The following is a 102,929-nucleotide window of genomic DNA, read 5'->3' as shown; positions in this document are numbered from 1 at the left end:
TTCCCCAACAATAAACCATGTCCTCATCTCACAGTGGTCTATTCATCCATGCAGAGGCAAAAAAAAAACTTTACATAATACTTGGAATTGCTATTCAAATATAGAGACACATACATCAGTTTGTGAACAAGCTAGATTAGTAGCACCATAAAGATAAAAATAGAAGTTGCAATGATAATTGTCCTTTCCAAGCATCAATGGAGACCTAAACTTTAAAGACACCGTCCACGGCTATGAACCTTCTTCACCCAAGACCAACTTTAAAGAAGATGTGATAGATGATGAAAAGCACATGTCACAAGAGATGTTGTTGGAAGAATGCATACTAGTGGCAAAATTGAAGTCAAAGATGTATCAAAGCTATGGAATCTTTGCTAGTGACACTATAGTCACACTACATACTCCCCACCCACGAAGAAGACATTGGAAGGCTAGGCTGGGGCACACTTCTTCAACCCCTTTAATTTTTCTGTTGAAGCTTAGTGATGAGTTTTATTTTCCACCGACAAGTTAAAAAAATAAAATTCCAATTGATTAGGAGCAGGTGACCCATCAACCAACTAGGATTAAAATTAGCTGAGTTGTTAGCTTGTGATTGGTCAAGTTACAAATTACATGATGAATTAGGTCCAAACAAGAATTTAAGGAGGATTCATCCATGTTTTGTCAAACACACATAGCCCTACTCTATCTCTTTCGTTGATATAAGCATCTTATGCGTCTATCTTTTCTCTCTTCTTATTCATTGTCCAATATTCGAGCAATCGACGCACTTCTCTCTTCACACCAGTTTTCTCCTCCTCCTCCTTCTCTCTACATGTGTGACAATTATTGGGTTAAGTTCGCCGTGTCCAATGACTCCCTCATTGTCGACATGCTTCTTCACCTCCAACACCCTCTAGCGCCACCTCCTCAAAAGACCTCTCCTTGTCTTCACCTCCATTAGACTATATCAGCATGCTTTTTAGTGGGACAACTCTTTTTTCCTTGTCTTCACCTCCATTAGACTATATCAGCATGCTTTTTAGCGGGACAACTCTTTTTTTGGAAAATCGAGAATGATAAATAAAGGAGAGAAATAAAAATCGAAGAAGTTTTGACTCTTCTTGTAGGCACCTCTGTTCAATGTGTCCTATAGGTGATTCGAAGGAGAGAAGAAGGAAAGAGAAAGGGAGGATGAGATGAAAGAAAGAAGAGGGGGTGTTTTGGTCTTTTTCTTTTTTTAAATATTTTATAATTGATGTACTTACTTTGTAATTGGGAAAAAGACAAAAAAATGACAAGTAAACTTCATAATGCCAAAACATCACCTGAATTTGAGAAATCTCAATTCAGTCACAAGTGACCAATTTGGTATTTATAAATTTGCTGAAATGACCATATTGCCTTTCATTTTATTTATTGTTTTTAAAAAACAAAAGACCCCACTGGCAGGCCGGTCACCGGAGCTCCAGTGGCCAAAAGTAATTTTTGAAAATTTTTACAACTTCAATATAATAGTTAACAAATTTTGTAATGCTATTAACAATTTTAGTATAGCAGTTAACAACAGGTTTTCTAAGAAATTCAACAATTAGTCACCAAAGCTCCGGTGGCAGGAAACAATTTTTTTAAAATTTTTACAATTTCAATATAATGGTTAACAACTTTTGTAATGCTATTACCAACTTCAGTATAACTGTAAACAACAGGTTTTTGAATTTGTTAACGGCATTATTGAAGTTGTAAAAATACTACTTTTTGAATTTTCTAAAAAAAGTTGTTAACTGCTATACCGAAATTGTTAATAGCGTTGCAAAAGTTGTTAACTGTTATACTGAAGTTGTAAAAATTTCAACAAAAAAAAAGTTGTTAAAGTTATAAAAATGCCATTTTTTTTGAATTTTTAATTTTTAATAAAACCTGTTGTTAAATATTATACTGAAGTTGTTAATAGAGTTACGAAACTTGTTAACGGCATTACTGAAGTTGTAAAAATGCTACTTTTTGAATTTTTGAAAAAACCTATTGTTAACTGCTATACTGGACTTGTTAATAACGTTACAAAAGTTGTTAATCATTATACTAAAGTTGTAAAAATTTTCAAAAAAAAAAGTTAGTTGCTAAAGTTGTAAAAATGCCATTTTTTTTAATTTTTATGAAAACCTGTTGTTAACTGTTATATTGAAATTATTAATAACGTTACAAAAGTTGTTAATCGTTATACTGACGTTATAAATTTTTTTTAAAAAAAAGTAGTTGCTAAAGTTGCAAAAATGCTTTTTTTTTTGAATTTTTAAGAAAACCTGTTATTAAATGCTATACCAAAGTTGATTAATATAGTTACAGAACTTATTAACGGCATTATTGAAGTTGTAAAAATGCTACTTTTTGAATTTTTTGAAAAATCTGTTATTAACTGCTATACTGAAATTGTTAATAGTGGTACAAAAGTTTTTAACCGTTATATTGAAATTGTAAAAATTTTCCAAAAAAAAAATTGTTTCTAGCCGTTGGAGTAATTGTTGAATTTCCTGAAAAACCTCTTGTTAACTGCAATACTAAAGTTGTTAATAGTATTATAAAAGTTGTTAACTATTATACTGAAATTGTAAAAAATTTTCCAAAAAAAATGTAGTTGTTAAAGTTATAAAAATGTCATTTTTTTAATTTTTAAGAAAACCTGTTATTAAATGATATACCGAAATTGTTAATAGAGTTACAAAACTTGTTAACGGCGTTACTGAAGTTGTAAAAAATGCTATACTGAAAAAAATGTCATTTTTTGAATTTTTCAAAAAACCTGTTGTTAATTACTATACTGAAATTGTTAATAACGTTACAAAAGTTATTAATCATTATACTAGAGTTGTAAAAATTTTCAAAAAAAAAAAGTAGTTGCTAAAGTTGTAAAAATCCCATTTTTTTGAATTTTTATGAAAACCTGTTGTTAACTACTATATTGAAGTTATTAATAACATTACAAAAGTTGTTAAAGTTATATTGAAATTGTAAAAATTTTTCCAAAAAAAAAAGTAGTTGTTAAAGTTGTAAAAATACTATTTTTTTAATTTTTAAGAAAACCTGTTGTTAAATACTATACCGAAATTGTTAATATAATTACGGAATTAGTTAATGGTATTTCTGAAGTTGTAAAAATGCTACTTTTTCAATTTTCTGAAAAACTTGTTGCTAACTGCTATATTGAAATTGTTAATATTATTACAAAAGTTGTTAACTGTTATACTAAAATTGTAAAAATTTTCAAAAAAAAATTGTTTTCAGCCACCCGAGCTCCGGTGACCAATTATCGGCCAGTCGTTGGAGCTTTGATGATGGCCGTTGTTGCCAGCACCGGGGCTCCAACAACTGGCTGGCCAATGAGGGTTTTGGTTTTTTAAAAATAGTAAATAAAATGTATGGTAATATGGTCATTTCAGTAAATTTATAAATTCCAAACGGGTTACTTGTGACTAAATTGAGATTTTTTAAATTCAGGTGATGTTTTTAGTATTATGAAATTTACTTGTTATTTTTCTGTCTTTTTTTCTTTGTAATTTCATAATTTCAAAAGTTTTTTTTTTACAATATTCCCCAAAAAAAAAAACTCCTTCATATACCACTTATAAAAGTAACCATGTGAGTCTGAATCGGGAAAATAACTCCTATATTTAGAATAAAATAAAAAAACTTAATTTTTTTTCCCCATGCATAAAGGTCGTGCCGTTGCTGTAGCGTGTTCCAATCTCCTTACTCCTAATTGGTCCGGCAGAGCAGGGTAGATAAGAAGCTCCCACTTACATAAAATATCAATATTCTGGCCATTTGTTTTGTCAAAATTTGGCGTGACATCAAAGTAAATGTCAGTATTCTTAAATTTTCGTGCCCTAAACAGTCACAAATTGTATTTATTTAAAATTTGAAATCCTATTTGTTTAAATATTTTTTCTTCATATGTTTTAGAAAATATCTTGTATCTGAAACAGAACAATATATCATGAGAAATTTCTCACACTTGCACATCTTATATAATAGCTTCTGTCTTTTTATAATGGTTAATTGACTAGTTTATACAGATTAAAAAAAATAGTTAAGTGAATTATTTATAATAAATAGATATTGTTTCTCTTAAAATATTATTGATAATCAGCTGTATTGACTAGAACTACCATTATTGCAAATACTATCATAGAAAAAAAAAGAATAAATATGAGAGACAAAGTGAATTGATGTCTTATATTTAAAAACAAAATAAAAGTCAAATTAGCTTTTATATTAATAACTGAAAGTAGGATTAATTTTAAAAAAAGTATTTAAAATATATTAAATGTTTATATTTTGCATTCATTGCGTTATGCCGGTGCACATGGATTACTTGAAAAAACAGAACAAAATGAATGCTAATATGGTCCTTTTAGCAAATTTATAAATTCTAAATGGATCACTTGTGACTAAATTGGGATTTCTCAAATTCAGGTGATGTTTTTGGTATTATGAAATTTACTTATTATTTTTCTGTCTTTTTTTATTTGTAATTTCATAATTTTAAAAGTTTATTTAACAATATTCCCAACAACAAAAAACTCCTTAATATACCACATAAAAGGAACCATGTGAGTCTGAATCGGGAAAATAACTCCTATATTTAGAATAAAATAAAGAAAACGTAATTTTTAGGGAAAATTCCAGAAAAGGTCCCTCGAATATATGAAATTTCAGATTGGGTCCTGGAATTTCCAAAATGACAGAAAGGGTCAGTGACCCAATCTGTCATTTTGCAAATCAAGAGGAATTGACAATTTTGCCCTCATTTATATTCATTCACTACAATGATTTAAGAAATCACTATAAGGGTTTAAGCATTACCTAGATTCATGTAGCGAATAACTACTCGTTTTTTCATATTTAGGTGTCTTGTTATTAACTACAACTAATTTTGTAATCACTAGAACAATGTAAGTATTACCTAGATTCGTGTAGAGAATAACTATTCACTTTTTCATAGTCAGGCACCTTATTATTAACTACAACTAATCTTGTAATTATTAACTACAACTAATCTTGTAATCACTAGAACAGTGTAAGTGTTACCTAGATTTGTATAGAGAATAACTACTCACTTAGTCAGGGGCAAAATTGTCAATTGGTCTTAATTTCACAAATGACAGATTGGGTCACTGACCCTTTCTGTCATTTTGGAAATTCCATGACCCAATCTGGGATTTCATATATTCAAGGGACTTTTTCTGGAATTTTTCCTAATTTTTATTCCCCTACGCATAAAGGTCGTACCGTTGCTGTAGCGTGTTCCAATCTCCTTACTCCTAATTGGTCCAGCAGAGCAGGGTGGGTAAGCTTCTCCCACTTACATAAAATATCAATATTCTGACCATTTGTTTTGTCTAAATTTGGCGTGACATCAATGTAAATGTCAGTGTTCTTAAATTTTCGTGCCCTAAACAGTCACAAAATTGTATTTATTTAAAATTTGAAATCTTATTTGTTTAAATATTTTTTTCTTCATATGTTTTAGATAAAATATCTCGCATCTGAAACAGAACAATATATCATGAGAAATTTCTCACACCTGCATATCTTAAATAATAGCTTTTGTCTTTTATAAGAACTAATTGACTAATTTATATAAATTAAAAAAATAGTTAAGTTAATTATTTATAATAAATAAGTATTGTCTCTCTTAACATATTATTGCTCATAAGCTGTATTGACTAGAACTACAATTATTGCAAATACTATCTTAGAAAAAAATAATAAATATGAGAGACAAAGTGAATTGACATCTTATATTTAAAAATAAAATAAAAGTTAAATTAGCTTTTATATTAATGACTAAAAGTAGGATTAATTTTTAAAAAAATATTTAAAATATATTAAATGTTTATATTTTGCATTCATTGCGTTATGCCGGTGCACATGGATTACTTGAAAAAACAGAACAAATCTTTCCATTTATATAAGAAAATAAATCCATATATAAGCTCTAAAAATTCTTATGTTAACATACGGGTAAGGTTGTAAGGTTTTGTAACCAATACTAAAACTCTTCTGCAAAGCCTACGATCTAAAAAGATTAGTCACCACTATTGATGGTGGGTACATTAGGCTTCACTTAAAAAAAAAAAAATACTAACAGAAAAAATTGGCCTAAGTATTGTCTAAAATTAAATTTATACATGTTCTTAAATAATATACTAACAAAAAAAAAACTGACGTTACTCCTTCCAATTCTATTTATAAGCTTTAAATTTAGAGAGATATATGATCTATTTTATAAGTTTTAATATAGGTTTGTCTAAATATCTAATACATTTTTTTCAATATCGACTTTAATTATTTATTCTCTTCCATTTGTCATACTTTCTCTTATCACATTTACTAATACATGCTCTTTCATGAGTTTCATCTTTTTTCTGATTTATTATATGAATGTATTTGCATTCAAAAATATATTTCTAATATATTTATTGCTTTTAATTAATTTTTCATAATACACATTAGTTATTTGAAACTCAAAATAATAATCGGATAAAATATTACAAATGAGTTTGAGTGCACGTCACTTGATGAGTATCTAAAGCTCGTGAAATTTGGACCATCAAAATCTAATCTGGATACCTCGTATTAGCCGTATCTATTATTAGCCGTCACATGGATATGCCGTCGAACACATGGGAGAAAGGCAAACGTATTGGCTTTCATCATTAGATATAGAATATTCAATTATTGCTCTCGCAGCCTCTTCATCATCGCTTACGTCTTCTTCCAACTCTACCATCATCATGTCTCTTCACGAGCGTGTATATACACACACACACACACTCATTATCGCACTCAATCACAATCAAAGAATTCACAACCTCAGATTCAGAAAGCAGAAGAGCTAAACCAGATAAGATTCTGATCTCCCACGCCTGAAAGTTGATAAGATGGAATCAACAGTTGAAGATATTGTGATTGTGGGAGCTGGAATTGCAGGCCTTGCAACCTCCTTGGGACTTCACAGGTACTACCTACTAAATTCTAATCTCCCCGTTGTGTGTTTTCGCCCTGTGAAAAACTATATATATATATATATATATATATTGAAGTACACAAATCTTAGTGGATTTTTTTGAAGAAAATAAATAATAAATTAAAAAAATTTATTTAGTTATGGAAAAAAAATACTATGTGGTCTCAAAGAAGAAAATATATTATTAAAATGTCCTATAACAAATGAGTGACAAATTACAGTGTAAGAAATGACAAGAAGTTCATACTGCTATTTTACCATTGTGATTTTTTGTGATTACATTATTTTCTTTGAACCTCATGGTAATTTTTTCTAGATTTTTTTTTTTTGAATTTCATATCGCTCTTTTAAGATAAAGAAAAAGGTTAAAAAGTGTAATTTCAAACTTCTTATTATAATCAAGATTTGTATAAGTTTTAGGAATTAGGACCAAAAGAAGAACTTGCACAAGTACTACGAAAATTTTGAAGTTTATATTAATTCCCCAAACAAAAGAAAATCATTGTAATTTTAGTAAAATCCATAAAATGTCAAAATAATTAATTTTTTTAATATTTTAATTATGTAAGCTATTATTTTTTTAATACAAATAACCATGCAGGCTAGGCGTCCGAAGTTTGGTTTTAGAATCTTCAGACAATTTGAGGGTCACAGGATTTGCTCTCACAACATGGACAAATGCTTGGAAAGCTTTAGACACTCTTGGCATTGGCCACATCCTTCGTCAACAACACTTGCAACTTCTGGGGTAATCTATCTATGAGATCTTTTATAGATGCGCATATAAAATCTAGGAAGAAAGATGGTCAGCTTCCTGATAAATTTTTAAGAGTCTCAATTACAAGTAGAGCATTTAAATTTCTAGTGTGATTCTTGATTTGCAACTGAGATTCTTCTGTGCAACTCATCTTTCAGAAACCTTTTTTTGAGATCTGTTATTAATTTTATCATTTGAAACTCAAATGTCATTTTCCCTTCAAATCTATAGGTCCTTATCATTGCAACATGGATATGCCATTTAGTGAAACTGTTATCAGAACAATCAGAAGAGAAACAGAATAACCTCCAATTGGTTTACACATACCTTTATGAGTTAAAGTACAATTTCGTCCCAAAATTTTTTATCATATAACATTGAGTATGTAAAAAAATTTTGGATGTAAATTTGTCCTGAAATCGTAGCAATGTTTTCCCCCACTGGTAAAATAGTGACATTAACCAGAAAGACAACATTGCTATGATTTTAAACTTTTGAAACAACTTTGCATTTTAATTTTTTTTATGATTGAGGTCTACCCATAATTTCTTCCAGCATCTCTCTTTATTCAACCATACATGTGTCATTTGTCTCTTTTTTTTGTTTTTATTTTTGCATTGTTAATTTCGCTGATACAAATAAAGAGGTGAGCTGGTGAATAATAAGTAATGAATTGTTTTACTGGTAACTATAATGGGCTTGAAACTAAGCATTTTGGGATTGGAGTGCAGAAATGTCACTACTTCTCTGATCACGGGACAACAAACATCAACAACCGCTTTCGCCAATGCCTCCGGAAAACAGTAAGTATAATATGTAAATGAACATTCTATGTTCACTTTATACAGATTTAGATATAAAAGCAGAGTACTATAATAGTAAATTTACCTTAGTTCTCCAGAATTTCATGCTTTTGAGAATTACATCCTCTTTGTACACTACACAAGGAGTTATTATAATGGCAATATGAATCCTATCAGTAGCATTTCCATTATCCACCACTTGCACATCTTCAAACAGTTACACATAATATGTTTTACAAGACGGTTCAGAACAAAGAACATGAAATTTATCTCAATCTTAAAGACCTGAGTTTGACGATGATATATAATAACTTGATCGTAAGCAAAAACTGCACAGGAGATATGAGTTTGTAAACAGTTCCAGTAGCAACACTCATGAAGCAAAATATGGATAAGGAACATCTTATTCAGAAGGACATGGCTGAGGTTGATGAAGCCACAGTAGCTTAGTTGACAGAAAAAATTTCAGTATAAGTGCTAGAGGGTTCATAATTGAGGTTTAAACTAACTTCTTTATTTTAGATTTACTCATTCAGTGTTGGTTCACCTAGTTGGCTTAGAATGTTTGATCTTGCTATAATAATCAGGAGATCTAGATCCTCTGTATCTAAAAATAAAATGCATATGTGACATAAAAAAAAATTGAGAATAAGTGACAAGGAGATGTGTGTGTGAATAGAGAGAGAGAGGAAGCATTTGTATAGACTATTGACAGAATTTTGGCACGGTGCAGTGGGGCCCATGAAGTTCGTTGTGTCAGACGGCAGTTACTGTTGGAAGCCCTTGCCAACGAGCTTCCAAGTGGCACCATCAGGTACTCGTCAAAGGTGGTAGCTATTGAGGAATCTGGCCTCACTAAACTTGTTCATCTTGCTGATGGAACTGTCATCAAGACTAAGGTAACACTTTGTTCATTAACAATATCTAAGATCAACCAAGACCTTAAATCTCAACAATAATAATATCATTGTTCATGAGAGAGCAGGTACTGATTGGGTCCGATGGAGTGAACTCAATAGTAGCAAAGTGGCTTGGTTTGAACAAAGCTGCCTTCTCAGGAAGATCTGGAATTAGAGGGTGCATTACATTAAAGAGTAGTCACAATCTGGAACCCAGGTTCATGCAGTTCTTTGGAAACGGTTATAGAAATGGTATTATTCCCTGTGACGACAAGACAGTTTATTGGTTTTTTACTTGGGCTCCCACTGAACAAGGTAAATCTTCTGCGACTCACAGAACAATAGACCACTACTATTCCATTAAATATTTGATGAAGATGTATTTCTTTCTAGCATACAAGATTCCACGGACCAAAAAAAATATATACCAGGTAGCAGCATGTCAACATTGAAGATTTCTTATCCTAGACAAAAAAAAAAAAAGGGTTTCTTCATTTCTTTATGCGTCTTGTCACTTGACAGTGATATACCAAAAATCAAGAAGCTATGCCAAATCCCTCAAAAAACTTTTGTTTTTAAATACTGAAGTAATGATTTATGTCAACATCTGTATCCATTAGTGCATTAATATAAGCAGGTGTAGAGCTTTGCATTGGCCAGCTAATAACTGAGCAGTGATTTCCTGTTATTAAGATTATTTTCCAAATCATCTTTCTGTGTAACATTTCATTCAATATGCCTAAAATTTATCAAGTATATGTTAATAAATGCAAGTGCAATGCATGCTCATCTACTTTGACTTCCCTTGCAGAAAAGAAGCTGCAAGAGGACCCGGCTAAAATGAAGCAATTTGTGTTAGAGAAGCTGAAGAATATACCTAGTGATGCTAGAAACTTCATAGAAAATACTGATTTGGATGATATCTTATCATCTCCATTGCGATATAGACATCCTTGGGAACTAGTATTTGGAAATATCAATAAAAGCAATGTGTGTGTTGCTGGAGATGCATTCCACCCTATGACCCCTGATCTTGGCCAAGGTGGGTGTTGTGCTTTAGAAGATGGGGTTGTTTTAGCTCGGTGTCTTGGTGAGGTCTTTTGCACAAAATCAGGTGGAGATAACAGAAACAAGAACGGAGAACAAGAGGAGGAACAATACAAGAGGATTGAGGCGAGCTTGAAAAAATATGCCAGTGAGAGACGATGGAGAAGCGCAAATATCATCTTTGCGGCTTATATGTCAGGCATTATTCAGCAGGGTAAATCCAAATTGGTCTCCTTTTGCAGAGACAAGTTTCTGGCTGCATACCTAGCTGGTTTTCTATTAAAGGCAGCTGATTTTGATTGTGGAAAGCTAAGCAGCTCTTAGAGTAATTTAGATCTTTTAAGTTGATGATACGTGTTGTTGAAGTTTAACACAATGTACTAGTATCATAAGTTCACTTACTTATGCAGGCAAGACAAAAAATTATCTGAGTGGACAGATCTGAGTCATTAATAGATCAGCAATGATTGTGTAAAATGGTCATCAATAAGCTTGAAGATCATATGGTTGTATGTATGTGATGTCAGTTTTCCTCCCATTTTAGGCCTTACTATGTAAAGAATTGTCCACGATCCTTGATCTTGAATTTTGCACTTAATGATTGTTTTTCAGTTGATGGCTTTGATCATTATAGTTAGAGTAGGAAAATTTAGAGAATTAGAGGAAATGCATTTACTAAAAACAAAGCGTTCAAGTCTAATAATTGAACAGTTGCTTAGGGCTTTATACAGAGCCTAGAGATGAATATCTAATCCCAATATTCAAAATAAAAGAAAATATTTAAGCCCAAAACTTAACCATGTAAAGGCACTTAATCACGGGAAAAAACAAAGACTAGATTTAAATTGAAAAGAAACTAGCGTGCATATATCAGGGGAAATTTTCTGTTACAATTGAAGGAAAACAGTAAAGGAGCAAGCGCTATCCAAGTTGAAATCAGTACTGCCTAAATCCCTGATGCAAGCCACAGCCAAAGAGGCCCTTGATAACACAAGCCATTCAATTTTTGCCTCTACGTTTCCTATTGTTTGCGCTGTAAAAGAATTCAGAAAGAGTATCTATGAGGTATTAAATTCAATAATTGTGCTGCTAAAGCAAACGTCTAAACGTGTTCTACTTTGTTTTACTGTTATGGAATTTATCTGATGTAATAATACCACTAAGCTATGTTGAGCCCCCCCCCCCCAAAAAAAAATTTCTAGTTCCTAATGCTTCCACATCAGAGAGAATGAAGGATTCTGGATTTAGGATTAAGTGGATCACCCTTCAGCTTGATTTTTGAGGCACAATACAAAAGTAGCAAAAAATAAAAAAATAAATTCTCAAAGCTGAAATGAACCATGGAAACCATATATTGATTTACTTTTACGATGTGATTGAATCTAATAGGCATAAGTTTTTGGTAAATATTTCTCTAGTCTTAAATATAAGAGCTAGTTGGGCGGTTAAATTTAGTTCTAAATATAAAATCTCATCTATTTTGTCTCTTATTTTCTCTCAAAATATCCTTATTGATTGTCAGGGATTTTTACTAAGAAATAATTCAAATCACTCAATGCACATAATTAAATAGGATAGTTTAGTGACAAATAACCAACTTAACTAATTTTCTCAATATCTCAAAATTAGTTATCTAGTTCTTATATTAAAACTAGAAATAGCGTACTACTTGTGTGAATAAATCTTCCTAAGTTAAAAATAACATCTATTAAGTGAAACGTAGTAAAGTTGTTGGCATGGTGGAAAGAAGAGTGTTAAGTGGCAATATTAGGGAGAGCCATTAGTCTATTAATACGTAGTTGATTAACTAATAATATAAGTGGCAATAACCACTTATGTTACATAGCAATCAAGTAGTCAGGGGAGAGATCAAGTATAAATACTCCCAATTGTACGAGCATGAGACTTGATTAGTGATTGGAATACAAGTGTTACTTTCTTTCATAATAAATGGCATCAAAGCCAGTCTTCTGGCCGTTGCTGCTCTAGCCGGTCACTGGTAATTGTTACGTGTCACTATTAGGGAGAGTCATTAGTCTATTAAGTAGTTGATTAGTTATAATATACGCGGCAATAACCACTTCCATTACATAGGAATCAAGTAGTTGGAGAGATCAATTATAAATACTCCAATTGTCCTAGCGTGAAATTCGATTAGTGATTGGAATACAAGTGTTACTCTCTCTTTCGTAATAAACAAAGTGACCAATAATTATACTTGGGACAGCAAATATAGTTTATATATATATATATATTTTTGGTTATATGAAGTTTAGGTAAGTTGGTTATGGCCTTCATTAGGGCCAAAACATGTCTCCAAACTCAGAAAACGTTTACAAAGGACACTTATAGATCGCCTATCCAATAAGGTTCAAATTCACAACTACTAACTGGATTAATTCTTTTTGGCAAATATATATTTACTAAAGTTAGATTTGTCAAGACATTCTTGTAAGAATAATTCTAGTACTTGCCACTTTTCTTTCTGCATGTAACAGATTACTCCGTACAAGAACATTTGTGTTATAGAACTTGTTCTTCAGCAATCCTATAATATGGATGATTTTGATTTGATGTTTAGAATTAGGGCAAAGGCTAAGCTTTTATGTTTCTGTAGCATAGTTGGATCACCGCTGCTATATGGCTTTTGTTGGCCTGTGTTTTCATGTTTTTGACCGATTCCTTTCTTATTTTTGTGTCTCTTCTTTATTACTCCTTCTATTTCTTTTTATAAGAGTAACCGAATCACATTGATTAAAAATTTATTTAAATTAGTTAGAAGCATAAATATACAAAAAATGCAATTTATTTTCCAAAAAAACCATTATTGTGGAAAATATGGGTGGGAGAGAAAATGAGTGGAAAAAGAAATGAGAGATATGTAATTAATTGAGGATAATATGAGGGGAAAAAAAGCACTGAATGTCTAAATATCTCTAAAGTGTCTCTTATAAAAAAAAAGATGCCCTTTCAAGAAGTATCTCTTATAAACAGGAACAGGGAGTAATATGTTAAATGATGTTTTTTGTCTCTATTTGGTATTGTTTTTCCTCAAAAAAAATTCTGCACATTAAGAGCTCCTAATTGCCAACACCCATTTAGGCTTGTGGATTTTAACAGGGGTGTAAGGCCAACAGTGTTAGTCATTAACCCGACCTCTGGTCTAGATAAGACTCTGGGCTAAAAACAGCTAGTGCATGGTCTGTATGATCCAATAGCAACCCAAATGGCTGTACTAGACTTGATGAACTGGGTTGGTGGACCTCAATTTGCTCCCTTTTTTTTTAGGCAAGATTCCTTTTTTTTTGGGCAAGATTTCAGCCTAAATAAAACAATCAGGACAACCAAAATATTAAAACTCATCTCAAACATTAACCATCAAGCAAACATTTCTCCATAGAGCTATAATCAAGATCAACAAACTAAAGAAACAACTCTCGATAATCCAAAAAAGCAGCACACCTCTAGCACAGCAGCGACGGAGAGCGGTCAAGCTGTGCCAAAAAGGAATCATACACTTTAATTACCACAGTGAAAACAAACGGGCGAACAGTCAATAGAAGAGTACGAGTTAATTATAAAATAATAACTTAAAAGACGAAGTATTAAAAATGATTTACATCCCTTGTCAAAATAGCGGACATCACAAGCCGAAACAAAATAGATCTAGAGTCATGTTAAATGATACTACCTCCAATTCTTAATACGAAAACTTATTTGATTTTTATTTTAGTCTTAGATATAAGATTCTAATTCATTTTGTTTACAGGAAGAGTATCTCGGTAAAAGGTATGGGTTATTTGGTTCATTGCGAATAATTTATGACAGGAAATAATTATCCATGAACCAGGGATGATGAAAAGTTGTCAAACTGACTTTCAAATAAAGCTTTTCAGACGTCAGAATATTCTTCTCGCAGCATGTTGTGCCATAGATTTTGATCTTGAACTTTGAACAATCTGACACATTTAAACACTAAGGCTATGTTTGGATTGCAGTTGGAGAAGCCAAAAGTGTCTGGGAAGCGTTGAAACTGAGGTTAGTGGTTTATTGTGGTCAGAAGATTGTTTGGATGGGGTTTCTTTTCTAACTGACTTATGGGAAAAAGTAACTTTCTAACTGACTTATCCAACGCAATCTTGGATCAACTTTCTGACTGACTTATGGGAAAAATTGTGTAAAGCTTATGATCTAATTAGTCATCTGATTTCATTTACTTTAATTAGAGACCAAATGAATTTTTAATTTATATTCATGTTTGTCCATCATGTATATTTAATTAATTATCTACAATGTTTTTTCAAATTTTTCTCCGGAACAAATATTTTATGTTTATAATCTCACAAATAAACTATTTATATTTTCATAACAATTTTACATATTTTTCAAAACTATTATCACATTAAAAACATAAATTTCAAACACTACTATTCAATAAAGTTCATGTCATTTTTCAGTTATTTTACAACTAAACTAACTTTCTATTAATCATCCAAACAACTTTCAATTTTTCAATTGACTTTTTATAAGCACCTATCCAAATACAAATCACATTACACTGACTGACTTTTACTCTAACTTCAGTTACAAAAGTCAGTTGGACTAGAAGTCAGTTTTGTCCAACGCCAATCCAAACATACCCTAAGAGAGTGCATCTTCGAATTTACTGTCCTCAACAAATTTACTCCATTCTCTAGAAGTCTCTGGTCTCCATTCATTGATCTATTGTCCTCAACTAAGACTTTGAATAATCTGATACATAAGTCAGAAGTATATTTTCATTGTGCAGAATTATAATGATGCTCTAAAGAGAGAAAATAGTTACAAAAAGAATTTTCAGAAATTATTATTTATTACTCTGAAACTTATTATTACCGACTGTTTAGGTTGTTATTAGAACTTTTTAATAATTTTTTTTTGAGACCTTATTGCAATTCTCCCAACATGTATATCTGATGGAAAACACAATCACACACATTTGATTAGATGCAACCTGAAATGATTTAAGGGGAGGAGAAAAAAAACAGAGGGGGGAGGGGGAGAAACAGAGAGCGAATGAACAGAATGGGAGAGAGAATAGAAATTGAGGAAGAATAGAATAGAATAATGATTTTCCCTATTTTTTATCATTATCTTTTTGCGTCCTAGTAGTAATGTTTCTATTCCTTTTCGAGTTCCAAAAACGCATAAGCATGAAAAACTGAAAGAAAATGCAAAGTTTCAAAATTAAAAGCCGAATCAAGAAAGAAAAAACACGAAACAAGAGCATTGAGAAAAAAAGGCAACCCCAAATTTATGAAGGAGCCATGTTAGGAACCCATAATTTTACACGAATCTACACCATGTTTGGAATCCAAATGACTGTTTTTTGGGTCCAAAAACAAAGGTAAACAAAATAGCGAAATTTAGAATTTTAGAAAAAGGAGTTGGATGTTAAAAAATTGAGAAAATCCCAGAAAAAGCCTTTGAAATATACAAAATCCCATATTGGGTCCTTAAATTTCGAAAATGACAGAATGGGTCATTGACCCAATCTGTCATTTGTGAAATTAAGGCAAATTGACAATTTTACCCTTGGCTAAGCAAAAGTGAGTAGTTATTCTCTAAACAAATCTAGGTGACGCTTACACTATCCTAGTGATTACAAGATTAGTTGTAGTTAATAATAAGGTACCTGACAATAATAAGATACCTGACTATGAAACACAAATCTAGGTAATGCTTATATTGTTCTAGTGATTACAACATTAGTTGTAGTTAATAACAAAACACCTAACTATGAAAAAGTGAGTAGTTATTCACTACACGAATCTAGGTAACACCTAAACCCTTATAGTGATTCCTTAAATCATTGTAGTGAATGAATACAAATGATGGCAAAGTTGTCAATTCCTCTTAATTTGACAAATGACACATTGGGTCACTGACCCATTCTGTTATTTCCGAAATTCCAGGACCCAATCTGGAATTTCCCATATTCCAAGAACCTTTTTTGAGATTTGCCCTAAAAAATTTTAATGAGTTTCCTTTTTATTTTAAATTTTTGTTTTTATAATATTTTTTAGAAAAATACTCAGATCAAGTTTTAAATTCTTCAATCACATATGGCCACGCATATCTTTTTCCCATGTGAGTGTATAATTAAATACTAATATTTAAAAATAAAACACTTATTTAGAAAACTTGATATAATAGACATAAAATGCTAGTGCAGCCTGGGGAGGAATTTTTTGAAATTTTGTCAGAATTTTTTGAAATTTTGTCAAAATTTTTATAAAATAAAAAGACATTCTCTTTAATTTGTAATTAAGTGTTAGTCAATTTTAATTTATTGACTAACACCTAATTATTTTATTTATTTGAATAATTGTAGTTAGAATTGAGCTTGACAATACAACTATACTCATTGACTCTGTAGAATAATGATCATAATTAGATAAAGCTAAGAGAATTAGCAAAGAATATGAGGATGGGGTTAAAAGGTTTCTCGTCCTCATGAGGGCATTGAAGTTTGTTTAATCCTTAATGTATTATTGATAGCAAAAAAAAAAAAAAAGGTTTCTTGCGTTTGCTTAAAGAAATACCCCTAATAACAAAGATGGCTTATATTGTTGTCCTTATGTCAAATGCTTAAACAATAGTCGGCAGAGTATTCCTAAGATCAAAGAGCATCTTATCTGTGATGAAATAAATTTGAGGTAAACAAATTGGATATGGCATGACAAAATTAGAAAGACTACACTGTCTAGAAAGGAGAAGGTTGTGAATAATGACTTTGGTGATAGAATTTCATGTGTTTTGTGACATAAGGTCTAAGTCTTTTATACAGTTCTTTCCCACATGTGAAAGCCTATGTAGTGATGCAGAGATGTCTTTGTACTTATGGTGTAAAAATGATTACACAAGATTGACAACTATGTTAAAGTTGATGAACTGGAAGGCAAGAAATGGTTAGACTAATGCTAGTTTCATGGAATTATTTAAACTGTTGAGTGATATTCTTCCAAAAGGAAATTCACTTCCAAAAGGAATATATGAGGCAAAGAAAATTTTGTAACTGATGGGTTTGGAATATAAGATACTGCGTGCTCTAATGACTGTATATTATTCAGAAATGAGTATGAAGGGTTAAATAAGTGCCCTAAATGTGGCACTTCAAGATATAAAGTTAAGAAATTCAGTGATGATTATAATGAGATGACCAAAGATCCTCCTTTGAAGGTATTGTGGTATCTTCTAATAATACCACGGTTTAAGCGTTTATTTGCTAATGCCACATAAGTAAAGAATTTGAGATGGCATTTCAATGAGAAAATATGTAATAGAAAACTTCATCACCCCGCTGATTCTTCTCAATGAAAACCAATAGATAAAAAATTTTCTCAATTCGGTAGTGAGCCAAGAAACGTTTAGCTAGGGTTATATACAGACAGAATTAATCCATATGGTAATCTTAGTAGCACACATAGTGCTTGGCTAGTTCTTCTAGTAATTTGCAACTTGCCTCCTTAGTTATGTATAAAAAGAAAGTATATCATGTTATCTGTGATGATCTTGGGGTCAAAACAACCAAAAAATGATATCAATGTGTATTTGGCACCTTTAATTAAGGACTTAAAGAAATTATAGGAGGAAGGTGTTGATGTGTTTGATGCAATAAGAGACATTCAATTTACATGCGATGATCTTCATCATGATAAATGACTTTCCAGTATACGAAAATTTGTTAGGATACAGTGTTAAGGGGCATAAAGCATGTCTGATATACGAAGAAGGCACTCACTACATGCAATTCAAACATGAAAAAAAGACAGTCTACCTTAGTCACAATAGGTTTCTTAGTCGGCACCACCCTTATCTTAGGTTAAAGAAGGCATTTAATGGCTCCTAAGAATACCAAATCGCTCTAATACCATTAACTGGAGAAGAAGTTTATCAACAGGTAGAGGGAGTTAATGTGATCATCGGTAAAAAGAAGAAAAAGACTATCGGTGAGAGGAATATGTAGGAAAAAAGATCTATCTTTTTTTATCTTCCATATTGGCGAAGTGTTGATGTGAGATTATAGGATAGAAATAGAAAAGAGAGATAGAAGAGAGTTCAGGAAAGGAGAAAGATTGAGAAAGATAGGAATTAGGAGAAGAGAATCAGAGGAGGGGTGATCCAAGAGAGAAGACAGAGAGAAAAACAGAGAGCATGCTGAATAGTGCGCTGTATATTCATGAAAATCAATACTGTACAATTGGGTACCCGGTAATGTCTATTTATAGGCATAAAACTAATCCTACCTAAATAACTCTCCTAACGGTTAGTGACCGTTACTCCTACTCCTACTATTATTTAAAAATAATTACAATAATACATCAATACCCCCCTCCTAAAAGATCCTTGCCCTCAAGGATTTGGAATAACAAAATCAGGAAATTTTTGCTGAAAACTATAGAGGGGCATCCAAGAGGCTTCTTCATTCGATAGACCTTGCCACTGAACAAGTACTTCAGTAATTAACTTCCTTCTTTTTCTGGAATTTCTTTTTCCCAAAATCTTCTCTAGAACTAGAGCTGGTAGCACTTCAGGGAAATCAGGAGGTGGATGCCTAGGTTTAACAGAGGGGTCTGGGCACAATTTTAATAAGGAGACATGAAAGGTTGGATGAATTCTTGAGTCAGAAGGTAGGTCTAATCTGTAGGCAACCGCTCCCACCTTCCCAATCACCTTGTAGGGGCCAAAATACCTAGGGGCCAATTTTTGAGAACGCCTAGAAGCAGTAGAAATCTGTCGGTAAGGTTGTAACTTTAGGAAAACCCATTGCCCAATAGCAAACTCCCTATCAGTTCTGTGATTATCAGCTCTTTGCTTCATTATATTTGCTGCCCTATGGAGATGATGTTTTAGAAGTCCCATCATCTCTTCCCTTGTTGTAAAACTCCTGTCTACAGCATCTAAAACTGAATTATGAGATAAATAGGGAGAATGTATTGGCGGTTTCTGCTCATAAAGTAATTCATAGGGTGTAAACTTTGCAGCTGAATGAAATGAAGTATTATACCACCATTCAGCTTGTGCAACCCATTTGCTCCAATCCTTGGGTCTTTCCCAACACATGCAGCTTAGATATGTTTCCAAACAGCGATTCAGGACCTTTGATTGGCCATCTGTTTGGGGATGATAGGCAGAGGAAAGCTTTTGATCAACCCCCAATACCCTTAAAAACTCTTTCCAGAAGTTGCTCACAAACAAAGGATCACGATCACTTATTATTTCAGTAGGTGCTCCATGTAATTTGTAGATCTGATCCATAAAAACCTAAGCTAATGTGGCAACAATGGGTGAGAAAGAGGAATAAAATGAGCATATTTGCTCAAGTGATCAATAACAACCCAAAGGGTGTCCTTGCCAAGTGATTTGGGAAGTCCCTCAATGAAATCCATAGTCACACTTTCCCAAACCCTACTTGGAATGGGGAGAGGTTGTAACAGTCCCGGGGGTGCAATAGCTTTATATTTACATCTAGCACAGGTGTCATAAGCTTTGACAAATTCTGTCACATCATTAATCAACTTCTTCCACCAAAATAAGGCTTTGATGCATTTATAGGTAGCTTGTATACCCGAATGGCCTCCTTGAGGACTAGAATGGAGCCATTGTAGGATTTATGTCCTAAGGGACTGATCCTTGCCAATGACTAGCTTCCCTTTTCTTCTTAGTAATTCACCAGCCCAAGTAAAATGCCCCCAAATTCCATCATGCTGCTGCACCTTATTGAGAAGAGTGGCAACAAAATCATTGTTCTCCCAACTTGTTTGTATTTTCTGCAGTAACTCAGGAGAGGACATATCAAAAGTTATGTGCATAAGTTGCTGTCTAGGCATTCTAGATAAAGAATCAGCTACAGAATTTTCATTCCCCTTTTTATATTGAATTTCATAGTCAAATCCAGCTAGCTTGGTCACCCAAAACCGTTGAAAAGAAGTATTTAGGTTCTGCCCCAGAAGATACTTGATACTTTGCTGGTTTGTTTTAATAAGGAACTTCTACCTCTCTAAATATTGTCGCCAATGCAACACAGCCAGCACCACTGCCATGAGTTCTTTTTCATAAACTGAAAGTTGTTGGTGTCTAGGAGCTAATCCCTTACTAAAAAAGGCTATGGGCTGTCCTTCTTGCATTAATACAGCCCCAATTCCAGTACCACATGCATCAGTTTCCACTATAAATTGTTTAGAGAAATCTGGAAGCCTAAGTACAGGAGCTGAAGTAAGAGCACCCTTTAGTGTTTGAAAGGTTTGAGCTGCTGAATCTAACCACTAGAAGGCATTCTTTCGTAGTAATAAGGTTAGAGGTCTGGCCAAGTCACCATATCCCTTGATAAAGCTCCTGTAATAACCGGCTAACCCCAAAAATCCCCTTAATTGTTTAATGTTGCTAGGGGTAGGCCAATTGTGTTGGAAATTGTGCCCTAGGGGCCAATCATTATGTTTTGAACATTGTTAATTTATGAATTTATCAATTACGTTATCATATTATTTGCATGTTTTCTGTGGTAACTATCCTTGGATAACTCATGGTTTATCCTAAATGTCCCTGGTCGGTCATCTATGTGGGAGCAAAGATGAAATAAGACCAGTATGACTTCAAAGATATATAGAGATATAAATTAAAGTCATAGGCACATGTAAGAGTACAAGGTGTTGGACCGACCCGCTATGAGAGAGCTGCATGGGTTAAGTCATAAGCTTCTCTCATATACAAACCACGTCACTATGCCCTTTGACCTGAGATCATCATGGATTCCTACATGAGAAACGCCTAGCTTTGACCTAGTCAAAAGTCACTTTTGACCGAGTGATCATAAAGACTGTGTTCAGGCTTAGTGGTTTTTCATGCGGAGGAATGTGAATGGTCAAGATGGAATTTGTCCCTCACATTCGTAGAGAGACGTTACTGGGCCCCTCGATGAGTGAGTCTGAGAAATGTATGGCCATACTATAATGGAAAGGTAGTTCCATTTCTATACTCGGACTACTCAGGGATCGAGAAAGTAACGGTCATGGATAGGAGGATGACGTTCTCCATGCCTCATCCATGACCAAAATGTCGTGAGACAAAAGGGACGTGATATGGTTGTATGAAAGGTTGCATCGTTCAATGATCCTCATATGATTTGGGTAGTCGTGATGTCTTGCTAGAGATCGCTTACGACTTGTGGGTCATTATAGTTAATGGCCCACTGCCAACTTCATATGGGCCTACAGGGTCGCACACAAAATAGCCCGACACGAGTTATGATGTCCAGATTCATTGAATCTAAGATATGTCCAGATTCAATGAATAAATAGGGTGGACGTGTATATATATATATATATAAATTCGTATATATATATATGAGATATTAATTTATAAGGATAAATTAAATATATAAATTCCGTCATCTCTTTATTAAATAAATAAGTGAATTAAATCTGTGAGACGGATTTAATTTAAACTATATTTATTTAATTGTTCTCTTATCTGATTAGGCAATATTTGATATTGTATTAATTTCAGAATTAATTTAGAGTTAATTTCGAAATTAAATATTATTAATTAAATCTATATAGCATCCTATATATTTGATATGAGGAGCTAGGGTTTAACTAAGAGAGAATCAACACCTAAGAGACGGCCAAGGAAAGGAGAGAGGACGGATTCCTAAAACCCTAGACAGACATAGGCGCTAGCACGCCGTTCGAGGTTGAGGGCTACTCGTGTGGATACCGGTAGAGGAAGCCGACCGGAGTTGTCGACTTCGAACGACACAGGAGGCGAGCAGAAGCATCCTGTACGGCTGAATCATCAAGTCACCAGGGAATCGAACGCCTAAAGGTAATGCTTCTTACTACCTGACTTAAACGCGATCGGTAGATCCGAAAAGGGATTGAAAGTTTTAAAATTTCGAGTTGTTTTCCGCTGCGCATCGTCTTTCAATCCCCTACAAATTGACCACAGCTTCTATCTTCTGTGGATCTGTAGAGACTGTGCCATATTTGATAATATGTCCTAAATATTCCACAGTAGCTGCAGCAAACTTACACTTGCTCTTCTTAACAAAGTAACAATGCTTCTGCAAGATTTCGAAGGCTATCCTTAAGTGCTCTTGATGGTCTGCAAGAGAAGAACTATAAATCAATATATCATCAAAGAAAACTAAAATAAATTTTTGAAGAAATGGTCTAAAAATGTCATTCATAGCTCCCTGAAAAATGGCTGGTGCATTAGTCAAGCCAAAAGGCATGACCAGCTACTCATAGTGTCTAGAATGAGTTTTGAAGGCTGTCTTATGAGTATCCTCAGGTTCCATACGAATTTGGTGGTAGCCAGCTCTAAGGTCTAGCTTAGTAAACCACCTAGCTGAACTTAATTCATCAAAAAGATCCTCTACCAAAGGAATGGGGTATTGATTTTTGACAGTATACTTATTAAACTCCCTATAGTCCACACACATCCTCCAAGTCCCATCCTTTTTCTTTACTAACACTATAGGGGCTGAAAAAGGTGAACAACTATCCTGAATTACCCCATTCTCTAGTAACTCATTTACAATTTTTTCAATAACATCTTTTTGGGCTGCTGGATATCATAAGGTTTCAAACTAATAGAATTTGTCCCCTTTTTGAGAACAATAGGATGGTTGTGGCCCTCTCTCAAAGGGGTAATCCCTTAGGACCCCCAAAAAGCTCGTGAAAATCATCTAGGACCCCTTGAATTCCAGCAGGAATGCTGCTGTCCATATCTGAAACAGCAAAGCATTGGACCTCTGTTCCCTTGCTGGTGACCAATTGGAGTAGGAAGAGTTGTTCTTTCTTCAAGTGGGCAGTCTCAATCCTTGCTGGTTGCACTATTTGACAAGTCTCTGGAATGTTGGCTTGTAACTTCTGCAACTTCCCTTCATACCAGAAAAACATAGTGAGAGTTTCATAATCCGAAAAAGCATTTTTAATACTCTGAAGCCATTTCAAACCAAGAACTAAATCATAAGTTTTAAGATCTAAAATTCTGAAATCAAAAACAAATTCTAGGCCCTATATTTTCCAACGAAGCCCTTCCCAAAGTCCATAAACTTTGAGTTTCTTGCCACCTGCTACTGATACAAAGGATGTTTCTTTTGTATCAGCTTCCCATCCTAGTTTCTTGGCAAGCCCAAGGTCCAAGAAATCATGCGTGCTGCCATTGTCAACAAGAATTTGAATGGCACACTTCTTGACAGTTCCCTGGACCCTCATGGCATCTGCACTGTGGGTCCCTTCAATTGCATGTAAAGAGATACGTGGAGTGGTCTCTGTTTCATCCTCCTCCACGGTCTCCAAGTCTTCTCCTTCAGTATTATCTTCTTCTTCCAAAAGAACAAAATGGAGTTGCATTTTCTGGCGTTGTGGGCAGATATGGTCCCTGGAAAATTTCTCATGCCAAAAGAAACACAGATTCTTGGCTCTGTGTTCAGCTTCCTCCTCTGCAGACAAAGGTTTGACCGGTTTTAATGCTCTTTTAAAAGACAAAGAAGAGTTTTTAAAAGATGATGAAGAGGACTTATCTTTTGCGTGGGACCCACTAGTCAATAAGGTGTTTTTTGGGTGAGTCATCGTGTTTGGGACAGACGATACCCCTTGCGAGGACACGTACAATGAAGACCTGGAAGATGTATTCTTGCTGTGCTATTTCGAAATGGCTATCTCCTGCGTTCTTTCCAGTCGCCTAGCTTCTCTCATTGTGCGAGGGTTAAACATCTGAACGGGCCTAGCAATTTCATCCTTGAGAGCGGACACGTACGTGTCCACCAAATATGCCTCTGACGGGTCTAAATTTGCTGAGATCGAATCAAACTTCACGTTAAAGTCAGCTAAAGATCCCACTTAGCGAAGATGCATGAATTCGGCCATGGGATTATCGCACGGGGGTCCAAACACATCCTTTAGCAAATCGGTGTATTCTTCCCATGTCGGTGGGTTCCCCTACTATCGTCGCTCAACCGCAAGATGCCATTGGAAGCTCGCGTCGTCTAGGTGCATCGACGCAATCTTTACCTTGGCAGCTTCAGGGGTCTCGTCGAATTCAAAGAACCTGTCGCATCGTGCTATCCATGCGAGCATATCGGTTCCGTTGAACCTTGGGAATTCCATTTTTGTGAATTGGGTCGGGCGCTGGTAACCATTGCAAGCTCCCTTACGGTCTTGATCATTGGGTCACTCGTGATGGTTGTTGCGAATCAGGAGCGTGCCCTCTCTAACATCCTGAACAAGATTCTGGAGCTGCGTGGTGACACCCAAGACCGTTTCTTGAAGTTTGTCGACAATGCCCAAACGTTGTTCGATCAAAGCCAAGCGTTCTTCCATGATTTTCGCCTGGCCACGGGTAAGTACCATATACCGAGAGTGAATTCAGAAAAGAATGCTGAGGAAAGAATGGCTCTGGATACCACTGATAGGATAGAAATAGAAAAGAGAGATAGAAGAGAGTTCAGGAAAGGAGAAAGATTGAGAAAGATAGGAATTAGGAGAAGAGAATCAAAGGAGGGGTGATCCAAGAGAGAAGACAGAGAGAAAAATAGAGAGCATGCTGAATAGTACGCTGTATATTCATGAAAATCAATACTATACAATTGGGTACCCGGTAATGTCTATTTATAGGCATAAAACTAATCCTACCTAAATAACTCTCCTAACGGTTAGTGACCGTTACTCCTACTCCTACTATTATTTAAAAATAATTACAACAATACATCATGAGACATAGTCTAGATGTGATGCATGTAGAGACAAACATGTGTGAGAGCTTTGTTGGTACACTTTTACACATAAGTGGAAGGACTAAGGATGGAATCAATGCAAGACGCGACTTAGTCAAAACTGGAATAAGAAAACTACTCCACCCACAAGAAAGAGAACGTAAGAGGGCTTATATATATTCAGTTATGCACAGATTATCAAAGGAAAAGAAAATAAGTTTCTATGGTTTTTTCAATAGCATTAAGGTGTCAAAAGGTTATTCTTCTAATTTAAGGAACCTTGTTTCAATGCAAGATTTAAAGATAACAGGGATGAAGTCTCACAATTGTCACATGTTGATGCAACAATTACTTCTAGTTGCTATTTGAGGCATTATGAAAAATGATGTGAGAAGCACTATTATGAGACTTTGTATGTTTTTTAATGCTATTTGCAGCAGAGTTATTGATCTAGCTAAGTTAGATAAATTAGAAAATAAAGGTTATGTGACCCTCTCCCAATTAGAAATGCACTTTCCTCCATTTTTTGATATTATGATCCATTTGATAGCTCACTTTGTGCTACGGATAAGATTTTGTGGCCTTATATGTTTAAGGTGGATGTACCCATTTGAGAGATTCATGAAAATCCTAAAGAGGTGCTCTAAGAATCCTTATCAGCTTGAGGTATTAATTGTTGAGAGATATGTAGCCGAGGAGGCAGTTGAATTTTGAAACGCATATCTTGATAGGGCAAAGGCAGTTGGACTTTCTCAATCTTGATATGATAAGGGGAGAAGCAAGGGAATATAGGGTGTCATAGTGAGGTCCATGTCTCATGAAGTTGTAATGTAAGCACATCTATATTAAACAACATGGATGGAGTTTTGTCTTACTTGGATGCTCACAATAATATGCTAGCAAACTTGAATCCAAAAAAGAATGATATGTAATTAGCTAATGAGCATAACAAGTCATTTGCAGAGTGGTTCAAGCAAGAAATGTTAAAGGATGGCAATCCTTCTAAGACAATACAAAGGCTAGCTGCAGGACCTCATTTTGAGGTTGTGTGTCGGGGCAGATATAACATAAATAGTTATTCATTTTACACAAAACCCAAGATGATAAGAGTACTATACAGAACAGTAGGGTAATAGTAGTAGCCAAAGCTATGTATTTTGCTAGCTTAAAAGAACATTGGCATCAATGTCCTACTATGGAGTAATAGAAGAGATATGAGAGGTTAGCTATACCAAGTTTAAAGTACTTGTCTTGAAATGTAAGTGGGTTAATAGTAATGCTGTGCAAGTAGATGAAGAATTTAGATTTGTTTCAGTTGATCTTGAGAGGATTGAATATAGAGATGAGTCATTTATTTTAACAAATCAAGCAAAACAAGTGTTCTATGACACCGATCTAGTAAAGAAAAAGTTGTCTATCGTGCTCTAAGGTAAAAAGAAAGGAGTTGGCGAAGATGATAGTGACTCAGAGTTCAGTCTTGACGAAACCCTGCCTTTCACAGCTATCAACCTAAAATAGCTGAATTAGATTTGGTAGATGATGACTATGCTGTTAGGAATGATGATTGTGAAGGAATTTGGGATGATAATCATTGTAAGGCTTAAATAAATTATTTGATGTTTCTTATTAAATTTATTTGATATCTATCATTTATTTGGCCTTGGTAGGGTTAGAGGGGCCCCTAAAGTGATTAGATTAAACATTTCTTTAGCCTTGGTTCACGAAGAAGTACTGGATCATCCTCCGCTGACATGGTATCCAAAGAGGAGCTTGACCAGCAATTACAAGAAGAAAAGAGAGAGTTCGAGCTCAACTCAATCAAGATGAGGAGTTCAATGCCAAGTTTCAATAGGCTATGATGATGATAGGCACGATCGGATTCCAAATACCCCGAGTGTCTAAATCATTACAGGTAATAATCATACATCTTCTCAAATCTTCTTAAGGTTTATTTCATCCATTTAAACTTATTTACTATGCCTTAAGTAATTTCTTTCTATGTTTCAAGGTTCACCTATGATTAAAAGTGGGAAGGGCAGTAATAATTAGACGTAATAGCTAACAGTGTCTGACTCTGACCTTAGCCCTTACCCTACCCAAGACAAAGGACTGCCGTGTGCTCTCTATATGGACTTTGAAGATTTATCTCTTCATGTTGCTAATGGTCGAGCATTCTCAGGCACAACGATCCATGGTAAGAAAGTTTTGAAGGATCAAGTGAGGGTAACAATAAATAAGGTCTGTAGTGGTCAAGGCGGTATACTAGTGCCCAACCCTACTGATGATGTTCGACTACTAGCTCAGGTTGAAAGAAATTTCATTTTGTGGCCAAAGAGATTTTTTGGAAAGCTAGTAGTAGCGATGAAGGCGATAGTGAAGAAGGCGACAAAGAGCGCTGATCCTGTCCTCCATCCTCTTCCCTCTCACATTGGGGTTATGTATGGAAGTTTGGCGCTTCTTCATTTTATGATGAAAAATATGGAAAACCCCCTTACTTTTCAATATGCCACTAGGGATTGTGGGTTTAGATGTAACATACAACTTCACCATTGACAAGAAAGACCTCGTTCAATTCCTCAACTTTGATAAGCTGGATGTAGTCTTCATGTAATTAGTTATTTTATAAATTACAATATCCTTTTCTTATTTCATATTATACTTATATATGTCCTAATATTTCTTATTTGAACAACAGGCATAAGTATAACATGAAATAAGAAAATTACTTAAGGCACATTTACAATATCATTTTCTTATCTCATTCAATCAGTTTTTTTCTACGTTAATTATGATAAAAAAAATTAAGTAAATAATTTTGGTCAAAAGAAAAAATGTAAACTCTTTAAATTTTTTTTTTCTAAAATGAGAGATTTTTCTCACTATGGAGGACAAACTAGAAAACAGAAGTTATTATAATATAAATTTTAAAATATCATTAATAGAGTTAAAAGTTTAGACTTAAGTGTATGATTTTGAAAGAAATGTGAGATTCGTATAATTAGAACAAAATACAATTAAAGTTATTTAGCTCCAAGATAAAATGTCATTGGAGGAAAATAATAAAAATAAAAATTTTAAATACATGAAATCGAACTTAATAAATTAATAGCTTTTTCTTAAAAAGGATAAAATATAAAAGACAATACTTATATCAAAATTTTCTATTATTATGTTAAGTTTTTCAATTCCACGTGCTAGGAGCACATTTTGTCACACCCTAATTTTTAGGCCTAAGAATACACGGATTAGCCTAAAATAGGTAGGGTACTAAATCCTTATGAGCAAGAGTCCTAGAAATGTAAAAAGAATGTTGACGGGTTTCAGGAACTAAACTGTAAATAGAGAAAGTCTTAGGGACTAAAATGTAAAGAAAATTAGAGGCTCCAGTAAAGTCTCAAGGCCCAAAAATGAGAAAAGAGATTAGTTCAGACCAAAGGTTATGATAGAGGCCATAATAGGGTGATTTATGAGGTTTGCTTAACCAGGGGTAAAACCGTAATTTTTGAAAAGTTTCGGGCCAGGAATGGGTAAAAATAGAAGTAATACCCAAAAATTCTAGAAAATTTCAGAAAATGGAAAAATGACATTTTAAGGCCAGTATATGAGGAGAAATGAAGAAAATGCCCTTGAGTTGACTTAAAAGGAATTTATAAGTTTATGGCTCAGTTTGAGATGTAGAGGTAGATTTAATTGTTTGAGTCATAAGGAAACCTCAGAAAATTATGGTAAAATGGAGATGTATGATCTAAGAGGCTATAGAATTTATAAAATTAGTCCTAATCCTTGAAGGCTAGTAGAATGGCTTTAACATTTTTTAAGGCCAAAACTGCAGTTTATGGGTTTGTTATGAGAAATTTAAAAAGAAATACTTATGGTCTGAGTTATAATCTGAGAGAATTCATAGATTTTCTACAGAATTAAAAAAAGATTTATGGTATAAATAGATGAATTTTTGGAGTTCAGGATTAGATAAAATGCTCCAGTCAAATGTTAAATAATTAATGTTCCTTAATTAGGAGACAAAGTTAGAAAATATCTCAGATATTTTGAGGAAGACAAGTTCAACTTGAATTCTCTTCTTCTTTCCTATGTGCTTCATTTATGAGGGTGATGAGTCATCATATGAGTCACTAGAAGATATTTTATGGGCAATAGAAAAATTAGAATGTAATACTGGTAAGTGTTAGACAGTTCCCTATCTACCCGGTAGAGCAAAATTTCTACTATGTGACTCAATAATGTTGACTAATTGGTCAATAGTGTTGACTATTTTTTTCCCTCTGCTCCTCTAAGGTGGCGCCATATATGTTCCTTTTATTGGCCAATATCAATTATTAAAAATACCTAGAGATCTCAGAAAATTATGACAAATTAAACGAAATTCATTTAGGAATTATGGAGATTTATAAAATTATTTTCAACCCTAAATGATGATGAGGTTAGCTTTAATTGAATTTAAAGCTAAATTAATATTAGTAGATTGTCTGTTTTTACGGAAACAGCAATTTAAAGAATTATATGGGGAGAAAAATTATGAAATTGATCAAAGAAGTTCCCTTTATTGAGATATAATTAATGGTGATCTGATATAAGAATTCTGAGATACTAGAATTTTTCGGCTAATCAGATAAAATAAACCAATATTATATTATGATTCAGTAGACTGTCAGGATAACTAGGGTGGTAAAATTTCTGATAGAATGTCAAAGACACACGTCACGCCCAAATTGGCCAAGAAAGAGAAAAAGAAAAAGAAAATAAAAAGAAAAAGGAAAAGAAAATACTAAATCAAGTTAGATTAAAATTTAATTAGGGATAAGTAAAATGATTATGGTTAAGTCATCTTCCGTAGGATCGTGACACGTGGCAAACATGGTTTATTGGATGGCTAGGATTTAACCATTTATCTTTGAAAAGTCAAAAGTTTCTAGAAGGGTAATTAGCTAAGTTAATCAAGGAATTAAGAGAGTTAACCTTGATTAAAGCCTAATTAATCTTAATGGATAAGAAAGATGATATAAGCCCTAATGACTCACCATCTGAGTGTCAACATATTAAGCCACATAGACTAAGATTTGTACATGTGGAAAGAGGTAAAAATTGGAGGGCTAAGATTAAGTCTTATGCAAGAAGGGCAAATGTGGAATTAATAAAAAAGGAAGCCTATAAATACCCCCTCCCACATGTTCATTTTGTGTGAAGCCTTTCAAGTATGAAATCTCTTGCAAATTTTCGTTTAGAGAGAGAAAGAGAAGATTTTTAGTGAGAGAAAGTCATTGGAAGCAAGGTAAGCTTCTACAACTCTCCTATTTCAAGTATAATAATGATATGTCGGTTTTATGCTATTTTAATGATGATGGAAAGTCATTTTCCTAAGGGCAAGTACTGCCCAAATTTTATCAAAATGATAAAGAATGGTTTAGATGAAATATGGTTAAGATTAAGCATGGTTAAAGGTTAATGATTAAGTGATTACATGTTAGTTTTGTTGAGAATCCTTTTCCCTATAATTATATATATGGTTTGGCCAAATTGAGAAATGTAGGAGGGAAGATGTTTCAATTCAATTTGATGCTTCCAATGAGTTTAAATGATGATTTAGTGTAGGTATATACCAAGAAAGGGATGTTGGAAGCATTAAAAATTGAAATGAAAATTTTGAACCTATTTATCCCTATGGTTCGGCTAAGTCAAGTTCAATGGGAAGGGATTGGATTTTCATAAAACTAATCTGATAAATAGATTCTACATGGAAAATTATGTAGGAAAGGCCCAAGGAAGTTCAAGAATCAAAGCTAGAAAAATAAACCCTAAAAGTCAAGAAAAAAGGGGTTTAAGGGGTTATGTTAAGTTATGGAGTTGAAGTAATGCTTAATGTTGTGTCATTGGTTGCCTAATAGGCTATACACAACAAAGGGGCAAAGATCTAGTCAAGAGAAAAGAGTTCAAGAGGAAGGAAAGCTAACAAGGTAGCTTTTGCATTCCATTGTTTGTTAGAGTTACTATACATTGTATGTTCATTGTTATGTGTTATGATGTTATGCCATGATACCTCCATGCATGTATACCTTGGTTTATGCAAGGTTGAAATGATATGTTATGTTATGATGTTATGTTTTTCCATGACAAGTACATAATACTCAAGTATGTATGTATGCATGTAACTTGAATTACATTGTGATGTGTAACCATAGTGATGTATGCAGTGTGCTACTAAGATTCCCCAAGAATCTTACCCCCATACTTAACAAACCCTAGGGCCTTCAACCTCCAAGAGCAAAGGAAAAGAAGTGGCTATAGTGGAGACTTAAGTTTGCCTCAACAAGAAGAAGAAGAATGAAGAAAAACCTTATGTTGGATGAATGTAATTAAGAGTACGCTTTAAGGTTTTAAGTTATGGATATATGCTAGCTTATGTGTTAATATATGAAAGCATGCTAGTGTTGTCCAATATGCATGATTATATGGTAGGAGAATTAGTATACAAGTACTTGGTCAAGTAAGACAATTTATCCTTCCAAGGGGGATAAAAGTCAACATTATGGACCTAAACTTTGATCAAAGTCAAATTAATTAATTGAGTGAGTATAGCCATGAGATTCGGTGAGCAAATAGATGAGATTTTTCTCTTTAAGATGAGATAACCACACAAGAAGTTATGCCCTTCCAAAGTTGGGCTAAAATAAGTGAAAAATGAAAAAATGACCATATAAACAGTAACTTTTTCAAGAAAAATTGGGCTTGAATTTTAAGGCAATCAGTCCAGAAATTATTTTCTCTCAAAATTTTGTCCAAAGAGCTTTTCATAGAACTTGGAATCACTTGATTTTGATTTTTCTACAATTAGTTATGAATTTTCGAAGTTTACCACATTTTTGGGTTACAATGAATAGTAATCCATAAAAAGAAAATTTTCAAACTTGATTTTTCATAACTTGTAGTCTTCAAAAGAGATTTCAAATGCTTCCGCAAAGCAAGTTAATTGGTATAAACATAAGGTGTTACACATTTCATGGACATCTTAATTTGGACCATTTTTATTGACTTTTAAGTGTCCAACTTTAATTTAATTATTTTATGTATTGTAATTAATTTTTTATTTTAATAGATATTTAGTTTAAAATAAAGATAATATTATAACTAAAATTTTTACAAAATAAATTTATCATAAAAAATTGCACATTAAAATTTTCAAATCACAATTATCTATATTAAATTTTGAATGGTTTATACTATATTACAACAATGAACACATGGTGCTCATCAATGGTAATGAGGATTGAATGTGCATTGATACATGTTATATTTTTGAAATACTAGCAGATAATAATATTTAATTATAAATTCACATTAAAAAAATTGGCCATTTTTACTAGAAAACTTAACATAATTGATACAAACAACTTGATTTAAGGATTTTTCTTTGTATAGTTCAAATGAATTTTATTTATTAATTGATTATAATTCCATAATTTACTTTATCATAATTTTATTTCTTTTTATTTCTATCAACATGCAATTAGTTGAGATAGTAAGCAATCTCATTCCCATCAGGAGAATAATACAAGTTTAAATCTTGAGAAGGACATTTGTTGGGAGGGTTTTTACCTTCACGCTCCTTACTCAATGAAGATTAGTCTCAAGTCCACGATTTTTCAGTTTGATGAATTTTTCTAATTAGATTTCTGTATGTCTACTTTAGCATTTCTGAAAAAATAAAGGTAAACAAAATTGTTAGGCTCAATCGGCAATATAATTTAAAAGGAAAAATGACAATAAAATGATACTTCAATTTTAAAAATTGCAAATAGTCATCTCAATAAGAGAAATTTTATTTTAGTCACACAAGCCTATTGAAATAAATAGAAATTTTGAAATTTGCTAAAATAGCCATATTGCCACCCTTATGTTATTTATACTTTTTCTATGAAAATATTTTGAAAACAAGTTATTAATTGTGTCACCAAACTTGTTAACACCGTTATATGCCTTGTGAATTACGTTACAAAAGTTGAAAATTTTCAAATTTATTAATCACTCAAAAATTTCTCAAAATCAAAATACCTCTTAGATGATATGATGGGTAACATTATTAGAGTTGTTAACCATTTTAAAATTAGAAAAATCTCACTTTTACAATTTCTAGGAAAATATGTTGCTAATTTTGTTACCAAATTTGTTGATATCGTTACATTAACTTGTCAATCATGTTATTGAAGTTGAAAAATTCACAATTTATTAGGCACTCAAAAATCTCTCAAAATTAAAATATTTCTCAGATAATATGGTGAATGTTGTTATTAGAGTTGTTAATCTCATTACAAGAGTTGTTAAAGTTGAATATAGTTTGCTTTATTCAAGTTATGATAGAATTTGAATTAATAGTAGACATAAATAAAATAATTAAATGTATAGATGATTCTCGGGCTTTCACTTGCATATCACAAAGTTTTTGAGAGATTAGTAAGTGTGTAATAAATTGAGAATTTTTTAACTTCTGTAACGTGATTAACAAGTTATATAATGATATTAATAAGTTAGTAATACAATTAGCAACATGTTTTCTATAAAGTTGTGAAAGTGAGAGTTTTCCAATTTTAGTAATACGGTTAACAATTCTTGTAACAATATTAATAACTTCAATAATACTATTCACCACATGATCTATAAGGTATTTTGGCATTGAGAGATTTTTTTAGTGCTTAGTGCCTATTTGGTTAAGCCCTCCATTTGAATCTAAATAAGTGATTATGAAGTATGTTTATCTTGTTTGAGTAATTCCTACAAAATCCTAATTAACCATGATTCACTTTTTAGAATAAGAACCAAGGAGTAGCTTATGTGTTTGAAAAATCCTGATCAATTTTTATCAACTGAAATTTCTCTAATTTATCTTACCACAATCTTCCAAAAGTCTCTCCCCAAATGATTATATTTAATAATATTTATTAAATTCATGACTTTTTGGTAATTATACATCCATAAGTGATTTTAATAAATGAAAACTAATCATAATCACAATTCTCAAAGTCACTTATGAAAAAACACATACAAATAGAAATCATGATAACCAATATCAGTTATACCCAGTGTCACTTATAAAATTTACAATAATATAAAATCATAGTTGTTTACCACTAATCCAAATGAACATTTAATAAATTAGGAATTTTTTTAACTTTGTAATGTGGTTAACAAGTGATATTACGGTATTAACAAATTTGATGATGCAGTTAACAACTTGTTTTCAAAATATTTTCATAGAATAAGTACAAATGACATAGGGAAATATGGTTATTTTAGCAAATTTCAAAATTCCTAGTTAGTCATATGTGACTAAAATGGAATTTATCTTATTGAGGTGATTATTTGGGGTTTTCCAAATTGAAATATCGTTTCATTGACATTTTCGTAAATTAAATCAATCTAAATTGAACAAACAGTACCATAATATTTTAGTTCGGTTAGGTTCTGTTTTCTAAATTTGTTCAATTCGATTTAATCTATGCTGATGTTTGTTTATTTAATTTTATATCAAATTTCAGTTTAGTTCCTTAATTTTATAAATACTTTTTTAATCTTATGATTATGACCCTACTAGTTAGTATTAAATAATGATTTTTTATGCCAATAAATATTATTTTAAATAATTAAACTCAATATGTATGAGAATACTTTGTTAATATTTAAAATTTTTATGATTAAGGTGCACGGGAAAACCATATTGGAGGTACTTATACTTTTTTTCAATTTTCAATTTGATACCTATGTGTTTTTTATTTTTAACTAAATCTTTATTTTTCCTCTATTAACATCATTAATCCTTATGTAGAGACTAAAAATATCAATAGAACAAAGTTATAAGAGCTAATGTTGCTAAAAAGATAAAATTAAATGTTTAATTAAAGGGGAAAAAACACATAGGTACCAAATTAAAAATGAAGAGAAAGTATAGGTACCTTCAATATGGTTTTCCCAAGGTGCACCCAGTAACAACTTTAAATATTTAGTGGTACAATTTTATTCCTAATATATTAAAGTTTGAGTTCCTCCCCTACGGTTTACCTCTGTGGGAGCCTATTTCTCTGTTAGTGGGAGTTCTTTTTTCGGCGCCTCTCTCCAGCATCTGCCGTGGGAGAGGACGTCCGACGATGTGTGTGAGTTGAAGACGTGTGTGTGTGTGTCGCGGTTTGTGTTTTTTCGAGCTTGTTAGGAGCAAAATGGATAAGAATTTGTTTTATAGATCTGAGAAATTAGGACTGAGAGTTGATGGCCAAGTCAGAGCCAAGTTAGTTGAGGGTAAATCCCTAATAGAAAAAATGTCAGAGCGATGGAGATTGAGAACGTTAAAGGTTGCGGTGCGAAGATTGAAGAGTGGTGAGGATCGGTTTGCGAAAGCCGACGTCTCACTGGTAGAAGAAATATTCAGAAGCAATCTCTACTATAATAGCGTCAATTCGAGAGCTCTATTTTTTTCGATCCAAAGACGGTAAGCAATTCAAGGTTAAGTTGGAGCTATCTTCGTGGCTTATGCATTTGTTGACTCCAAGGTGGTACTGGTATAGTCATGAAGGCTTTCTGAACCTAATGTCTCTAAGGTATGCTAATTCCTGCTTACTCCTGATTTGTTTGTTGAAATTTTGTATCATCTTGATGAGCTAGAACTGGTTGAGGAGAGCTTCTGAAATATATAATAACTATCCTCTACATAGGAAAGAAATGGAAGGAAAGGAGAGTCGAATGAGGCTAGATTTGATTTGGAATGTAATTATCCATCTATTTGCTATCGTTTTAGTTGAGAATCTAGCCTGGTCCTTTTATGTTGATTATGAGGAGAGTTTATGGCTGCAATACTGCTCTCTCACTGATAGAGGTGGATCTGCCATGGAACTAGTATTACCTTTGTATATTTGGTTTGCCTTTATTATTTGCAAGAAAAGAAATTATGCAAACTTGGGACAGGTTATTCTAAAGAAGCAGGATGATTGGAGATGGGTTCCACCTGGAGAATATGATTGTCTTCTGAAGTCTCTGGTTTTATCTTGGTTATAAATAGTGTTGTGGTTAGATGTTGGTGTTCTTAGGCTGAATGATGTATGGACTAGTTCCTGTATGCTGCGTGTCCTGGTGGTCCATTTTGGATTCCAATGCATTCCTTCCTCTCTTGTTTCAAGGGAGTGGATTAAAGCTGCGATTGAAGATGCAGCACTGGCGTTAAATAAGTTGGGCTCATTTATTGAGCAAGTCTCAAGACTACCACCTTCTATAGCCGTTTTCTTATTTGTTGAAGCATTGGACGTTGGCTTGCATTATTCAGCTGCAGACTGTTCCATCTCACTTTCATTTAGAATTCTCGTTTTGTGTTTTGTTGCTGACATTTTTTGGCCTTGGAGCTAGTTTCTTTTTTCTGGTTTTCGTGTTGATGTTCTGGAGACTTTTTTTTTTCTTTGAATGATATGAATACATTTCTTTGGCAAAAAAAACAAAAAGAGCTATCTCCGCCCTCGTGCTAACAGAAATTTAACACCTTTTTCTCTTATTGAGGGGGGAAAAACCATTGCAATCATCTCATAAGCCCATCTTCGCGGGTCTGGATTCTCTCAGCGGCAGCATCTCTCAGCGTCTCTCAGCGTCCCAATATCTACCATCAGATTGATCTAAGAGCTCCCAATATGCCATATTATCATGCTATTTAATTGCCCTCTTTTTTTAAATAATTTCTTGGATCTACTTGTTTTAATTGTAGAGTTTATTAAGAGTCCAAATTAATATAAATTGAGTCAGATAAGACCACAAAGAGAGGCGAAGTTCTGCCATCAAGTAAAAATACTTGATATAGTTTTGCTGCTCTTTATGGTTTTGCCTGACTTGATCTGTATTAGATTGAACTTAGATAAGTTTTCCAGTCTAAGATGGATAAGTCCAAAAAAATTATATGTAAATATTTGATGGCTAAGTATTTTTCATTCTTTATGGTTAAGTCTGGAGTCTAAACGTCTTATAGATTCTCTAACTAAAATGAGGCAGGTGAAAAAAAACTGAATATTCCATGTTAAAAATAATCCCAGTTGAAATCTAGTAAAAAAAATTTACACTACAGTTCAGACTTATTTTTAATTTTTAATAACATCACGACGTGGCACAATATGATCTGTGTTAGATGAATTTTAATGGCTGTGATTGCGCCGCTGAGGGACGCTGAGGGAAGAGGACGCTGAGAGTATCCTCTTCCCATCTTCGCCTCATTTTCCTCCATCAACAAGTTGGTCATCGCAAACAAATTCCTATTCACAGACAAAAGCTGCCCTAACTCCTCTTTCTCTGCTTCTTTCTACAGCTAGGTTGCTAATTATAGAACCATCTTATCAAGCGCTTCAAAAACAAATTGCAGCCTAATTTCTAGTCATTGATTTTAAAGCCTTCTTGTGGACATTCCCTTAGCTGAGATTTTGGAACCAAACTATGATCTTCTTGGGTTCGTGGCAAGAAAGGGTGCTCAAAATCGAAACCCATTTTAGAGAAGGTCGATGATAAGAACCCGTTTTAGAACCCGAAACCCGAAATCAAAACCTTCATCGTCCTAGTTTTTCAATGCCTTTGAGTTCCTTTGTCATATATGGGTTTGATTTGTTGGGTTGTTCAGGAGCAAGAGGAAAAAAGGGTGTTGATGCACATAATTTTTTTAAAAAAATATATCGTAAAATTTTATAATTTTAATTTTTCATCGTATTTAGTAAAAATTGTTTCTTCAGGTTTCTTTTAAATAGCTAAAAATATTTTTTAACATGTATATTTATATTACATAGTATAAATGATACAAGTTTGAGAGATCATACAAATTAAATTTTAAAATTTCTAAACACATTTTTTGTACAAATATAGATGAGCATATTTAGTCAAATATATATTTATTAATAAAATTAATCAAATTTTAATGCCTACGTTAATAAATTACTTGAATTTTTTCCAACTATGATAAAAAAAAAAATTAATTAATTAATTTTCAAAAAGAGAAAATAAAATAGAAGGAAAAAATTTTGGCCAAAACTAAGGATTTAGTATGATGAAGGGCATTAGTAACTAAAATGTATTTAAATATATTTTAGAATATTCCCAACAGAGCTAATAGTTTGGATTTAAATGCATATTTTTAAAATAGAGGCGGCATCCATATAATTGGGACAAAATATAAGAGAGGTTAGAGTATTTTACTACTATCAATGCTTCAATTTATTTAGTAATTACTTTCATGTCATATGCGTGTGTGTGTTTGGAAATTAAGACAACAACTATTATTTGATTTCTTGCTTTTTATGCATTAATTTTAATAAATATTGCATCACCACATTCGATTTCTATTCTTCCTCCACTGGTTTTTTTTCCCCAACCAAAACTCGCCCTTTACAGTTTGCTGGTGGGTTCCGCACTTCCTCTGGGCTAATGAGCACCGAATATGGACGATGCCTAGCTGGATCTTCCGTAGAAGGGGGCAGAACATGTCCACAAAATACATTAGTTTGGCCCATTTTTCTTCGCGTTGTTTGTCCAAGAAGTTGTTCGCTACTATGCTACGTTATAAGAACTCATCCCCTTCTGTTCTTTGTGTTGCGTTTTGATGACCCTTTACTTCTATTATGCACACAAAGATCTAAGCTAAGTGTTATTTGACGAGTTCATATTGTTCACGACACTTTAGCAGATTTTAATACTATAACATCTCTAAGGACTAACTTTTTAAGACAAACTAAATTTTAAGAACTAAAATTATGAGTTTAAAATTTGAAGGACCAAAAACAAAATGGGCCCAAATTTAGAGATAAAAAATAATATTAACCCAAAAATTATAAAACACGCGATAAGGAATAATTATGGTTTTATTATATTTCTAGCATATTTGAATTATTTAAATTTATTATCATTTTAGGATTTATTTAAATTTACTAGTATTTTCATATTTTTATTATTAGGATAAGTTGTTATTATTATTTTCATTTTTATTATTATTTAAGATCTAGGTTTTCGTTCCATGTAGACTAGACTGGGATTGAATTTACATATGGTTATTTTCTTCTCATTTTCTCTCTTCTTTGCTCTCTCGTTCCTCTGATTTCATCTCTTCCTTTTCCTCTTATTCTTTTCACATCAATTTAGCATCACAAGCTGGTTCTTATCTTTTTCCCCATGTTTAAACTCTTTTCCCTTGATAATCAAACACGCCCTTCCTCCAACATCTTCCATAACCACTACGTATCCCCTCCATTCTGCCAATTTTCAATGTCTTTTTGCTGCACCTCCACCACCATCCTCCTCACCTGTGCAAACACGTTTAAATTCCACAAATTCATGACCAACGACAACCAGATCTTGTAAATCTTGACTTTTCCACCAAAACTGCCAACCACTCATCCCAGATCTTGACTTTCAGGACGTTGTAACTTAACGCCACCGACTCAGTTGGGAGCAGCATAAGGAACACTGCCAAACCCAGAATCTAGTTGTCAGATTCTATTACACATGCTTCCATGTGCGTCCGGAAGCCTTTGTGCTTAGTTCCACATGCTGACAAAGAGCTACACGTACATAATTGATTTTCACAAAAATTGTACTTTTGGACGCATTTTTAAGAAAATTACACTCTTACCTAGTTTAGGAACATTTCGCTTTCTTACCCAAATTATTGAGAAAATTGCACTTCCATTCCAGTTTTTGTCAAAAATTGCACTATCCCTTCAATGGTAAACCTTTTTGAAACCACTGAAAGATTGAGATATTTTTCATTTCTTATTTATTTATTGATATTTATTTGGTGTATTTAGTTTCTCTATAATTTGAAAAAAAAAGTTGAGAGATAAAAATTTAGGGGGGAAACAAAGAGAGAAGGAAATTTAGGCAAAAATAAAAAAAGGGTGGGAAAAAAAGAAAAAAAAGAAAGGAACAAAAGAAAACTTATCATGCTATTGATTTGTGAATATGAACTATTGAGGAAACCTGGATATGGAGGGCCAATATGAGCATGGCACTTCATTCTAGCACTGAGAAAGTCTTAGAGATTGTGAATATCATTATCAATATCATTACATAGACTGTGATCAGAATAAATATGCCAACCACCAAGCTGGCCACTCTACATTGGTAAAGGTAGGCCCCTCTCATGTAGTGACTGACAAAAGCCAACTTATTACTGCTATTACTACTATAAAAATATAAATAATTGACTGTTGCTTTTACTTATACTTGACAGTTATGAATTATTAAATATGCAGGCCTCATATATGTGCATAGCAAAATTTGATAGTTAATAATTGTCAGATATTTGTGCGAATACTTGATGGTTTTATAATTATTGGGTTATTGTGACATTTTTTTAATATAGGGTGGCTTTTTCTAGCAACCCCCTACATTTTGAAAACAAGAGGCAATAATAAAAAACCAAGAATAGATATCAATTCAACCAGCAAATTAGGAATACATATTTATCTTATATTTTAGGAAACCAAAAGTTATATATAATGTGCTTTGAACTCAAAGAAAAATTGGATAAGAGAAAGCAAAACCAAATTGAAAAGCACCCTAAACCAAAACCAAAATTAGACAATTACCAAAACCACAACAAAATTGTCGAGGTACCAAAACCAAAAGCACAAGGCATTGAAAAGAAAAAAAATATATAATAAAAAAATAACAAATAACAAAACCAAAAGTATCGTCTTCTCTATCTATTCTGTGCCCATTGATGGTACAAAGCTATTGCCAACTCTTCCACAATTTCTTCCGTCTAGGTGAATAAATATTGCATGCAATATGTGTTGACAAAGTACTGTATGCAAAAAACAAAGAAATTGATGAAGTTAGATATAAATGTATAATTAACCAAAGTATAAATTGAACTTTGAAAAAATGCACGTTATCGTAGTAGGGATTGTGTGTGAGTATCTCCTTCATGAATTTTATCACCCAATATCTACAATTTGAGCTTGAGTCTAGTTGCAGTGGGCACTATAAAGAAAAGGGAAGGAAAATATGTTAATGATACTATGATAAACTATATTTATTTGAATAGTTAATGTTAATAAATACCTTCACTTTTTTACATGTGAAGACGGAATCAAATAGGCTACCTTTGACTGAGGGCATGTTAAGCCTTAACTCATGTAGAACGGCCACAGAGCTCTAAGAATATAATGCAATTAAATGTTAACAATTGCTAAAAATTGGGTAGAAAGAAGAAATTAAATTCAATATGATAAAAACATATTCAAAATACTTATTAAACAGTGATTGCATATATGGTTGATTAGTCAGATCCTCATTAAGAGAATCAAAATACCAAATCCTTAGCTTGAAGGGATGGACCACAATCAGCATCCAGTTTCTTCTAAGTATATTAAAGATAATAAGAACAATTAGAAATTATTATAAAATAAAGAAATTTAAGAAAATTAGTATATCTACCTATGGCTATATGGAACCAAAAAGAAAGTGTCCCTATTCTTTATTTCCCTAGAAATAAAGATATTTGCCAAATCCCTCGCTAAGTCTTGCTTAATATTAGAGCTGTGGGTAGCAAAGGTGTGGGGATTGATGAACCTAAACTTTTCATCAAGGCTATCAGGGACCATGAAATTCTTTAAATGAACCTAAATGCCCAAACAAACATGAATATAATAAATGTTCTAAGTAGTTAAGTATTTAATCTTGGTTTGGAGAAATACCTTATATAAAAGTTACAGGCATTCTTGTTGGCCATATCATAGGTCAAAATTTCTTCTAGTACATCATTTGTGATGTATTCAGATATGGCTCTATTATAGACCTCTGGCTTAAAATCAAGGAGAATTATCAAGGAGTAGCAATGTTCCAATCTTGCCCCAATTGCATATCTCTCAATCTTGATGATACTATGGGAATAGGCTCAAATGGCTTCTTTTGTGAACATGAAAATGACTAATCTTCTAATAAGCTCTTCTTTTGTTTAGACTGACAAACATATAGTTAGTAATTAAAATATAATTTATATATTATTTTAAATTAGCTGAAGGTTTCAATATATATATACCTTCTTAGGTGGTGCTAATGTAACACCTTAATTTCAAACCCTTCTTCATATCAAATAGAAGCAAATGGAACCATCCATTAAATCCTTAAGTTGGTAAATTTGAAATTTCAAAACCAATCTTCTTGGGTTATTATTCACATAACCCTAAAAATTTAGCCAATTTTAAAAAATCACAACTAATTTTAGAAAAATTAAAATGAAATGGTTCTAAGTTCTGCTTAAAGCTTTCAGAGAGATCTTTAAGGGAAAAATACTTCTAGGTTATAAATCCATCTCATTTATTTGGTCAATTTTTTAATTTTTCAGAATTTATGCCTAATTTTGGATGGGAATAACTTTTTGTACAAAACTTCAATTATAATGAATTACCACTCATTTTAAAATTAAAAATAAGATCTATTAGACTGCCAAGTTTCATGATTAAACTTCCATTTTTCCAAAAACACATGGTCTTAAAATTAGATGCAATTAGGTTAGATTTTATCATTTTTAAACCATAATCTTACACCATAACATTTTGCCATCTCAAAACTATTAGCTATCATAGTAATCAACTTAAAACCATACTTTAACTATAGTGTACAGCATACAATAACTAAAGAGTCATTCATAATTACACATAGTACATAACAAAATCCCAAAATGTCAAGACATAACTAAAGGCTTCAAGCTAAAGTCAACTCTTTGCCTTTTCCTTTGGAGCTCTGATCCCCTAAATGGTTAGGATTTAAACATAATAGAGTGAGATTTCAAAAAATCTTAGGAGCAAAGAACATCAATTATAACATCAAAATGCAAGGCCAATCATGTTATATGCTAACATTAAACTCATGTATTATTGTGCCATAACCATGTCATTAATATGCCATGGAAAAGGAGCACATAACATATCATTCAACAACTTAAACACATTTACCAAGGCATCAATATAAGGAGCTAATCATATTTCCACATTCATAACTGAACCATACCATGGCACATACATTTAACACAAACAACCAAGACAAGTTAACACTAAAATTGAAAGTTCTCGCTACCTCTTAATAGCTTTGATTCCTCGATTTCCTTCTCTTGTTCTTGAGCCCTTCTTTGCCTTGTGCCAATGCCTATCAATCAAACAACAAGAATGGCATTCTAATCAACTTTAACAATTTCATTAACACTTTAACCTAAAACCCTAACCCTTTATCCTTTATTTTAGGATTTTAGCATCATCCTTTTTAATTTAACTTCCATCTTTTCCTACATGAATTTTCATGTAGAATCCAAAAATGAACCGAGATTTATCAAAATCCAATCCTTCCAAATACATGTTCTTCACATATGCCTACACAATTTCACCTCCTAAACTCATTGGAAGTATCAAATCAACAAAAATCAAACCCTAGCTCATTGCATCCAAGTTGGCCAAATTGAAGCTCTTAGTTCCGCAAGTTAGAATTCTTACAAAATAAGGTCTAAACACCATAATCCAAGTATTCTCCACCTTTTAATCTATAAACAAATTTTGATCATCCATAGCTCAACATAAATCAAATTAGACAACATCAAACGCTAACATTTTCATACTTCAAACTCCATCAAAGCCATATTTAAAGCCATTAAACTACAAGGTATCTTAAACTAGAAGGGAAATCTAAGCTTTTACCTTGATTTGGCACTTGATTTGACCTAGGATTAGCTTGATCTTCCTCTCTTGTTCCTTCTCCTTAGTTGGCCAAAAAACACTCTCCCTCCTTTGCTCTTAGGTGTGACCAGATCTCTTATTTATAATATGCCAAAAATTACCACTGAGTAAGTCTTCCATTGTCACATCCCGCCAATTTTAATCCTAGGAATATGAATAATAAAGTAGACAGAGGGTCAAGTAGTAAAGTAGAGTCAGAGATGAAACAATTTTTGAGTTGAAATCTAACTCTTGTATGAACTAATATTTTTGAAATTATCGATCCAAGAATGGCAAAATAAAAAAATTAGAGAAAAATTCCAGAAAATTCTTGAAAAATAGTAAAAAGATAAATTAGAGGGTTTGAAACCCTACTTGAGGCCCAGGAGGTGGAAATGGTATAAAAATAAATTATTACAGAATTTTCTGTAAACAGAGGTTTTTCTAGAAAAATAGTGAAAAATTAGCTGGCAATAATTATTTTAAATATGTAGAGGTCTTAATAATTTTAGAAAAAATATGAGAAATTTATGTGAGGATTTATTTAAGTTTATAAAATTATTTCTAGGCCCTGAAAAGTAAAAGGATTAATTTTAGAATATTTATCACCGAAATCTTATTGGTAACACTCGATTTCAGAGAAAATTCAAAATAAATAGTTAGAGATTGAGATAAGTTCTGAAAAAATTCAGGGGACCTTCCTATATTAAAAGAGAATTTTTGATAGAGAGAAATAAATTTTTGGAGACCTAGAACTATTTTTGAAAATGGTAACTTATATAGTGAGTTTTGGTTAGAAATTGATAATTTGTGATTGGGCAACACTTCTCTTTTCTTTCCACCTAGTTTTAGACTCATTTTAGGCCAAGGAAGCTCATAAAATTCGTGCAGTCCATGGTCCTTTATGTCAAGAGAGTTCAAGCCCAATTAAGCCCAAAATACCAAGAAAAATCAAGAGTAAAAGAGACACTTGGCATGACCCGAAAATTAAGGGTTATGAAGAGAGACACATGTCCTCTTAAGTGGCAGAAAATAAGGCCATTTTAGAGGGGTTATGTTTATAGTACAGAACCTAAGCTTTTCAAGGAGTGATTGATTGAGTTAACCCTTGACATACGGTATGTTTATAGTACAGAACCTAAGCTTTAAAAGCCATGGCAGATCATCTACTTTGGATGTGTATTAAAATTTATGAATTTTTTAAATTAAGGTATCAAATATGGAATTTTCAGATTTTGTCATATAAACAATACTATTTCATGTATTTTTCTAGAATTGATGATCATGTAAATGAATCAATGATATTTTTCTCTTATAGAGAATAGAAAGAGCTTTTGATGAAGATTTGAATCAAATCAATACAAATTTTTTACAATTAATTATAATTTTCAAAGTTAGACTAAAAATTTAAAGTTACCAAATAAATAGTAACCCTGAGAGTAAAAATGTAAGATTTTAATATACAAGCTTAATTAATAATTCACTTGAACCATAGAGCTTCCCAACGCATACTTAAAGGGGATAAAATGACGGAAATTACACACTTCGCTGGCAAACTATGTCCCCACTAATCGAGTCACTCCAATAGTGTCTTATTTGTTGGACGGGTTTTCTATGACGCCCTCTTTGATCTACTTGTTCACTCATACGAAGATTTGCGCAGTGATTTTAACTCGTCAGGAGTGAAGTCCTTCAAGTAAGGGAGAAATGATGAAATATGGGATAATGAATGATTATGGTTTTATTATATTTCTAGGATATATGAATTATTTAAATTTATTATCATTTTAAGATTTATTTAGATTTATTAGTATTTTAATATTTTTATTATTAGGATTAATTATTATTATTTTTATTATTATTTTAGTAAAAGTAGATTTAGGTTTTGTTCTACACAACTAGACTTGGATATTGAATTTATAGACGGTTATTTTTCTTCTCTATTTCTCTCTTCTGCTCTCCCTTCCCTATGATCTCATTCCTTCCCCTCTCTCTTGTTCGTTTCACATAAAAAAGTTAACCCAAAAGATACAATATATAAATAAATAAAATAATTAATTCATATAATTGTACGATATGAAACAATTGTAGATTACAATACGTTAACTTAATTAGAATAATTGTATATTAAAAATAATATCTGTTTGGGAGCTATGAGATGTAATACTATAAATGAAATTAATGAACATTTTTAGGAGGTAAGGGGCATTTGAATCCCCATGAAATGATACTAAGTACTAACAATGAATTAATCTTTTGATTCTTAATATAAGAGTTAATTAACTAATTTAAATAAACTAAAAAAAATAAATAAATTACTTAGTTTTAACCAATGTGGTGTGATCTCAGTAAACTCTTTTTGGCCGAAGTGATCTCACTAAATTGCTTCTTATATAATATTATATTATATATGAGTTTATAAGTTAGAAAAATTAGTTTTAGAAAAAATAATGAATATGAGGGAAAAATGAATTAAGGTCAATATGTAGTGCCAAAATTAATTACTTACCCAGCTTATGCATTTAAAACTAAAAGGGTATTTTAATAATTAAAAATACTTACTTAAATTTATTATGTTAAATTTTCTAATCGCACATGATCATGTGTCTTTTTTTTTTTAATATTAGCATTTAATAGTATTTAATTACCAATACATATGAAGCAACAAGAGACACATGGCTATGTATGATTGAAGAAACTAAGTTTTCTCCTTTAACACTTCTACCAAGAATCTATTTTTTTGGGTCGACAATGCTCACCAAGAATTTATAATAAATGCCACGGAAAACCAATTCATTATGCTGGCCAAAAAACAAAATTACTATGATAATGCATACAAAAAAATGATCATACGTCACATCAGATCATTGACAAATAGTTGGTGAGCAAATATAATATTTGATATTAGCTCCACTCCTAAATATAAAGCAAATTTAACTAATTTAGGAAGATTAAAAAATTAAATAATGACTTAATTATAGCATATGTTATATAATCTTTTTGAAAGACTTATGTTCATTATTAGATTATATATTATCAGTTTATATGTCAGGCAAATTAGTTTAGAGAAGAATGATAAATACAAATGTTTAATTTATTCAACTTCTTGAATATCATCAAATTAGTCAACTAGATCTTATATTAAAAACCGGAGGAGGTAGTACCTAACCATACAAAAATCTCCACATATGCTTACCCACTGGGGGGGAAACATCTTGTTCCACGAATAAAAATTTTGGCGTGGCTTAGCTCTCCTGCAATACATGAATAGGAAACAAAATTCAGAATAATAAAATTAAAAGTTTATGATAAACGATTATCAGTAGAAAGTACCTTCTCACCTTATCCTTCACTGCGTTATTGAACTTTCTCAAGCGCTTCTTGGGTGGTTCGTTAGGATGAGAGGCCATGGCCTTTCGTTTCCGTGAAGCTCTTGAAGGAAAGGGAGACTTGAACTGTACATTCCCCATGTTTGTTTGCTTCTTGTCAACATAAACTCCACAGTTAACTATGGCTATATCATCTGTGCGAGATGTAACTTGTATTTCCACATCATTCCAATCCAATTGAAGAGACTTATTAAGTCCTTCCAACTCTTCTTCTGAAAATTCACCCAGTAGATCAGAGAAAAGCATATGGCCTTGTTTACCATAAGAAACCAAAACACGGCCTCCTTCTACTTCAATAGGAAAATCACTTTGCATCCATGGCATTTTTTGACTACCATTTATGCTCATAAAAACATAAAAGCTGTATCTCTCACTTCTATTCGCCTTCCCCGTCTCAAATGCAACTACAACACGAGGAAAATTTTTGCCACGAACATAAAAAGACAATGTGTCTCCTTTACAGCAATGGTCAAACCAACCTGGATATGTTGTTGCTGGCATCCAGATAGCCATGCGATTGCACTTTATGGCCTAATTTATCCAAACAATTGTGACCAAAGGCATCTTCAGGATTCAAAATAATCTTCAAAAGCTTAATACTGTTATTAATCCTGATAGTTTGATTGAATTTTAATTTGAATCTTTGTAATTTCAAATTGTTGGTTTTGGTTCCTATAGTTTCATAATTACTTGGCCTTGAGTTTAAAGAAGGGTTAAGATACAAATTTGCTCCCAAAGTTTTCACTATGAAGTGCGGGGAGCACAAAAGTCTTTTTAAAAGTAAATTTGTCTTAGAAGTTTAAAGTTGTAGTAATTTTGTCCCCTATCATTTAAAAACTAACATTGACTATTAAAATAGTGACATTGACTATTAATATTTTTAATGGTAGGAGACAAAATTGCTACAATTTTAAATTTTTGAGATAAACTTGCACTAAAAAAATGCCAGGGCGCTCCTAAGTGAAAATTTCCAAGACAAATATATATGCACCTTAGCCCTTTAATGAATGATTCCTATACTTTTATTAAGTTTTTATTTTGGTCCCTATACTAAAACTAAGTCCTTATAAAACGATAGGGACCAAACCAATCATTTAAAACTACATGGATCAAAATTAAAATTTTGATCAAACTGTAAGGATCAACAAAAATAATATTAACTCATATTGAAAATAAGAAAATAGAAAAAGAATGAGAAAAACCTGAGACCATAAATGGCCTGAAGACTCTGTGGTTAATGATGTGCAATTCTCTGCCGTTATGTCCCCTAAACTTGATGGCAGCTCAGGTACATCTCTAAGTCTCTTGCAGTCACTCACTTCTAGTTTCCACAAATGAACACAGTCCTTAATGCACTCAGGAAGGGACACAAAATCATTTCCTGATAGATTCAAGTCTCTCATATTCTGAAAACATTTCAGAGTTAGGTGAAGATCTTCATCTAATAGACCACAGTTATGGAGATCCAAGCGGTCTATGTTTGTGCAGCTAATAGTTGGTGGTTGGCTCTCTTGCATTAATTTCTTCAGAGATTTTCTCCCATGAGGTTTTAGACCTCCTAATAGAAGCACTCCAAGATTATGCAATGTCAATAAGCTGTTCGGAAGCTCCCTAAGATTTTCGCAAGATCTTAAACTTAAAATATCAAGCTTTGGAAGATTTCCAATAGAAGATGGGAGCTTATTAATAGCGCTGCCTTCTGCATAAACATACATTAATGGATCCATGTTTCCAACGATGTGTGGGAAGTAGTCAAGACTCTTGCAATTATTGAAATTAAGAACTTGAAGAGATGGCATCTTGATTTCCTGTGGAAAGCTTGCAAGTTTGATGCACTTACTAACGTTTAATTCGACAAGCTTACAGAGAGATCCCACAGAATCATGAACTTTGACCAGATTGTGACATTCACGGAAGCTTAATGTTTTTAAGTTTTGAAATTGAGACATGTCAGGTACTTCAGTTATGAATTCACACTTTGAGAAATCCAAATATGTCAAGTATTCAAAATTCTGCAAAGCAAAAATGAGATTACTTAAATTAACTGTAGTTAATAACAGATATTCAGGCCGTCTGGTTCAAATAAAGGATTGGAATGAAATAGAATGGAATGATATAAAATACTCATCCGGTCCTAAATATTTTTTCAATCACAAGTTTTAAAATTTCTAAATATTTTTCTTCATTTGAGTTATTATTGTGCTAAGCAATGCGTGTCTATTGCTTCATTCAGATGAAATAAAAAACAAAACTAAAGCTGTATTATATTTAAGAATTTCATGAAAGAAACCTTAAAATTACTAAATCAAATATTTTTATAAAAAAATATATTGTTATTTGACAGTCAAGTGTAGTTAAAATTTTGTTAAATTGTAGGAAACAATCATGATTTGGGATTTAGTAATTTCTATGTTCCTTTTGTGGGATTTTCCCCCATTATTTGAAGATTGATTATTTAAAATTTTTTTTTGGAGATTTGTGCGTATTTAAGAAATATTTTAAAGGTTAATAAATAGTCCGAAGAAATAGAACGGCTGTTCAAGTAATTTATTCTTTATCATTAGAATGAAGTTATGGTTGAAGAAATTTGACCGAAGAATAAAGAGAGAAAGAAAGTGTACCTCGAATGAATGCTCTAAGCTGAAAGGACTTCCGCATATCTTGAGGCAAACCAGCTTCGGAGGAGAAAAATCTGGAGGCAAATTCACAGAAGGATACCCCTGCCAATCAAGTAATATTAAACTATTTGGAAGATATTTAGGACATGTTAAGAATCGGGTATTGCGAATAATGATAATTCTAAGATTATTCATCTTCTCAAAGGCTAAATCACTGCACTTCACTTCTTCTTCCTGAGGTGGATCTAGTATTATTCCTTCAATATTGTTGCCTCCCTGTAATTTAAGACCAACGATGTAACAATGTTTGATATGGCCAAATTGGACAATTAATGTATCGTGAACAGTACATGTAAAATGAAACATATAAGAATTAGAATCTTACTAAATTTTCATGTAGTACTTTGAGAACATCTTCATAATACCATAATCTACTGCGCTTGCCAAGATCTGATGGTGCTTCTTGCCTAACAATCTCTCTACCCATTTGTTGTATAAGATCATGCATGTACAAGTAACCATTATCAGCAATGGTTACTAGAGATTTGTCAACAAGAACCTCGATATAAAACCTTGCCCCAGAATCACAAGCTTTTAGTATTGCCTCAACAAATTCAAATTCCTCCTCTCTAAAGAAACAAGCAATATCTAAGAAAATATGCTTAGCACCATCTTGTAAGCAATCATAACTTATTTTCAATACATGATGAATTGTTCTTTCTGGAATCTCATCATACTGCTTCAATATAGATCTCCATTCCTCAATGCTTTTATGTGCCAAATTGGAGCCGATTAATTTTAAAGCGAGAGGAAGGCCATGTACATGCCTTATCACATGAATGGACATATTTTTATAATCTTTTGGAGGTTGGCTTGTACAAAACGCATACCAACAGAAGAGTTCAAGAGAGTAAAGCTGATTTAGCTTCTTCATTTCATATGTTTTCTTAACATTACATGCAATTAGCACTTGCTTATTTCTTGTTGTTATAACGATCTTGCTTCCGCGACCAAACCAATCACATCCCCCTGCAAGCTGTTCTAACTGTTCAACCTCATCAATGTCATCAAGAACCAAGAAAACCTTTTTATGAGAGAGTCTATGTTTTATTTTTGATATTCCTTCATCAACACTAGCAAACTTCATCCTCTTCTCCTCAAGAATCTCTGATAAAAATGTTTGTTGAAGGCGAACAATGCCCTTGTATTTCTTTGATACTCCTTTCACATCAAACAGAAAACATGAACCTTCAAATTGGTGGAAGATTGAATTATAAATAGCTTTTGCAAGGGTTGTTTTGCCAACTCCACCAGTTCCATGGATTCCCAACATACAAACAGCATCATTAGATTGATTCAAAAGTGACATCGCCTCCTCTACGCGAGGCTCAAGTCCAACCATATGATCAGTGTTATGAAAGCGTTTAGGAGGCAGCATAGCATATGCATATTTGGCAATTCCTTCAATGAACTTGACTTGGTTTCTAAAGAAGCAAAAGTTATGGTTTTAGTTTCATGAGATGATATAATTCGTGCTATATGTCTTCTTTTACGTTTCTTTTTTTTTTTGTCGTTTATCGCATATTTTTCAATAAAATATTATTGTGATTCTTAATTGATAGCCTTAAAATCAGTAAGCTCTCAAATTTTTCATCCTCTCTGTGCAAATGTTTATTCTTTTTTACTTCAACTCACAAACCTAGCTATGAAATATTTGCGGATCAAATAGTAAAATTTAAGTAAAATTTAAAAGAATAGGATAAAAGGAAGGTATATGCAAAATAAAAAAATGTTAAACAAAAAGAAATTTTTAAATACGGTAGTCATAAAAATCATTTTATACATCGAACATAAAATTTATACCAGGCTACGATAACGTATGCACAAAACATGAAAAGTATAATTGGTATATATTTGAAATTAAATTAAGTAAAATATGCATACAAGAAGACATATCTTACTTGTTCAAAAGTCTAGGTCACTTGTATTCATATATCAACGTCCAATATAGTATTGCATTCCAAAGTAGAATAGGAATTGGATTCATAAGCTTTTAAAAGAAAACAGTACAACTATCAATATCATTTGAATAATTGATTGTCTGCTTAGTAACATATCTGCTACTCAACTTCTAAAAAATTTCACATGCTCAGTGTTGATGCAGAAAAGAAATTATTTAGCCTTTGGAATTACACCAATCCAATAATAATCATAATAGCACTTAATAACTAAAATATTACTTATATGATTTCAAGTATTGAAGTTGAAAATGAAATTAAAAATACTTATGTTAAAAAACAAATTTTAAATTTACTTAAAAGACTCAAAAAAAAAAAGAGAATAGATTTCGAAATGAAAACAATTTTTAATATCCCAGGCTTGTAGAGATTCACCTTCCAATTGCAAGAACAAAACTATGTTCAATATCATGAGCAATCACTAATAGATTATGGGAATTAATATAATCTTAAGTCCCTCAAATTTATCCTCATTTTGGTTTTAGTTCCTCAAATGTCAAACTATAGATTTTGGTCCCTCTAAAAGCAAAATGGTCCCAATCTTTGTTATATTATGGGATCAATATTTTAAATGAAAGTAAATTTGAGATCAAAACTGATGGTTTGAAATTTGAGAAATCAAAACAAAAAAGGAGACAAACTTGAGGGAACAAAAATTATATTAACCCGAGATTATTTGAAAATCATATCAGCAGAAAGCACTTACCCATCATCGAAAAGCCATGTTGATGATAAGCTTGCAGCTTCAGACAAAGCGGACCTCCATTTTTGCACTTTCTTCAAGTTACCATGGAACCTATGTTCAAGATCAGCCATGGCTTCCTCAAAGCTATTTCTTTGATACTGAACATCCAACGGATTCACCTTATAAAAGATGGGCATAACCAACTGGTTCTTCTCCTTCTTGCACCAAACGATGTGGGCGAGTTCCTCTAAGCACCATGTGGAAGTAGCATAGTTCCTAGAGAAGACAATAATGGAAATCCTTGATCTCTCAATGGCTTTAAGAAGCGTAGGTGAGATCTCTTCCCCTTTCCCAAGCTTCTTGTCATCAATGAAGGCGTTGATTCCGTTGCATCGCAAAGCATCGTAGAGAGGCACAGTGAAGGTTTGGCGAGTATCTTCGCCTCTGAAACTCAGAAAAACATCATATCTATACTTTGTTCCGTTGGTGAAGCTAGGGGGTGATGATGAAGATGATGATGATGATGATGCGACCACCTGAATCGCCATATGGCTGCACTAATCGTAGTGGGGAAGCTATGTTCTGAGGTTTTGATCGTTCGAGATGAAAGGAAATTTGTTGGAAGGTGCAAGTCCATCAATTTCAATATTGGGTTGTTGTGATATCCGAAGGGTGCAGAGGATGTCATTATGCCTTGTTTTTGTTTGACTTTTACGTATCCTTTCTTGAAGCAATTGTTGAAGCAAAAAATAATGGTACAGACGATGGATCCTTTTCTCTTTTCTGGTCTTTTTCTAGTTTGTCTTTGTTTTTATTTTCGCTTATTTTGAAGGATTCAATAACCTGAGGCGGAGCAAGATGCCTAGTGTGAGAGGTAGAATTCCTAAAAGACTAATACACGTGTATGTGTTAATGTAAGTGTTTCTAATATTTATCATAAATAATTTTCTATGTAAAAATGATCAAATAGCAAATGAAGTTTTCGTTTTTTTTTTTGGGCCTGACAAATGGTGCAGATGAAGCGTGGTTTTTGTTTGACTTCTATTGTTCCTGGAAAATTTTGTTTTGAAATTAAATAAGTCATCAAAAATTTGCATTCTTCAGAGTCAATAAATATTATATTCTTAAATCATAATTTATTCAGTGAATTATAGATTTCTCTCTTCTTCTTCTTGTTTTTTTTTGTAAGTCAGAGTCAATGATAGATGATTATGTATTTTGTGTTAGAATAGACTCGGCACCTTGGTGTGGAGCACTTCATAACATAATTTCTCACATCTAATTCGAATTAAATTATGCTATTTAAATGTTACTGATCACCCTTTTTTTAATTTGTCCTTGTTAGTTCTGCCATATATAGGATTTGAATTGAACTCAAAATTATCGATAAATATTAATTATTGATTGCCAATGAAAACTGTATTGTTTGTCGCATATGATTGTCGAAACCTATTATTTTTGATGCCCTTGAAGGGTTTGACCCACTGCAGGCCTCCATGCTATATTTTCCGCTGGACTCTATCTCATTCTTTTTATTTTTATTTAATTCTATCTCAGCTCTCTAAAATGGGATTTATTCTCACAAATCCATATAAAAATATAGGTTGAAATTTTTATTATTTCATTTCATTTTTTACACGGATACCTAATATTGATACTTACAGTAAGTACAAGTTAAAGAATCAAGGTGGCTATGGTAAGCTTGATGACTGTGGATATATGTAAGGTACAGATAAATATTTGAAGAATAATATGTACATGAGATCCATAACTTCTAAAGAAAGGGCATTTTGAATTGTACGCACGAAATCACATAACCGACAAAATCAAGTGTTTAATGAGAGTTTTCTATTTATATATATATATATATAGGTTATATACATTATGTGATTATAGGAAAGTAAATCCTCTTTCTGTTATTGCAATTCTTAAGTTGTTTAATCTCTATGGCTGGGATATAATTAACCAGTGTAAGCTGCTTGCTACGTGACACTACCTCCGGTCAGAGACCCAGTTAAATAATTTGAGGAGATTAAGAAAATTATTAAATTAATTTAATGGTTAATATAATATTTGGTCCTTCAAATTTTAGCTCATTTTTGTTTTGATTTCTCAAGTTTCAAATCATAAGTTTTAGTTTCTCAAAAGGTTAAATGATTCAAATTTTTATTGGATTATAGGGACAAATATTATAAATAAAAAGAAATTTAAGGAACCAAAATCTATGATCTAAAATTTGAGGGATCAAAACCAAAATAAAAGCAAATTTAAGAGACTAAAATTTGAATTAACCCTTAATTTAAAGTATTTATATTTATTGGTTTTTTCAAACTAATTTGCCTCATTTATAAATCAATATAATCTAATAATATACATAAATATTTTAAAAAAGATAATATAATATATACTATAATTAAATAATTTAATAACTTTTTAAATCTTTTTAAGTTAATTATCCAGGTCTTATATTAAAAACCAAAAGTAATAAGTGTTAATCGTGAAAGCTGAGCCATAACTTAGGGAAATGTTGCTCATCAGCAAAGCATTCACCAAATCATGACCTTATTTCAGATTCATTAAGGGAGTAATTCTTGCATGCTGCTAGAGTGTCAACTCATTTGTACTCTGCCCAGTAAGAATGCTCCAACTCATATTATTTTTAATTTTATTCAAAGAATTTTGTAATTTCTTTTGGTGCTCCTTTCTTTATACTTTCTTAGACCCTCTCACCTCTCTCTTCGTTTGGTCTCAGACTATCTCCCCACTTCATGGACGGCGTTTCTTTAAGTATTGAGGAAGGAAGCACCGTTCAAGTGCCCCTGATCTTTAGTTAGAGCATTCTTATTGGATAGAATACAAATGACTTGATAGTTTAGAAGCATGCAAAAATTTTTCTGACAAAAGCACAGTGCTTAAATTCTGATTGCAATAATACTAATAAATATTATCAAATGGTTTAATGTTAGTTTGCACATCCTGCGCATCGGAACCAATTTTGATATTCATTGTAGTGAAGAGCACCCATTCATCATAATGAAGAGCACTTTAATGCTCATCAAATTTAAACTGTTTAAATTTAATATGAGCATTTGAAATTTAATTTTTATATATTTGTTTCTTTAAAACTTTTTTTAATAGGCACATCATCCAAATAAATATGATCTATTAACTGTAATTTTTTAAAAAAATAATTTTTATTTAAAAATATCAGTTAAATATTTTAAATTTAAACCATTAAAATTATATCTAAATAGTGTAAATTTTATTATGTGATAAATATCATAGTGCTCATCAACGGAGATCATCACCGAAACTCCGAGGATGTCCTTCAATTTGTATCCGATCCTTTCAATTATTGAATGTATCAAAGTTAAAATTCACTGTACGTAAAAGATGCTTTCACTCCTGATTTAAGGCATAAAGAAACAACCCAACTGCTTTAATAGATGCTGGAATGACAGGCACAATGAGAGGCTCAGAGATTATTCATGACTAAAAGCTAATTTTTTTACGAATAATGTTGGGAACAGAGAGCGAAGCTCAATAATGGAGGGAGAACAAATGGAAAAGAAAGAGTGAATGACATTATATTTTAACTCAAAACCTTATAACTTAAATTTAAGGGTCTTTCTACTTTACATAAATATATCTATTATTAAACCTAGTTTTATCGATGTGATATTTTCCACGTCAACTCTATTCTACTCACATTAACAAATGATACGTACAGACAAGTTAAAAGAAGGAGTGAAAAGACACGCCGCCCAAAAAGGAGAGATAGATCTCTCATATAGCCAGGAGAAATGAAAAGACTGCAATGTTATTCTAATAGTATATTATTAGAAACAAATATTCTAATAATATATTATTCTCTTTTGCTTTTGATTTCCCACTCAAAAGGCATTGCATTCTTCCACATCCGATGCGTGTATCTCTCATAGTTACGTCAATTCCAAATAAAAACACATACCCTTTACGTTGTCTTCAAGAATATAATTGCGGAAGATAATCAACATTCAATATAATGTCAAACTAAAAGGGCGAACAAGTAGCTGGCACTACCATTTTTATCAGGGGAATCCCATGATGTGTTTGGATTAGGTGAGAAACACACTTTGAATAAAATTGATTTATGCTTATAATTTTTCGAATAGGTGGTCGTAATAGATTTATAAAATTAATTTATAAGATTTTCAGTATAATTAAGAAACAAAATTAGAAAAGTTCTTTTCTTCCCTCCAGGAGTATTAGAAAAGCTAAAGCTATGGTTTTCTTAGAAATATATCCAAGCACTCCTTAATATGTGTGTTAGGTTGATGGTCTCATAATTGAATTTTTAAACATATGGTTTAGACCTACATTATTGAATCCCAAACACAATATGAATACAATAAAAAATTTTCACAGGATTTTTAATGATTTTTTTTTTAATTTTTCAAAACAACTTCCAGAAACATTTAAAGTCAAACAAAAACGACGTTTCATCTTCCGCTCCATTTGTCTGGTAGGAAAAACTTCAGTACCTTTTGGATCCATTTTCACGATTGACGGGTGAGACTATAATTAAATGTGTTATTTATGTTATGAATATTATCAAATCTGGATGTCTATTTCCTCTTCCTCTTCAACTTCATCAACTCCCACCACTTCTACTAAGCATTAATCTTTCACTACTCCATTACTTCTCCACTATGTCTTTAATCTTGTAATTTAATCCCCACTCACATTCATGTAGTTTATTATCCATTATCTATCATTTAAGTATAAGTGTAACATATGTATAAGACTATATCTATAAATAGGACGTGCCATTATATTGTAAGGTAAATAAAGAAAGTGGTCAAAGGAATACAATATCATTATCTCATTATATTATCTACATCTCTTTTCCAATATACTTTATTTGTTCACATTATCAACCGGAGACTTTACCATTTGAGTTTATGGTTTTTAGTTGATACATGTTGGTGTTTTGTTTGTTGAATGATAATAGTTTAATCCGAGCAGTTTGGTAAGATTTCTTCAATTTATTTAGAGAAAATAATGGTTTTACATATTAACCTTGTTAAGTCATTGGTAACTAAGTATTTTATTCATCATATTGAGATATGAAAATTTTTATTTTTATTTTTATTTCTTACTTTTCCTATGTTTTCATAATTCTATTATCCTTATACTTCTTGATTTGATATGAGATTTATGTTCATCTATAATATTACTATATATGATTATCATATCCGATATTAGTTAATTGTTGTCTTAGAAAGTAAAATGTTAAACATATAAATGAATGGCTAATAGTCATTATACTCTTGATTTTGTCATTAGATAGCCATAAGCCATATCATTTTTTAATGATTCTTTGATAAAAGACTATCTTATGGTTGTAACAGATGATATGGCAAGATTGTCAAAATTTGATAATCTATATCAAAGTCCTAAAAATTGATAGTTTAAAAATTAAACGATACAAAATAACTTCGTAGTTTTAAAAATTTTGTTATGGTCCGGATGACCAAAAGGTTAAAAAAATTGATAGTGTGCTAGTAAAAGCAAGAAATATATCTATAAGAGTGATAAAAAATATGATTACATTGTATCTAGTGGAACTAATAACTAAAAAGACAATAATCTTAGGGCTTTACTATTAAATCATAATAGAAGAATTGGTAATAGCCTTATGATCAATATGATAAAATTATAAACAAATGTTATAATATGACCAGAAGACATATAGATAAATATGTATCAATTCATTGAAAATAAATGTTTAAAAAAATGGTTGTGAAGCCAAAAAGACTATGTGATATTATGAAAATATCAAAAGTAATTCTAATGCTTGAAGGCAGTAAGTTATGAAGAAAGATGTCTAAAATATTTATAAAAATAGAATGGATACAACCATATGCCTAGAAAGCTGTATACATAATTTTTATTAGTCTTTAAATTTATTGTGATTTGTAAGAAATTAATTGTCATAAGAATTTGATATTATGATATTGATAAGTGTGATATAAAATTAAGTAGATCACATTAGTTATATTTTGTTTATGTATATCTTATTAATATGATCTGATTAAATATTAGTTTTGAATATTTTAAATGTCTTTAGTTATATTTTGTTTATGTATATCTTATTAATATGATCTGATTCAATATTAGTTTTGAATATTTTAAATGTCTTTAGTATCTTGATCAATATTGAAAAGTTTTGAACGTTAACTTTGACTTGTATTTTATTTTCATTTTAAAAGTTCTCTTACATTTTTGTGTTTTCTCTATATATTGCAAGTTAAACCTATGATACTTATAATTATTTGTTATTATGTTAATGATATATTGAAATAAAGTTGTCTTTCATACTCCTCGAAAATTATATAGTTCTAAAAGAACTATATGTAATAGTATTAATATAATTCCAGAAGAACTAATGATTTTTTTTTGAATGAGTAGACAAAGTATATAAGAATTATGAAGTACTTGGGCTTTCAAGTAAAGGATAGGTTATTGGCCTTAATCTATCATATGCTCATAACTATTTATGAAATATATGAATAAAGAAATCATGTTTGAATGATTCAATCTTAAGGAGAGACTATTGGAATACAAGTATGAGTTGATATTGGATATATTTTTTTTATATCAATTTTATAAATGGATATCATTGGTCATATATTATATTGAAAAATTTATTGTTGGTAAAGAAACATAATACAACAAACCAGAAGTTTACTAATCTAATTAGATTTATTATTGACATAGATTTATTATTGGCATGACTTGTTTGATTATCTTGAACTATATGATGCAACAAATTATTGAAGATTATGTATTGATATCCATTGAAGAACCAGAAGATTCTACCGAATAGCCAACATTTTTAAGAATTCGTATGTGCTGCTCGTTCTTAAAGAAAACTGATTATAAAATATCATTAGTTATATTTTATTTTGAAATGGATCACTACATTTCTGGAAATATATTAAACTCATATGTATGGGCCCATTTAGAAGCACATAAGCCATAAAAGTATTCAATATTTGATAGATGCATCTATATAAAATAATAACATGTGTGATTGACATTAGTTTGCAACTTGCAATTTGCAAGATTGTTTAGATAAATATTTTTAGACTATGTGATTCTAAAAATTTGATTTTAAAGATGCTAGTGAATTTATATATCAGGCTTTTAATGTTGAAAAGCCTGCTTAACAAATTGATCTAGCAAAATCATTTGTTAATGCCTAGGTGAATAGCTGGATCAATATTTATGAGAACAATTTTTTCCATTTTAGTGTTGGCATATTTAATTTAATATGTTGTAGCACTTATACATATCAAGGCAACAAAATTTTCCCAATAAAATTGGCTTTTGGTCAAGAGTCGGATATTTTCTATCTAAAAATTGAAATGTGCAATATTTATTCTTACTAACCACAATGCACATAGATGTATATTTAAAGAAAGCTGGGACATATGTTGGGTAAGAATCTCTTTCTTCTTATTTGTCTCTATATAGAACAAAATAATGTTCCTAAAAGAAGCAAATGAATTTAGGAGACTTGTATTGCATAATTAATTGACTATTATTCGACAAAGTTTTCCTAACATGAGAGGGAGAAATCGAGTAGTTGGAAAAGAGAATGCATGGAATGCATTATTACTATCAAATATAGATTCTCAAATATATCAGTATGGATCAGAAATTCATCAAAATTGCATTCATGAAATGCTACAAAATATTTTATTGAACTGAACGAAAATTTTTAAATCTCTTATTTTAGCTGAAAATGCTCTGGTTAGTATAAATAAAAATAAGACATGCTGGAAGCATAAGAGGTTAATCAATTCCGATATAAATATCTTGAATAAAGAGGAGTACACAACTTAGAAGTCATATTGAGGAGACATCTACTCTAAAAGAGTGTCAAGACATAACTAATTGTAAAACCCTAGAAGAGATTTAGGTATCTGAAGAGGAAGAAAGAGATATCAATAAGTTATGTCACAAGAGAAAAATGGAATCGAAAAGATAAAAGTTATCGATAACGATTTTGATAAGAATATCACGTGATAAAAATATGATCTTACACATAGATCTATCATACAAAGTGGATATAAATTTGGCCAAGAAGAAAAGTAAAAGGAAAAAGACATGATGAAAATATTATTTCGATATGTGAAAATGAGCTTGCAATCCGGACATATGAAATATAAAGTTTCTATAGAATATATGAATGTTTATAACATAAAGATTTTCAAAAATGATTATGATGAGACATATTACTTTGTGGTGGATATAATTTTATATATTTGAATAGTTTAGCAATTATGAAATGTGCCTATTAGATATTATTATGACTCATGCATGATCATTAAATCGTGAAATTTACATAATAATCCTTAAAAGATCCAAAATATGCCAGAAGCATATATAAGAAAATCTTTTAGTATATGAAATATGATGAAGATTAAAATAATTTCAGTGTGTGTCATTTATTTTATAGTTCTAGATCAAAATATATGAAATTTCCTAAAGGATTTTATTTGCCAGAAGCATACAATTCAAGTTCTTGAGAATAATACTTAATTAAGTTAAACAAGTTTCTATGAGAATCGAAGTAATCAGGGCATATGTGATATAACTAAGTAAATATCAATTAAAGAAATGATACAAAAATGATCCAATTTGCCCGTATATTTTTATGAAAAATTCTTAACTTGAGTTTGTTATAATTTTTGTTTGTATTGATAACATAAATATTATCAGAACTCTTGAAGAGCTCATAAAAGTTATAAATTGTTTACAAGAAAGAATTTGAAATGAAGGACTTGGAAAGATCAAAGTTTTGCCTTTGATTGCAAATTGAATACTTGAGAAATGAAAATTTTTTGGTATCAACTAATTGATACAACAAAGGTCTTAAAGTATTTTTATATCGATAAATTACATCCATTATATACTTTGATGGTTGTGAGATTTGTGGAGGTGAATAAAGAGCATTTTAGATTTCAAGAAGGTGATCAAGAACTACTTGATCAAGAAGTACCAAATCATAGGGTCAGAAGTACCATATCATATCTTATTAGTTACCCATGACCTAACATATTATTTGCTGTTAACTTATTAGTAAGATATAGTTTGTCACCAAAGACGTTGGAATAGAATTCAAGATTCTTTTCTGATCCACATGTTGGTAATTCCAAATGGAGTATTTATCTCATAATATTCAAAAGATGGTTAAATATATATCTAGCAAATCTGTTCAAATAAAAATCTAGGAGATTTATTCATTAAGTTACTTCTTATTACAATATTTGAAAAGCTTGTTCATAATATCGGATGTCACAAACTCAAAGATATGAATTAATATTATCAAGGGGGGAGTTAATACATATTGTACTCTTTTTTTCTTATCTATGGTTTTTCCTACTAGGTTTTCTTAACATGGTTTTTAATGAGGCAGCATCAAAGTGTATCAATGAATGTATATTCTTTTTCTTTTGCTAGGTTTTTGTTCCACAGGATTTTTTCTAGCTGAACTTTTTTAATGAGACACACCTTTATACAATGGACACTCAAGGGGGAGTGTTATGAATATTATCAAATATGGATGTCCATCTCCTCTTTCTCTTCAACTTCATCAACTCCCACTACTCCCACTACTCTATTACTTCTCCACTATGCCTTTAATCTTATAACTTACTCTCCAAGCACATTCATGTGGTTTATTATCCATGATCTATCATTTAAGTATAAGTGTAACCTATATGTAAGACTATACTTATAAATAGGGCATGTTATTGTATTGTGAGGTAAATTAAGCAAGTGATCAAGGAATACAATATTATTTTCTCATTCTATTGTCTGCATCTCTTCTCTAACTTACTTTTTTTGTTGGTTAATTTCATAACAATTTAGTCATTTTATATGGAAAATTATTTATGATAAATATGATAAACACTTATATTAACACACACTATCATTAAACATTAATGAGATTTGTTATCCAGCCTCTGTGATTATTGTAGTCATGTGGCGATTCGGGTGCCCAAATCCCCATTCAGATAATTTATAAATAGTAGCAACCAAATTAAGGCGTTTGAAGTTTTGAAAACAATAATAAAATAGGCAAAGAGAAAACCCATGCATATTCATGTTTAGATTATATTCTTTTTGAAAAATTGTATTATTGGAAAATTATTGTTCATCACGATTGCTTTGTTTTACTTAGACAATTTCTCAATTATATTAAAAGAATTGAGAAAATCAATTATAATAATTGATTTTCTCAATTCTTTTAATTTTTTGTGATTGATTATCATAATTGAAAATTTCATAACATTTATATTTATGAATTTATTTATATGTTTCCAAATTTCTCAATTGGGATAGGGATGTAACCTATTAAAAAAAAACTAATTTCTATTATTTTGTTTTGACTCTTTTATGAATTTCTATTTATAAATACATTTTATAACATTATTAACTTATATAAGATGTCATATAGAATGTCATATGTCTTTTATTAATTTAACATGACAATTTTCATCAAAAAGTAGAGGAGTTTTTTTATATAATTTATCTTTTTTTCTAGGCAGCATTTATTATTGTATTGAATTTGAATTTATCCAATTATCCCACGAATCTGTAAGGTTGTTTGGAGCTCCATTTAAAACAGACTTTTAAACAAGTTCATATAAATTAAGATAAAACTCTCCTTACATACTTATTTCGTATTCCGTAAATTATATTTAAAAAGCTATTGATAAGTTAATCCAAACAAGCCCTATATCTCTAATTGAACAATTTAAGATATCCAACACGAGCATCCCAATGCCAAATGATCCTTCTTATTTTGTTTTGCATTTTTTAATATAATCGGCTATGGCTTCTTCTTTTTTTAACCAAAAGAATCGAGATTTTATTACCATGAAAAAATGAAAAGAAATATACCACCAATTGTTGTGAGTTAAACTACAACATTACTAGAACAATACAAAACAAACAACCAGAAAGAAACCGTTTACAAGATAAAGTCAACCAACACTTTCACGAGGTAGATTACGACAATTATTAAACAATCTAAACTTTGCTACATCATCTGCATCCTTGGAAATGATAAGAGCAAGAGGGGGTGTAGGTTCTTGAACCTAGCTAATTAGGCACATCCCCTTTCCAGCCTCCACGGTAATGAAGTTTGTTTCCGAATTTCTTTCTGTATGAGAGAAAGAAATAGACCAATATCTACCTTAGATGCAACACAATCTTGTAAATCCTATCATCAAACAACAATCCATTCCCCACAAGATACCCTACTGCAATTAGTGCAATCATACAATTCCTTATTATCAGTTTCTACAACAACCTAAGACAATTGAAGCTCATCAGGTAACATCGAAGCCTTTTTAAAAGCCATAACTTCATACATGAAAGCAAAGTTAGAAGTTAACTCTCACCAAAACCCTAAATAAAACTACCCAAATCATCTCTACAAGCAATCCCAATTCCAGCATCTTTAGTTAACAGGATCAAAAGACCCATCACAATTAACTTTCACCCAATTTCACTAGGTATAGTCCAAAACTTAACAATTGAACTATTGTTTACTCCGCAAGTGTATGGGTCATAACAAGTAATAAAGTAATAAATAAAATATCATTTCCATTAGGATTTAGTTAATTCAAAATCCCGTCAAATATTGATTATCATACTTTCAGTTAATTTGAGTAATACAAGTATATCAAGAATGAAATAAACCTATTTATAAAATTATAAATTAAAGGAAAAAAGTTATTCTTCAACTCTAAGGACAAAATGGGTCCTATGATTATTTACCCTCCATGTATTTCAAAAATGCTTAATTAAATCTCCATTATATTTTCTTCTTAGTTGTAGATTATGCTAGCCAAGGATACTAAATTACTTATAAGTGCCCTCTCAAGTCTCCAAATAGGTGTTTGGTTCATTGAATTCATTAATCTTTTGACTAATCAATTAGACCCTAATTTTCATTGAAAACCTTATATAACTATGTAAGGTTAATGAGTATCTCTATCTCATTAACAAAACCATGCATTCAACTTGCAAACTTCAAGTGCTCACAGGATTCTCAAGTTCTACACTTGACTTAGCTCTCTCAAGCATCAATCAAATGAATCCAACAACCTCATTGGTGGCCAATCAACAAGAAGCATTAAGCATAGAGTAAAATCAACATAATAATATCATTAGCCACAAATATAAAAGAAAAATGAGTACTTAATCCATATAAGGGCTCAAAATAATCATAAAATAGAAGTTTAGCTACTCATGTTTAGAAAACAACCATAAGTACAACTAATACTATAGCCATATAAAAAAATGAAGAGGAAAGCGGAAGGAGACAACAAAATCAAAGAAAATAGACTTGTAGAGCAACCTCTCAAAATAAGCCTCTAAAGGTGAAGAATAGTGAAACAACGCTTTTCTTTGAGTTCTATAGCATATGAAGCCTTAGGATCAATTTTGTCATCAAAATGCATAGTTTATTAAGTCTGCATTGGCTACAGCCAAGATTTTTCTTAGTTGCGACTAATTACTCTCTGTAATGATCTTGACTGCAGCTAAAATTTTTCTTGTTTGAAGCCAATTACTCTCTAGAATGTTGTTGGCTGAGCCATGAGATTTTGTTGGCCGAGGCTAATAATGTTCTGTTTTGCATTTTCTCTTTTCTTGATTTTTTTTCCTTTGTATCATGGCTTTCTAGGCATCTTTCCAACTTTATTGGGATTAGCATTTGCTTCAAATGACTCCATTGGCAAGCTTTAACCACCTAACAAAGCAACACAAACTATTAAAGCCAAGATGACAGACTAGGGAAAAATATTCACAATTAACCAAAAATCCATGACTTTAGCCCAAACATCAACTATGCACATTTTCCTTAGATGAGTACATCTAAATATGCAATAATACACCAAAAAGTATAATAACTAAAGAAAAATATACTAAAATGATATGAATTTGACAAGGTTAATAGGTTAATAGCTATTTACTATACCTGACAAGTTAACTTTCAATAGCATTAGTAGACCAAAATCCGTTCATGCATTTCCTAACACATTCAATAACAAAGATAGGGTCAGGTTTATTTTGGTTGAAGACAAATTATTCTTGCCTTTCCAAATTAACCACAACATCCATAGCACAAGGGAAATATTTGCATCATTAAAGAATTTGTTTTGAGCAATCAAATCAACACATCAATTCTTAAAAACAATTGATACTTGTTCTATCCCATCTAAGAGATATGTGGCACCTCAAGCAAATTCCACGCACCCAAGAGCAAAAAAATAACATATGCCTTAAGGTTTCTTCCTCAGCATCAAACACAAGGCAAGGAGCAAAGTTAGAACATACACCTCCAAATAGAGTGCTGAATTCGAGAAACTACTTTAGCTTTGCACATTTTACCCCAAAAAGCTTGAGGAATAATCAGAGAAGAGCCAACATGACTTTCTAGAACAGCCCAAAAGGCTTGAGGAATAAATAGAGAAGAGCTAACATGACTTTCTAGATTATACTTCCCACTTCTTGAATCTTTCCATAAAATTCTGTCACCTTTGTTAGTAATATCAAGTCTTATTTTCTTTATTTTTTCCAAAAATATCATCATCTACTTTATTCATCAGAGGGGAAAGATTCTAAATCCCATTATCTATTATACATTTTATAGCATCATCACTACTAAACTTGTTGTTAGTTATCTAATCTAGAGTTTTCCCATTCAAATTAGAGATCGAACAGTCCTTCCATAATCTTACCGTTGCACCATTCCTAATCACCCATCTTAAATCTTTACAAAGCACGCATCTCCGTTCCTATTAGAATACTAGACGAAATCCAAGAGGCCTTATAGCTTTTAACAGCATTAAGAAAACAACACTTAAGGAAATAAACGCTTCTCAACACCCTACACCACAGCTTGCTTTTATCCTGTAACACTCTCAAGCTGTTTTAGCTAAAAGAGCATCATTCATAATTTCAAAATCCTTAAATCCCAAACCACCTTTTTTTAAAATTTATGTTAAATAAAAACCCAAGCTTTCCAATGAATTTTAATTTTCCTCCATTACCACTCCCATCCTACCAATAATTAGAAACAATACTATCCAACTACTTACATGTATGTTTAGGAAACTTAAAACAAGTCATAGGGAAGAGAGGAATGGCGTTAATCAGAGACTTTATCATAACTTCCTGACCAACATAAGATAAAAGGTTTTTAACTCCATCTTTTAACCTTTTTACTGACCCTTTTCCTTACAAACGCTAGAGCTTGTTGTTTTGATTTTCTCCACACATTGGGAATCCCAAGATATTTCCCAATATCACCTATTTCTGTAATACTCAAAATATTGCAAACAGAATCTTTGACATCACCAGGTCTATTATGGCAAAAAGAATACCTAATTTGCTCAGATTTAGCAGCTGTCCATAAGATACATCCTTATCAATTGTGCCAACTTTCTACAACTTTCCACTAGTCGTCTTTCATTTCCGATTGGGAACGTTTATGCTCTGTTTGGATGGAAAGAAAAGTTAAGAGAAAATAGAGAGAAGAAAAAATTAAAAAGAAAATATTATTAACCATCCTGTTTGAAGGAGAGAAAATAAAGAAAAAAGAAAATGAGCAAATATATAAATGACAAAAATACCCTTATCTCAAAATATATTATGTTTAGAACCAAATTAAAGATCACAACAACAAAAATTATATGAACATTAATATTATCAAATAATTTAAAATAAATTAATTAATAAAATTATATTATTATACTATTATATTTAAAAATCAAATAGTTTAGTAAACAAAGTTATTTTTAATAGAAAAATAAAATGTGGATAATTTTTTAAGTTAAATATAATGAAAGAAAGTAAATAAAATATATATTATTTGAAATTATTACTAAATAACAAAAATTTCTTATAAAAGTTAAAAGAGATGGAGAAATGTGTGTGTGTATATAGTTAGTACGAATTTCAAGTATTACATTGAATGTGAAAAATAGAAATTATATGTTGGTTTGGAATTTAGCTACAGTGAGATAATTTAGCTAAATTGTAAAGTAGCTATAAATAAAATTAAAAAATTGTATTAAGGCAAAATATGCGTTTATTTACCTACTATGAGGGAGGGTATATGAGGAATGTAAATTTTCTTCTCATTTTCTCTCCATATATGGAGAGAAAAGTTGAAAAGATAATGACATGGCCCCACACCTCATTTTCTCTCTTATTTTTTTTTCTTCCCCTTTTTCTCTCCTCATTCAAATAAGAAAAAACTCATTTCTCTCATTTTTCTCTCTAGTTTTCTTTTCTTCATCATTTCCTCTCCATCCCAAAAAAGGAGTTAAAAGGCAAAGGAAAAGCAGTGGGGAGAAGCCTATTCCCTCCCTAATTAAGCTTCTTCACGTGCGACACCAAGTGACGCGAGTGTGCGGGTGCCGGTTGGCAAGAACGACAGTGTTTAGAACCGAGAAGACATCGATTTTAAATATCATACTCTTCTATTCCTTAATATAAAACTTAATTATTGAGCTCATTTTTTGGTTCTAAATATAAATCCTATTTATCATATGTATTAATTTTTTCTAAATTACCTCTATAGATACTCTCTCAATTATAATCAAGTAGAAGAGGAAGGAAATATATTAAGAAAAATGATTGTGGTATTTTAGAAAAAACATGTCATATTTCTTATAATTAATTAGCTTACCTAACTTCTTTAATATAATTAAATTAATTAAATAGATCTTATATTAAATTGTGAATTGGAAACCTGAAGGGTAGTGATATCATTTTACAATTACAATATAATATTCTAAAGTTCCTTGGGATTTGCTATTGATTTTGACATTTTGTAGAACCTTAAATGAATAAATTCTATTTCTTGGGACCTGTGCATAATTTTCTCTTTTATTAACCTATTTATAATTTGCTTTTAATTATTTTATTGACTTTTTCTAATTTATTTTGATGTCCATAAGATCTCGCGCCAAATTTGCGATCACTCGTGGTTGTTGACTTACTTCAAGAGATGATTCCCAAAGAATCTAGCAAATATGAGACACATATCACTTTATTATTTTTTTAAGCCTTAAATCCGATAGAAACTATTTTAAAATATAACAATCTGATCTTTTATTTTCTTGAGTCATTACTTTCTCTTAAATATTTAATCAATTACAATCACTAATAGCTAAAGCCAAGAAAACAAAAACACTCCAAAACCCAAAATATAACCTAACTCACAAAAACTAATCAAAAAGAAAACAAGAAAACAGGAAACTAAGCTAAAACAACAAGCAAAGAACAACAACAACAACTCAATCAATGCAAGTCCTGTCACCAAAGCTCAACCCATCACCAAGTCAGATTGCAAAACAGCAAATAGAGAGGATGGTGGCTTAGAAAGCCATCCTTCAAGTACCGTACCTCTCACTGTCTCAACTGTCAAAGAATATTCCACAACCTTATTACACTTTCTGCTAACCAAAGAAATCTTCCAATCGTGATTAGCTGTCAAATACTCCCAAAACTGCCGGGGTATATCAGCACAAGTTCACTCCCCACCTCTGCCACTTTCATTCTTCAGCAAAAGAAACAACTCACAACAATCAGTCTCAAAAGTTACTCTTCCCTAGTTCTCTTTGCATGTGTATCCTATAATTCCCTAACCAGCCTCATAGCAGTCACCACGCATCCAAAGGGATCAACATCAACTCCTTCAAACACAAATTTGCATATACTTTTCCAAATGCCCCGGCAGATTCCTACAAACAAGGCATCATATGGGACAACTCCCAGCCAACTTGACCCCTTTTAATCTTCCTCTATTCACAAACCATTGAGTCGCTAAAAAAAAAAAAGCACTTCTACAGCAAGAATAAAAAGGTAAGGAGACAAAGGATCCTAGCAACCATCAAGCTCAAACTAGCAGAAGCAATGCACTACATGACCTAAGCTATCCACTAATCTCCAAAGCCCATTCTTCTTATCATTTCCTCAATAAACCTCCATTCAAGTCTATTATAGGCTTTGTTCATGTCAATCTTCACAACCATCTCTATTTTCCTTCATTTCTTCTATAAAGCTTTTAATTAATTTTTTTACTCTTTTATCTTATATATTTATTTTATCAAAATTTTATAACGTCACTTATCTAAACTTTTTTAAAATCGAGCTCATTAAAATTTTTATTCACTTCACTAAGTTTCTTCTCGCTTCTCAATCCTTTTGATTTGTTTACTCCTTTTTTAAAAAGTACATATGCAGGCGTCAACCGAGGCTGGTCATTCCTTGGGGGCCACCGAGCTCTATCTATGAGTTAGATTCTTCTTCTTCTGGTATTATTATCTAGCTAATTCAGTTGGAGGTTCGTTTCTTCTTCTTCGCCAGCTCTCTATTTAGATCTCTATTTGATCAATCAATTAAGATTGAATCAAATTTTGAATGTTAGCAGGAGATTTTATTTTAATTAAAATTTTAAAATATTTTGGATGAAAAATTACTTATATTAAGAACAGTGAATAAAAAACCAAACCGAAAACAGCCGGTTCAACTAGAAAATAAGTGAACTGGCCAGTGGTCAAGTTTGGTTTGTGTTCTAAACCAGCTAGAAATTAAACTAACATCAACTCAATCAAATTAGTGTGAACTAGTGAAAACTGATAAAAACCAGTGTGAACCATTGATGAACCGATTTAGATGATTATATTTCTGGTGGTCACATTTTTTTCTCATTTAGTTCCTAATATCTTAGTTACCATAAATTTGAATGAATTTTATTGATGATTTTGCTATCAATGATTATTAATTTTAGTTATTGAGGAATTGTAAAGATCAAAATTCTTAATCTTATTGTATTTTGTTGTCATTACAATCAAAATATTATTATATTTTCTTATATTTTGTTATTAGTGATTATTAATATTGTTGGATTTTGTTATTTTCAATTAAATTATATTATTTTAATATGAATGGTTTGACCTCTAGTTGATTCCAGTCAAACCCGTTGACCCATAAACCACTATCTCAAGTGGTTTAGTGTCCGATCCGATTTTTTGTTTCTTGTTTAAGAGTAAAATATTCCAAGTGTCTTTCAAGTTTGCTTTAACTATACCGGCCTCTCCTCTATTTTAAGAACTTACAATTTAATCCAATTTGTTAATAGGCCACGAAAAAGCTTGATTAAAAATTCAATCAATTCTCCTAAATAAATATATACATTCAAACTTATATCTATCATTTGAACGGTATGATGGACAAAAATATATATTTAAAATATGTTTTACATTAAAAAAAAAAGGAGATTAGTGATAAAATTTTATTCTGTCGTTAATTCGTGACAAATTCAGTGACACAATTGTTCCATCACTAGTTTTTGTGACTAATCTATCACTAACTCCCATCACCAAATATTTTGTGATGGAAATAAGTGACAGAAATTCCGTCACTATTCCGTCATTAATCCATCACAAAAAATTATAATATAAAAATATAAAAATTATTTTTTAATATTTATTATTAAAATAAAAATATAATGTATGATAATTTTTCAATAACATGTTATATAAATAAAAAGATTAAAAATATAGTCTGCTTATTATTTTATTAAATATTTGAATAAAAATATTAATAACTATTCATTTTTTAATAAAATACAAAAAGTAAATTGAAATAAATGATAATATATTAATAACATGAAATAAAGAGAAAAGGCAAACTCTTTTACCAACACATTCTTCACTATATAGTTATTAGTTTTCTGGGCTACATTATTTATAATTCTAATTGTCATAATTTTTTATCTTATGATCAGAAACCATATATCTTTAATTTTTTTTATTTTGAAATTAAATAGCTAGATGCTATGTATCTTTATTTATTTTTTTTTAAATGGCCTGAAGCCATATAGTTTTAATTATGAGAAGGATCATTATATGGTTTGTTTATAAAAGAAAAATTATGACAATTAGAATTATAAATAATGTAGCCCAGAAAACTAATAACTATATAGTGAAGAATGTGTTGGTAAAAGAGTTTGCCTTTTCTCTTTATTTCATGTTACATTTAATTAATTTAAAATTTAATTTTTATTCTTATCTTATTCTCATATATTCTTGACATTCAATTTGATATTTATTAATATTATAATTTCCTATTACTAAATGGCCAGTAGCCATTACACTCATATTATTGAATAATATGAAAATAATAACTTATGATATTTTTAAAGCCCCGAAGGCTTATGGTTCAAATATTAAGGGACACAGATGATTTTTAAAATAAATATTCATTATATAGAGTCTTGAAGACTAATAGCTTATAAATAGCCCTGAAGGCTTATGATTCAAATCTTCCTAACTATATAGTTTGATTTTAGTCCTTATAGATTTTTTTTGTTGAATTTATAAGTTTATGAATAAGTTTTGAAGCATTACATAATATATACAAAGAAATAAAGTTTTTGAATAACGAAATATCGAAAAAATATATAAATTTTGTTCAAAAAAAATCCTTCATATTTTGAAAAGAAAAGGGGTATAACAAAAAGTGAAGTATATCATATAGTGAAATAATAATATATTTTAGTTCCTGAAGAACTATATATAGCATTTTTTTTTTTGAAGAACTATATGTAATCAAAAAATTGATATAGTTCCAGAAGGACTAATAACAAAGGATTGATATAGTTCCAGAAGAACTAATAGCAAAATGTTGATATAGTTTATGAAGAACTAGTAACAAAATTGATATAGTTCTTGAATAATTAATGTAGTTCCCTCCATTATTTTTGTGAGCAGAAAAGAAATTGATAATGAAAAATTATGACCCACAAACATTTATATTAGAATATTTGCTTATTAAAGGGTCTTAAAGTGATAGCTCAATTAGATTTAAATCTATTATTATATATGAATCAGGAAGCATTTGGATTTTCAAGTTAAAGATATGTTATCAGCTTACTATATATTATTCATTGTATTTGAAATACAGAAATAAGAAAAATATATTTATATGACTCACACTTGAGGGGGAGATTGTTGAAATTGTTGAAATACAAGTGTGAATCATGTTAGATGGAATTTGTCATTATTAATATTAATTTCATTCCTTATATCTCATGTTCCTTTTGAAAAAAGCTCCAGAAGAGCCAATAGCGCTCAACCTTCCATGAGTGCACAGGTTTCTACCATTTGGGTATAAGATAAAAACTAATGCTCTAGAAGAGTTATATCATTATTTATTATCCTGAAGATAAAATCTATAATTGATAACATATTCCTTATGGAATATTAAGGAAAATAAATAAATAATATAACATGGTAACAAGAAGTTTACCAATAATTGAGAATAATTTTACAATAAACCAAAAGTTTATGCATTCATAGTTTGGCATGACCGGTTAGATCATCCCGGATCATAATGATGCAAAATATCATAAAAAATGTGCATTGTCATTTATTAAAGAACCAGAAGATTCTTTAAAATGATATGTGATTCAAGAATTTTTATGTGTTGTTTGTTCTCATAGAGAACATCACTAGCTATGCTCAAAATCGGATCCGTACAGATTTATAATGTATCAGATTTATATATGGGCCCATTTAGACACCATGTAGACCAAAGTAATACTCTATAAGTGAAAGATGCATCTATAAAATGGTCACAGGTGTTTATGATCAACTTGCAACTTGAAGTTTGTAAATATGTTCAAATAATTACATTAAGTACATAAGTTCTTGATTATGAAATCAATACGATTCTTGTTGAGATTGCTAGTGATTGTTCCTCACGTTGCTGATAATTATATGCTTAGTAAAAGCCTTCATAAGTAGCTAGATCAGAGTTTATGAGAACAGAATTCCTATTTGAGTGTTGGGATGATTGATTTTATATATTTTTGCACATAAATGCATCAAGCCAACAATGAATTGTGAATTCTCCCATTATATTTGGCTTTTGGTCAGGAGTCAGACATTTTTCATTTTAGAATATGCAATATTTATTATTCCATCGTAATAATGGACATAGGTGGATATTAAAAGTAAGTTGGGATCAATGTTGGATAAGAACCTCCTTATTCTTGTTTGTCTCTAAATGAAACAAAATAATGTTTCTAAAAGAGATTTATGGATTTGGGAGACCTACATTGCATATTCCCAATATGAGGGAGAGAAAATGTATAGCTGGAAAAGAGAACACATAGAATGTACTTTCATTATCAAATGTAGATCCTCAAATATAATAGTATGAACTAGAAGTTCATGAAGTATTGTATTTGTAAAACATTACTAATGTCTGCCAGATGCAATTACTGACCCAAATGAGAATTTTTAATTCTTATATTCTAGCTAAAAATGCTCCTATTCTTGAAGATATGCTAAAAGCATGATATTATGATCGGTTCCAACAGAAAAGAAAGGGAGCAAATGATAATGATGATCATACTAAGGAGGCATGAATTGCAAAAGAGATTAAGACATAACTCTTTGACCCCTGAAGAAGTTTAAGTGTCTGAAAGTAATAAAGAGATCTCGATATATTATGTCATAAAAGAAAACAGGACCGACAAAGGAATAAAATTGTCGACAATAATTTGATTGATGATATCACATGATCAAGTGAGGATCTTATATATAAATCTGTTATGAGATACAGATAGAAAAATGATTGGCCAACAGAAAAGAAAAGACGCAACATTATAATAGGAGATTTGTGTATCTCTAACCCAAACACCTGAAGTGTAAGGGTATTTGTACAAGAAAAGAGAAAGAGAATCTTGTGGTGAATTAAAATTTTTATGTATCTTATCAATCTGGCAGTTTGATAAAATCTCATATGCGTCTAGAAATACAGTGACCCACTATGTAGTGAAATTATATGTGAATCTCAGAAGGATTCAAATTCTTGTATAAATATAAACGATCCAATATATGAATAGATATGGATCATAATGTATGAAAATTCTTGAAGGATTTAAGTTTCTAGAAGCATACAATTATGTTCTCAAGAACATCATTGAAGTAAGTCTCTATACGAGATACATGTGGTTAATATCAACTGAAGGAATGTTGTAAACTTATTCCAACTTGTCTGTTTATGAAAAGATTCAAAATGAGTCTGTTATCGATACTATTTATAATGATAGTATCACAACTCCTGATGAGTTTTCAAAAACTGCAAATTACTTAAAGAAAAAGTTTGAAATAAAAGCTTTAAGAAGAATACATATGGATAAATCACATCCATTATGTGGATAAGTAACATCCATTATGTGTTTCGGTAGTTGCAAGATCTTTAGATATGGATTAAAGATCGATTTAGACCTCTAGAAGGTAATGAACAAATACTTGGTCCAGAAGTACCATGCTTTAGTGTCACTAGAGCACATATGTATCTATCTAGCCACACATAACTCAATATATCATTTGCTAGTTAGCATGATATAGTTTATCGCTAATATAAAGACGATGGAGCGAAATTAAGAATATTTTTCATTTAAAGGATACCGTGGATATTTGAAAGTACCCACAACTAATTTCACTGGCTATGTAGATAAAGTATTTCTGTTTGATTCTCATGTTAAGAGATCATAGCATGATCCACATGTGGGTAAACTATAAAAGGACTATTCGCCTCATAATGTTTAGAAGATTATGAAATTCATATTTGACGTTTTTATCTAATTACAATATTTGGAAGGGTTGTTCGTTATATTAGACTTTGCAGGCTCCAAGATGTTAACTGATGTTGTCAAGAGGGGGAGTTGATACACGCTGTACTCTTTTTTCCTTGTCTATGGTTTTGTCCCACTGGGTTTTCCTAACAAGGTTTTTAATGAGGCAGCATTGCATAGTGTATCAATGAATGATGTACTCTTTTTCTTTCGCTAGGTTTTTATCCCATAGGGTTTTTCCTAGTTGAAGTTTTTTAACAAGGCACATTCATATATATTGGACATCCAAGGGGGAGGGTTATGAATATAATAATATCTTTGTGGATGTCCATATATCTCCCTTTATCTCTTATATCTCCTATAATCTCTAAGATCTCACATTATCTCTATATCCCACAATTATCTCATATTATCATATAATCTGTAGATTCTATCAAAGATGTAAAGCTGTGCTTATAAATAGAGGCCATGTATAATGTATTGTGTACTTTTGAATGGAATGAGAAAGACTCTCTCTTATCAATCCTCTCTTCCTTTGTATGATTCTTCTCTATTCTTCTTTATTCATAACAAATTATATATATAATTTATTACATATATTTGTATTTGTCATCAGAAAATATTATATATTTATTTTTGCCTAAAATTTTATAGGTGTTTTGAATTAATTGGCAAAGGCTTCAACATCACTTCCTCACGAAATTGGCTCAATTTATAACATGGTGATGGCATGGACAAGGCGATTATATGTGGCAGTTCATAATGATGGGCAAGTCGTGATGATGCGGACAATAAGGGATGATATGGTGGCATGTCAGAGAGAAGGGTAGCGAGGTGACAATTATATACACGTAGCGATGATGTGGATGAGGGAATGATGTGGTGGCATGAGAAAGAGAGTAGGTGGTAAGACGGCAACCAGTGATAAAGTGGCGATTGCCACATGATATTTTAAATTTACAAAATAAAGAAGTTTTAGCAATGAATTCGTGATGGAATTTTCATTACAAATCTGTTACTATTTTGTAATAGAATTTTCTTTAGATATTTGTCACTAATTAGCAACAGACTAGTAACAGAATTTTTTTATTGCTAATCCACCCAACCTAGTTAGGGACAGAATTTTGAATTCCATCCCTAAATAATTAGTGGGGTAGGATTAGTGATGGCAAAAATTCCATCACTAATTTGCTTTTTTTTTTGTAATGTTATTTAAAAGAAACAAAAACAAATAATTTTCAATGAATAGGATAAAAAATAAATTTATTAAATTTTATAATCTAAATAAAAATTAATAAAATTTACAGCACATTGGAAGCTAGAAAGTTTGAAAATGTACGCTGTGGAACTATGTCTTAGTTTTATACATGTTTTGGAAAATATAAATCTTTAAATCATTATTATATTGAAAAGGGGAATTTGGGTTAAAACAAGGTTAAAAAAAAGTAAACTAACAATTTAAAGGGGTGAAAGTAAAATCTTAAATATATGAGGAAGGTTTGTATAGTATACATTTTAATTTTAAAAGAAGCTTATATATGTTTTCAAAATAGAAGGAAGAATATAAGTTCAAATCCGAAGAAATATAATCGTTGGGAAAGTTTTAACCTTAATACTCCTAGTCCAATGAAAATTAATCCAAGTTTAAAATAACTAGAGAATCTTCTGAGTTACATAAAAAATAGAATAAAGATTTTGTAAGATAAAATAGAGAAACATCTAGCCTTTTTTTTTTTTTTGACCGGAAAACATCTAGCCTATTTCACTCTATATATAAAACATTTAATAAATATAAGCATAGGGTCGCAGTCACGTGTTTCAAGGTCCAGCTCGTAATTGGGCTGAGCAAAGACAGGATTGGCCGTTTGTCAAATCTGGCATGCCCTGAATGTCAGCGTTTTAGAATTTTTGTGACATAAAAAGTCAAAATATTATCATGAGAAAATTGAGATGATAAAAATTAATTGACAATTGATCCTTAGAATATTAAAATATAAATTACACAATAGAAGATAAATTGTAATTGCATAAAAGGAAGATGATTTATTCAAAACATTATGACTAATTTGCACATAAAAAAGATAAATTGTATACAAGAAAACATCAACTACATACAATAGAAGTTCAATTGCACATAGGAAAATGTTGCACAAGGGAAGATGATTATACACAAAAAAAATTAAGTTGCACTAAGTTTTTAGAGCTAAACCATTTGCGAATTAATTTCTCAATGAGGAATTTATTCTTGATGTTCCCTATTAGCTTTATCTATACATTTAAATATATTACTACTATATTTCACTATATATATAATTTTTTAAAAAATAAATCTTCAAATTTATATAAAAATAAATCCATGTATAAACTCTAAAAAATTCTTATCCTAACATACTTGAATTGATCTTATTGAATATTGCTTGTAAATAAATAATAAAAAATAAATCTATATTCATGTTATTGAAAATTAAATACGTGTTCTTACCAAAAAAAAAAGAAGATTAAATATTTGTGTGCTTTTTAAACTAATTTAATTAAAAAAAGACCAACGTATATATTATACCATCCCATGCTATGTATAAAATATAAATAATCATATTACGTAAATTAAAAATTAACTAAAATTAGTTCAATGCAATAAATGTATATGCTCCCTGCCTCCCTCTTATTTAAAATGTAAAACCTATTTTATAATATAATACAGTTTGTAATGTATTTTTCTTTAAATATACTTTTACTCATGGAGAGAATGAGTGACTAGTCAGTAATAGAGAGGGAATACAAAAAATAAATATAAAAGAAAATCTATTAAATTGGAAGAATAAAATATAATTATTTATTCACATGCACTATTCTGATTTTATTTATAAGTTAATTTTTAATGCATTTAACAAAGAGCCAAAAAATATAAAACTTCATTAACTCTCTTTTAAAATTTAACTAGAACCTTTACCCCTGTGCAATGCACAGGATGACACATATTAAAATAGTTGATACCTCTTCTATTGTAAAGAAAATTCATCTTTTGTTATTAATGTTTGAAAATATGATTTTTCTTATATATGATTTGGACAATACAATATCAGATTTAAGTATCTAATGTTGACGGTTTTACTAAAGGGAAAATTAGGGATAAATTCTGCGTTGAAAATTTAACTGGCAAATGGGACTTAGGATTATTGATTGCATAAGAAAAAATTAGTTACACACAAAGGATGATAAGTTGCACAAACATTATTTGGATATAAAAAATTAGTTTACACATAAGGAAGATGAATTGCACATAAGAGAATTTTATTTGTACAAAGGGAAATTGAATTACACATCGTAGAAAAGAAGATCATTGCACATAAGGAAAGATACATTACATACAAAGGAAGATAAGTTGCACATAAAAGAAGTTAAGTTGCATGAAATTCTTAGGTCCTATTTGCCAGTTAAATTTTCAATGGGTGATTTATCCTCACTTTTCCCTTTACTAAATACTAAATTTAACATGATTTTTTTAGTAAAACTACCTATAATATTATTTCCCTGATAAAACATCAATGTTTAGTTCCAAATAAATGTGAAAGGTGCAGCCACAATTACTGCGTCATTAAAATAATTAAATTCACAAAGATACAAAACAAAGAGGTTAAGGGTCAATTTGAAGATAACGTATATTACATAAATCAGATGTTAAGAAATTTTGTGAATAAATTGTTTGTGAAATTCCATTTGCATTTTTTCCTAATGGCATTTACAGTGCCCCTCTAGTATTAGTTTCGTTGTATTAAGTATTAACTGGACAGCCATTTAATTGCTTAACCTGACCCGTTTTGATATTATTGGGTATTACAAGATTTCATAGTAGAAGTAGATAGATAACTTTCTAACTTTATTCCTATTTAATATATATTGTCCCATGAGAATAAAGTCTACACAATAATAAATGAGAAGTAAAATTATACATTCATATAAAAAAATTTTCTTACTTACCTATAAATAGGACCACATTTTTTTCTCTTTTTGCCCTATAAATATAACTAGAGGAGTAATAGATAATGTGGGGACATATAATTAATTGATAAAAAATAATTAAATTTCTATGTACGTATTTTTATGAAAGATAATACGAGATTAGAATAGAGAGCAATTATAGGGACAAAAGAGAAAATAAACTCCTAAGAACCTGAAAACGACAAGAATAAGCATAGGCACTAGGGAAGAAGAAAATATCTAAGGATATAAATATTTTATTTTGAAAGTTTTCATTTAGGAATTTTGAGCACTTGAAATTTTTTTTTTTGATATAAATTTGTTCCAAAAACTGAAAATCATAGCAATATTGTTCTCTATCATTAAAAATTTTAAAATTCAACGTCACTATTTTAATGGTCAATATTGGCTTTTTAATTGTATAGAGCAATATTGCTTTGATTTCAAACTTTCAAAGCAAATTTGTATCCTAAAAAAACTTTTAGTGCCCAATACTCCAGAGTAAAAACTTTTAAGATAAATTTACAAATTAATCCTTCTTTTTTATTAACGAAAATTTGATATTAATCCACATGAAAAACATTATATCTTGGCTTATGTAATTATTTCTATTTATATTCAAGGTAGCATGACTGTATTTTTTAATTATGGGTTAATGTGTAAATTTGTTGCGGAAGTTTTCATTTAAGAGTGTTGGGCAACTAGAAGCTTTTTTAGATTCAATGTTATCCTCAAAGTTTAAAATCATACTCCCTCTATTTTTTTATAAGAAATATTTTCTCTGCTAAATATAAGAAACAATTCTTTTCATTTAAAATTTTAAACTTATTTTTTTATTTTTATCCTATTAAATATATACCACTTATCATCTCTCTGCAATAAATTTTCATTCATTATCTCTCATGTACTCTCTTTACTAATAAAAGTATATTTGGAAAAATATGGATCTATCTTATATATTTATTACTTTTAACTAAATTTAACTAATATTTTGAACTATATAATTTTGGTAGTTATTTCTTATAATAATGGGCAGAGAGAGTAGCGATTTTGCCTGTAAAGAAACAAAACCCAAAGTCCGTACAAAGTTAAATGATTAAATGTATAGCTTTGTTTTTATTTTTGGGAAAATTAATTTCCCTTTCCTCATATTTTGCTTAAGTTTTGAATCAAGTCCCCATACTTTTTTTTTCTTTTTATCAAATCCTTTAAGTTCCATCCGTTGTTAACGTTAGTCCCTACTCTTGAAACCGTTTATTGCACATGTGGTAGGGATTAGGGTTCGTTCGAGGTTCTTGAAGACTTTGGCGGCAATCTGACATGGGTGGCTCCTAGAAAGACGGAGAAGCTAGAGTTCTTCTTGGATGGCCCTTTCCTCTTCAAGGTTCGGCACGGGAAAGAAGGTGATGATGATAAACAGCGTGAAAGCATAAACAAATAGCTTCTCTGCTTCGTTATGTTTTTTTGAAATAATAATAAAACTGAAGAGCGAGAAAGGAGTACTTGATTTGGATTAATGTTCATTGAAGGTGAATTCTTAGTATTGCTAGTTAGGTACTGGAAGATCCCTCTGTGGAAGAAATTGAAACCATGGGAGCTGCTGATGGTACAATTAAGAGTGGTGTAGGTGTGGCCTTGATGGGTGGCATGAGAGTCGAGCTGATCTTAAGAAGAGTTTCGCGGACGAGGATGACCATGAAAGACATAATGGGTTGTAATGTAAAGTTCTGTAAAATGAAGGGAAGAACTCAAATACCCAATGTGCAAAAGACGTCAATGATGAAGGAGAAGCTTTTGATTAAATTATTGTTTTTATGCCTTTGTTTTTGTAGCTGACTGTCTAGTCAAATTTATATGGGTACCTGTCTGCCATGCAAGTCAGTGCGCTGAACAGTTTTTTTAACAGTGTTAACCATTTTTAAACAGTTTTAGACGGTAGGGACTGAGAGAGCTGACTGTGTAAACCTAAAGGACTTGATTTAAAACAAAAAAAAAAAAAATGCAGGGACCTGATTCAAAGTTCAAGCAAACTATACGGACTATGAAGTTACTTTTCCCTTTTTTTTAAAGAAGCTAAGTATCAGTTATAAGACTGTATTTATTTCAAATTATATATCTATTTAAATAAAAAAATTTAAGATAAGAAGAAAAAGGTAAATTAATGAAGCCCAACACTCTAGAAGTTGGACACACGGAAACGGCAAACATATTGACTTCTCAGCACAAGAGACGGAATTTTTCATTATTGCCCTTCACATCGTACGCGCGTTCTTCCAACTCTTACATCATCTGGTGCTTTCTCAAGCCCTCTATATATAAGGCCAAAGCAGGAAAGATTCCCATCTCCTACGCCCTGAGAGTTGATAAGATGGAAGCAAGAGTTGAAGATATTGTGATTGTGGGAGCTGGGATCGCTGGCCTTGCAACCTCCTTGGGACTTCACTGGTACTCCCTTCTGCTAATTCTATTCCAATTTCACTGTTGTGTGTTTTCGCCCTGTGAAAGACTGCTGAGTTTTCTTTTCTTTTCTTTCTTTCTTTCTTTGTTTTTTTAATCCTTTTTTGAGTAAACTATTAGGTAGATTTTGTTTCTCTCTTTTGAAAGTGAATATATATATATAGATGTATGTATATATGTATATGTAAATCTTGAGTTGTGTTGAAGTACATAAATCATAGTAGATTTGTTTTTTTGGGGAAAATAAATAACAAATTAAAAAATTTCTTTTAATTTTTTTTAAACTTCACATACCTCTTTCAATCTTAATTAAGGAGTTGGAATAAAAATTATAATTAAAAAAGTAAATAATTGTGTAATTTGATCATTTAACTTTATATGGGGTTTTTATTTAGTCTCTTAACTTTAAAAAAATATATTTTTAGTCTTTTAACTATAAAATCATTAGGCTTAAATGACGATTTTTCTTATAATAATTAATGTTGTTTTGAAAATTAAACTCAATATGTTAGTATTTGAGAATGTTTTATTAACATTTAAGATATCAATGTCATTATTTTTCGTTAATAATTTTAGAATTAAATGACTAAAAATATATATTTTTAAGTTAAAAGACCAAATTAAAATATGGTATAAAGTCAAAGGATATAAGTTCATTATAAAAAAGGAAGTAATTTATACAAATCTCGAAATAAGATGTTTATACTAATTTTAAAAAATTCCGTTATTTTGTTGGCAAAAAAAAAATCTGTGATTTTGATGAAATGGCTACATAATTTAATTTGGGTTAAAGGTTATTTTTACACTCTCATAAGTTTTATTTTTAACTCAATGCCAATCCGGAGTCTTAATGAAAAGAAAGAAGCAATATCATTTTTTAAAAAAATAAGTTAATATTAATTATTAAAAAACTAACCTTGATGGTTATCATTCTTATAGAAATGGTAACATTACTTTTTTTAAATATTTTCAGGGTAACATTGAGTAAAAACATTTTCTAGATACTCACAATTCTTTTACGAACATTTTCTGAATAAAAATGACTCTCAACGCATTTAATTTTTTTTACCCCAAAAATGTCGATCAAGTAAGCAAAGTGTTTTTATTCATATAAACTTGCAGGTTAGGCATCCGAAGTTTGGTTTTAGAATCTTCAGATAATTTGAGGGTCACAGGATTTGCCATCACAATGTGGACAAATGCTTGGAAAGCTTTAGATGCTCTTGGCCTTGGCCACATCCTTCGTCAACAACACTTACAGCTTCACGGGTAATCTTTATGTAGTGATCCTTTATGAATACATGTATAAATCCATGACACGTAGTTCCAAAAATTAAATTAATAATAATTAGGTTCTTGACAAAACTTTGTAAAAAATGAATTAATAAATAGTGATTTAGACAATTGCTAATTTAGGTGTCTCAATTGTAAACGCAACATTTAAATTTAAAAACCTGTAAGGACATAATAAAGGGGAAATGAACTGTGAGGATTAATGAATTAGTTTTTTTAGAACTTTTTTGCATTGTTAATTTCGATGAGACAAGTAAAGAGATGAGAACGATACATATACATATATATATATATATTATATGTATATATTGGGTAATGATTAAGAGCCTGAAACTAAACATTTTGAGACTGGAGTGCAGAAATGTCACTACTTCTTTCATCACGGGACAACAGATATCAACAACCCTTCTCGCCAATGCCACCGGAAAACAGTAAGTAAAATACGTAAATGATGACTCTGTTCTCTTTATAATAATCATTATCAGTATATATATCTCGAGTAGCTGTGAATTTACTTTTGTTGTGTAGGGGGAAAAATAGTTACAAATTTACCTCCAAAGTTTTCATTGAGAAGCGTTTGCCTCTTGGAAGGGTTTTTTTGTTTTTTTGGGAATTCAATATTATCTTTTAAGTTTAGAATGGTATAAATTTTGCCTTTTATCATTAAAAATTATTAACGATCAACATTAGTTTTTTTAACAATAAGAAAAAAATTATTATAATTTTAAATTTTCAGGATAATATTGAATCCAAACAAGACTTTCTAGCACCAGCGTTTTTAAGTAAAAACTTCTGAGGCAAATTTGTATGTTAACCTTTCGAGGTGCTTTTGTGGAAGTTCAATCTTTTTTTAACCCTGGACGCAAGGAGCTATTATGAATTCTATCAGTTAGCATCTTCACCACTTCTACATATACAAACAGTTACATAAACACACAATTTTACAAGCTGGTTCATATATATATATATATATATATATATCTATTTTAAAATGTATTACATGAAATTTATCACTGATCAGGGTCCAAATTAGATGGTTGAAGGAATTTTTACATGGTGCAGTGGGGCCCATGAAGTTCGTTGTATCAGACGGCAGTTACTGTTGGAAGCGCTTGCCAACGAACTTCCAAGGGGCACCATCAGGTACTCTTCAAAGGTGGTAGCTATTGAGGAATCTGGCTTCACTAAACTTGTTCATCTTGCTGATGGAACTGTCATCAAAACTAAGGTAACACTCGGTTCATTAACAACATCTAAGATCAACCAAGGCCTTCAATGAAAATCTCAACAATATATAGTATCATTATTGTTCATGATGGGAAAGCAGGTATTAATTGGGTGTGATGGAGTGACCTCGGTAGTAGCAAAGTGGCTTGGATTGAACAAGGTTGCCTTCTCAGGAAGATATGCAATTAGGGGTTGCATTACCTTAAAGAGTAGCCACAAGCTTGAACCTATGTTCATGCAGTTCTTTGGAAAAGGTTTTAGAACTGGCGTTGTTCCCTGTGATGACAAGACAGTTTATTGGTTCTTTACTTGGACTCCTAGTGAACAAGGTAAATCCTCTCAAACTCATAGGACAGCAGATCCCTATAATTCCTTTAACAATTGATAAGGTTGTATTCAATTTTAGTACACAAGATTCCATAAAATAAAACAATATTACCACTAGTGCTTAATATAAGATCTAATTAACTAATTTAGAGAGATTTAAAAAAAAAAGAAATAAATCACTTTAAAAGTATTCATATTTACTGTTTTTTCTCCAAATTAACTTAACTTATAAATTGATATAGAATCTAATGATAAGCATAAACATTTTTAGAGATCATGCAATATATGCTATAATTAAGTGAATTATTTAGTTTCCTTAATCTTTTCAAATTAGTAAATTGGGTTTTATAAAGAATCAGAGATAGTATATACTATCTCTTGTCTTAATTATAAGAGTTAGTTAACTAATTTGAGAAGATTAAAAAAAGAAGTTAAGTTAGTTATTTGTAACAAATAGGTGTTGTTTTTCCTAAAATATCCTTACTAATCAAGTGTATTGGCTAAAACTATAATTGTTAAAAGGATTATTTTGGGAAAAAAATACATAAATATGAGAAACAAAATGGATTGGGATCTTATATTTAGAACCAAAATAAAAGTCAAACAAGGTCTTATATTGAGGATCGGAGGTAGTACCATATTGGAACATGCTAACATTCAATAATACCATACCAAAATCAGGAGGAAGATATGCCAAATGCCACTTGAAATTTCAATTTCTCAATTCTGCATTAATATAAGTAGGCCTAGAGCTTTGCATTGGCTAGCTAATGCAGTAATTGCTTGTGAAACGCTCTATTATTGAGATTATCTTCTAAATTCTCTAGCTGTAACACTCTATTCAATATGCCTAACACCTATATAGTTTATGTTAATAAATGCAAGCGCAATACATATGCTCATTTTACTTGACTTCCCTTGCAGAAAAGAAGCTAGAAGAGGATCCGGCTAAAATGAAGCAATTTGTGTTAGAGAAGCTAGAGAATATGCCAAGTGATTGTAGAGCCTTCATAGAAAATACTGATTTGGATAATATCTTATCATCCCCATTGAGATATAGAAATCCTTTGGAGCTAGTGTTTGGAAATATCAATAAGAGCAACGTGTGTGTTGCTGGAGATGCGTTCCACCCTATGACCCCTGATCTTGGCCAAGGTGGGTGTTGTGCTTTAGAAGATGGGGTTGTTTTAGCTCGGTGTCTTGGCGAGGTCTTCTTCACAAAATCAAGCGGAGAAATTAGAAACAGGAATGGAGAAGAAGAGGAACAGTGTAAGAGGATTGAGGCTGGCTTGAAGAAATATGCTAAAGAGAGACGATGGAGAAGTGCAAATATAATCTCTGCTGCTTATGTGGCAGGCATTATTCAGCAGGGCGAATCCAAATTGATCTCCTTTTTCAGAGATAAGTTTCTGGCTGCACTTCTAGCTGATATTCGATTAAAGATAATTGATTTTGATTGTGGAAAGCTGAGCAACTCTTAGATCTCTAGCTATGAGTTGTTAATGGAGACACAATGTACTACTACATATAAATAAGGTGATGATGATAAACAGCGTGAAAGCATAGACAAATAGCTTCTCTGCTTCGTTATGTTTTTTTTTTGAAATAATAATAAAACTGAAGAGCGAGAAAGGAGTATTTGATTTGGATTAGTGTTCATTGAAGGTGAATTCTTAGTATTGCTAGTTAGGTACTGGAAGATCCCTCTGTGGAAGAAATTGAAACCATGGGAGCTGCTGATGGTACAATTAAGAGTGGTGTAGTTGTGGCCTTGATGGGTGTCATGAGAGTCGAGTTGATCCTAAGAAGAGTTTCGCGGATAAGGATGACCGTGAAAGACTAATGGGTTGTAATGTAAAGTTCTGTAAAATGAAGGGAAGAACTCAAATACCTAATGTGCAAAAGACTTCAATGATAAAGGGGAAGCTTTTGATTAAATTAGTGTTTTTATGCCTTTGTTTTTGCAGCTGAATGCCTAGTCAAATTTATATGGGTACCCGTCTGCCACGCCAAGTCAGTGTGCTTAACAGTTTTTTAACAGTGTTAACCATTTTTAAACGGTTTTGGACGGTAGGAACTGAGGGAGATGACTGTGTAAACTTAAAAGACTTGATAAAAACTAAAAAAAAAAAATGCAGGGACCTGATTCAAAGTTCAAGTAAACTATAAGGACTTCGAAATTACTTCTCCCTTTATTTTTGAAAGAAGCTAAGTATCAGTTATAAGGCTGTATTTATTTCAAATTCTATATCTATTTAAATTAAAAAAATTAAAAAAAGAAGAAAAAAGCAAATTAATTAAGTCCAACACTCTATAAGTTGGATACGTGGAAACCACAAACATATTGACTTTTCAGCACTAGAGACTGGATTTTTCATTATTGCCCTTCACATCGTACGCGCGTTCTTCCAACTCTTACATCATCTGGTGCTTTCTCAAGCCCTCTACATATAAGGCCGAAGCGGATAAGATTCCCATCTCCTACGCCCTAAGAGGTGATAAGATGGAAGCAAGAGTTGAAGATATTTTGATTGTGGGAGCTGGGATCGCTGGCCTTGCAACCTCCTTGGGACTTCACAGGTACTCCCTTCTGCTAATTCTATTCTAATTTCAGTGTTGTGTTTTCGCCCTATGAAAAACCGCTGAGTTTTCTTTTCTTTTCTTTTCTTTCTTTTTTTTCTTTTACCTTTTTTGAGTAAACAATTAGGTAGATTTTGTTTCTCTCTTTTGAAAGTGAATATATATATATATATATATAGATGTATGTATATATGTATATATAAATCTTCAGTTCTGTTGAAGTGCATAAATCATCGCAGATTTGTTTTTCTGGGGAAAATAAATAACAAATTAAAAAATTTCTTTTAATTTTTTTAAACTTCACATACCACTTTCAATCTTAAGGAGTTGGAACAAAATTTATAATTAAAAAAGTAAATAATTGTGTAATTTGAAGTTTAGATTAAAGCATATATTTAATCATTTAACTTTATGTAGATTTTTAATTTAGTCCCTTAACTTTAAAAAGTACTCCCTCCGTTCCTTATTATAAGAGACAAATAACCGAAGTACGTTGATCAAAAAAATAGTTAAAGTTAGTTAAGAACAATTAATGTATAAAAAGTATAATTTTTTTCCAAAAATGCCCTCATTAATAAGGAGAGAGAACAATTAAATTATTAAAAGAAAGAGAAGTGGGAGGGAGAGAGAGTGTGAGTTGAAGATAATAAATATGGGTAAAATAGTAAATCAACACAAAAAAGTAGAGACAACTTGTAAGTGTCTCTTATATATAGGAACATGGCATAAGCATCAAGTGTCTCTTATAATAAGGAACGGAGGGAGTATATTTTAGTCCTTTAACCATAAAATCGTTAGGCTTGAATGACGATATTTTTTATAATAATCATGGTTGTTTTGAAAATTAAACTCAACATGTTAGTATTTGAGAATGTTTTATTAACATTTAAGATATCAATATCATTATTTTTCGTTAATAATTTTATAATTAAATGACTAAAAATAGATTTTTTAAAGTTAAAAGACCAAATTAAAATTTGATATAAAGTCAAAGGATATAAGTTCATTATAAAAAAGGAAGTAATTTATACAAATCTCGAAATAAGATGTTTATACTAATTTTAAAAAATTCCGTTATTTTGTTGGCAAAAAAAAAATTTGTGATTTTGCTGAAATTCATGAAATGTTCACATACTTTAATTTGGGTTAAAGGTTATTTTTACACTCTCATAAGTTTTATTTTTAACTCAATGCCACTCCGGAGTCTTAATGAAAAGAAAGAAGCAATATCATTTTTTTAAAAAATAAGTTAATATTAATTATTAAAAAACTAACCTTGATGGTTATCATTCTTTATAGAAAGGGTAACATTACTTTTTTAAAAATATTTTCAGGGTAACATTGAGTAAAAACATTTTCTAGATACTCACAATTCTTTTACGAATATTTTCTGGATAAAAATGACTCTCAACGGATTTAATTGTTTTTTTTAAGCAAAAATTTCGATCAAGTAAGCAAAGTGTTTTATTCATATATATATAAACTTGCAGGTTAGGCATCCGAAGTTTGGTTTTAGAATCTTCAGATAATTTGAGGGTCACAGGATTTGCTATCACAATGTGGACAAATGCTTGGAAAGCTTTAGATGCTCTTGGCATTGGCCACATCCTTCGTCAACAACGCTTACAGCTTCACGGGTAATCTTTATATATATAAAGATATTTTATAAACCCATGTATAAATCCATAGCAGTCAGTTCAAAAAATTAAATTAATAATAATTAGGTTCTTGACAAAATTTTGTAAAAAATGACTTAATAAATAGTGATTTAGACAATTGCTAATTTAGGTGTCTCAATTGTAAATGCAACATTTAAATTTAGAAAACTGTAAGGACGTGATAAAGGGGAAATGAACTATGAGGATTAATGAATTAGTTTTTTAAAACTTTTTTGCATTGTTAATTTCGATGAGACAAGTAAAGAGATAAGAACGAGATATACATATTGGGTAATGATTAGGAGCTTGAAACTAAACATGTTGGGATTGGAGTGCAGAAATGTCACTACTTCTTTCATCACGGGACAACAGACATCAACAACCGCTCTCGCCAATGCCTCCGGAAAACAGTAAGTAAAATATGTAAATGATGATTCTGTTCACTTTATAATAATCATTATCGGTTATCGGCATATATATATATAGAGAGAGAGAGAGGGAATATAGCTGTAAATTTACTTTTGTTGTTTAGGGGGAAAAAAGGTTAAGGTGCAAATTTACCTCCGAAGTTGTCATTGAGAAGTATTTACCTCTTGAAAGGTCTTTTTTCTTTTTTAATTCAATATTGTCTTGTAAATTTAAAGTCGTATAAATTTTGCCTCTTATTATTAAAAATATTAACAGTTAACATTAGCTTTTTTAACAATAGGAAAAAATTGTTATAATTTTAAATTTTTGGGATAACATTGAATCCAAACAAAACTTTCTATTACTAGTATTTCTGAATAAAAACTTTCAGGGCAAATTTGTATGTTAACCCTTTGAGGTGTTTTTGTGGAAATTCAATCCTTTTTTCTACCCTGGACACAAGGAGCTGTTATGAATTCTATCAGTTAGCATCTTCACCACTTGTACATATGCAAACAGTCACATAAACACACAATTTTACAAGATGGTTCATATATATATATATATATATCTATTTTAAAATCTATTACATGAAATTTATCACTGATCACGATACAAATTAGATGGTTGAAAGGATTTTTACATATTGCAGCGGAGCCCATGAAGTTCGTTGTATCAGACGGCAGTTACTGTTGGAAGCGCTTGCCAACGAACTTCCAAGTGGCACCATCAGGTACTCTTCAAAGGTGGTAGCTATTGAGGAATCTGGCTTCACTAAACTTGTTCATCTTGCTGATGGAACCGTCATCAAAACTAAGGTAACACTGTTCATTAACAACATCTAAGATCAACCAAGGCCTTCAATGAAATCTCAACAATAGTATCATTTTTGTTCATGATGGGAAAGCAGGTATTAATTGGGTGTGATGGAGTGAACTCGATCGTAGCAAAGTGGCTTGGATTGAACAAGGTTGCCTTCTCAGGAAGATATGGAATTAGGGGTTGCATTACATTAAAGAGCAGCCACAAGCTTGAACCTATGTTCATGCAGTTCTTCGGAAAAGGTTTTAGAACTGGTGTTGTTCCCTGTGATGACAAGACAGTTTATTGGTTCTTTACTTGGACTCCTAATGAACAAGGTAAATCTTCTCAAACTCATAGAACAATAGATCATTATAATTCCTTTAACAATTGATGGAGTTGTATTTCATTTTAGTACACAAGATTCAATAGAATAAAATAATATTACTACTAGTCATTAATATAAGACTCAATTAACTAATTTGAAGAAATTAAGAAAAAGAAATAAATCACTTTAAAAGTGTTCATATTTACTGTTCTTTCCAAATTAAATAACTTAACTTATAAATTGATATAGAATCTAATGATAAGCATAAATATTTCAGAGAGATCATGTAATATATGTTATAATTAAGTAAATTACTTAGTTTCCTTAATCTTTTTTTGATAATATAGTAAAGATTTTACAAAGAATCGGAGGTAGTATATACCATATTGCAACGTGTTAACTCAATAGTACCATACCAAAATCAGAAGGAAGATATGCCAAATGCCACTTGACATTTCTATTTCTCAATTCTGCATCACTACAAGGAGGCCTAGAGCTCTGCATTGGCTAGCTAATGCACTAATCACTTGTGAAACGCTCTATTATTGAGATTATCTTCTAAATTGTATATTCTCTGTAACACTTCATTCAATATGCCTAACACCTATATAGTTTATGTTAATAAATGCAAGTGCAATACATATGCTCATTTTACTTGACTTCCCTTGCAGAAAAGAAGCTAGAAGAGGATCCGGCTAAAATGAAGCAATTTGTGTTAGAGAAGCTAGAGAATATGCCAAGTGATTGTAGAGCCTTCATAGAAAATACTGATTTGGATAATATCTTATCATCTCCATTGAGATATAGAAATCCTTTGGAGCTAGTGTTTGGAAATATCAATAAGAGCAACGTGTGTGTTGCTGGAGATGCGTTCCACCCTATGACCCCTGATCTTGGCCAGGGTGGGTGTTGTGCTTTAGAAGATGGGGTTGTTTTAGCTCGGTGTCTTGGCGAGGTCTTCTTCACAAAATCAAGTGGAGAAATTAGAAACAGGAATGGAGAAGAAGAAGAGGAACAGTATAAGAGGATTGAGGCTGGCTTGAAGAAATATGCTAAAGAGAGACGATGGAGAAGTGCAAATATAATCTCTGCTGCTTATGTGACAGGCATTATTCAGCAGGGCGAATCCAAATTGGTCTCCTTTTTCAGGGATAAGTTTCTGGCTGCACTTCTAGCTGATATTCGATTAAAGATAATTGATTTTGATTGTGGAAAGTTGAGCAACTCTTAGATCTCTAGCTATGAGTTGTTAATGGAGACACAAGGTACTACTACTACTGAGTTCGCCTTCGTTATGTATACAAGACAAAATCTATATTGAACCTATAGTATTACTGGCACTTAGCATTCATTTTCACCAACTCACATATCTCCAATTTTAAAGGCTCTAAGTGGACAAAAAGAAAACTCTACAAGAGATCTGAATTATCAATGGATCCAGCAATAATAGTGTAAAATGGTCATCCGTAAGCTTGCTTACACAGTGGTTTGCAAAGTTTATCAATGCATGCTTCTTGAGAAGATCATCATATGGTTATATATATATATATATATATATATATAAACATATCTTTATATATATATATATATGAATATTTGTTTGATTTCTGTTTTCCTTCCTTTTTAGGCCTGGTAAAGCTTTTCATACTATCCTTTAATCCTGAATGTTGTACTACTATTTACTACTATGTCATGTTATTAATATAAAAGCTAGTTAATTAATTTGAGCAGATTAAGAAAATTAGTTAAGATAGTTATTTATAATAAATAATATTTTCTTTTTTGAAATATCCTTATTAATAATGTGTATTAGCTAATAAAACTTTTAATACATGCAATTAGTATAATGACTACTTTGGAAAAAAATAGATAAACATGAAAAACAAAGTGAATTGAGGTATTATATGTAAGACCAAATCAAATGTCATATTAGCTCTTATATTAAGAATCGGAGATATTTTTTTTTTTTTTTTTGGGTTGGGATAATGCAGAGCAGAACAAATGTTTTTATTATACTGAAGACTTAACCAAGCTAGTACTTTCGAACTATTTAAAATATATTAAAGCATATAAGCTATTGACTCGTTTTTTTTTTCTCTTTTTGTGAAAATAATTATTGCGTCATTCCAAATATTGCCTCTTCTTCTTTACATAATTTTCTGAGTTAAGGTGGAAAAATACCTATAAACTTTTACTAAAAGTGTGCCTATAATTATATATTTTTCTCAAGTGCAAATTTACCAAATTCAAAATCAGAGCAAAAATACCAATGCTGTTAACATCGGCGGCCTCTTCTTCCCTTCTTTGTCGACACCAAAGACTTCCCTGCCCTCAACACCCAAGACTCCTCTGATCTGCCCTGTTCTTTATGCGTATCCTCTGGGTCGCTGCCCAGCTTGGTGTCACTGGCAGTTTCAAAGCCATCGGAAGCTCCTTTGTGGTCATCAACATCGGACGAGGCTGGCGATTTTGCAGTTTTCGCAGATTCAGAGGGACTCACGACTTTTTGTTCAGTCTCAGTTTCTTCCTGTTGGATCACAACCGTTTTGCAACCTAGGGATTTATATTCTGACGCTGAGAAGGAAATAGAAAGTGAATTTTCAAAGCAACTATAAATTTGCATGTAACCCTCCTTCTTACAAATTTATAGCTTTATATGACATGATGATGTGAATGGTGGGGATGGTGAAGGAACATTCAACTTTTTGAGGTTTCTTGCTTCAAATATGGATCTCATTGAGAGTCTGTTGTTCATGTTGAAAGCTTATTGGAAAGTGGGCTTGATGAATCTGCAAGAGAACTGTTGGATTGCAGAGTTTGCCTTTGATTTCTTCCATATCTGGATGCTTTGATTCTTTGATGTATTCAATTGGATGGAAGAAGCTACCCAATGCTGGAAATTTTTCTTATATTCTTCTTTAGTTCTTCCATCTCCTGTTCTTCAATTCTTCACTCTGCAAATTTCTTTTTCTTTTTTTTTTTCCTTCTTAATTTTATCTTCCTGTTTTAGTTTGATTCAGACTACATCTGACTTTGATGATATGGGATGATTTTTTATTTCACCTGTTGATTGTTGATGTGGGATAATCTCTGTTCGTTGAATTTGCCACTAATCCAAACATGGTAATGTTTGGATGGATGAGTGATGAAGATGATGGGTGATGGATTGTTTCTAAGAAAGTGGAGGACTATGCTGATGTGGACGCCAGCTTGGCCTGAGATAACAGACATTAGGCTTATGTAACGGAAATATCGTTTTTGCTCAGTTTTTTAACATTCATTGGCAGTTTTACACTTGAAAAAGAATATAAAGTGTTACGTGTACTTTTAGTTAAAATTGATAAGTATTTTTACGCCTTAATCCTAATTTTTTTATGTGAGGTGTCAACTTGCATCAAATTGAAATGAAAAATATAAATGTAAGCAATTTATAGAATTCAAACAATTATTTTAAATATAAACGTAAATAATGCCAATATTATTTTAAAGATAGCCAAAAAAAAATCTAATTGAAGATTAAATATATATATTTTCTCTAAATACCTCTTATTGTCGTTTTCTCTTTAAATTCTTTTTTGGACAACTTTCAGGACGATTGTTAACATGAGATGCTCCATTTTTTTTCCCAACTCTCGTGCTTCACATGCATCTTTCTCATCATTTGCAATGGTTTCGTTGACATTTTTGTTGATTGGAAATGGAAAAAAACTGTTGCTTAATATTTTATCAAATTCAATGCCTAATTCTACAAAATTTTTTGCCCAAAAAAGTCAACTTAGTAGCCTTACTTGATACTCCTCCGGTCCTAATTATAAGACCCAATTGACTTATTTGAGGAGATTAAGGAAGTAAATTAAGTTGGTTATTTATAATAAATAAGTGTTGTCATTCCTAAAATATCCTTGCTAATTAAGTATATTGGCTAAAACTATCATTATTAGAAGGATTATCTTAGAAAAAAATGCATAAATATAAGAGATAAAATGGATTGGGTCTTATAATTAGGACCAAATAAAAAGTCAAACTGAGTCTTATAATAAGGACCGGAGGAGTATCTTATTTGCAATTTGATGTAAATCATTGAAACAATTTGGGACATCTAACTTTAAATCTTCTTTGATTATGTGTCCACTATTATCAAGAAGACAAGTATGTTTGGTCTATTTTTTTAAAATGTTTGGTCAAGCACTTAAAAAGCACGATAACATAGGATGCCAATGGATTGATATTTCTTGCAACTGCATTTAAGTGTTTCGTCTTCTCAATTATATATCAAACAACAACAATTCATATTATTTAAATAATTAACTTCATGTTCAAAATAAAACCATTTTAAATTACCATATATAACTTAAAGTGAAGAATATATTTTAGTGATAAGTTATCTTGTGTGAGAAAATATAACTTTATATCATACTCTTAGTATTACAAAAATGACAAGTTGATTAACAACTGTTGTGGCATATATTGATAATGAATATTAACTTGCAACACACTTTTTATTAATTTAAATAGCTATATTAACAACCGCTTTGTCATATATTAACCCGTGAGAATATTGGCAAGGGCAATGCGATTTTTTTACATTTTCACTAAATTAGATCTCTCGTTTTTTTTTTTTTTTTGCCATCCACTAAATTACATCTCTTATACTTAGGTACCTTCGGAATTTCTAATTAATTTGCAGCTTTTGCGGGACTGTTTTCCTTCTTTGCTGTATTTGTTGTTCTTAAGAGTTCGGACATTAGCGCAATTTTCCCTAAAAAAAAATTAGGAGTGTTTTGATAAAACCAAATTATAGTTTGAAAAATAGTTTTTGGAGAATAGATTTTTGGGAGAATAGATTTCATAAAGAATAGATTTTATGAAAAAGTAATTTTGACAAAGTGAGAGTATTTGGATAGTTGTTATCAGAAGCACTTTTATATATACAAATTACTAAAAAAAACATAGGTTAATATGATAATTATATAAAAGATAGATTTTATAATATATTTTAATTTAAAGAAATAAAATTGTTAATAATTTATTTTTTTTACCAACATAATTAATAATATATAAGATAATATAATTAATAAATGATTAATATGTATATATATTTATAAAATATAAGATTAAATGTGTTTATGAAAAAATAATTGAGAGGTATTAAAATCATATTATCATTAAGATATATTCTAACATGTATAATCATACTCTTCAATTGAACCAAAATAGAATGCATCACTTTTTTTGAAACCATACTTTTTAAGTCAAAAATCATAATTTGTTAATTTTTCTTCGTATTTGGCACATCTTGGATCCAGATCATGAATTGGGTTCCGAAATAAACGGGACCGCCTGAAAGAAATCCCACGGTTCCGCCCGGCTCTCCTGTGAATTTTGGTTCCCTGGTGACCGGTTGGGCCGCGATCCTTTTCCACTGTGATTCCACCGTCTAACGGTGACGGTGTATGACCGTTGCACTTTCTTTCTGCCGCCTTCACTGATTCTTTCTGTTGCGTTGTGCATATCTCCTTGCCTTTCTTTCTCTTTTCACAATTGCGAGCAATCAGGGCACGGTTCTTCTTGTTGCGACGAAGATATGCCGCCACCTAAAGGTGTTCTTTTGTGTTACTTTCGCACAGTCTCCTGTACTGGGAATACTGATTAATTTTACTCTTTTTTTTTTTTTTTAAATAATGCTTCGTGCTTATTCTGTAACAGAGCTTCCAGGGTTTTACTACGACGCAGAGAAGAACAGGTATTTCCCCATTAAAGGCCCCATTCCCGGCTCTTCTCGCTCTTCTTCTGCGAAGCTTGGTCCTAAGAAACCAATCCCAAGGTCCACTCAGGTATTTATATCATTATATGCGCCTTATCGAACATTTGATATGGATTCTCTTTCTATGCGTGGCATGTTAACGATTTGTAAACTTGTTTATTCTGGTAATCATTATTACAAGCGATATTTAAAGGACAGAAATGGGTTTTTTTTTTTTTTTTAAGTTTTTAGGAATTTAAATAAGAGGGAGTGTATCTTAATAAAATAAAAATTGTTCTCTAATAACTTTTTCTTAAAGCCATTTAAGTTGGGTGGATAAGGATTTGGATGAAGGATTCTGATAGGAACTTTGCTGCACATGCAATGTAACGCAGACAGTTCAAAATAACACTGGTATTGACGTCACAATGGGAGTTCTGCTTCACAAAAGTACAGTGCTGTAAACTCATCCAAATACTATATAGGTCACCACACCCAAGCTTGGCCCGGAATACAGCAACAAAAGGCCAACACAACACATACCAACGGCACTAGATGTACAAACTGAATGTACAAAAATGATATAAAATGGCAGTGAGAACCTTGATTCCGTATTAAACAAGATAAATAAATGTTCTAAAACTCACACATGTGCCTCATGGGTTAAAACCAGCAAAAAAGAAAAAACTACAGTACAATACTCACGTTGATTACAACAAAGAAATGAAGCAACGGAAGCTGGTTTTGGAGAGGCTAGTATCCTCCCCTTGCCCTTCCATTCGCTACTTCTGGCTATTTGGTGTATAAACACTTGTATGATTTGTTTTCCATTTGTGTCAGCCCTGTGTTTCCTCTTTCTACTTTTTTACTGTCTGCAATAACTTTTTATGGCAGTAGCAGAATGAGTAATGGCCATCATATTTTAACTTCTTTCTTTCATAATTATAAACCTTTACTTATCTCATCAAATTACTCATTTCAATTAAGTTGGAATGACTGGGATGAACTATAATTTTATGTAATAAGTTGGAAGCTAAAATGAATGGGATGTAAATGTATCTTGTATAAGGTTTGGATTCTGAGCTGTATAAATGTGCCATGGCAGACGCTTAACAAGGATTCACTTATTATTCTTGTGTACTTTATCTGTGCTTTCTATGTAGCCCTTCAATAAAGTTGTGGTCATTGATGAAAAATAAATTAGAGAAAATGCTACACAAGGAATTAGGGGGTAAAATTAAGGGGTGGGTTTTGAATAATATCTGTTTAATAAAATACTTAGAGCTTCGTGATTAATTGATAATATAATGCTTGTTCTCCTATTTTTAGTATTATTGATCTTTGTTTTAATTGCATATTGTTTATCCTTGATTTTATTATGATTTTTGTGCATATTTTAAATGTAAATAGTGGTTGCTGAATCACGTTAATCACAGGAAAGGAGCCCTTGTAGGAAGCCTTTGAAGAAAACATCGAAACTGCTTCTTGCCAGGGAGTTAAGTGGCAATATCATTATGTCCTACAGATGGAAATGCAATTTCAGGGAGGAATTGCAAAAAACACAAGCATCACAACCTGTGGTATATTTCCTAAATACAGATCTTCGAATCCAAAATTTCAAATGTTGAAATCATACAGCACCAAAACTTATAAATTCTACTTTGCATGTACTTAGCAAGTAATAACTTCTGGCAAGCATTAATGATGATTAAAAGTGAAGGCACAGAATTTGCATTGTTAATGCATCATATTGCCAAAAGTTAGATCATTGTATTATCTCTTGCAGGTTTGGAAATACCAGCGAACAGATAGGATAGATATTAGTGCTCTGGAGCAGATAAACATTGATGTAGAGACTTTTGAGGGTGTGGTCAAAACTGACGTTTTGTTGTCAGGCAACTTGAATGGCTCACTACGGTAACTTCTGGTTTTGTTTCTCTTTTGCCGTGTTCTATCTGTTTTTCTTTTTACTTTTTTGAGGGTCCTTGGATGGAATACTCTATTATTAAACTTTTTACTAGGAGCTAAAACATGTCTCGGATGTTTTTATTTTGAGATAATATTCGTATTGAAAGAATATATGGACTTTGGTGTTTTGTGATTCTGAAATGATATCATGTTTCAGTTAAAGGCTGGCATCTGTCTGATGAATACTGCACAATAATGGACCTTTTTGTTCTCCTTTTAATCAGAAGAAGCCATATAGTGGATCCAGTACCATAGATAACTGGATGACAAACAGTAGCTAGCTTAGTTTTGGCTTCCATTTTAGGCTTCTTTTAAGAAATTGCACTTTTGTGAAAGCCCAATGTTGTAGCTCAAATGGGCAGCATGGAAAGTAATTAGATATAATTTGAAATGTCTATGGTGGAGGTTAGAAAGTTTTGTTGGCAAATTGTATAGATCATTATGAAATGTGGAACATTTGGAAGTTAAAAGTTATGTTTTTTTTTTTTTTTTTTTTTTCTTTTTCAAATTCCAATGGTATGAGATACAAGGCCTATATATACATCAAGGGGAAATAAAATGTAATAAAGCCTAATAAATCATAATTAATACTAATAATGGCTATGCAATAATAACTGATATTTACATTTAACGCACAACATCCCCACATGAAATCTAAGGACTAAGGAAAACTTGTTTATTTAAAAAATTTGAGAAGCATTTTAAACCCTAGGTAGTAAATTTTCAGTTCAGTGTTTTGAATTTCTCTTATGTCATACATGTAATTTATTTATTTATTATTACTTGTAAAATTTTGTGAAGTTTATTATTGCTTTTGAACTTTGACCGTGTGATCATTCTTTAATTTACTTTTTTTTTTTTTTAACTTGGTGATTAAATTGAAATTCTTCACTTTAATAGTCATTTTTTATTTCATTTTAAGCATAGGTATGCAAAACACACGCACGCGCATCTTTGTTTATTTTAAATAAATGATAAATAATTGTTTTTGTTGGGTACCTGTTGGCTCTATCTTTGATGATGTTAAAGTTAGAATATAGTGTGTTTTTTGATTCTGTGATTCAATTATTTATTTCGTTGTTATGCCGTGTGTGTTAGTGTAGCGTGCATTGTGGCCTATTGGTCTAAACGGAAATACTGAAGTTAATATACAAGAGGATAGATAAGTTAAGGAGCAGAATAAGGGAGTAATGATGAAGAGGAGGGGGCAATTAAAAAGTTGAAATTGGGGATATAAAGAGACTAGCTGAGAGCATGGAGTGGTGAGAAGAACCTTGGTCAGGATTTGGTTTGGGTGGAGAGAGCCATCCTCTTGAACGTTGGCAAACTTGTCAAGTTCTTGAGTATTTAGTTCTGACTTGCTGTGTTTGTAGTATGTTCGCTTGTGTAGTTGATGCTCTACTTTCTTGTTCCTCTTATGCATTGTTGTTTTGAATCTGTAATTCATTTCTTCACTGGTCAGTGTCATTTGTGGTACATGTGCAACTCCATATTTTATAGCAAATGTTTAATAGGAGCCTTTGCTTCATTTTGTAGTTCGTTGCTGTATGTTTGTGTTCTTTGGGTGTGATACTTGCTGGGAGGCATTCTATGAGCTGGGACATTGTAATATCTGTTCGGTGAAATAGTAGAAGTTTTATCATTTTGTTTGATCTTTCTTTTGAGTTTAATTAGAGAACTTCTTTGGTTCCTAATATATTCTTAGGTCTTCTTGCTCATTATATGGCAATTTTTTTCTTCGGCATATAACATCAATTTGTACATTGTAAAATAGTTGATTAGAGAATTAGAGAACACCAGCTACATTATTGATACCAGAAAAGAAGGAAAAAATGGCTTGCTTTTATTGCATATAGAACAGCAAGACTTCCTTATTCTTGTTTTGTTTTGTTTTTCTTCTTTTTTCCCCTTTTGGATGAACCATGAGACTTGTTAAATAGCAGATGAGTTGACCACTTTAGTAACAATGCTGTCAACAGATAGTATGTTATCATTTTAATCGAGAGCATCTGTTTACATTATGAAAGTTCAATTTTGTTTCATTTTTCCTGCAACATTTGCCCTTGTAAACGAAGTGATAATCCTTGCCTTTTTACCTGGGTATATAAGAGGTGCTTCTGATTTTCCTGCATATTTCTTGGATAAAACTTGTTATGTACGTGCTTTTGAGCCTCAAAGATATTTTGATCCTTAAATATTGCTTATTAATTGTTGATACTATATAGTATTTACTAGTTATTGCCAATTAAGTTTAATGATTGCAGTTTTTTTGAGGTTCGCAAAGAGCAAGCTATTGATATAACCTGGATGCCAGATCGTGTGAAGAATTATGCTAAAGGAAAAACATACAAGCATGACGAAGTGCCTGCACCAGTTGTTGCAAATTATGGAGGTTTAATTGAAAAGCCATCCAGAATATCTTGTATAAGATTGGGTCCAAGGTTCTCTTCTCATGCAGATGAAGGCCCTATTGTTCGTCATGTATTGTATCCTACCTATGGATATATTTATTTTGCCTTTTGTTTTAGTTGTCCGTAGCCACAATATATATTTTTCGCTGCAGTGTGTTTGTATTAATGACTATGCTCATTGTTGACATATTAGTATAATCTACTCCATCCTAGTGTAAGATCCTGTGCTGCATAGTTAACATGTTATTGATAATGTGAAGGTTCTTAGCATGACAATACAGATTTACTCATTTGGGATCTGAGACATCAGGTGGATCAATTCATATTATGGATCTTGCTGAACCATTAATGCCTAATGTTGTGAGCCCAATAAAGCAAGTTGCTTCCTTTAAGTGTACCTTTTGGACAGCAGAATATGATTATACGAGACCTCGTGCTGTAATTGGCAAGTTCTGTTGCTCTCTTTCCCTTTAACATGCTCTTTATCTCACACGTGCAAAAGATGCATGTGCTCATGCCAGTGCAAACGTGTCTCATTTGTTCAGTATTTCCTGGCACAAATAACAATATTTGTGGCCTGCATATGCATAGGTCAATCTTTCACTCTTTTTTTTTTATTTTTTTATTCCCCTTTAAAAGAAAACTTCAGCATGATTTGTGGATTATTGGAAAATAATGGTTGGTTAAATTTATTGAATAAACTGAATCTCTTATAATTTCAGAAATTTGATCTGAGTTCAGTAAAAGTATTTACAGTTTAAATTTCAGCGTATTAGGTTTACTTGTATATATATGGTTGCAAATAGCAAATAATCTCTCTTGCTCCCTTCGTGTGTGTTTGATTTTGAAAAGATGAAAGTACTCTAGACAAATACACTTTCACCAAACTGTTGTTTGGACATTTTGAGATATTTTTTACGGATGTATCTGAAAAAGCCAATGTGGAGTGAAAAATACTTTTAACGAAAGCAACTCTAAGTTACATGTATGACATGGACTTTGTAATTGTACTTTTGGCTTTCCACTTATTTTGAAATTAAAAATAGATAGATATTTGTTCCATGTTTCACAGGAAAAAAATATTTTGCCACTGAACAACGAAACAAGCAGCTCAATATAAGTCATATATCTCAAATCATGCCATTGTTTACCAGCCAAATACTCATTGGCTTTTTACATAATTTATACTTCACATAAATGAAAAATTTGGCTGTAGTTCCTAATGAAGGTCTTAATTGGTAGTGTACCGAGTTGGTGATGACTGATGAATATGATAATTGTGATGTGCCATGTATAACTTTGAATCTACTAAGGATTGATTTTAATTTTTAATCTTTAGAAGATTTCCATTTTGTATTTTATTTTTCATAGGTACCAATATTGGAGCTGCATCCGTGGATTTGGAAACTGGTCAGGCCTCGTGGTTTTTACGTTGCAAAAGCGATGTTTTTGCTGAACAAATTTTTAATTCAGTAAGTTATCTCTAATGTAAATTGCATCATTTATTTTCTATAAAAAATCATGTTTTTAATCAAATTCATCACATTTGCAGAAAAACTGACATCTTAGGAAATCTTACTGAAAACTGGATGCTGAATTGAATTATTTCAATGGATGAATATGATGAAATGGTTTCCGTGTAGAGGGGAAGCATTTGTTTACTATTTATGGTTTCAGCCATTTGCTGCTAGCACTTTCTTTATAATACACTATAAGTAACATAGTTTTTCTGGGTACAGGCCAATGTAAATTTATGAAGGGGGTGGTATATCTTGGTTTGTGCCCTAGCGATGCATGTAGGTCCAAGTCACATGAGCACAATCATCAATAAAGCATGCAAATCATTGAGTTCCAGCTGTATTAGGAATTATCAAGGACCCCAAATTACACGAGTTGAACTGAAAGGAACAGAAGTTATATTACTGATCGGGAAAGAGTTTTAGTGTTTAGCAAACTCACGTCACAATGAAAAGACTCAACAACCAAATCTTTACACATGAAGGAAATCATTATTTTTCATAACATGAAAAGAAGGATGACTATGATGGTGACGATGAAGTCAAATCTGATCTTAATTAGGCTTAAGGTCTTTAGAATGAAAGGAAATAGGTGACAAACGTTGAATTTCACCACGAGATGATAAAATTCATCCTTGGCAGGACCAATTCTTTGTCTTGTGTCACGTTCCTAAACTACACAAACATCACACTGCAATTAAAATCAATGTTAAGCTTGTTGATATAAACTCAGGAGCACGGAAAACATTCCTCAATATGAGAAGAGGGCTTAGATAAACAGTACCTTGACCAG

The 102,929-nt window shown here is 31.4% G+C and overlaps 5 protein-coding genes across 7 annotated transcripts; 4 read left to right on the top strand and 1 right to left on the bottom strand.

Moving 5' to 3' along the window:
- The first annotated feature begins 6,808 nt into the window (after nt 1-6,808).
- LOC114711618 (monooxygenase 2) lies at nt 6,809-11,085 on the top strand. Its single transcript, XM_028896043.1, has 6 exons — nt 6,809-7,003; nt 7,614-7,760; nt 8,501-8,572; nt 9,306-9,471; nt 9,558-9,786; nt 10,283-11,085. The coding sequence occupies exons 1-6, from the start codon at nt 6,927-6,929 to the stop codon at nt 10,840-10,842; spliced, it is 1,251 nt and encodes a 416-aa protein (XP_028751876.1). The 5' UTR covers nt 6,809-6,926; the 3' UTR covers nt 10,843-11,085.
- Nucleotides 11,086-47,201: 36,116 nt separating this feature from the next.
- Nucleotides 47,202-53,467, bottom strand: LOC114711603 (disease resistance protein RPS6-like). 2 transcript variants are annotated; one of them, XM_028896023.1, is made up of 6 exons: nt 52,733-53,467; nt 50,394-51,492; nt 50,012-50,284; nt 48,593-49,402; nt 47,343-47,921; nt 47,202-47,255 (listed from the first exon to the last, which is right to left on the bottom strand). In XM_028896023.1, the coding sequence occupies exons 1-6, from the start codon at nt 53,257-53,259 to the stop codon at nt 47,247-47,249; spliced, it is 3,297 nt and encodes a 1,098-aa protein (XP_028751856.1). In that variant the 5' UTR covers nt 53,260-53,467; the 3' UTR covers nt 47,202-47,246. The 2 variants fall into 2 exon arrangements, with proteins under 2 accessions (XP_028751856.1, XP_028751864.1); XM_028896031.1 differs by having other exon boundaries at nt 50,394-50,487.
- Nucleotides 53,468-81,761: 28,294 nt separating this feature from the next.
- On the top strand, nt 81,762-86,368 carry LOC114711640 (monooxygenase 3-like). The gene is made up of 6 exons (XM_028896063.1): nt 81,762-81,863; nt 82,998-83,144; nt 83,528-83,599; nt 84,231-84,396; nt 84,496-84,724; nt 85,647-86,368. The coding sequence occupies exons 1-6, from the start codon at nt 81,787-81,789 to the stop codon at nt 86,201-86,203; spliced, it is 1,248 nt and encodes a 415-aa protein (XP_028751896.1). The 5' UTR covers nt 81,762-81,786; the 3' UTR covers nt 86,204-86,368.
- A 755-nt stretch (nt 86,369-87,123) lies between these two features.
- On the top strand, nt 87,124-91,978 carry LOC114711629 (monooxygenase 3-like). Its single transcript, XM_028896054.1, has 6 exons — nt 87,124-87,302; nt 88,793-88,939; nt 89,299-89,370; nt 90,021-90,186; nt 90,279-90,507; nt 91,169-91,978. Exons 1-6 carry the CDS (start codon nt 87,226-87,228, stop codon nt 91,726-91,728), a joined length of 1,251 nt encoding a protein of 416 aa, XP_028751887.1. The 5' UTR covers nt 87,124-87,225; the 3' UTR covers nt 91,729-91,978.
- A 3,873-nt stretch (nt 91,979-95,851) lies between these two features.
- Nucleotides 95,852-102,093, top strand: LOC114711591 (uncharacterized). Of its 2 annotated transcripts, none has more exons than XM_028896009.1 (7): nt 95,852-96,097; nt 96,204-96,331; nt 97,677-97,820; nt 98,027-98,157; nt 100,473-100,694; nt 100,901-101,068; nt 101,991-102,093. In XM_028896009.1, the coding sequence occupies exons 1-7, from the start codon at nt 96,082-96,084 to the stop codon at nt 102,073-102,075; spliced, it is 894 nt and encodes a 297-aa protein (XP_028751842.1). In that variant the 5' UTR covers nt 95,852-96,081; the 3' UTR covers nt 102,076-102,093. The 2 variants fall into 2 exon arrangements, 1 of the variants encoding a protein (XP_028751842.1); XR_003737151.1 differs by having other exon boundaries at nt 95,853-96,097; nt 100,901-101,210; nt 101,991-102,069.
- Nucleotides 102,094-102,929: the final 836 nt, after the last annotated feature.

The sequence above is a fragment of the Neltuma alba genome, unplaced genomic scaffold (genome assembly GCF_004799145.2).
Source record: "Neltuma alba isolate B1F8T4 unplaced genomic scaffold, ASM479914v2 tig00001789_pilon, whole genome shotgun sequence".
NCBI lineage: Eukaryota > Viridiplantae > Streptophyta > Magnoliopsida > Fabales > Fabaceae > Neltuma > Neltuma alba.
The sequence above is the reverse complement of the archived record's forward strand: the minus strand, read 5'-3'. Positions and strand labels throughout refer to the sequence as shown.

What these genes read in the sequence shown, in the direction of transcription:
- LOC114711618 (XM_028896043.1), top strand. Translation starts at nt 6,927, where the DNA reads ATGGAATCAACAGTTGAAGATATTGTGATTGTGGGAGCTGGAATTGCA. An exon ending in CAACACTTGCAACTTCTGGG is followed by an intron (nt 7,761 to 8,500) that starts GTAATCTATCTA and finishes ATTGGAGTGCAG; the next exon opens with AAATGTCACTACTTCTCTGA. An exon ending in GCCAATGCCTCCGGAAAACA is followed by an intron (nt 8,573 to 9,305) that starts GTAAGTATAATA and finishes GGCACGGTGCAG; the next exon opens with TGGGGCCCATGAAGTTCGTT.
- LOC114711640 (XM_028896063.1), top strand. Translation starts at nt 81,787, where the DNA reads ATGGAAGCAAGAGTTGAAGATATTGTGATTGTGGGAGCTGGGATCGCT. An exon ending in CAACACTTACAGCTTCACGG is followed by an intron (nt 83,145 to 83,527) that starts GTAATCTTTATG and finishes ACTGGAGTGCAG; the next exon opens with AAATGTCACTACTTCTTTCA. An exon ending in GAACTGTCATCAAAACTAAG is followed by an intron (nt 84,397 to 84,495) that starts GTAACACTCGGT and finishes ATGGGAAAGCAG; the next exon opens with GTATTAATTGGGTGTGATGG.
- LOC114711629 (XM_028896054.1), top strand. Translation starts at nt 87,226, where the DNA reads ATGGAAGCAAGAGTTGAAGATATTTTGATTGTGGGAGCTGGGATCGCT. An exon ending in ACCTCCTTGGGACTTCACAG is followed by an intron (nt 87,303 to 88,792) that starts GTACTCCCTTCT and finishes ATAAACTTGCAG; the next exon opens with GTTAGGCATCCGAAGTTTGG. An exon ending in TTGGACTCCTAATGAACAAG is followed by an intron (nt 90,508 to 91,168) that starts GTAAATCTTCTC and finishes CTTCCCTTGCAG; the next exon opens with AAAAGAAGCTAGAAGAGGAT.
- LOC114711591 (XM_028896009.1), top strand. An exon ending in CACAAGCATCACAACCTGTG is followed by an intron (nt 97,821 to 98,026) that starts GTATATTTCCTA and finishes TATCTCTTGCAG; the next exon opens with GTTTGGAAATACCAGCGAAC. An exon ending in AACTTGAATGGCTCACTACG is followed by an intron (nt 98,158 to 100,472) that starts GTAACTTCTGGT and finishes TAATGATTGCAG; the next exon opens with TTTTTTTGAGGTTCGCAAAG.
- LOC114711603 (XM_028896023.1), bottom strand. Translation starts at nt 53,259, where the DNA reads ATGGCGATTCAGGTGGTCGCATCATCATCATCATCATCTTCATCATCA. An exon ending in AAGTACTACATGAAAATTTA is followed by an intron (nt 50,285 to 50,393) that starts GTAAGATTCTAA and finishes CTTAAATTACAG; the next exon opens with GGAGGCAACAATATTGAAGG. An exon ending in CAGGCCATTTATGGTCTCAG is followed by an intron (nt 47,922 to 48,592) that starts GTTTTTCTCATT and finishes TGGATAAATTAG; the next exon opens with GCCATAAAGTGCAATCGCAT.